Source organism: Chiloscyllium plagiosum, unplaced genomic scaffold, assembly GCF_037043375.1.
Source record: "Chiloscyllium plagiosum isolate Xiang-an unplaced genomic scaffold, Cpla_swu_hap1 HiC_scaffold_26, whole genome shotgun sequence".
Lineage (NCBI taxonomy): Eukaryota > Metazoa > Chordata > Chondrichthyes > Orectolobiformes > Hemiscylliidae > Chiloscyllium > Chiloscyllium plagiosum.
Genome location: NW_028270164.1, coordinates 16,194,419 through 16,338,597, shown reverse-complemented (window position 1 = coordinate 16,338,597; position 144,179 = coordinate 16,194,419). Strand labels below are relative to the sequence as shown.

Sequence of the window (144,179 nt, the reverse complement as noted above, 5' to 3'; positions counted from 1 at the left end):
TGTGTTAATTCCCATGTAGCTGTGGATGTCCATAATTAAGAATTTACTTTATTTTCAGTGCTGTCTGGAGCTGAATTTTCCACAGTTATGTGATATGCTGCCCCATTTTGTGTGTCTACATCTAAAAGTAAAGTTTTGAAATTTGTATTATAGTAATGGCTATAAAAGGGCATTAGTCAATGTAAAACGTAATATATTGCTCAAAAGAGCACTATAGAAGCAAAATTATTTTTTGTTTATTTTTATTAATGTTTATATCTGGCAATTTGTCCAAAGAAGCGCACTTACAGACTGAATTAAACAGATCCTTGGTAAGTAATAAAGGTGTCAAGCAAGAGAATGCACTGTTCTTGTGCTGAGGCAATTGAGCAGCTTCTGCAGGACGTAGGAGCAACATTATTCACGTAAATAAAACAAAGAACTGCAGGGTCTGGCAATCTGAAACAAAAACAGAAATTGCCAGAGAAACTCAGCAGCATCTGTGGGAAGAAGGCAGAGTTTATGTTTCGAGTCTGGTGACCTTTTATCACAACAGAATTAGAATTGATGAAGAGTCACTGGACTCGAAATATTAACTCTGCTTTCTTCCCACAGATGCTGCAAGACCTGCTGAGTTTCTCCAGCAATTTCTGTTTTTGTTTCAGATATTATACTTTACAATGGAAGGGATGTACTGTAGAGTGTGCCAAAGAGAGCATGACAAGTAGTCATCGAGGCCATAAACAGCAACATAGGTGAGGAACAGAATGCAGAAAGAAATCTTTGACCAATAAAAAGCTGATTCTTAATTATGAACTCCTTGGCATCAAGCTAATGAATCTTATTCCATCATGCACTGTTCTCCCTAAAATTACCAATCTAGGGTCTCTAGCCCATTTCAGAATACTGTTCTAATAGGTTTATTTGAAAGCTCAAGCTTTTGGAGTGCTGGTCTTTCATCTGGTCTACAACATGGTGTCATGTGATTTCTGACTTTGTCTGCCCCAGTCGACACCCAGTACAAACATCCTGATTGTAATCTTTATTGTTGCATGGTGTAGTTAATACCTGAAAGAGTTAACCAACATCACAGATAAACTCCGCCCATCAAGAGATAGAAGACTCTTCATGGGAGGAAATAACAAGTGCTCAGAGTATTGGCTGTCTGGTACATTTAGTTGATTTAATGCTAAATCCATGTAACTAGCGGTCATGTATACTTATTTTCAGGTTGAGCTTGATGTCTCACCAAGTTTGTACCACTGAGAAATCTCTTCAAAGGATGCCCACTTTGAAGAAGTTCTCTGCCTCCCTCAGACATGCACTCCCCCTACACCCATCCCCAGTCCTGAAGAAGGGTTACACCCGAAACGTTGACTTCTCCACCTCCTGATGTTGCCTGGCTTGCTGTGTTCTTCCAGCCTCCTGGAAGCCTCATAAAAATCAATAATCTATCTAGGTAGCTGATAAGTAGTATGTCAGAAACCTTTATGTTCACCTTCTGCTGAAGACTGACTGTGGCTCTCCTCATTACTTGGCACAGACAATTTAGCCGAATACACTTAGGAAGGATTAGTGACAGCTTCTAAGTCAGACCATTATATTATGCTGGCAGCTTGAACACATGACATGATGAGATGATGATGCAATGAAGAGGATTTTGTAAATTATAATTGTAAAGATTACAAATATTTTATTTGGAATATGAACTGGGGAAAACTGTAGTGTGGACACAACTGTTTTGCAGAGTTTGAACTATTTTGTTTCTCAACTCAAAGGTTGAAAGTGGAATGTGTAGTGTTCACTTATGGGTTAAACAAGGTTCTGCAACTTCCAGAGAATCTGGATTTGATGTCTTTGTGAGACATGTTGACACCAAGTGTCTTTTAGTTAAAACTTCTTGGCAACAGCTTCTGGAGATAGAGTGAGGCTTGTTGTATCAGCAACACCAGCTCACTATGCTGCCACCATCCTACTTAACTGTAAATAACTTGTGGCCTGGCTGATGTAGTAGATGTAATAAGGTCAGCGAGCTGGACCTCATAGAATCAAAGAGTCATAGAGATGTAGTGCACGGAAACAGACCCTTCGTTCCCAATTGTCCATGCTGACCAAATATCCTATCCTAATCTACTCCCACCTGCCAGCACCTGGCCCATATCCCTCCAAACCGTTTATATTCATATACCCATCCAGATGCCTTTTAAATGTTGCAATTGTAGCAGCCTCCACCACTTCCTCTGGCAGCTCATTCCATATATGTACTACCCTCTGCATGAAAACGTTGCTCCTTAGGTGTCTTATATCTTTCTCCACTCACCCTAAACCTATGCCCTCCAGTTCTGGACTCCCCCACCCCAGGGAAAAGACTTTGTCAATTTATCCTACCCATGTCCCTCATGATTTTATAAACCTCTATAAGGTCACCCCTCAGTCCCTGATGTCCCAGGGAAAACTGCTCTGGCCTATTCAACCTCTCCCTATAGCTCAAATCCTCCAACCCTGGCAACATCCTTGTGAATCTTTTCTGAACCTTTTTAAGTTTCACAACATCTTTCCGATAAGAAAGAGACCAGAATTGCACACAATATTCTAACAGTGGCCTAACCAATGTCCTGTACAGTCGCAACATGACCTCCCAATGCCTATATTCAATACTTTGAGCAATAAAGGAAAGCATACCAAACGCCTTCTTCACTATCCTATCTACCTGCGACTCCACTTTCAAGGTGCTACAAACCTGCACTTCAAAGTCTCTTTGATCAACAACATTCCCCAGGACCTTAACATTAGGTGTATAAGTCCTGCTAAGATTTGCTTTTCCAAAATGCAGCATCTTGCATTTATCTAAATTAAAGTCCACCTGCCACTCTTCAGCCCATCTGGCCCATCTGCGTTGCAGAACCTGCTGCAACCATCTGATTTGCCCATGTGATTAAGATCCCGTTGTACTCTGAGGTAACCTTCTTCGCTGTCCACTACACCTCCAATTTTGGTGTCCTCTATAAAGTTACTACCTATACTTCTTATGCTCACATCTAAATCATTTATATAAATGACGAAAAGTAGTGGATCCATCACCGATCCCTGTGGCACTCAACTGGTCACAGGCCTCCAGTCTGAAAAACAACCCTCCACTCTCTGTCTTCTACCTTTGACCCAGTTCTGTATCCATATGGCTAGTTCTCCATGTATTCCATGTGATCTAACCTTGCTAACCAGTCTCTCATGGGGAACCTTGTTGAATGCTTTACTGAAGTCCATATAAATCACGTCTATCGCTCTGCCCTCATCAATCCTCTTTGTTACTTTATTGAGGGGAACGATTCTCTCCCTAGATACCCTTTTGTCCTTAATGTATTTGTAAAAATCCTTGGGATTATCCTTAATTCTATTTGCCAAAGCTATCTCATGACCCCTTTTTACCATCTTGATTTCCATCTTAAGTATACTCCTATTGCCTTTATACTCTTCTAAGGATTCACATGATCTATCCTGTCTATACCTGACATATGCTTTCTTCTTTTTCTTAACCAAAGCCTCAATTTCTATTGTCATCCAGCATTCCCTACACGTGCCAACCTTTCCTTCCACCCTAACGGTATATAATGTCTCTAGACTCTTTGTTATCTCATTTCTGATGGCTCCCCATTTTCCAGTCATCCCTTTATCTGCCAACATCTGCACCCAATCAGCTTTTGAAAGTTCTTGCCTAATTCCTTCAAAATTAGCCTTCCTCCAATTTAGAACTTCAACTTACAGATGGTTTATCTTTTTCCATCCCAATTTTAAAACTAACAGAATTATGGTCGCTGGCCCCAAAATGCTCCCTCACTGACACCTTAGTCACCTGCTGCCTTATTTCCCAAGAGTAGGTCAGGTACATCCACGTACTGAATCAGAAAATGTTCTTGTACATACATAATAAATTCCTCTCCATCTAAACCCTTAACACTATGGAAATCACAGTCAATGCTTGGAAAATTAAAATCCCCTACCATAACCACCTTATTATTCTTACGGATAACTGAGATCTCCTTACAAATTTGTTTCTCAATTTCCCGCCGACAAATAAGGGGTCTATAATGCAATCTCAATAAGGTGATCATCCCTTTCTTATTTCTTAGTTCCACCTAAATAACTTTCCTGGATGTATTTCTGGGAATATCCTCCCTCAGTACAGCTGTAATGTTATCCCTTATCAAAATGCCACTCCCCCTCCTCTCTTGCCTCCCTTTCTGTCCTTCCTGTAGCATTTGTATCCTGGAACATTAAGCTGCCAGTCCTGCCCATCCCTGAGCCACGTTTCTGTAAGTGCTATGACATCCCAGTCCCATGTTCCTAACCATGCCCTGAGTTCATCTGCCTTCCCTGATAGGCCCTTTGCATTGAAATAAATGCAATTTAATTTATTAGTCCTACCTTGTTCTTTGCTTTGTCCCTGCCTGCCCTGACTGTTTGACTCACTCCTTTTCTCAACTGGACCATTCTCATATTGATCTCTATCCCCCTGGGTCCCACCCCTCCACCAACACCATCACCCCCCTCCCCACCACCTTGCTAGTTTAAATCTTCCCAAGCAGCTCGAGCAAATCTCCCTGCCACTATATTCATCCCCTTCCAATTCAGGTGCAATCTGTCCTTGTACAGGTCATTTCTACCGCAAAAGAGATTCCAATGATCCAAAAATATGGATCCTTCTCCCATACACCAGCTCCTCAGCCATGCATTCATCTGCTCTACCTATTCCTGCCTCACTAGCTCATAGCACTGGGAGTAATCCAGATATTACTACTCTCGAGGACCTCCTTTTTAAATTCCTGCCATCTCTCTGTAACCTCCCCTCAGAATCTCAACCTTTTCCCTTCCTATGTTGTTGGCCCCAATGTGTACAATGACCTCCTGCTGGCCCCTCTCATCCTTGAGAGCATTCTGCATCCTCTCTGAGACATCTTTGAGCCTGGCAGAATGGAAGAAACATACCATTCTGATTTTTCACTCTTGGGCACAGAAGCGTCTGTCTGTGCCTTGCACTAGAGAGTCCCCGAACACAATCGATTGCTTGGAACCTGACGTATCCCCCATTGCATTAGAGCCAGTCTTGATACAACATACTTGGCTGTTCATGCTATATTCACCTGAGAATCCATCATCCCATACATGTTCCAAAACAGCATACTTGTTTGAAATGGGGACAGCCACAGAAGACTTCTGCACTACCTGCCTATCTCTCTTACCTTTCCAAGAGTTAACCCATCTATGTGACTGTATCTGTGACTTTTCTCCCTTCCTATAACTGCCATCCATCACACCCCCTTGCTCTTGTAAATTTCTCATTGCCTCTAACTGTCTCTCCAACCAATCCATTCGATCCGATAGGATTCGGAATATGAGTTCCATGATTCATGCTGTTAATCTGGTCCACGGAGGGAGCCCTGGCTGTCAGATATAAACAGGAGTGTCAGGGTGGCACGGTGGCACAGTAGTTAGCATTGCTGCCTCACAGCGCCAGAGACCCGGGTTCAATTCCCTCTCTGTGTGGAGTTTGCGCATTCTCACTGTGTCTGCGTGGGTTTCCTCCAGGTGCTCCAGTTTCCTCCCACAATTCAAAGATGTGCAGGTTAGGTGAATTGGCCATGCTAACTTGTCCGTAGTGTTAGGTGAAGGGGTAAATGTAGGGGTATGGGTTTGGGTGGGTTGTGCTTTGGCGGGTCGGTGTGGACTTGTTGGGCCAAAGGGCCTGTTTCCACGCTGTAAGTAATCTAATCTAAAAAGGTTCTGCTCACTCTCAGAGGCAGTTTTGTGCTCGCTGAGTCAGTGTTGTGCACTAGGAAGGTGGAAATAAAGAATGACTTGGTGACGGGATATTGGCCCGCATGGACCTATTTCAGTTGATCTAATGTGATAAAGGAAAACTATTTACTGATCTAACTAGGAGAGTTTTACAGTTAACTAGATATAATTAAATGCATATTAACAATTAGTTACAGGTTGCATTGATGTTATGAACATTGTGTGTTGTGGTATGGTGCAGGGAGAGAATGGTGTGCTTATTTAGAATATTCAGATGTGGCTTAATGTCTCTATTAGGAAAAAGTGAGGACAGCAGATGCTGGAGAGTCAGAGTTGAAAAGGGTGGTGCTGGAAAAGCACAACAGGTCAGGCAGCATCCGAGGAGCAGGAGAGCTGATGTTTCAGGCTTAAGCCCTTCATCAGGAATGTTTTGAGCAGATGTGCAGAGCAGCCCATCACTGACATGAAGAAAAAGTTGTAATAACAAAAAATGCTTGCAATACGTGTAAGTTTATTCACATTGTATTTGCTAATGAAGAAAAATAGAAAATATTTAGTGTGCACCATCAAGATGAAATCTCACTGCATGATCTTATTAAAAATCACATCAGAGATCATTACTACACTCACAGTTTAGGACACAAATTGACAGAGTGGGTTTCCCACTCTTATTTATAAAAGTCAGGCACGTTCGATAACAATGGACAATGCCAATTACCAATCTGCCACCCCAGCTGTGTAAGCATGAGATCATGTAAAGATCATTTCCCTACTGTTCAGGAATGATTAATACAATTTCATGCAAAAATGTTGATGTGCTTTTTCTAAGACCGTACAGCATGCTTTCCACACACATGTCTAAATTCATCTACAAAAGCAATCATCTAAAATGTAGATGGCTTTTGGCTCTGGAATGTTTATACTATCTAATGTCCAGAGCAATTAATTCCTGGAGCAGCTAGGTCTTCATTTAGGATTGAAAGTACCAGAGAGGAGAATAAAATTATGAGTGTGACTACGATACAGTTTATCATCCACAGTTGACAATGCAGATAATCCATTTAAAGCATATTTTCTTGAGCAATTTTATTGGATTTAGAGGTCAGTAATGTGAAGGGTGTACTCAAATTGAATGAAGAGGTTGCAACTAATTGACTGTATTTTAGAGATGTGCCTTCATGTTGTCTCAGACATAATCAGATTAGCTTGCCTGCTCTATAACCAAAGGTCAATGAGGCTTTTACTGAAATTCTTGTTATTGTGTGGTTCCATTGCATCAGTCCTAACTAAAGAATGAGGGAAGGACTCAAAAAGAATTGGAATGCGCTTTAAATGTAATCTTGGATGATTAAATTAGACGGATTTGGCAAAACCCACACGATTGTTTCCTCTGTCAAAGATGGAATAGTATGGCCCAATGAAGACATCCCCCAGGATCCAGAGTCCTCCAGAAGAGCTTGGAAGGTACATGGAGTCAAATCCACTCATGCAGCCATACTGGTCCTGAAAGAAGTGCAAATTGTGAGAGTTAGACCCCCAAAGTGATTTATCTGCCATAACTAATCCTTCTGTGAATAAAATAAGCAAAAGATGAAAACGTCTGTCTAGCATTTCTTCTTTGGTGATTGCTCAGAATTAAATCAAAACAGCTTTTGATTAACAGACTGTACATCCCATTCTCGACATTATTTTGTCAGCTGTAAGTCAAACTGCCAGGTAATTATCAAAGGCTAGGGAATTGGTTTAGCTCAATTGGTTGGATTGTTAGTTTGCAGAGCAGTGTGATACCAACAGTGTGGGTCCAATTCCCATCACTGGCTTGAGGTTATCATGAAGGACTCTGCTTCTCAACCTCATCCCTTGCCTGAGGTCTGGTGGCCCTCAGGTTAAATCACCACCAGTCATTTCTCTCTAATGAGAGAGCAGCCCCTATGGTCTGGTAAGACTATGGTGACACAACAACAATCAGTGGCTGATTTCCAGGTGAAGGAAGGAATGAAAGTTTATGCTTTGGGATCTCAGTTGAGTCCTCACATAAATAACTTGTTGATAAATATTGAGATAAGAGAAGAAGATTAGATTAGAAAAAAAAATCAATTGGCAAATGCTTCTTTCATGGACAAGGGTGAGTAAAAAGGTTTTGGAGAAACTGAATAAAGGATTAATTATGTTTTATCACTGATTATTAAAAACTAGATTATTGACAAAAATTGTACTTATATAAAATTTGCTAGAGTTTCTATTTAATGGAGCGAGCAAAAAAGTGAATAATTTGGTCCAACAGTTCTTCTCTCTGTTCAGTGCTGTGCTACAAATGTTATTTTCCACCATACATTTAAGCATGCACTGTGTCAATATTAAAGATATTAAAGCGCACTTTAAGCATCTATTCCTTTCACTCCCTGGTGCACTGTCACTGCACTGTGCACCATTTACAAAACTCACTGCAGCAAGTTGATTGGAGATGCCGGTGTTGGATTGTGGTGTACAAAGTTAAAAATCACACAACACCAGGTTATAGTCCAACAGGTTTAATTGGAAGCACTTGCTTTCGGAGCACTGCTCCTTCATCAGCTAGTGCTCCCAATTAAACCTGTTGGACTATAACCTGGTTTGTGTGATTTTTAACTTTGTAGCAACTTGACAAGTCTTTTTCAACGATTCACTTCAAACCTCAAATCTTCACCATCTAGATGGAAGTTCATCAGGACGTTGCCTGGTATGGACAAATTGAGCTCTAAGGAGAGACTAGATAAGCTTAGATTGTTTTCTTATGAGCAGAGAAGACTGAAGGGTGAACAGGATTGAGGTGTGTAATGTAATGCGGGGAATGGACAGGGTAAACATAGAGCCGCTGTTCCCCTTGGTTGAGAGATCAGTCATGAGGGGGCATAATTTTAGGGTAAGGGGCCAGAGATTCAGAGGAGATTTCAGGAAAAAACCTTTCCACTCAGAGGGTGGTGGGAATCTGGAATGCACTGCCTGGCAAGGTAGTGGAGGTCAGAAACCTTACAACCTTTAAAAGATATTTGGATGAGCATATCAAATATCATCACATTCAAGGATATGGGACAAGTGCAGGAAATTGGGATTAGTGCACTCTTAGTGGTAGTTATATCAGTACAGACTTGATGGGCCAAAGGGCTTTTTCTGTGCTATGTGAATCTGTGAATTGAGAAGGATGGGAACATCAAGTGTGTGGGTACAGCATTATCCCCAAGCCCCCTTCTATGTCACAGAACATCCTGACCTTAGATAATTAACATCATCCCTTCATTATTGCTGACTTAAAATCATGAAAAGCCTTTTCTAACAATAGTGTGAAAATACGTCCATCTCAAGTACAGCAACACTTCAAGAAAGTTGCTCACCACAACCTTCTCCAGGGCAATTGAGGATGACAATAAGTACTGACCTTGACAATAACACCCGCATCTGAAGAATTAATAATATAAAAAACTCTTCCCTTCTGTTGTTAATTGATAAGGAAATTAATTTTTTCACCATAACTGAGCTTATTCACTCAATCATGTTCAAAACTAGTACAGGCTCATTCATTTTCTGTATAGTTTCTCCAAAAATTAACTGACAAGCAACTTTGCTGGATACTAAAGTCTGAGAACCTAACCTAGCTGTTAAGAATCAGCTTTATCAAATTTAAGCAAAAGCATACCTGGATTGTGTATTCAGATGGAGTAAGGGGATAATCGATTCCATTGATTGTGAAGACTACATTCGGCATGTTGGGCAGATTATTGCAGTTGATGGAATACTGTACAATCGATGAAATAATTAAAAACAAGCATGAGCAGAGCATTCTCCAAGAATCATTGGAAGAAATGTTTACGAAACTAACAAAGTCAACAACCTCATTATTGAATGTGCAGTGGTCACATCTTAAAAGTTGTCTTGGCTGACATTCCAGCACAAGTGCTGAGATGCTCCTGCAAGTTGTCTGAGGTGTTGGGAGGCTCCCTGCACCCTCTTTGTGAGAAGGCCACCACTAGGGATTTTATCAACAATATCCACTTGCCCCTAAATGCAGGAAAATTGGCCATTAGTTGCAGGGCTTGTGGAGGAGCTGCTGATGGGGTAACCCAAACCTATAACACTATTTCTGTGAGGAAAGCTAAAACATTTCCATTTTTATTTAAAACTATTGTTTATTTTGGACTCTGTTTAGGGGTGCAGCGTTACTTTTTTAACTATATTGAGATAGTGGATATTAACTTAGGATTCAGTGTATGTAGAAAACAGAAGCTGGGGATGTTGGTCTTTGAGGTGTATATTTATAATGTTTAGTTGTGTAAGTACAAGCTTGTTATGTTTGTAAAAGTGAGGCCCCAGTTCTGCCCTTTACCAGCAAGCTTTCTGGTGTAGAACAGGTCAGATGTTCGGGTCACAAAAGATGCTCATATCCACCTATTAGGAGTCTGCTTTCTAAAGGCATCCTGACATTGCTGCTCCATTGGACAGGCTGGCCGTATTGGATGCATAGGAATTTCTAACGTTGTGAATTCCCATCACCCTTCTCAAACCTTCCATGTTTGAAATGGCTTGAAGTTCAAGTTCAGTGGTTAGCATTGCCGCTTCACAGCACCAGGGACCTGGGTTCAATTCCAGTCTTGGGCGAATGTCTGTGTGGAGTTTGCACATTCAGTGGATTTCCTCCAACTGCTCCAGTTTCCTTCCACTGTCCAAAAATGTGTGGGTTAGGGTGAATTGGCCAAGCTGAATTGTCCATAGTATTCAGGAACGCTAGGTTCATTAGTCAGGGGAAATGTAGAGTAATGTGGGTGCAGGAATGGATCTGGGTGGGATACTCTTCGGAGGGTCGGTGTTGACTTGTTGGGCCAAATGGTCTATTTCCACACTGTAGATTCAACGTTTCCCAAGGTCCCAGGAATCCTCAACATAAAATTGGGATCAACTTCATTTGTAGTTGTACTTAGTGCATTTCCCTCTGATTTACAGATGGAGCTAGCAGGTTGAACCTAATCATTTCAGTCAATGATAAATTGAAATTCTTTTGGGCCTTGTAGTTATTTATAAACGTTGGGTGCCAGGGCCACCACTGCTAGTCTTTGAAGTTAATAGCTATGCCTAATGTGATAAAAAATGTTAGCACTGGGAGGTGGGAGATTTCCAAGCACCTGTCTGTGCACACTGCTCAAAGACAGCAGAAAGTTTAGAGAACTGCAGATGCTGGAAATCAAAAATAAAAACAGAAAGTAGATTTAACATTTTGGGTCCAGCGACCCTTCTTCAGAACAGCAGAATTGGGTAAAACATAAAGGTCCCTTTACTCTGCCCCAGTAGGTTGCCAGAGCCCCAATCTCAAAACAGCATTCAAAACCCACACCGCCTTGGCACAGATCTAATATGTTGAGGCCTCTCAGAGTGAGATTGGCATTATTGGTCAATCAGTGGCAAGATTAGTACTGAAACCCCCTGCCTATTGAAGTACTTGATTGAGACTGCCAAGACTCTTTTGATGATACGCTTCTGAGGCCAAACATTAGAAATTTTCTTTAACCCTTTGGTTTATTTATGTTCAAAATTGGAATGTAAAAATCAGGAGGCTGTAGTAATGGGAGATCTATACTCTTCAGAGTGAATAGCAATAGACTTTATTGGACAACTTGCTTAGAGCCCAATAACCCAACGCTCCAGATCTATGGGACCGGATGTAACTTTTTAGCTTCTCTGTCACATGTTCAGTAACACAGCCTGAGAAAAGGTATGATTCCACCAAAGGCAAATCCCTATCATTACCCATTTTTCCCTCTTTTACTTTATTGTGTTCTACAATGCAAAGTAATTAATGAACACAATGACAATATACATTATTGATTAAGCTTCTAAAGGCTTTTTTTAAACTAAAACTAATCTTTTAAACATAGCATAGATTTATACATCAATATATAAATAGCACAAAATAAAAGGTGCATTCAATAGAACCTCGTCTGAAAGGGATCTTGTGGTGCAGGGGTATTGGCACTACCTCTGACCAAAAGGCCTGGATTCAGTTCCATCTGCTTCAGAGGTGTGTAATAACTCTTTTGATCAATTGATTAGAAAAATATCCAGACCCTCCTCTGACTGATTATAAAAATCTATGAAGCTTTCATCGAAGCTTACCTGGCCGTAGTACCCTTGGGTAGCACCGATATATTGTTGGATAGTGCTGATGGCTGTATTGGGACCAGGAAGCAGGGAAGTGCCAGTATCAACAATGGCCTGGCAGCCTCCACTGCAGGCCACAACCTGACCATTGATTGTCACCCTGAGAGAAGATAAGATGGCACTTGTTAATTGAATAACTTCCCTCCACGTCTAACATATTCCTTAAAATCACCCCCTCTGACCAAGCGTTTAGTCACGTGTCCCACCTCCTTATGATGACGAGAACTTAAAAATCAGAGTGCTCCCCCGCCACCCCTCTTAAATCTGCTCAACCATTGAAGAATTTAAATCATTGACCTCAACTTCCCCTCTCCTTGTTATCCCATACCCTAAATTCTCCTGGAACTCAAAAATCCATCAAACTCATGTCATGTGTACACTCACTTGACTGAACATGTACAATTCTTGGGGCAAAGAATGGTAAAGGTTCTTAACCCTTTGAGTGAAGAAATTCCTCTTCCAGTCAAAAATGGAGTGGTAGAGGTCTATAGCACAAAATAGGCCCTCAGCTCATTATGTTTGACCAGGACAGACTCAATCACTTAAATATTCTAAAATAGTCATCCACAGAGTTTGGATCTCTAGTTCCATATTTCGCAGACAGTGAAAATGTTCTCCCAACACCTATTCTGCCAGACCTCTCTAAACGTTTATGGTTCAATGAGATCACTTCTGTCTTCATAACTTTAGGAACTTGAGTCCACATATTCTCCCCTCATTGGACAACATTCTGATGTGGTTTGGCATCAAATTTGACATGGTAAAGCTCTTGTGAAACACTTTGAGATGTTTTATGACACTAAAGGTGCTATGTAAATGAAACCTCGTTGTGTTGTTACTGCTCAAACTACCATATTAATGCAATATGAGTAGAGATAATCGAAGGAGGTAAATCTAAATTTAAATCTAATAACAGGAGTGTTTTCCTGACACTTTAGTAGTATTTTATGTTCCAGGATTCTTACAGTGCTAAGGATAGAATCAGCTTGGAGGGATTTTAATTAGCTCAGGATGAGATTTCTGTCCTAGCTCATCAAATGGCCATCACTCTCAAACCATTGCAGTACCACTCAGAGCAGTCGCCACTGCTGCAATTGCGTCTGGTCCCCACTGGAGGTCAGCACTAGAGACAAAGGGGATGTTAGCTGAGGAGTAGTGGAGGGCTTTGGTGCTGGTAGACAAATGGGATTGATGGGAGCGGCGACCAATGGCAGTCATGGGGTAAATATTTTGGCATCCTGATTGGTGCAGGCCTAGATACCTGCTCTACCCCAAGATGAGGTGGAGGTGCTGGCGTTGGACTCGGGTGGACTAAGTTAAAAATCACACAACACCAGGTTATAGTTGAGAGTGTGGTGCTGGAAAAGCATAGCAAGTCAGGCAGCATCCGAGGAGCAGGAGGATCGACATTTCAGGCATAAGCCCTTCATGTGGTGATCCTGTTGCATCTGCTTCTGGAATTAAAAGTGCTGCAATGGGCCAACGTTGGGCTTCAACATCCCTTGTTCATAATATGCCTGGAAGAGGGCAGCTCACTTCTGTCTGAAACATATACCTGAAACATCGATATTCCTGATGAAGGGCTTATGCCTAAAATGTCGATTCTCCTTCTCCTAGGATGCTGCCTGACTGGCTGTGCTTTTCCAGCACCACACTCTTCGACTCTGACCTCCAGCATCTGCAGTCCTCACGAACACCAGGCTATAGTCCAACAACTTTATTTGGAAGTACCAGCTTTTGCAACACTGCTCCTTCGTTGGATAGCTAGCTACCTGACAAAAGAGCAGCACTCCAAAAGCTAGTGCTGCCAAATACACCTGTTGGACTATAATCTAGTGTTGTGTGATTTTTATCTTATTCCATGATGTTGTGGTTCCATGATGTCTTCCATGATGTGAGGTCACATTTACAAATACCAATCGTGAGTCAGTTTTATTTATTCACTCATGGGATATGGGCACCGCTGTCTAGGTCAGCATTTATTGTCCACCCTTGAGAAGGTGGGGATGAGCTGCCTTCTTCCAGGCATATTAAGAAAACGGGATGCATTCTCTCTGTCGCTCAGTGCGTCCATACCTGGACCTGAGCTGCGACTCATTTCACCTAATATTTCCATGTCAAAGTTATGCCTTGCAATGTGATGGTTACAGCTTGCATTTCCATTGTGGAAAAGGTTGCTCACTTACCTGTCCAGTTGGATTTGCCAGTAATCTTTTCGAGTGACAGGCACCCAGTTAATTTGACCTGTGTAGTGGTTTGGATCAACTCCACCAAAAACAACTTCACTTCCGGACTGACCATCCTGTCTGTAAAAAGAAGTGAATCTGAATGTTAATTTCAGCAGGGATCTGCCTGATATTGAAGAGCATGGACAGAGCTTCAGAAATGCCAGAGTGGTGATATCTTCTGTTTGGGGCTTGCAGAACGTGGTGTCATGAGCCGTTGAAAATCAGACAACATTTCACTACATTCAAGAAAACACACTCAATCCTCAATGTGCTGTTTGAAATTCAACAAAGCCCTTTTCAAAACGCCTGAAAGAAATTGCAATGATCCAATTTCCTATCTTGGATCGCACATGCAATTCAAACAAAATCTAAAAGAATTCCATTTGTTCACAAGGATGTACTTAGAACTTTGCTCGAAGTTAGAGACTATCTGACATGGAAACTGTTCATTTCAGTTGCTGGAGAAATACAAAGATGCATATTGTGTTAATTGCTTTAAAAAATGGCTATGTGGTGACATTAAGTTAATCCCCCATGTTACACAGGGTGCTATGCAGATGAAAGTCAGATAAGACAATCAGAGGGTTAGATAGGGTGGACTGTGAGAGTCTTTTTCCTTGGATGGTGATGGCTAACACTAGTCGACATAGCTTTAAATTGAGGGGTGATAGATATAGGATAGATGTCAGAGGTAGTTTCTTTACTCAGAGAGTGGTAGGGGCGTGGGACACACTCGTAGTAGACTCGCCAACTTTAAGGGCATTAAAATAGACATATGCATGAAAATGGAATACTGTAGGTTAGATGGGCTTCAGATTGGTATCACAGGTCGGCGCAACATCGAAGGCTGAAGGGCCTGTACTGCTCTGTAATGTTCTATGTTCTATGCAAGTCTACATAAGGTGTGACAACATACCTAGTGAGGTAGAAAGCAAACAGGTCATGTTGGACCAGGTTCTCAGCCATCATGTTATCAAACACAGGTGTGGCACTGGACGAAGCAATGTTTGGATAGGCCAGCCCCAGGATCCCATCAAATGGAGCATAGTAGAAAGTGCTCCCAGGTTCAGTCTCACTTAACCCAAATTCCTGCTCTTTGACAGCAATGTTTGATACCTAGAAGAAAGAGAAAGGCACAACTTGTTCTGAGGAATTATCATGCTGAGAGCTATCAATAAACCAGACCATGAATTTAAATGAATGAATACCACAGTAACGAGAAAATCTAAGGTTATGCAATGACTCATAATTACAAATAAAATAGAAAGTCTTTGAGAAAATCTGTTGGCCTGATATGGTCAGTGGGGAGAAAAACAGAATGATCATTCAAGCCCAAGGTGAATCTTTTTCTAAACAAGTCATATCAGAATTGAAAGGTTAACTCTGTTTCTCTCTCAATAAAAGAGTTTCTACTGCACTTTTTGTTTTAATTTCAGATCTCCAAACTATGCAATATTTTGTTCATATTATGTTTATTGATTGCTGTTCCTCCAATTGACACTTTACACAGAGAGAAAGGTCAGTTTTCAGTGTTGATGTAGGAGTTGAAAATTTTGAACGACTTTCAGAAACCTGGCACATCATTGGCTGTTTAGCAAAGATGAGTTATTTCACAGAATCTATCGCCTCTGACCTGCTTGGTTAAGCCATAGTATTTATTTGGCCAGTCTAATCAGTTTCTGGTCAAGTTGAAGATTTGCATCAAATGTTACAAAATATTAATATACAAGGAAGTTACATGTGTATGAGCAGTTTAAGAATTTTGACCTTATTTGATTATAACATTATTGGTAAAAGTTACAATATATGTACAGTGACTGTGTCATAGCCCAGGACCCCAGTCATGCTGCCTGAACCATACTGAATAGACAGTGGTTGGTTTGTTGCCTGAAACGTTGAGGACTTGCTTGGTGAAAATTTCTTGTGGTTTGCTGTAAAGGTAAACATTTTAATCATTTGGTCATTTAATTTCATAACTGAATCAAGCACAGGTCATCCATAAAAATTGCTGTATAATTGTTTGTAGCACTATTTGTTTCTGTTGAATTGCACACTTATTAAATGAGGGATAGTTCATTCACAAGAAGTGAACATCATTGAATGGACCAAGATTTTTTTCCCCACCCACCCCTAACTGTCAAAAACATTGCTCTCAGTCTAACGTCACATGTAAGCCAGAGTAGGGAAGGACAGCAGTTTCTTTCTCTAAAGGGTATTCGTGAACCAGACAGTTATTGCATAGTCATCGCTAGAATTTTGATTCTGAATTGTTATTGAATTCCAATTCCATAAGCTGCCAAGGTGGGGTTTGATCCCAGGTCCTCAGAACATTATCTGGGTCTCTGGATTAATAATCTCACATTAATACACCACACCATCACCTCCTTGTTAGCATGAGCAAAATGACTCATTTACAACCAGCAATATTAACAAGAGGTCAAAGGTCTTGTAGGGCATCTTATCTAATAAAGATCAAGTCACCATGGTCTTACCAGACTCTCTTATTACAGAGAGGGGTAACTGGTGGTGGTTAACCTCTAAGGCAAGGGAGAGAAGGAGAGCCCTTCATGGTAACCTCAGCCGGTGTGGGAATTGAACCCACACTGTTGGGTCACTCTCCATCACAAACCAACCAACCAAGTTAGTTGACCTCCAGCATACCATTCCTCATTGCTTGTCAGAATCATCATATGGCTTGGCGTATGAGCTAGCAGGTTAAAACTATTCGTTAACAGAGTCCCATGAGTTAATGATTGCATTGAAATAGCTCAGATGATCCAGGTTGCTATGATGCGGGCAACTTTTTACTTCAGTGTGAACACAAAACTTGTATGCATCCATTGCCAAAGTGCTTAACAGCCAATGAAATAATTTAAATTATAGTCACTGTTGTAACATTAGAAACATAGCAGCCAATTTGTGCACAGAAAGCTTCCACTAACGGCAATGTGATAATGACTAGATGATTTATTTGTCATCTTTGGTTAAATGTTAGACATTGTCCAACTTGCTGGACAGAACTCCTTTGCTCGTTATTGAAACAGTGCAATGGGATTGTTTTTAATGCGTGCTTGTGATCAAACAATGTCTCAGTTCAATGTCTCATTCAGAAGACAGTAGCTGTAACACTGCAGCATTCTCTCAATATTGCACTGGAATGCCAGCCAGATATTTCCTTCTTAAGTCTTTGAAGTGGAACCTGAACTCACAACCTTCTGCCTCAGAGGCACAAATGCCACCAGTTGAGTGCAACTTTGTGGATCTGGTTTAAACTTAATTTCCTGAGAGGGAGCCAATAGACCCAAAGCACGACTTTTTGTCACATTAGATTATTTTGTCATACACCCTTCTTAGACATCATGACCTTGTTGTTATATAATTCTTCTTTCCATTTATCTCAAAAACTCATCAAACGGAAATCACAACTGTACAGACAGCAAATAAAAAAGTATTTTCAAATGTATTTTCATTTTGGATGGAATTTCTTATACTTCATAGTGATGAATGTGGAGGCAAGTAGTTCATGAATTCAGCAAGGCTAGACCTCACTCTCCCGTCTCCCCTCGGATTACACTCTGGGTGGGAGGACCTATAGTTTACCCTCACACGTTGACACCAATTGAGGTCCTTAAATGACCAATGGATGACAAAATGGATAGTATAGTGGCAATGTCACTGAGCTAACAAACCAGAACCCTAGGTTAATATTCTGGGGAGGTGAGTTTGAATCCCATCATGGCAGGTGGTGAAGTTTGAATTCAGTTAAAATAAAATCTGGGGTAGACTGCTAGCTTTGGTGTCGGCACTGCTTATTTTAATAAAGAAACACCTGGTTCACTAACACCATCTTGGAAATGTATCTGATCTGGCCTTTACCTGACTGCAGTGCCATAGCAATTAGATTAGATTAGATTAGATTAGTTACAGTGTGGAAACAGGCCCTTCGGCCCAACAAGTCCACAGCGACCCGCCGAAGCGCAAACCACCCAGACCCTCATTCCCCTACATATACCCCTTCACCTAACCTGCACATTTTTGGACTGTGGGAGGAAACCGGAGCACCCGGAGGAAACCCACGCAGACACGGGGAGAATGTGCAAACTCCACACAGTCAGTCACCTGAGATGGGAATTGAACCGAGGTCTCTGGCGCTGTGAGGCTGCAGTGCTAACCACTGTACCACCGTGCCGCCCTGTGGTTAATTATTAACTGCACTCTGGACATTTAGGGATAGGCAATAAATACTGGCCTAAAATAGATAGACTTGTAACCAGTAAAGGGTTATGGGGAAAAGCCAGAAAAGTAGCTTTTCAGAACAGCCATGACTTCATTGAATGGCAGAGCTGACCTGATGACCTGAATGGCCTACTTCTGTTCCTGTTCCTTATGGTCTTTGCCCTATGTCTAATGAATTGCTCAATGATTTTGTGACTTTGGTTGTTCCCTTGCAGCAGCCATGGCCTCCTCCATGGTGTTGTTAAGTACACGTGTCGCTAGCCTCTGGTTGGCCAGTAGCTCTCTCTCGGCAGGACCTCCACCCCAGGGGCCTTGATTCCAGAGGAAGTCCCTGTCGGTGGTCTCTCCACTTCCTGATTGGCTTGACCATTAATGCTTCAAGAAGTTCTGCTTATTGAATCAATCAGGTTGGATCTACCAAATATTCCCTGTCTTTGAATCTCTTCAGTTATTTTTGGTATGTTTTGTATGCCCTTTAACTTACGATCAATCCATTGTGTCCTTGGGCCACTCCCCAGCCAGTGCCCAGATCACTCATAATGGGTGAATATGCTGATCAAAAGTTAGGAAGACTGTTTAAATACACTTACTGCATGATTGGCTGGAACAGTAAACTGATGGGACCCAAAGGTTTGATGAACCAGTATCAAAGATGACTGTGAAGCTTTGTGGTGGGGTTCCGATGCTAATTGTTCCATAATAAGACATCTGTAGGAATATTGTAGTTGAAGAAACAAGTTAGACTTGGTTAAAGCTTGTGAAACAATGTTTCAGTATTTATAGACACACTGGGCAGATTGTCTTCTTGCTGTACCGAGGTCTATTGGATGTTCTACACGATATATGACCAGAATTAAGCCATTTGGCCCATTGAGTCTGCTCCCTCATTTGATCTTGACTGATATGTTTCCTCAACCCCATTCTCCTGCCTTTCAGATTAGATTAGATTACTTTTTTATAGATTAGATTAGATTACTTTACAGTGTGGAAACAGGCCCTTCAGCCCAACAAGTCCACACTGACCCGCCGAAGAGCAACCCACCCAGACCCATTCCCCTACATTTATCCCTTCGCCTAACACTACGGGCAATTTAGCATGGCCAATTCACCTAACCTGCACATCTCCGGAGGAAACCGGAGCACCCGGAGGAAACCCACGCAAACACGCGGAGAATGTGCAAACTCCACACAGACAGTCGCCCGAGGCAGGAATTGAACCCGGGTCTCTAGCGCTATGAGGCAGCAGTGCTAACCACTGTGCCACCATGCCGCCCGTAACTTTTGAACTTCCCATTACTTTTGATCCCCTCACTAATCAAGACGTTATCTATCTCCATCTAGGTGAAATTCATAGGAACAAATAAGATTTGAGGACCCACATATGCCTCTATAGGAATCTTCCCAAGTTATCTGCATGTGTAGTATCTGGCGATCTAGTACATTCCATTACAGGGACAGAAAGACTTGTACGGTTGAGAACAAGGGTGTTTAGTTTCCCTGGATGCTATTCCAAGCAGAGTGAAAGTTTGTAGGTGGACACCAATGTTAGCTATCCCTCTGAAACCATTGTCACCTTCCTGCTGTTGCTGTCTTGTGATTTCTGGCTCACAGTTAAGCCTTGGATTTGGCAAAACTAAAGCCACTTTCCTTAACTTGTATTGGCAAACTTATTCCAATCCGTCAACCTGCTCAGTTGTCTAGTTCCACCAGGCTGTGTACAATGTTCAGTTTGTTCAATATTAACCTGATTTCCTGAACCCAAATGGTCATCAGATCAAAAAGTCATAAGAAAGCTCAAGACAGCCTGTGTTACTTACTTAACTCATTGATTGTGCGAAGCCCTTAATATCCTTAATCCATGCATTCATCAGTTCAAGCAACGATTTCTTAAATACAGCTATTTCTCCAAACTTCACAAGTTTGAGTTAGTTCAGCATTTTGTAGCTGAACTGTCACTCCCAACCTCCTGACTGTTTGACACCTCTGTCCTTATCACAGCCGCATTGCCTTCCAGCTTATTGTCATCCTCACCCTCATTTCCAAATCACTTTAATCTCTCTACTCCTTTATATCTGCGCAGTCATCGTAGGTATGATTTTGCAGATCACAAACTCCTCTCTTTAAGGGAATGGAGAAGAAACAGTACTCGAGAACTCAAGTCTTACATCGGTGTTGTTCTCTCCAACTGATGGAGCAGTTAAAATCGAATGGCTTGGTTTCTGTCGTTTCCCATGAATCAGTTATTGGTTCTTGTGGCATGTAAAGCTTGTGCTGTTATTTGAGGGACTGCCATTAATAAATGGAAGTTGGATTCATCTCAGTGGATGGTCTGTCTCACTGTCCAGATGGGTAGATTTGCTGAGGAGGCAGTACAATCACCAGTGTTAAACGTTAAAACAAACCTCACACTAGTTGGGCTGGGAAGAGGGATTGCATCTTCTGGACCCACCCCGTAAACCTCAGTTGCTGCAGGCTGTGAGCGTTTTGCCAAGTCTCTTCCCTCCAGAACTTAACTTGATCTCTGGATGCTGGCAATAGGCAGATCCCTAATGCTAGCAGTAGGCAGGTCCCTAATACTGGCAGTAGGCAGGTCCCTAATGCTGGCAGGAGACAGGTCCCTAATGCTGGCAGTAGGCAGGTCCCTAATGCTGGCAGGAGACAGGTCCCTAATGCTGGCAGGAGACAGGTCCCTAATGCTGGCAGGAGACAGGTCCCTAATGCTGGCAGTAGGCAGGTCCCTAATGCTGGCAGGAGACAGGTCCCTAATGCTGGCAGTAGGCAGGTCCCTAATACTGGCAGGAGACAGGTCCCTAATGCTGGCAGGAAAGCACTGGGCTTCCTAGTCTTCATCCTCTGTTCGCTCCTGTAGCTATTCCACCCACCAACCAGCTGCTGCTTACTGCCCTTCGGCCCAGCAAGCCCCCACCGAGCCTCCAAGTAGTAACCCACCCAGACCTATTCCCCTACCCTATATTTACTCCACACTAATGCACCTAACCTACATATCCCTGAAACTATGGCAATTTAGCATGGCCAATTCACCTCACCTTTGGATTATGGGAGGAAACCCATGCAAACATGGGCAGAATGTGCAAACTCCTCACAGGCAGTCACACGAGGCTGGGGTTAAACCCCGAGTCCCTGGCGCTGTGAGGCAGCAGTGCTCACCACTGAGCCACAGTGCCACCCCAGCAGTTCAAATCAATTCAAAAATCCTAGTGCAGCGAGATTTGAAAACTTATCTGCACAGGCTTTCTGCTGGGAGTCAGAGTCTGCTGTGAAGCCTCTTCTCTCAGTTATTTTCCTCTAACTCCTTGACATTCTTTGACTGACATCTGCACCGTCTCACAGCCCCAGCCCCCCACAAAGACCACCTTAAATTCCAGTCTTTCCATTGCTGTTTACTCTTTGCTGTTTTTCCCCGCATCCAAATTATTTAGCAATTATTTTGTCAGAGGCACAAGAGAAATGCAATTTGGAGCCAGTGCATTGACTTCCCCTTCTTGCTGAAACACTTGCAGGTTATGGCCTAGGGGTATTAATACTGGACTGTTAATCCAGTGACGCAGCTAATGTTGTGGGGACATGGGTTCAAATCCTGCCAGGGCAGATGGTGGAATTTGAATTCAATCCAAAATCTGCAATTAAAAGTCTAATGAAGCCATTGTTGAGTGTTGGAAAAACCTGTCTGGATCACTAATGTCCTTCAGGGAAGGAAGGTGCCATCCTTACCCAGTCTGGCCTACATGTGACTCCAGACCCACAGCAATGTGATTGACTCTTAACTGCCCTCTGGGCAATTTGAGATGGGCAATAAATGCTGCCCTAGTCAGCAACAACCTCATCCCCTGAATGAATTTTAAAAAGGTGCAAGTTAATGACCATTTACCTGCAGAAAGTAAAAGTGATTTACCTACCTGTTTCTGATTTTCTTTAGGTGTTTAAGAATTCATTTTGATTCTGTTTTAATGCAATATTTTATCCATCAAGCCACATAACCTATACTCTGGGAGACTTGGGGTTGACTCTAAGCTCCAACCTACCTCGCAATTAAATAAACGTGGTGTTTGTGGAGGGGGGAAGGAGGGTTCTAATAATTTTACTGTTGGGTTGATAGTCTAAAATGGATGAAATTAAGCCAACCCTTCATTGAGCACCTGCCATGACTTTAACTTCCATTAGCTTTCGGAGTAGCAATTATCAAGAGAGGGGTATAACATTAAACATTTCCAACAAGGAGACAGATATAATCCTTCGGACTAAAAGGATCGAAAAGTATGTGAATTAACTCTTTAGAGGCCAGCATCCCATCACCAATCACCCTTTATTTACAAACGCATAGCCTTTGACAATAGCACTGTCTCTCACTGAGTCAGGTATTCAGTGGCTCAATATCTCTGACATTCATCCCTTTAAGTCAGTCTGGGCTCCCTGATTGGACCAGATTAACAGCCCCAATCAGGGACCTCATTTTCTAAGATATCCAAATGGCTGACCTCATTATAATCACTACAATATGGGAAGAAAGCAGGATACAGGTGCTGAGTTGGGTGATCGACTATGATCATACTAAATGGTATGCAGGCTGGAATGGCCAAATGGCCTACTCCTGTTCCCTTTTCTTATTCAGCTGTGGACCTGGCCATCACTGGCTGGACAATATTTATTGCCTGTTCCGAGTTGCCCTTGGGAAGGTGGGGATGATCTGCTTTCTTGAACTGCTACCGTCCACTGGTTTTGGGTGAACCCACAATGTCCTTAGGGAGGGAATTCCAGGTTTTGACCCCGCAACAGTGAAGGAATTGCAATATATTTCCAGGACAGGATGGTGAGTGGCTTGGAGGGGAACTTGCAGATGGTGTTGTCCCTTGTATCTGCTGTTATTGTCCTTCTAGATGAAAATGGTCGTGGGTTTGGAGGGTGCTGTCTGAGGATATTTGATGAATTTCTGCAGTGCATCTTGCAGGTGGTACACACTGCTGCTACTGAGTGTCGGTGATGGAGAGAGTGGATGCTTGTGGATATGATGCCAATAAAGCGAGCCACTTTGCCCTGGATAGTGTCAAGCTGCTTGAGTGTTGTTGGATGTACAACCATCTATTTTTCTATGTTGTCACCAATCTTAAATTGCCTTAGTTATACCAAAAATAATATTCTGTGCTCCCAGGAAGAAGTGAGGTCAACTGCCAAATTCAAGAGGGAGGGCTACTGCTTGCCAGCATTGCCACTCTAAACTTCCTTTTAGCTAGACTCCCACTGGGGTTGTGAAATTGTCCCTAAATGTCCTCCTGGACTTGTTCCTTTCCCCACAGTGAGGACTACTTACATCCAGGTAGTTTATGAGTGGCTCTGTAGACATGGTCTGCCCATTGAAGTAGCCTGCATATTTGGAGTATGGATTGTATAGGTGTTTCTCCAGTAAATCACCAAGAAGCCCACGTTCTTCCAGAGCCTGCCGGGCAGATTTACCCTTCGTCAATTTAACCCTGTGAAGAGAAACAGGACAAACTGTTGGGCTTAAATCGATACTGTGAGCAACCGACCTAGCTCTCTTAGTTAATCTACAGGATGTAGTAACAATGGTTAAAAACACCAGCGACACAGAGTCTTACAGAAGCAGACCTTTCAGTCCCACCCATCCATTTCCTACCAGGTTTCACAAACTGTAATAGTCCCATTTGCTTGTATTTGGCCCATAACCCTCTAAACCTTTCCTTACCTTGTACTTTTCTTTTAAATATCTTTTAAATGTTGTAATTGTACTCGCCTCGGCCACTTCCTCTGGCAGCTTGTTATACACACATACACCACCTTCTGTGTGAAAAAATTTGCCGCTGATTTTAACCTCAAGTCTACTTTCCTACATATCCTGATAATCTTTGATCTCCGTGGTAATCAAGAATCCATCTACTTCAACCTTAAAAATATTTAATGTTTCTCCACCCACTGCCTTTTGAGAAAGGGAATTCGAAAAACTCTCAAACTGTTAAGAGAAAAAATGTTTCCTCATCTCTTTTAAAAGGGTTATTTTTAAAACTCGAGTTCTAGTTTCTCTCACAAGAGGAAATATTCTTTCAACATTCACCCAGTCAACTTCCCTCAGGATCTATTACGTTTCAATTAAGTCACCTCTGAGTTTTCCAAACACCAGAAGATACCAGGAAGCAAGATCGATGTAGTTGTCCATTCTAGTGAATGGCCACCCAATGACCAGTGAAATCACTATGCTAATGAATGTTGGCAATTCTTTTCATACTCAACATGTTTCTGCTGGACAGTAAACTCCATTGGCCACCTAAAACAATTCACTAACGAGTCTCTTACATTGTGCAAATGCGTTGTTATCAATATTTTTATAGCAACCTGTTCAGACTCGGTATGACACTCCTCGAGAGGAGGTTCTAGAACTGTGCCCTTTGACCAAGAGATAGAAGTACTAATACTCTCCCACAAGGACCCATGCAAATATAAAAGTGTCCTTCTTCATGAGAGAGAGGGAACTGAGTAGGGAGATTAATCTGAGGGTCTCCCCATCTCAGGCAAGTGAGCCTTTATGAGGCAAACTCAGCACTCTGTCTAGCAATGGGGCTCTCTATATCCAGGAACCTCTCAGCAGTGGCTTTCCAGGCTCTTTAGGACCATGAATAGATAAAAGGTGTCACAGAGCATCCAGAGCATGGTCTATGCTGTAGGGAGCTCAAGTGCAGGGATGTGACTGGTGGTATTTGCCGAGGAGAGCATAGTCATAGCCATTGTGGAGAGTTGGGTCTGATAATGGGGTTGCTGTTAGGTCAGGATCATGATTTGGAGGTGCCGGTGTTGGATTGAGGTGGACAAAGTTAAAAATCACACAATACTAGGTTATAGTTCAACAGGCTTATGTGGAAACTAATATGTCAGGATCAGGAAGTGTACAGTCTGGGTGAAGGGGTTGTTTAAGGATGGTAGTGGTGTAACTGGCCGTGATGATGAGGTAAAGTTTCAGGAGAGATGTTGGGACCTGGACTTTTACCAGTGAAGGGATAAGATGAAAAAGTTGATAACAGCATTCAGTATACCCAAGACTAAAACAAAGGCATAAAGACCTGAGCACATATACAGCAGTGATGTATGTTCTGCTGGACTTGGATTTCCAAGGTGACTTCCATCCTTTCCATGAAGGCAGTCAAGAACTCACTTGCTCCAGCCATGGCAGTGATGGAATTGAACTGGACTCCTCAATGTTTCACGATAGTGTAGTGAGGGTCTATGCCATCACTGCCTGATATTCCCCTCTGTGTCTCTGTTGTGTGCAGCATGACACTAATGGTCGAAGCTGTACTTGATACTTTTGTGAAACAAGTTAGCACCAGGAGGCTGTTGGTTAACAAGAAACTAGCCTAGCAACAGCTTCTTTTAAGTAAGTTGCACTTTGTAAAACCAGAATCTGATGATGTAAATGACGAGACAAAGAGTGGTGAACTCATGTTTCACATTCTCAGTCTCGTGGAAAGCATCAATGTTATCACATTATCCAAAGTGTTTGCCAAAGGTTCAACAATCTTCTTTCCTCAGAAAATTGGTGACAATTCATCATTTGCTAAGATTGACAGGTGAGCAATTGCTAGCATACTAGCCCTGAAAATTCAATAAGACATGTATAAACAGGCTTGGGAAACCATACATCATCCTGGAATGTAAAATTTTCAACAGAAAATGGTTCACCATATCTTCCACCGGATCAATAGTGCTGTAATGTAAATATCATTGACCCACCTAGATGTTGTCATTGCTCCGCATCATAGACACTCCTGGTCCTACCTTGTTCTTTGTTTTGTCCCTGCCTGCCCTGACTGTTTGACTCACTTCTTTTCTCAACTGGACCATTCTCATAATGATCTCTATCCCCCTGGGTCCCACCCCTCCACCACCACGACCAACCCCCCCGCGCCCCCCCCACCACCCCACCTTGCTAGTTTAAATCTTTCCAAGCAGCTCGAGCAAATCTCTCTGCCAGTATATTCATCCCCTTCCAATTCAGGTGCAATCTGTCCTTGTACAGGTCATTTCTACCGCAATAGAGATCCAATGATCCAAAAATGTGGATCCTTCTCCCATACACCAGCTCCACAGCCATGCATTCATCTGCTCTACCTATTCCTGCCCTCACTAGCTCATAACACTGGGAGTAATCCAGATATTATTACTCTCGAGGACCTCCTTTTTAAATTCCTGCCATCTCTCTGTAACCTCCCTTCAGAATCTCAACCTTTTCCCTTCCTATGTTGTTGGCCCCAATGTGCACAATGACCTCCTGCTTGCCCCTCTCATCCTTGAGAGCATTCTGCATCCTCTCTGAGACATTTTTGAGCCTGGCAGAATGGAAGAAATATACCATCTGAGTTTTCACTCTTGGGCACAGAAGCGTCTGTCTGTGCCTTGTACTAGAGAGTCACCGAGCACAATTGATCGCTTGGAACCTGATGTACCCCCCATTGCATTAGAGCCAGTCTTGATACAACATACTTGGCTGTTCATGCTATATTCACCTGAGAATTCATCACCCCATACATGTTCCAAAACAGCATACTTGTTTGAAATGGGGATCGCCACAGAAGACTCCTGCACTACCTGCCTATCTCTCTTACCTTTCCTAGAGTTAACCCATCTATGTGACTGTATCTGTGACTTTTCTCCCTTCCTATAACTGCCATCCATCACACCCCCTTGCTCTTGTAAATTTCTCATTGCCTCTAACTGTCTCTCCAACCGATCCATTCGATCCGATAGGATTCGGAATATGAGTTCCCTGATTCATGCTGTTAATCTGGTCCACGGAGGGAGCCCTGGCTGTCAGATATAAACAGGAGTGTCAGAGGGTGGCACGGTAGCACAGTAGTTAGCATTGCTGCCTCACAGCACCAGAGACCCGGGTTCAATTCCCTCTCTGCGTGGGTTTCCTCTAGGTGCTCCGGTTTCCTCCCACAACTCAAAAATGTGCAGGTTAGGTGAATTGGCCATGCTAAATTGTCTGCAGTGTTAGGTGAAGGGGTAAATGTAGGGGTATGGGTTTGGGTGGGTCGTGCTTTGGCGGGTCGGTGTGGACTTGTTGGGCCAATGGGCCTGTTTCCACGCTGTAAGTAATCTAATCTAAAAAGGTTCTGCTCATTCTCAGAGGCAGTTCTGTGCTCGCTGAGTCAGTGTTGTGCACTAGGCAGGTGGAAATAAAGGATGACTTGGTGACAGGATATTGGCCCGCATGGACCTATTTCAGTTGATCTAATGTGATAAAGGAAAACTATTTACTGATCTAACGAGGAGAGTTTTACAGTTAACTAGATATAATTAAATGCATATTAACAATTAGTTACAGGTTGCATTGATGTTATGAACATTGTGTGTTGTGGTATGGTGCAGGGAGAGAATGGTGTGCTTATTTAGAATATTCAGATGTGGCTTAATGTGTCTTTTAGGAAAAAGTGAGGACTGCAGATGCTGGAGAGTCAGAGTTGAAAAGGGTGGTGCTGGAAAAGCACAACAGGTCAGGCAGCATCCGAGGAGCAGGAGAGCTGATGTTTCAGGCTTAAGCCCTTCATCAGGAATGTTTTGAGCAGATGTGCAGAGCAGCCCATCACTGACATGAAGAAAAAGTTGTAATAACAAAAAATCTTTGCAATATGTGTAAGTTTATTGACATTGTATTTGCTAATGAAGAAAAATAGAAAATATTTAGTGTGCACCATCAAGATGAAATCTCACTGCATGATCTTATTAAAAATCACATCAGAGATCATTACTACACTCACAGTTTAGGACACAAATTGACAGAGTGGGTTTCCCACTCTTATTTATAAAAGTCAGGCACGTTCGATAACAATGGACAATGCCAATTACCAATCTGCCACCCCAGCTGTGTACGCATGAGATCATGTAAAGATCATTTTCCTACTGTTCAGGAATGATTAATACAATTTCATGCAAAAATGTTGATGTGCTTTTTCTAAGACCGTACAGCATGCTTTCCACACACATGTCTAAATTCATCTACAAAAGCAATCATCTAAAATGTAGATGGCTTTTGGCTCTGGAATGTTTATACGATCTAATGTCCAGAGCAATTAATTCCTAGAGCAGCTAAGTCTTCATTTAGGATTGAAAGCAGCAGAGAGGAGAATAAAATTATGAGTGTGACTACGATACAGTTTATCATCCACGGTTGACAATGCAGATAATCCATTTAAAGCATATTTTCTTGAGCAATTTTATTGGATTTAGAGGTCAGTAATGTGAAGGGTGTACTCAAATTGAATGAAGAGGTTGCAACTAATTGACTGTATTTTAGAGATGTGCCTTCATGTTGTCTCATACATAATCAGATTAGCTTGCCTGCTCTATAACCAAAGGTCAATGAGGCTTTTACTGAAATTCTTGTTACTGTGTGGTTCCATTGCATCAGTCATGACTAAAGAATGAGGGAAGGACTCAAAAAGAATTGGAATGCACTTTAAATGTAATCTTGGATGATTAAATTAGACGGATTTGGCAAAACCCACACGATTGTTTCCTCTGTCAAAGATGGAATAGTATGGCCCAATGAAGACATCCCCCAGGATCCAGAGTCCTCCAGAAGAGCTTGGAAGGTACATGGAGTCAAATCCACTCATGCAGCCATACTGGTCCTGAAAGAAGTGCAAATTGTGAGAGTTAGACCCCCAAAGTGATTTATCTGCCATAACTAATCCTTCTGTGAGTAAAATAAGCAAAAGATGAAAACGTTTGTCTAGCATTTCTTCTTTGATGATTGCTCAGAATTAAATCAAAACAGCTTTTGATTAACAGACTGTATATCCCACTCTCGACATTATTTTGTCAGCTGTAAGTCAAACTGCCAGGTAATTATCAAAGGCTAGGGAATTGGTTTAGCTCAATTGGTTGGATTGTTGGTTTGCAGAGCAGTGTGATACCAACAGTGTGGGTCCAATTCCCATCACTGGCTTGAGGTTATCATGAAGGACTCTCCTTTTCAACCTCTTCCCTTGCCTGAGGTCTGGTGGCCCTCAGGTTAAATCACCACCAGTCATTTCTCTCTGATGAGAGAGCAGCCCCTATGGTCTGGTAAGACTATGGTGACACAACAACAATCAGTGGCTGATTTCCAGATGAAGGAAGGAATGAAAGTTTATGCTTTGGGATCTCAGTTGAGTCCTCACACAAATAGCTTGTTGATAAATATTGAGATAAGAGAAGAAGATTAGATTAGAAAAAAAAATCAATTGGCAAATGCTTCTTTCATGGACAAGGGTGAGTAAAAAGGTTTTGGAGAAACTGAATAAAGGATTAATTATGTTTTATCACTGATTATTAAAAACTAGATTATTGACAAAAATTGTACTTATATAAAATTTGCTAGAGTTTCTATTTAATGGAGCGAGCAAAAAAGTGAATAATTTGGTCCAACAGTTCTTCTCTCTGTTCAGTGCTGTGCTACAAACGTTATTTTCCACCATACAGTTAAGCATGCACTGTGTCAATATTAAAGATATTATAGCCCACTTTAAGCATCTATTCCTTTCACCCCCTGGTGCACTGTCACTGCACTGTGCACCATTTACTAAACTCACTGCAGCAAGTTGATTGGAGATGCCGGTGTTGGATTGTGGTGTACAAAGTTAAAAATCACACAACACCAGGTTATAGTCCAACAGGTTTAATTGGAAGCACTTGCTTTCGGAGCACTGCTCCTTCATCAGCTAGTGCTCCCAATTAAACCTGTTGGACTATAACTTGGTTTGTGTGATTTTTAACTTTGTAGCAACTTGACAAGTCTTTTTCAACGATTCACTTCAAACCTCAAATCTTCACCATCTAGATGGAAGTTCATCAGGACGTTGCCTGGTATGGACAAATTGAGCTCTAAGGAGAGACTAGATAAGCTTAGATTGTTTTCTTTTGAGCAGAGAAGACTGAAGGGTGAACAGGATTGAGGTGTGTAATGCAATGCGGGGAATGGACAGGGTAAACATAGAGCCGCTGTTCCCCTTGGTTGAGAGATCAAGCATGAGGGGGCATAATTTTAGAGTAAGGGACCAGAGATTCAGAGGAGATTTCAGGAAAAAACCTTTTCACTCAGAGGGTGGTGGGAATCTGGAATGCACTGCCTGGCAAGGTAGTGGAGGTCAGAAACCTTACAACCTTTAAAAGATATTTGGATGAGCATATCAAATATTATCACAGTCAAAGATATGGGACAAGTGCAGGAAATTGGGATTAGTGCACTCTTAGTGGTAGTTATATCAGTACAGACTTGATGGGCCAAAGGGCTTTTTCTGTGCTGTGTGAATCTGTGAATTGAGAAGGATGGGAACATCAAGTGTGTGGGTACAGCATTATCCCCAAGCCCCCTTCTATGTCACAGAACATCCTGACCTTAGATAATTAACATCATCCCTTCATTATTGCTGACTTAAAATCATGAAAAGCCTTTTCTAACAATAGTGTGAAAATACGTCCATCTCAAGTACAGCAACACTTCAAGAAAGTTGCTCACCACAACCTTCTCCAGGGCAATTGAGGATGACAATGAGTACTGATCTTGACAATAACACCCGCATCTGAAGAATTAATAATATAAAAAACTCTTCCCTTCTGTTGTTAATTGATAAGGAAATTAATTTTTTCACCATAACTGAGCTTATTCACTCAATCATGTTCAAAAGTGGTACAGGCTCATTCATTTTCTGTATAGTTTCTCCAAAAATTAACTGACAAGCAACTTTGCTGGATACTAAAGTCTGAGAACCTAACCTAGCTGTTAAGAATCAGCTTTATCAAACTTAAGCAAAAGCATACCTGGATTGTGTATTCAGATGGAGTAAGGGGATAATCGATTCCATTGATTGTGAAGACTACATTCGGCATGTTGGGCAGATTATTGCAGTTGATGGAATACTGTACAATCGATGAAATAATTAAAAACAAGCATGAGCAGAGCATTCTCCAAGAATCATTGGAAGAAATGTTTATGAAACTAACAAAGTCAACAACCTCATTATTGAATGTGCAGTTGGTCACATCTTAAAAGTTGTCTTGGCTGACATTCCAGCACAAGTGCTGAGATGCTCCTGCAAGTTGTCTGAGGTGTTGGGAGGCTCCCTGCACCCTCTTTGTGAGAAGGCCACCACTAGGGATTTTATCAACAATATCCACTTGCCCCTAAATGCAGGAAAATTGGCCATTAGTTGCTGGGCTTGTGGAGAAGCTGCTGATGGGGAAACCCAAACCTATAACACTATTTCTGTGAGGAAAGCTAAAACATTTCCATTTTTATTTAAAACTATTGTTTATTTTGGACTCTGTTTAGGGGTGCAGCGTTACTTTTTTAACTATATTGAGATAGTGGATATTAACTTAGGATTCAGTGTATGTAGAAAACAGAAGCTGGGGATGTTGGTCTTTGAGGTGTATATTTATAATGTTTAGTTGTGTAAGTACAAGCTTGTTATGTTTGTAAAAGTGAGGCCCCAGTTCTGCCCTTTACCAGCAAGCTTTCTGGTGTAGAATAGGTCAGATGTTCGGGTCACAAAAGATGCTCATATCCACCTATTAGGAGTCTGCTTTCTAAAGGCATCCTGACATTGCTGCTCCATTGGACAGGCTGGCCGTATTGGATGCATAGGAACTTCTAACATTGTGAATTCCCATCACCCTTCTCAAACCTTCCATGTTTGAAATGGCTTGAAGTTCAAGCTCAGTGGTTAGCATTGCCGCTTCACAGCACCAGGGACCTGGGTTCAATTCCAGTCTTGGGCGAATGTCTGTGTGGAGTTTGCACATTCAGTGGATTTCCTCCAACTGCTCCAGTTTCCTTCCACTGTCCAAAAATGTGTGGGTTAGGGTGAATTGGCCAAGCTGAATTGTCCATAGTATTCAGAAACGCTAGGTTCATTAGTCAGGGGAAATGTTGAGTAATGTGGATACAGGAATGGATCTGGGTGGGATACTCTTCGGAGGGTCGGTGTTGACTTGTTGGGCCAAATGGTCTATTTCCACACTGTAGGGATTCTATGATTCAACTTTTCCCAAGGTCCCAGGAATCCTCAACATAAAATCGGGATCAACTTCATTTGTAGTTGTACTTAGTGCATTTCCCTCTGATTTACAGATGGAGCTAGCAGGTTGAACCTAATCATTTCAGTCAATGATAAATTGAAATTCTTTTGGGCCTTGTAGTTATTTATAAACGTTGGGTGCCAGGGCCACCACTGCTAGTCTTTGAAGTTAATAGCTATGCCTAATGTGATAAAAAATGTTAGGACTGGGAGGTGGGAGATTTCCAAGCACCTGTCTGTGCATTGTGCTCAAAGACAGCAGAAAGTTTAGAGAACTGCAGATACTGGAAATCAAAAATAAAAACAGAAAGTAGATTTAACATTTTGGGTCCAGCGACCCTTCTTCAGAACAGCAGAATTGGGTAAAACATAAAGGTCCCTTTACTCTGCCCCAGTAGGTTGCCAGAGCCCCAATCTCAAAACGGCATTCAAAACCCACACTGCCTTGGCACAGATCTAATATGTTGAAGCCTCTCAGAGTGAGATTGGCATTATTGGTCAATCAGTGGCAAGATTAGTACTGAAACCCCCTGCCTATTGAAGTACTTGATTGAGACTGCCAAGACTCTTTTGATGGTACGCTTCTGAGGCCAAACATTAGAAATGTTCTTTAACCCTTTGGTTTATTTATGTTCAAAATTGGAATGTAAAATTCAGGAGGCTGTAGTAATGGGAGATCTATACTCTTCAGAGTGAATAGCAACAGACTTTATTGGAAAACTTGCTTAGAGCCCAATAACCCAACGCTCCAGATCTATGGGACCGGATGTAACTTTTTAGCTTCTCTATCACATGTTCAGTAACGCAGCCTGAGAAAAGGTATGATTCCACCAAAGGCAAATCCCTATCATTACCCATTTTTCCCTCTTGTACTTTATTGTGTTCTACAATGCAAAGTAATTAATGAACACAATGACAATATACATTATTGATTAAGCTTCTAAAGGTTTTTGTAAACTAAAACTAATCTTTTAAAGATAGCATAGATTTATACATCAATATATAAATAGCACAAAATAAAAGGTGCATTCAATAGAACCTCGTCTGAAAGGGATCTTGTGGTGCAGGGGTATTGGCACTACCTCTGAACCAAAAGGCCTGGATTCAGTTCCATCTGCTTCAGAGGTGTGTAATAACTCTTTTGATCAATTGATTAGAAAAATATCTAGACCCTCCTCTGACTGATTATAAAAATCTACGAAGCTTTCATCGAAGCTTACCTGGCCGTAGTACCCTTGGGTAGCACCGATATATTGTTGGATAGTGCTGATGGCTGTATTGGGACCAGTAAGCAGGGAAGTGCCAGTATCAACAATGGCCTGGCAGCCTCCACTGCAGGCCACAACCTGACCATTGATTGTCACCCTGAGAGAAGACAAGATGGCACTTGTTAATTGAATACCTTCCCACCACGTCTAACATATTCCTTAAAATCACCCCCTCTGACCAAGCGTTTAGTCACGTGTCCCACCTCCTTATGATGACGAGAACTTAAAAATCAGAGTGCTCCCCCGCCACCCCTCTTAAATCTGCTCAACCATTCAAGAATTTAAATCATTGACCTCAACTTCCCCTCTCCTTGTTATCCCATACCCTAAATTCTCCTGGAACTCAAAAATCCATCAAACTCATGTCATGTGTACACTCACTTGACTGAACATGTACAATTCTTGAGGCAAAGAATGGTAAAGGTTCTTAACCCTTTGAGTGAAGAAATTCTTCTTCCAGTCAAAAATGGAGTGGTAGAGGTCTATAGCACAAAAATGGGCCCTCAGCTCATTGAGTCCGTCCTGGTCAAAAATAATCACCTAAATATTCTAAAATAGTCATCCACAGAGTTTGGATCTCTAGTTCCATACTTTGCAGGCAATGAAAATGTTCTCCCAGCACCTATTCTGCCAGACCTCTCTAAACATTTATAGTTCAATGAGATCACTTCTGTCTTCATCACTTTAGGAACTTGAGTCCACATATTCTCCCCTCAGAGGACAACATTCTGATGTGGTTTGGCATCAAATTTGACATGGTAAAGCTCTTGTGAAACACTTTGAGATGTTTTATGACACTAAAGGTGCTATGTAAATGAAACCTCGTTGTGTTGTTACTGCTCAAACTACCATATTAATGCAATATGAGTAGAGATGATCGAAGGAGGTAAATCTAAATTTAAATCTAATAACAGGAGTGTTTTCCTGACACTTTAGTAGTATTTTATGTTCCAGGATTCTTACAGTGCTAAGGATAGAATCAGCTTGGAGGGATTTTAATTAGCTCAGGATGAGATTTCTGTCCTAGCTCATCAAATGGCCATCACTCTCAAACCATTGCAGTACCACTGAGAGCAGTAGCCACTGCTGCAATTGCGTCTGGTCCCCACTGGAGGTCAGCACTAGAGACAAAGGGGATGTTAGCTGAGGAGTAGTGGAGGGTTTTGGTGCTGGTAGACAAATGGGATTGATGGGAGCGGCGACCAATGGCAGTCATGGGGTAAATATTTTGGCATCCTGATTGGTGCAGGCCCAGATACCTGCTCTACCCCAAGATGAGGTGGAGGTGCTGGCGTTGGACTCGGGTGGACTAAGTTAAAAATCACACAACACCAGGTTATAGTTGAGAGTGTGGTGCTGGAAAAGCATAGCAAGTCAGGCAGCATCCGAGGAGCAGGAGGATCGACATTTCAGGCATAAGCCCTTCATGTGGTGATCCTGTTGCATCTGCTTCTGGAATTAAAAGTGCTGCAATGGGCCAACGTTGGGCTTCAACATCCCTTGTTCATAATATGCCTGGAAGAGGGCAGCTCAGTTCTGTCTGAAATATATACCTGAAACATCGATATTCCTGATGAAGGGCTTATGCCTGAAATGTCGATTCTCCTTCTCCTTGGATGCTGCCTGACTGGCTGTGCTTTTCCAGCACCACACTCTTCGACTCTGACCTCCAGCATCTGCAGTCCTCACTAATACCTGGTTATAGTCCAACAACTTTATTTGGAAGTATTAGCTTTTGCAACACTGCTCCTTCGTTAGATAGCTAGCTACCTGACAAAAGAGCAGCACTCCAAAAGCTAGTGCTGCCAAATACACCTGTTGGACTATAATCTAGTGTTGTGTGATTTTTATCTTATTCCATGATGTTGTGGTTCCATGATGTATTCCATGATGTGAAGTCACATTTACAAATACCAATCTTGAGTCAGTTTTATTTATTCACTCATGGGATATGGGCACCGCTGTCTGGGTCAGCATTTATTGTCCCCCCTTGAGAAGGTGGGGGGGGAGCTGCCTTCTTCCAGGCATATTAAGAAAACGGGATGTTGAAGTCTGAAGTTGGCCCATTGCGGCACTTTTAATTTCAGAAGTAGATGCAACAGGATCTCCGTACCTTTACTCACCCCATAACCATTGTCTAACTCCCCATTCATTCATTTTAATCGATTCATTCTAAAGGACACAGATCAGACAGTTTGGATACATGGCACATTATTGTCCAAATATTCTGACTAAGTGCACTTGGTGTGCAATACTGTCTGCAATAAGTTTATCCTCAGATGGATTGAATGTTAGCTTTCCCAGCCTGGATTTAAACAGTGGTTCAATTATAATCTGTAAAGTATCCATTAACTGGTGCATTCTCTCTGTCGCTCAGTGCGTCCATACCTGGACCTGAGCTGCGACTCATTTCACCTAATATTTCCATGTCAAAGTATGCCTTGCAATGTGATGGTTACAGCTTGCATTTCCATTGTGAAATAGGTTGCTCACTTACCTGTCCAGTTGGATTTGCCAGTAACCTTCTTGAGTGATGGGCACCCAGTTAATTTGACCTGTGTAGTGGTTTGGATCAACTCCACCAAAAACAACTTCACTTCCGGACTGACCATCCTGTCTGTAAAAAGAAGTGAATCTGAATGTTAATTTCAGCAGGGATCTGCCTGATATTGAAGAGCATGGACAGAGCTTCAGAAATGCCAGAGTGGTGATATCTTCTGTTTGGGGCTTGCAGAACGTGGTGTCATTAGCCGTTGAAAATCAGACAACATTTCACTCCATTCAAGAAAACACACTCAATCCTCAATGTGCTGTTTGAAATTCAACAAAGCCCTTTTCAAAACGCCTGAAAGAAATTGCAATGATCCAATTTCCTATCTTGGATCGCACATGCAATTCAAACAAAATCTAAAAGAATTCCATTTGTTCACAAGGATGTACTTAGAACTTTGCTCGAATTTAGAGACTACCTGACATGGAAACTGTTCATTTCAGTTGCTGGAAAAATACAAAGATGCATATTGTGTTAATTGCTTTAAAAAATGGCTATGTGGTGACATTAAGTTAATCCCCCATGTTACACAGGGTGCTATGCAGATGAAAGTCAGATAAGACAATCAGAGGGTTAGATAGGGTGGACTGTGAGAGTCTTTTTCCTTGGATGGTGATGACTAACACTAATCGACATAGCTTTAAGTTGTGGGGTGATAGATATAGGATAGATGTCAGAGGTAGTTTCTTTACTCAGAGAGTGGTAGGGGCGTGGAACACACTCGTAGTAGACTCGCCAACTTTAAGGGCATTAAAATAGACATATGCATGAAAATGGAATACTGTAGGTTAGATGGGCTTCAGATTGGTATCACAGGTTGGCGCAACATCGAAGGCTGAAGGGCCTGTACTGCTCTGTAATGTTCTATGTTCTATGCAAGTCTACATAAGGTGTGACAACATACCTAGTGAGGTAGAAAGCAAACAGGTCATGTTGGACCAGGTTCTCAGCCATCATGTTATCAAACACAGGTGTGGCACTGGACGAAGCAATGTTTGGATAGGCCAGCCCCAGGATCCCATCAAATGGAGCATAGTAGAAAGTGCTCCCAGGTTCAGTCTCACTTAACCCAAATTCCTGCTCTTTGACAGCAATGTTTGATACCTAGAAGAAAGAGAAAGGCACAACTTGTTCTGAGGAATTACCATGCTGAGAGTTAACAATAAACCAGACCATGAATTTAAATGAATGAATACCACAGTAACGAGAAAATCTAAGGTTATGCAATGACTCCTAATTACAAATAAAATAGAAAGTCTTAGAGAAAATCTGTTGGCCTGATATGGTCAGTGGGGAGAGAAACAGAATGATCATTTCAAGCCCAAGGTGAATCTTTTTCTAAACAAGTCATATCAGAATTGAAAGGTTAACTCTGTTTCTCTCTCAATAAAAGAGTTTCTACTGCACTTTTTGTTTTAATTTCAGATCTCCAAACTATGCAATATTTTGTTCATATTATGTTTATTGATTGCTGTTCCTCCAGTTGACACTTTACACAGAGAGAAAGGTCAGTTTTCAGTGTTGATGTAGGAGTTGGAAAATTTTGAACGACTTTCAGAAACCTGGCACATCATTGGCTGTTTAGCAAAGATGAGTTATTTCACAGAATCTATCGCCTCTGACCTGCTTGGTTAAGCCATAGTATTTATTTGGCCAGTCTAATCAGTTTCTGGTCAAGTTGAAGATTTGCATCAAATGTTACAAAATATTAATATACAAGGAAGTTACACGTGTATGAGCAGTTTAAGAATTTTGACCTTATTTGATTATAACATTATTGGTAAAAGTTACAATATACGTACAGTGACTGTGTCATAGCCCAGGACCCCAGTCATGCTGCCTGAACCATACTGAATAGACAGTGGTTGGTTTGTTGCCTGAAACGTTGAGGACTTGCTTGGTGAAAATTTCTTGTGGTTTGCTGTAAAGGTAAACATTTTAATCATTTGGTCATTTAATTTCATAACTGAATCAAGCACAGGTCATCCATAAAAATTGCTGTATAATTGTTTGTAGCACTATTTGTTTCTGTTGAATTGCACACTTATTAAATGAGGGATAGTTCATTCACAAGAAGTGAACATCATTGAATGGACCAAGATTTTTTTCCCCACCCACCCCTAACTGTCAAAAACATTGCTCTCGGTCTAACGTCACATGTAAGCCAGAGTAGGGAAGGACAGCAGTTTGTTTCCCTAAAGGGTACTCGTGAACCAGACAGTTGTTGCATAGTCATCGCTAGAATTTTGATTCCGGATTTTTATTGAATTCCAATTCCATAAGCTGCCAAGGTGGGATTTGATCCCAGGTCCTCAGAACATTATCTGGGTCTCTGGGTTAATAATCTCACATTAATACACCACACCATCACATCCTTGTTAGCATGAGCAAAAGGATTAATTTACAACCAGCAATATTAACAAGAGGTCAAAGGTCTTGTAGGGCATCTTATCTAATAAAGATCAAGTCACTATGGTCTTACCAGACTCTCTTATTACAGAGAGGGGTAACTGGTGGTGGTTAACCTCTAAGGCAAGGGAGAGAAGGAGAGCCCTTCATGGTAACCTCAGCCGGTGTGGGAATTGAACCCACACTGTTAGGGTCACTCTGCATTACAAACCAACCATCCAAGTTAGTTGACCTCCAGCATACCATTCCTCATTGCTTGTCAGAATCATCATATGGCTTGGCGTATGAGCTAGCAGGTTAAAACTATTCGTTAACAGAGTCCCATGAGTTAATGATTGCATTGAAATAGCTCAGATGATCCAGGTTGCTTTGATGTGGGCAACCTTTTACTTCAGTGTGAACACAAAACTTGTATGCATCCATTGCCAAAGTGCTTAACAGCCAATGAAATAATTTAAATTATAGTCACTGTTGTAACATTAGAAAGATTGCAGCCAATTTGTGCACAGAAAGCTTCCACTAACGGCAATGTGATAATGACTAGATGATTTATTTGTCATCTTTGGTTAAAGGTTAGACATTGGCCAACATGCTGGAGAGAACTCCTTTGCTCGTTATTGAAACAGTGCGATGGGATTGTTTTTAATGCGTGCTTGTGATCAAACAATGTCTCAGTTCAATGTCCCATTCAGAAGACAGTAGCTGTAACACTGCAGCATTCTATCAATATTGCACTGGAATGCCAGCCAGATATTTCCTTCTTAAGTCTTTGAAATGGAACCTGAACTCACAACCTTCTGCCTCAGAGGCACAAATGCCACCAGTTGAGTGCAACTTTGTGGATCTGGTTTAAACTTAATTTCCTGAGAGGGAGCCAATAGACCCAAAGCACTACTTTTTGTCACATTAGATTATTTTGTCATACACCCTTCTTAGACATCATGACCTTGTTGTTATATAATTCTTCTTTCCATTTATCTCAAAAACTCATCAAACGGAAATCACAACTGTACAGACAGCAAATAAAAAAGTATTTTCAAATGTATTTTCATTTTGGATGGAATTTCTTATACTTCATAGTGATGAATGTGGAGGCAAGTAGTTCATGAATTCAGCAAGGCTAGACCTCACTCTCCCGTCTCCCCTCGGATTACACTCTGGGTGGGACGACCTATAGTTGACCCTCACACTTTGACACCAATTGAGGTCCTTAAATGACCAATGGATGACAAAATGGATGGAATAGTGGCAATGTCACTGAGCTAACAAACCAGAACCCTAGGTTAATATTCTGGGGAGGTGAGTTTGAATCCCATCATGGCAGGTGGTGAAGTTTGAATTCAGTTAAAATAAAATCTGGGGTAGACTGCTAGCTTTGGTGTCGGCACTGCTTATTTTAATAAAGAAACACCTGGTTCACTAACACCATCTTGGAAATGTATCTGATCTGGCCTTTACCTGACTGCAGTGCCATAGCAATTAGATTAGATTAGATTAGATTAGTTACAGTGTGGAAACAAGCCCTTCAGCCCAACAAGTCCACAGCGACCCGCCGAAGCACAAACCACCCAGACCCTCATTCCCCTACATATACTCCTTCACCTAACCTGCACATTTTTGGACTGTGGGAGGAAACCGGAGCACCCGGAGGAAACCCACCCAGACATGGGGAAAATGTGCAAACTCCACAAAGTCAGTCACCTGAGGTCGGAATTGAACCGAGGTCTCTTGCGCTGTGAGGCTGCAGTGCTAACCACTGTACCACCGTGCCGCCCTGTGGTTGATTCTTAACTGCACTCTGGACATTTAGGGATAGGCAATAAATACTGGCCTGAAATAGATAGACTTGTAACCAGTAAAGGGTTATGGGGAAAAGCCAGAAAAGTAGCTTTTCAGAACAGCCATGACTTCATTGAATGGCAGAGCTGACCCGATGACCTGAATGGCCTACTTCTGTTCCTGTGCCTTATAGTCTTTGCCCTATGTCTAATGAATTGCTCAATGATTTTGTGACTTTGGTTGTTCCCTTGCAGCAGCCATGGCCTCCTCCATGGTGTTGTTAAGTACACGTGTCGCTAGCCTCTGGTTGGCCAGTAGCTCTCTCTCGGCAGGACCTCCACCCCAGGGGCCTTGATTCCAGAGGAAGTCCCTGTCGGTGGTCTCTCCACTTCCTGATTGGCTTGACCATTAATGCTTCAAGAAGTTCTGCTTATTGAATCAATCAGGTTTGGATCTACCAAATATTCCCTATCTTTGAATCTCTTCAGTTATTTTTGGTATGTTTTGTATGCCTTTTAACTTACGATCAATCCATTGTGTCCTTGGGCCACTCCCCAGCCAGTGCCCAGATCACTCATAATGGGTGAATATGCTGATCAAAAGTTAGGAAGACTGTTTAAATACACTTACTGCATGATTGGCTGGAACAGTAAACTGATGGGACCCAAAGGTTTGATGAACCAGTGTCAAAGATGACTGTGAAGCTTTGTGGTGGGGTTCCGATGCTAATTGTTCCATAATAAGACATCTGTAGGAATATTGTAGTTGAAGAAACAAGTTAGACTTGGTTAAAGCTTGTGAAACAATGTTTCAGTATTTATAGACACACTGGGCAGATTGTCTTCTTGCTGTACCGAGGTCTATTGGATGTTCTACACGATATATGACCAGAATTAGGCCAATTGGCCCATTGAGTCTGCTCCCTCATTTGATCTTGACTGATATGTTTCCTCAACCCCATTCTCCTGCCTTTCAGATTAGACTAGATTACTTTTTTATAGATTAGATTAGATTACTTTACAGTGTGGAAACAGGCCCTTCAGCCCAACAAGTCCACACTGACCCGCCGAAGAGCAACCCATCCAGACCCATTCCCCTACATTTATCCCTTCGCCGAACACTATGGGCAATTTAGTATGGCCAATTCACCTAACCTGCACATCTTTGGACTGTGGGAGGAAACCGGAGCACCCGGAGGAAACACACGCAAACACGGGGAGAATGTGCAAACTCCACACAGATAGTAGCCCGAGGCAGGAATTGAACCCGGGTCTCTAGCGCTATGAGGCAGCAGTGCTAACCACTGTGCCACCATGCCGCCCGTAACTTTTGATCTTCGCATTACTTTTGATCCCCTCACTAATCAAGAAGTTATCTATCTCCATCTAGGTGCAATTCATAGAAACAAATAAGATTTGAGGACCCACATATGCCTCTATAGGAATCTGCCCAAGTTTTCTGCATGTGTAGTATCTGGCGATCTAGTACATTCCATTACAGGGACAGAAAGACTTGTACGGTTGAGAACAAGGGTGTTTAGTTTCCCTGGATGCTATTCCAAGCAGAGTGAAAGTTTGTAGGTGGACCACCAATGTTACCTATCCCTCTGAAACCATTGTCACCTTCCTGCTGTTGCTGTCTTGTGATTTCAGGCTCACAGTTAAGCCTTGGATTTGGCAAATCTAAAGCCACTTTCCTTAACTTGTATTGGCAAACTTATTCCAATCCGTCAACCTGCTCAGTTGTCTAGTTCCACCAGGCTGTGTACAATGTTCAGTTTGTTCAATGTTAACCTGATTTCCTTAACCCAAATGGTCATCAGATCAAAAAGTCATAAGAAAGCTCAAGACAGCCTGTGTTACTTACTTAACTCATTGATTGTGCTAAACCCTTAATATCCTTAATCCACGCCTTCATCAGTTCAAGCAACGATTTCTTAAATACAGCTATTTCTCCAAGTTTGAGTTAGTTCAGCATTTTGTAGCTGAACTGTCACTCCCAACCTCCTAACTGTTTGACACCTCTGTCCTTATCACAGCCGCATTGCCTTCCAGCTTATTGTCATCCTCACCCTCATTTCCAAATCACTTTAATCTCTCTACTCCTTTATATCTGCGCAGTCATCGTAGGTATGATTTTGCAGATCACCAACTCCACTCTTTAAGGGAATGGAGAAGAAACAGTACTCGAGAACTCAAGTCTTACATCGGTGTTGTTCTCTCCAACTGATGGAGCAGTTAAAATCGAGTGGCTTGATTTCTGTCGTTTCCCATGAATCAGTTATTGGTTCTTGTGGCATGTGAAGCTTGTGCTGTTATTTGAGGGACTGCCATTAATAAATGGAAGTTGGATTCATCTCAGTGGATGGTCTGTCTCACTGTCCAGATGGGTAGATTTGCTGAGGAGGCAGCACGATCACCAGTGTTAAACGTTAAAACAAACCTCACACTAGCTGGGCTGGGAAGAGGGATTGCATCTTCTGAACCCACCCCGTAAACCTCAGTTGCTGCAGGCTGTGAGCGTTTTGCCAAGTCTCTTCCCTCCAGAACTTAACTTGATCTCTGGATGCTGGCAATAGGCAGATCCCGAATGCTAGCAGTAGGCAGGTCCCTAATACTGGCAGGAGACAGGTCCCTAATGCTGGCAGTAGGCAGGTCCCTAATGCTGGCAGGAGACAGGTCCCTAATGCTGGCAGTAGGCAGGTCCCTAATGCTGGCAGGAGACAGGTCCCTAATGCTGGCAGGAGACAGGTCCCTAATGCTGGCAGTAGGCAGGTCCCTAATACTGGCAGGAGACAGGTCCCTAATGCTGGCAGGAAAGCACTGGGCTTCCCAGTCTTCATCCTCTGTTCGTTCCTGTAGCTATTCCACCCACCAACCAGCTGCTGCTTACTGCCCTTCGGCCCAGCAAGCCCCCACCGAGCCTCCAAGTAGTACCCCACCCAGACCTATTCCCCTACCCTATATTTACCCCACACTAATGCACCTAACATACATATCCCTGAAACTATGGCAATTTAGCATGGTCAATTCACCTCACCTTTGGATTATGGGAGGAAACCCATGCAAACATGGGCAGAATGTGCAAACTCCTCACAGGCAGTCACACGAGGCTGGGGTTAAACCCCGAGTCCCTGGCGCTGTGAGGCAGCAGTGCTCACCACTGAGCCACAGTGCCACCCCAGCAGTTCAAATCAATTCAAAAATCCTAGTGCAGCGAGATCTGGAAACTTATCTGCACAGGCTTTCTGCTGGGAGTTAGTGTCTGCTGTGAAGCCTCTTCTCTCAGTTATTTTCCTCTAACTCCTTGACATTCTTTGACTGACATCTGCACCGTCTCACAGCCCCAGCCCCCCACAAAGACCACCTTAAATTCCAGTCTTTCCATTGCTGTTTACTCTTTGCTGTTTTTCCCCGCATCCAAATTATTTAGCAATTATTTTGTCAGAGGCACAAGAGAAATGCAAATTGGAGCCAGTGCATTGACTTCCCCTTCCTGCTGAAACACTTGCAGGTTATGGCCTAGGGGTATTAATGCTGGACTGTTAATCCAGTGAGGCAGCTAATGTTGTGGGGACATGGGTTCAAATCCTGCCAGGGCAGATGGTGGAATTTGAATTCAATCCAAAATCTGCAATTAAAAGTCTAATGAAGCCATTGTTGAGTGTTGGAAAACCTGTCTGGATCACTAATGTCCTTCAGGGAAGGAAGGTGCCATCCTTACCCAGTCTGGCCTACATGTGACTCCAGAACCACAGCAATGTGATTGACTCTTAACTGCCCTCTGGGCAATTTGAGATGGGCAATAAATGCTGCCCTAGTCAGCAACAACCTCATCCCCTGAATGAATTTTAAAAAGGTGCAAGTTAATGACCATTTACCAGCAGAAAGTAAAAGTGATTTACCTACCTGTTTCTGATTTTATTTAGGCGTTTAAGAATTCATTTTGATTCTGTTTTAATGCAATATTTTATCCATCAAGCCACATAACCTATACTCTGGGAGACTTGGGGTTGACTCTAAGCTCCAACCTACCTCGCAATTAAATAAACGTGGTGTTTGTGGAGGGGGGAAGGAGGGTTCTAATAATTTTACTGTTGGGTTGATAGTCTAAAATGGATGAAATTAAGCCAACCCTTGAGCACCTGCCATGACTTTAACTTCCATTAGCTTTAGGAGTAGCAATTATCAAGAGAGGGGTATAACATTAAACATTTCCAACAAGGAGACAGATATAATCCTTCGGACTAAAAGGATCGAAAAGTATGTGAATTAACTCTTTGGAGGCCAGCATCCCATCACCAATCACCCTTTATTTACAAACGCATAGCCTTTGACAATAGCACTGTCTCTCACGGAGTCAGGTATTCAGTGGCTCAATATCTCTGACATTCATCCCTTTAAGTTAGTCTGGGCTCCCTGATTGGGCCAGATTAACAGCCCCAATCAGGGACCTCATTTTCTAAGATATCCAAATGGCTGACCTCATTGTAATCACTACAATATGGGAAGAAAGCAGGAAACAGGTGCTGAGTTGGGTGATCGACTATGATCATACTAAATGGTATGCAGGCTGGAATGGCCAAATGGCCTACTCCTGTTCCCTTTTCTTATTCAGCTGTGGACCTGGCCATCACTGGCTGGACAATATTTATTGCCTGTTCCGAGTTGCCCTTGGGAAGGTGGGGATGATCTGCTTTCTTGAACTGCTACCGTCCACTGGTTTTGGGTTAACCCACAATGTCCTTAGGGAGGGAATTCCAGGTTTTGACCCAGCAACAGTGAAGGAATTGCAATATATTTCCAGGACAGGATGGTGAGTGGCTTGGAGGGGAACTTGCAGATGGTGTTGTCCCTTGTATCTGCTGTTATTGTCCTTCTAGATGAAAATGGTCGTGGGTTTGGAGGGTGCTGTCTGAGGGTATTTGGTGAATTTCTGCAGTGCATCTTGCAGGTGGTACACACTGCTGCAACTGAGTATCGGTGATGGAGAGAGTGGATGCTTGTGGATATGATGCCAATAAATCGAGCCACTTTGCCCTGGATAGTGTCAAGCTGCTTGAGTGTTGTTGGATGTACAACCATCTATTTTTCTATGTTGTCACCAATCTTAAATTGCCTTAGTTATACCAAAAATAATATTCTGTGCTCCCAGGAAGAAGTGAGGTCTACTGCCAAATTCAAGAGGGAGGACTACTGCTTGCCAGCATTGCCACTCTAAACTACCTTTTAGCTAGACTCCCACTGGGGTTGTGAAATTGTCCCTAAATGTCCTCCTGGACTTGTTCCTTTCCCCACAGTGAGGACTACTTACATCCAGGTAGTTTATGAGTGGCTCTGTAGACATGGTCTGCCCATTGAAGTAGCCTGCATATTTGGAGTATGGATTGTATAGGTGTTTCTCCAGTAAATCACCAAGAAGCCCACGTTCTTCCAGAGCATGCCGGGCAGAATTACCTTTCGTCAATTTAACCCTGTGAAGAGAAACAGGACAAACTGTCGGGCTTAAATCGATACTGTGAGCAACCGACCTAGCTCTCTTAGTTAATCTACAGGATGTAGTAACAATGGTTAAAAACACCAGCGACACAGAGTCTTACAGAAGCAGACCTTTCAGTCCCACCCATCCATTTCCTACCAGGTTTCACAAACTGTAATAGTCCCATTTGCTTGTATTTGGCCCATATCCCTCTAAACCTTTCCTTACCTTGTACTTTTCTTTTAAATATCTTTTAAATGTTGTAATTGTACTCGCTTCGGCCACTTCCTCTGGCAGCTTGTTATACACACATACACCACCTTCTGTGTGAAAACGTTGCCGCTGATTTTAACCTCAAGTCTACTTTCCTACATATCCTGATAATCTTTGATCTCCGTGGTAATCAAGAATCCATCTACTTCAACCTTAAAAATATTTAATGTTTCTCCACCCACTGCCTTTTGAGAAAGGGAATTCGAAAAACTCTCAAACTGTTAAGAGAAAAAATGTTTCCTCATCTCTTTTAAAAGGGTTATTTTTAAAACTCGAGTTCTAGTTTCTCTCACAAGAGGAAATATTCTTTCAACATTCACCCAGTCAACTTCCCTCAGGATCTATTACGTTTCAATTAAGTCACCTCTGAGTTTTCCAAACACCAGAAGATACCAGGAAGCAAGATCGATGTAGTTGTCCATTCTAGTGAATGGCCACCCAATGACAGTGAAATCACTATGCTAATGAATGTTGGCAATTCTTTTCATACTCAACATGTTTCTGCTGGACAGTAAACTCCATTGGCCACCTAAAACAATTCACTAATGAGTCTCTTACATTGTGCAAATGCGTTGTTATCGATATTTTTATAGCAACCTGTTCAGACATGGTATGACACTCCTCGAGAGGAGGTTCTAGAACTGTGCCTTTTGACCAAGCGATAGAAGTACTAATACTCTCCCACAACGACCCATGCAAATATAAAAGTGTCCTTCTTCATGAGAGAGAGGGAACTGAGTAGGGAGATTAATCTGAGGGTCTCCCCATCTCAGGCAAGTGAGCCTTTATGAGGCAAACTCAGCACTCTGTCTAGCAATGGGGCTCTCTATATCCAGGAACCTCTCAGCAGTGGCTTTCCAGGCTCTTTAGGACCATGAATACATAAAAGGTGTCACAGAGCATCCAGAGCATGGTCTATGCTGTAGGGAGCTCAAGTGCAGGGATGTGACTGGTGGTATTTGCCGAGGAGAGCATAGTCATAGCCATTGTGGAGAGTTGGGTCTGATAATGGGGTTGCTGTTAGGTCAGGATCATGATTTGGAGGTGCCGGTGTTGGATTGGGGTGGACAAAGTTAAAAATCACACAATACTAGGTTATAGTTCAACAGGTTTATGTGGAAACTAATATGTCAGGATCAGGAAGTGTACAGTCTGGGTGAAGGGGTTGTTTAAGGATGGTAGTGGTGTAACTGGCCGTGATGATGAGGTAAAGTTGGGACGTGGACTTTTACCAGTGAAGGGATAAGATGAAAAAGTTGATAACAGCATTCAGTGTTCCCAAGACTAAAACAAAGGCATAAAGACCTGAGCACAGAAATAGCAGTGATGGATGTTCTGCTGGACTTGGATTTCCAAGGTGACTTCCATCCTTTCCATGAAGGCAGTCAAGAACTCACTTGCTCCAGCCATGGCAGTGATGGAATTGAACTGGACTCCTCAATGTTTCACGATAGTGTAGTGAGGGTCTATGCCATCACTGCCTGATATTCCCCTGTGTGTCTCTGTTGTGTGCAGCATGACACTAATGGTCGAAGCTGTACTTGATACTTTTGTGAAACAAGTTAGCACCAGGAGGCTGTTGGTTAATAAGAAACTAGCCTAGCAACAGCTTCTTTTAAGTAAGTTGCACTTTGTAAAACCAGAATCTGATGATGTAAATGACGAGACAAAGAGTGGTGAACTCATGTTTCACATTCTCAGTCTCGTGGAAAGCATCAATGTTATCACATTATCCAAAGTGTTTGCCAAAGGTTCAACAATCTTCTTTCCTCAGAAAATTGGTGACAATTCATCATTTGCTAAGATTGACAGGTGAGCAATTGCCAGCATACTAGCCCTGAAAATTCAATAAGACATGTATAAACAGGCTTGGGAAACCATACATCATCCTGGAATGTAAAATTTTCAACAGAAAATGGTTCATCATATCTTCCACCGGATCAATAGTGCTGTATTGTAAATATCATTGACCCACCTAGATGTTGTCATTGCTCCGCATCATAGACACTCCTGGTCCTACCTTGTTCTTTGCTTTGTCCCTGCCTGCCCTGACTGTTTGACTCACTTCTTTTCTCAACTGGACCATTCTCATAATGATCTCTATCCCCCTGGGTCCCACCCCTCCACCACCATGACCAACCCCCCCGCGCCCCCCCACCACCCCACCTTGCTAGTTTAAATCTTTCCAAGCAGCTCGAGCAAATCTCTCTGCCAGTATATTCATCCCCTTCCAATTCAGGTGCAATCTGTCCTTGTACAGGTCATTTCTACCGCAATAGAGATTCCAATGATCCAAAAATGTGGATCCTTCTCCCATACACCAGCTCCACAGCCATGCATTCATCTGCTCTACCTATTCCTGCCCTCACTAGCTCATAGCACTGGGAGTAATCCAGATATTATTACTCTCGAGGACCTCCTTTTTAAATTCCTGCCATCTCTCTGTAACCTCCCTTCAGAATCTCAACCTTTTCCCTTCCTATGTTGTTGGCCCCAATGTGCACAATGATCTCCTGCTTGCCCCTCTCATCCTTGAGAGCATTCTGCATCCTCTCTGAGACATTTTTGAGCCTGGCAGAATGGAAGAAATATACCATCTGAGTTTTCACTCTTGGGCACAGAAGCGTCTGTCTGTGCCTTGTACTAGAGAGTCACCGAGCACAATTGATCGCTTGGAACCTGATGTACCCCCCATTGCATTAGAGCCAGTCTTGATACAACATACTTGGCTGTTCATGCTATATTCACCTGAGAATTCATCACCCCATACATGTTCCAAAACAGCATACTTGTTTGAAATGGGGATCGCCACAGAAGACTCCTGCACTACCTGCCTATCTCTCTTACCTTTCCTAGAGTTAACCCATCTATGTGACTGTATCTGTGACTTTTCTCCCTTCCTATAACTGCCATCCATCACACCCCCTTGCTCTTGTAAATTTCTCATTGCCTCTAACTGTCTCTCCAACCGATCCATTCGATCCGATAGGATTCGGAATATGAGTACCCTGATTCATGCTGTTAATCTGGTCCACGGAGGGAGCCCTGGCTGTCAGATATAAACAGGAGTGTCAGAGGGTGGCACGGTAGCACAGTAGTTAGCATTGCTGCCTCACAGCACCGGAGACCCGGGTTCAATTCCCTCTCTGCGTGGGTTTCCTCTAGGTGCTCCGGTTTCCTCCCACAACTCAAAAATGTGCAGGTTAGGTGAATTGGCCATGCTAAATTGTCTGCAGTGTTAGGTGAAGGGGTAAATGTAGGGGTATGGGTTTGGGTGGGTCGTGCTTTGGCGGGTCGGTGTGGACTTGTTGGGCCAATGGGCCTGTTTCCACGCTGTAAGTAATCTAATCTAAAAAGGTTCTGCTCATTCTCAGAGGCAGTTCTGTGCTCGCTGAGTCAGTGTTGTGCACTAGGCAGGTGGAAATAAAGGATGACTTGGTGACGGGATATTGGCCAGCATGGACCTATTTCAGTTGATCTAATGTGATAAAGGAAAACTATTTACTGATCTAACTCGGAGAGTTTTACAGTTAACTAGATATAATTAAATGCATATTAACAATTAGTTACAGGTTGCATTGATGTTATGAACATTGTGTGTTGTGGTATGGTGCAGGGAGAGAATGGTGTGCTTATTTAGAATATTCAGATGTGGCTTAATGTGTCTTTTAGGAAAAAGTGAGGACTGCAGATGCTGGAGAGTCAGAGTTGAAAAGGGTGGTGCTGGAAAAGCACAACAGGTCAGGCAGCATCCGAGGAGCAGGAGAGCTGATGTTTCAGGCTTAAGCCCTTCATCAGGAATGTTTTGAGCAGATGTGCAGAGCAGCCCATCACTGACATGAAGAAAAAGTTGTAATAACAAAACATCTTTGCAATATGTGTAAGTTTATTGACATTGTATTTGCTAATGAAGAAAAATAGAAAATATTTAGTGTGCACCATCAAGATGAAATCTCACTGCATGATCTTATTAAAAATCACATCAGAGATCATTACTACACTCACAGTTTAGGACACAAATTGACAGAGTGGGTTTCCCACTCTTATTTATAAAAGTCAGGCACGTTCGATAACAATGGACAATGCCAATTACCAATCTGCCACCCCAGCTGTGTACGCATGAGATCATGTAAAGATCATTTCCCGACTGTTCAGGAATGATTAATACAATTTCATGCAAAAATGTTGATGTGCTTTTTCTAAGACCGTACAGCATGCTTTCCACACACATGTCTAAATTCATCTACAAAAGCAACCATCTAAAATGTAGATGGCTTTTGGCTCTGGAATGTTTATACTATCTAATGTCCGGAGCAATTAATTCCTAGAGCAGCTAAGTCTTCATTTAGGATTGAAAGCACCAGAGAGGAGAATAAAATTATGAGTGTGACTACGATACAGTTTATCATCCACGGTTGACAATGCAGATAATCCATTGAAAGCATATTTTCTTGAGCAATTTTATTGGATTTAGAGGTCAGTAATGTGAAGGGTGTACTCAAATTGAATGAAGAGGTTGCAACTAATTGACTGTATTTTAGAGATGTGCCTTCATGTTGTCTCAGACATAATCAGATTAGCTTGCCTGCTCAATAACCAAAGGTCAATGAGGCTTTTACTGAAATTCTTGTGATTGTGTGGTTCCATTGCATCAGTCATGACTAAAGAATGAGGGAAGGACTCAAAAAGAATTGGAATGCACTTTAAATGTAACCTTGGATGATTAAATTAGACGGATTTGGCAAAACCCACACGATTGTTTCCTCTGTCAAAGATGGAATAGTATGGCCCAATGAAGACATCCCCCAGGATCCAGAGTCCTCCAGAAGAGCTTGGAAGGTACATGGAGTCAAATCCACTCATGCAGCCATACTGGTCCTGAAAGAAATGCAAATTGTGAGAGTTAGACCCCCAAAGTGATTTATCTGCCATAACTAATCCTTCTGTGAGTAAAATAAGCAAAAGATGAAAACGTCTGTCTAGCATTTCTTCTTTGATGATTGCTCAGAATTAAATCAAAACAGCTTTTGATTAACAGACTGTATATCCCACTCTCGACATTATTTTGTCAGCTGTAAGTCAAACCGCCAGGTAATTATCAAAGGCTAGGGAATTGGTTTAGCTCAATTGGTTGGATTGTTGGTTTGCAGAGCAGTGTGATACCAACAGTGTGGGTCCAATTCCCATCACTGGCTTGAGGTTATCATGAAGGACTCTCCTTTTCAACCTCTTCCCTTGCCTGAGGTCTGGTGGCCCTCAGGTTAAATCACCACCAGTCATTTCTCTCTGATGAGAGAGCAGCCCCTATGGTCTGGTAAGACTATGGTGACACAACAACAATCAGTGGCTGATTTCCAGGTGAAGGAAGGAATGAAAGTTTATGCTTTGGGATCTCAGTTGAGTCCTCACATAAATAGCTTGTTGATAAATATTGAGATAAGAGAAGAAGATTAGATTAGAAAAAAAAATCAATTGGCAAATGCTTCTTTCATGGACAAGGGTGAGTAAAAAGGTTTTGGAGAAACTGAATAAAGGATTAATTATGTTTTATCACTGATTATTAAAAACTAGATTATTGACAAAAATTGTACTTATATAAAATTTGCTAGAGTTTCTATTTCATGGAGCGAGCAAAAAAGTGAATAATTTGGTCCAACAGTTCTTCTCTCTGTTCAGTGCTGTGCTACAAATGTTATTTTCCACCATACATTTAAGCATGCACTGTGTCAATATTAAAGATATTAAAGCCCACATTAAGCATCTATTCCTTTCAACCCCTGGTGCACTGTCACTGCACTGTGCACCATTTACAAAACTCACTGCAGCAAGTTGATTGGAGGTGCCGGTGTTGGATTGTGGTGTACAAAGTTAAAAATCACACAACACCAGGTTATAGTCCAACAGGTTTAATTGGAAGCACTTGCTTTCGGAGCACTGCTCCTTCATCAGCTAGTGCTCCCAATTAAACCTGTTGGACTATAACTTGGTTTGTGTGATTTTTAACTTTGTAGCAACTTGACAAGTCTTTTTCAACGATTCACTTCAAACCTCAAATCTTCACCATCTAGATGGAAGTTCATCAGGACGTTGCCTGGTATGGACAAATTGAGCTCTAAGGAGAGACTAGATAAGCTTAGATTGTTTTCTTTTGAGCAGAGAAGACTGAAGGGTGAACAGGATTGAGGTGTGTAATGCAATGCGGGGAATGGACAGGGTAAACATAGAGCCGCTGTTCCCCTTGGTTGAGAGATCAAGCATGAGGGGGCATAATTTTAGAGTAAGGGGCCAGAGATTCAGAGGAGATTTCAGGAAAAAAACCTTTTCACTCAGAGGGTGGTGGGAATCTGGAATGCACTGCCTGGCAAGGTAGTGGAGGTCAGAAACCTTACAACCTTTAAAAGATATTTGGATGAGCATATCAAATATCATCACAGTCAAAGATATGGGACAAGTGCAGGAAATTGGGATTAGTGCACTCTTAGTGGTAGTTATATCAGTACAGACTTGATGGGCCAAAGGGCTTTTTCTGTGCTGTGTGAATCTGTGAATTGAGAAGGATGGGAACATCAAGTGTGTGGGTACAGCATTATCCCCAAGCCCCCTTCTATGTCACAGAACATCCTGACCTTAGATAATTAACATCATCCCTTCATTATTGCTGACTTAAAATCATGAAAAGCCTTTTCTAACAATAGTGTGAAAATACGTCCATCTCAAGTACAGCAACACTTCAAGAAAGTTGCTCACCACAACCTTCTCCAGGGCAATTGAGGATGACAATAAGTACTGATCTTGACAATAACACCCGCATCTGAAGAATTAATAATATAAAAAACTCTTCCCTTCTGTTGTTAATTGATAAGGAAATTAATTTTTTCACCATAACTGAGCTTATTCACTCAATCATGTTCAAAAGTGGTACAGGCTCATTCATTTTCTGTATAGTTTCTCCAAAAATTAACTGACAAGCAAATTTGCTGGATACCAAAGTCTGAGAACCTAACCTAGCTGTTAAGAATCAGCTTTATCAAATTTAAGCAAAAGCATACCTGGATTGTGTATTCAGATGGAGTAAGGGGATAATCGATTCCATTGATTGTGAAGACTACATTCGGCATGTTGGGCAGATTATTGCAGTTGATGGAATACTGTACAATCGATGAAATAATTAAAAACAAGCATGAGCAGAGCATTCTCCAAGAATCATTGGAAGAAATGTTTACGAAACTAACAAAGTCAACAACCTCATTATTGAATGTGCAGTTGGTCACATCTTAAAAGTTGTCTTGGCTGACATTCCAGCACAAGTGCTGAGATGCTCCTGCAAGTTGTCTGAGGTGTTGGGACGCTCCCTGCACCCTCATTGTGAGAAGGCCACCACTAGGGATTTTATCAACAATATCCACTTGCCCCTAAATGCAGGAAAATTGGCCATTAGTTGCAGGGCTTATGGAGGAGCTGCTGATGGGGAATCCCAAACATATAACACTATTTCTGTGAGGAAAGCTAAAACATTTCCATTTTTATTTAGAACTATTGTTTATTTTGGACTCTGTTTAGGCGTGCAGCGTTACTTTTGCAATGATTATTTAACTATATTGAGATAGTGGATATTAACTTAGGATTCAGTGTATGGAGAAAACAGAAGCTGGGGATGTTGGTCTTTGAGGTGTATATTTATAATGTTTAGTTGTGTAAGTACAAGCTTGTTATGTTTGTAAAAGTGAGGCCCCAGTTCTGCCCTTTACCAGCAAGCTTTCTGGTGTAGAACAGGTCAGATGTTCGGGTCACAAAAGATGCTCATATCCACCTATTAGGAGTCTGCTTTCTAAAGGCATCCTGACATTGCTGCTCCATTGGACAGGCTGGCCGTATTGGATGCATAGGAACTTCTAACGTTGTGAATTCCCACCACCCTTCTCAAACCTTCCATGTTTGAAATGGCTTGAAGTTCAAGCTCAGTGGTTAGCATTGCCGCTTCACAGCACCAGGGACCTGGGTTCAATTCCAGTCTTGGGCGAATGTCTGTGTGGAGTTTGCACATTCAGTGGATTTCCTCCAACTGCTCCAGTTTCCTTCCACTGTCCAAAAATGTGTGGGTTAGGGTGAATTGGCCAAGCTGAATTGTCCACAGTATTCAGGAACACTAGGTTCATTAGTCAGGGGAAATGTAGAGTAATGTGGGTACAGGAATGGATCTGGGTGGGATACTCTTTGGAGGGTCGGTGTTGACTTGTTGGGCCAAATGGTCTATTTCCACACTGTAGGGATTCTATGATTCAACTTTTCCCAAGGTCCCAGGAATCCTCAACATAAAATCGGGATCAACTTCATTTGTAGTTGTACTTAGTGCATTTCCCTCTGATTTACAGATGGAGCTAGCAGGTTGAACCTAATCATTTCAGTCAATGATAAATTGAAATTCTTTTGGGCCTTGTAGTTATTTATAAACGTTGGGTGCCAGGGCCACCACTGCTAGTCTTTGAAGTTAATAGCTATGCCTAATGTGATAAAAAATGTTAGCACTGGGAGGTGGGAGATTTCCAAGCACCTGTCTGTGCACACTGCTCAAAGACAGCAGAAAGTTTAGAGAACTGCAGATGCTGGAAATCAAAAATAAAAACAGAAAGTAGGTTTAACATTTTGGGTCCAGCGACCCTTCTTCAGAACAGCAGAATTGGGTAAAACATAAAGGTCCCTTTACTCTGCCCCAGTAGGTTGCCAGAGCCCCAATCTCAAAACGGCATTCAAAACCCACACCGCCTTGGCACAGATCTAATGTGTTGAAGCCTCTCAGAGTGAGATTGGCATTATTGGTCAATCAGTGGCAAGATTAGTAATGAAACCCCCTGCCTATTGAAGTACTTGATTGAGACTGCCAAGACTCTTTTGATGATACGCTTCTGATGCCAAACATTAGAAATGTTCTTTAACCCTTTGGTTTATTTATGTTCAAAATTGGAATGTAAAAATCAGGAGGCTGTAGTAATGGGAGATCTATACTCTTCTGAGTGAATAGCAACAGACTTTATTGGACAACTTGTTTAGAGCCCAATAACCCAACGCTCCAGATCTATGGGACCGGATGTAACATTTTAGCTTCTCTATCACATGTTCAGTAACGCAGCCTGAAAAAAGGTATGATTCCACCAAAGGCAAATCCCTATCATTACCCATTTTTCCCTCTTTTACTTTATTGTGTTCTGCAATGCAAAGTAATTAATGAACACAATGACAATATACATTATTGATTAAGCTTCTAAAGGTTTTTGTAAACTAAAACTAATCTTTTAAACATAGCATAGATTTATACATCAATATATAAATAGCACAAAATAAAAGGTGCATTCAATAGAACCTCGTCTGAAAGGGATCTTGTGGTGCAGGGGTATTGGCACTACCTCTGAACCAAAAGGCCTGGATTCAGTTCCATCTGCTTCAGAGGTGTGTAATAACTCTTTTGATCAATTGATTAGAAAAATATCCAGACCCTCCTCTGACTGATTATAAAAATCTACGAAGCTTTCATCGAAGCTTACCTGGCCGTAGTACCCTTGGGTAGCACCGATATATTGTTGGATAGTGCTGATGGCTGTATTGGGACCAGTAAGCAGGGAAGTGCCAGTATCAACAATGGCCTGGCAGCCTCCACTGCAGGCCACAACCTGACCATTGATTGTCACCCTGAGAGAAGACAAGATGGCACTTGTTAATTGAATACCTTCCCACCACGTCTAACATATTCCTTAAAATCACCCCCTCTGACCAAGCGTTTAGTCACGTGTCCCACCTCCTTATGATGACGAGAACTTAAAAATCAGAGTGCTCCCCCGCCACCCCTCTTAAATCTGCTCAACCATTGAAGAATTTAAATCATTGACCTCAACTTCCCCTCTCCTTGTTATCCCATGCCCTAAATTCTCCTGGAACTCAAAAATCCATCAAACTCATGTCATGTGTACACTCACTTGACTGAACATGTACAATTCTTGGGGCAAAGAATGGTAAAGGTTCTTAACCCTTTGAGTGAAGAAATTCCTCTTCCAGTCAAAAATGGAGTGGTAGAGGTCTATAGCACAAAAATGGGCCCTCAGCTCATTGAGTCCATCCTGGTCAAAAATAATCACCTAAATATTCTAAAATAGTCATCCACAGAGTTTGGATCTCTAGTTCCATACTTTGCAGGCAATGAAAATGTTCTCCCAGCACCTATTCTGCCAGACCTCTCTAAACATTTATAGTTCAATGAGATCACTTCTGTCTTCATCACTTTAGGAACTTGAGTCCACATATTCTCCCCTCAGAGGACAACATTCTGATGTGGTTTGGCATCAAATTTGACATGGTAAAGCTCTTGTGAAACACTTTGAGATGTTTTATGACACTAAAGGTGCTATGTAAATGAAACCTCGTTGTGTTGTTACTGCTCAAACTACCATATTAATGCAATATGAGTAGAGATGATCGAAGGAGATAAATCTAAATTTAAATCTAATAACAGGAGTGTTTTCCTGACACTTTAGTAGTATTTTATGTTCCAGGATTCTTACAGTGCTAAGGATAGAATCAGCTTGGAGGGATTTTAATTAGCTCAGGATGAGATTTCTGTCCTAGCTCATCAAATGGCCATCACTCTCAAACCATTGCAGTTCCACTCAGAGCAGTAGCCACTGCTGCAATTGTGTCTGGTCCCCACTGGAGGTCAGCACTAGAGACAAAGGGGATGTTAGCTGAGGAGTAGTGGAGGGTTTTGGTGCTGGTAGACAAATGGGATTGATGGGAGCGGCGACCAATGGCAGTCATGGGGTAAATATTTTGGCATCCTGATTGGTGCAGGCCCAGATACCTGCTCTACCCCAAGATGAGGTGGAGGTGCTGGCGTTGGACTCGGGTGGACTAAGTTAAAAATCACACAACACCAGGTTATAGTTGAGAGTGTGGTGCTGGAAAAGCATAGCAAGTCAGGCAGCATCCGAGGAGCAGGAGGATCGACATTTCAGGCATAAGCCCTTCATGTGGTGATCCTGTTGCATCTGCTTCTGGAATTAAAAGTGCTGCAATGGGCCAACGTTGGGCTTCAACATCCCTTGTTCATAATATGCCTGGAAGAGGGCAGCTCACTTCTGTCTGAAATATATACCTGAAACATCGATATTCCTGATGAAGGGCTTATGCCTGAAATGTCGATTCTCCTTCTCCTTGGATGCTGCCTGACTGGCTGTGCTTTTCCAGCACCACACTCTTCGACTCTGACCTCCAGCATCTGCAGTCCTCACGAACACCAGGCTATAGTCCAACAACTTTATTTGGAAGTATTAGCTTTTGCAACACTGCTCCTTCGTTAGATAGCTAGCTACCTGACAAAAGAGCAGCACTCCAAAAGCTAGTGCTGCCAAATACACCTGTTGGACTATAATCTAGTGTTGTGTGATTTTTATCTTATTCCATGATGTTGTGGTTCCATGATGTATTCCATGATGTGAAGTCACATTTACAAATACCAATCTTGAGTCAGTTTTATTTATTCACTCATGGGATATGGGCACCGCTGTCTGGGTCAGCATTTATTGTCCCCCCTTGAGAAGGTGGGGGGGGAGCTGCCTTCTTCCAGGCATATTAAGAAAACGGGATGTTGAAGTCTGAAGTTGGCCCATTGCGGCACTTTTAATTTCAGAAGTAGATGCAACAGGATCTCGGCACCTTTACTCACCCCATAACCATTGTCTAACTCCCCATTCATTCATTTTAGTCGATTCATTCTAAAGGACACAGATCAGACAGTTTGGATACATGGCACATTATTGTCCAAATATTCTGACTAAGTGCACTTGGTGTGCAATACTGTCTGCAATAAGTTTATCCTCAGATGGATTGAATGTTAGCTTTCCCAGCCTGGATTTAAACAGTGGTTCAATTCTAATCTGTAAGGTATCCATTAACTGGTGCATTCTCTCTGTCGCTCAGTGCGTCCATACCTGGACCTGAGCTGCGACTCATTTCACCTAATATTTCCATGTCAAAGTATGCCTTGCAATGTGATGGTTACAGCTTGCATTTCCATTGTGAAATGGGTTGCTCACTTACCTGTCCAGTTGGATTTGCCAGTAACCTTCTTGAGTGACGGGCACCCAGTTAATTTGACCTGTGTAGTGGTTTGGATCAACTCCACCAAAAACAACTTCACTTCCGGACTGACCATCCTGTCTGTAAAAAGAAGTGAATCTGAATGTTAATTTCAGCAGGGATCTGCCTGATATTGAAGAGCATGGACAAAGCTTCAGAAATGCCAGAGTGGTGATATCTTCTGTTTGGGGCTTGCAGAACGTGGTGTCATTAGCCGTTGAAAATCAGACAACATTTCACTCCATTCAAGAAAACACACTCAATCCTCAATGTGCTGTTTGAAATTCAACAAAGCCCTTTTCAAAACGCCTGAAAGAAATTGCAATGATCCAATTTCCTATCTTGGATTGCACATGCAATTCAAACAAAATCTAAAAGAATTCCATTTGTTCACAAGGATGTACTTAGAACTTTGCTCGAAGTTAGAGACTACCTGACATGGAAACTGTTCATTTCAGTTGCTGGAAAAATACAAAGATGCATATTGTGTTAATTGCTTTAAAAAATGGCTATGTGGTGACATTAAGTTAATCCCCCATGTTACACAGGGTGCTATGCAGATGAAAGTCAGATAAGACAATCAGAGGGTTAGATAGGGTGGACTGTGAGAGTCTTTTTCCTTGGATGGTGATGGCTAACACTAATCGACATAGCTTTAAGTTGTGGGGTGATAGATATAGGATAGATGTCAGAGGTAGTTTCTTTACTCAGAGAGTGGTAGGGGCGTGGAACACACTCGTAGTAGACTCGCCAACTTTAAGGGCATTAAAATAGACATATGCATGATAATGGAATACTGTAGGTTAGATGGGCTTCAGATTGGTATCACAGGTCGGCGCAACATCGAAGGCTGAAGGGCCTGTACTGCTCTGTAATGTTCTATGTTCTATGCAAGTCTACATAAGGTGTGACAACATACCTAGTGAGGTAGAAAGCATACAGGTCATGTTGGACCAGGTTCTCAGCCATCATGTTATCAAATACAGGTGTGGCACTGGACGAAGCAATGTTTGGATAGGCCAGCCCCAGGATCCCATCAAATGGAGCATAGTAGAAAGTGCTCCCAGGTTCAGTCTCACTTAACCCAAATTCCTGCTCTTTGACAGCAATGTTTGATACCTAGAAGAAAGAGAAAGGCACAACTTGTTCTGAGGAATTACCATGCTGAGAGTTAACAATAAACCAGACCATGAATTTAAATGAATGAATACCACAGTAACGAGAAAATCTAAGGTTATGCAATGACTCATAATTACAAATAAAATAGAAAGTCTTAGAGAAAATCTGTTGGCCTGATATGGTCAGTGGGGAGAGAAACAGAATGATCATTTCAAGCCCAAGGTGAATCTTTTTCTAAACAAGTCATATCAGAATTGAAAGGTAAACTCTGTTTCTCTCTCAATAAAAGAGTTTCTACTGCACTTTTTGTTTTAATTTCAGATCTCCAAACTATGCAATATTTTGTTCATATTATGTTTATTGATTGCTGTTCCTCCAGTTGACACTTTACACAGAGAGAAAGGTCAGTTTTCAGTGTTGATGAAGGAGTTGAAAATTCTGAACGACTTTCAGAAACCTGGCACACCATTGGCTGTTTAGCAAAGATGAGTTATTTCACAGAACCTATCGCCTCTGACCTGCTTGGTTAAGCCATAGTATTTATTTGGCCAGTCTAATCAGTTTCTGGTCAAGTTGAAGATTTGCATCAAATGTTACAAAATATTAATATACAAGGAAGTTACACGTATATGAGCAGTTTAAGAATTTTGACCTTATTTGATTATAACATGATTGGTAAAAGTTACAATATACGTACAGTGACTGTGTCATAGCCCAGGACCCCAGTCATGCTGCCTGAACCATACTGAATAGACAGTGGTTGGTTTGTTGCCTGAAACGTCGAGGACTTGCTTGGTGAAAATTTCTTGTGGTTTGCTGTAAAGGTAAACATTTTAATCATTTGGTCATTTAATTTCATAACTGAATCAAGCACAGGTCATCCATAAAAATTGCTGTATAATTGTTTGTAGCACTATTTGTTTCTGTTGAATTGCACACTTATTAAATGAGGGATAGTGCATTCACAAGAAGTGAACATCATTGAATGGACCAAGATTTTTTTCCCCACCCACCCCTAACTGTCAAAAACATTGCTCTCGGTCTAACGTCACATGTAAGCCAGAGTAGGGAAGGACAGCAGTTTGATTCCCTAAAGGGTCCTCGTGAACCAGACAGTTGTTGCATAGTCATCGCTAGAATTTTGATTCCGGATTTTTATTGAATTCCAATTCCATAAGCTGCCAAGGTGGGATTTGATCCCAGGTCCTCAGAACATTATCTGGGTCTCTGGATTAATAATCTCACATTAATACACCACACCATCACCTCCTTGTTAGCATGAGCAAAATGACTCATTTACAACCAGCAATATTAACAAGAGGTCAAAGGTCTTGTAGGTCATCTTATCTAATAAAGATCAAGTCACCATGGTCTTACCAGACTCTCTTATTACAGAGAGGGGTAACTGGTGGTGGTTAACCTCTAAGGCAAGGGAGAGAAGGAGAGCCCTTCATGGTAACCTCAGCCGGTGTGGGAATTGAACCCACACTGTTGGGTCACTCTCCATCACAAACCAACCAACCAAGTTAGTTGACCTCCAGCATACCATTCCTCATTGCTTGTCAGAATCATCATATGGCTTGGCGTATGAGCTAGCAGGTTAAAACTATTCGTTAACAGAGTCCCATGAGTTAATGATTGCATTGAAATAGCTCAGATGATCCAGGTTGCTTTGATGCGGGCAACTTTTTACTTCAGTGTGAACACAAAACTTGTATGCATCCATTGCCAAAGTGCTTTACAGCCAATGAAATAATTTAAATTATAGTCACTGTTGTAACATTAGAAACATAGCAGCCAATTTGTGCACAGAAAGCTTCCACTAACGGCAATGTGATAATGACTAGATGATTTATTTGTCATCTTTGGTTAAATGTTAGACATTGTCCAACTTGCTGGACAGAACTCCTTTGCTCGTTATTGAAACAGTGCAATGGGATTGTTTTTAATGCGTGCTTGTGATCAAACAATGTCTCAGTTCAATGTCTCATTCAGAAGACAGTAGCTGTAACACTGCAGCATTCTCTCAATATTGCACTGGAATGACAGCCAGATATTTCCTTCTTAAGTCTTTGAAGTGGAAGCTGAACTCACAACCTTCTGCCTCAGAGGCACAAATGCCACCAGTTGAGTGCAACTTTGTGGATCTGGTTTAAACTTAATTTCCTGAGAGGGAGCCAATAGACCCAAAGCACTACTTTTTGTCACATTAGATTATTTTGTCATACACCCTTCTTAGACATCATGACCTTGTTGTTATATAATTCTTCTTTCCATTTATCTCAAAAACTCATCAAACGGAAATCACAACTGTACAGACAGCAAACAAAAAAGTATTTTCAAATGTATTTTCATTTTGGATGGAATTTCTTATACTTCATAGTGATGAATGTGGAGGCAAGTAGTTCATGAATTCAGCAAGGCTAGACCTCACTCTCCCGTCTCCCCTCGGATTACACTCTGGGTGGGACGACCTATAGTTGACCCTCACACTTTGACATCAATTGAGGTCCTTAAATGACCAATGGATGACAAAATGGATGGAATAGTGGCAATGTCACTGAGTTAACAAACCAGAACCCTAGGTTAATATTCTGGGGAGGTGAGTTTGAATCCCATCATGGCAGGTGGTGAAGTTTGAATTCAGTTAAAATAAAATCTGGGGTAGACTGCTAGCTTTGGTGTCGGCACTGCTTATTTTAATAAAGAAACACCTGGTTCACTAACACCATCTTGGAAATGTATCTGATCTGGCCTTTACCTGACCATAGTGCCATAGCAATTAGATTAGATTAGATTAGATTAGTTACAGTGTGGAAACAAGCCCTTCAGCCCAACAAGTCCACAGCGACCCGCCGAATCGCAAACCACCCAGACCCTCATTCCCCTACATATACCCCTTCACCTAACCTGCACATTTTTGGACTGTGGGAGGAAACCGGAGCACCCGGAGGAAACCCACGCAGACATGGGGAAAATGTGCAAACTCCACAAAGTCAGTCACCTGAGGTCGGAATTGAATCGAGGTCTCTTGCGCTGTGAGGCTGCAGTGCTAACCACTGTACCACCGTGCCGCCCTGTGGTTGATTCTTAACTGCACTCTGGACATTTAGGGATAGGCAATAAATACTGGCCTGAAATAGATAGACTTGTAACCAGTATAGGGTTATGGGGAAAAGCCGGAAAAGTAGCTTTTCAGAACAGCCATGACTTCATTGAATGGCAGAGCTGACCCGATGGCCTGAATGGCCTACTTCTGTTCCTGTTCCTTATGGTCTTTGCCCTATGTCTAATGAATTGCTCAATGATTTTGTGACTTTGGTTGTTCCCTTGCAGCAGCCATGGCCTCCTCCATGGTGTTGTTAAGTACACGTGTCGCTAGCCTCTGGTTGGCCAGTAGCTCTCTCTCGGCAGGACCTCCACCCCAGGGGCCATGTTTCCAGAGGAAGTCCCTGTTGGTGGTCTCTCCACTTCCTGATTGGCTTGACCATTAATGCTTCAAGAAGTTCTGCTTATTGAATCAATCAGGTTTGGATCTACCAAATATTCCCTATCTTTGAATCTCTTCAGTTATTTTTGGTATGTTTTGTATGCCCTTTAACTTACGATCAATCCATTGTGTCCTTGGGCCACTCCCCAGCCAGTGCCCAGATCACTCATAATGGGTGAATATGCTGATCAAAAGTTAGGAAGACTGTTTAAATACACTTACTGCATGATTGGCTGGAACAGTAAACTGATGGGACCCAAAGGTTTGATGAACCAGTATCAAAGATGACTGTGAAGCTTTGTGGTGGGGTTCCGATGCTAATTGTTCCATAATAAGACATCTGTAGGAATATTGTAGTTGAAGAAACAAGTTAGACTTGGTTAAAGCTTGTGAAACAATGTTTCAGTATTTATAGACACACTGGGCAGATTGTCTTCTTGCTGTACCAAGGTGTATTGGATGTTCTACACGATATATGACCAGAATTAGGCCAATTGGCCCATTGAGTCTGCTCCCTCATTTGATCTTGACTGATATGTTTCCTCAACCCCATTCTCCTGCCTTTCAGATTAGACTAGATTACTTTTTTATAGATTAGATTAGATTACTTTACAGTGTGGAAACAGGCCCTTCAGCCCAACAAGTCCACACTGACCCGCCGAAGAGCAACCCAGCCAGACCCATTCTCCCACATTTATCCCTTCGCCGAACACTATGGGCAATTTAGCATGGCCAATTCACCTAACCTGCACATCTTTGGACTGTGGGAGGAAACCGGAGCACCCGGAGGAAACCCACGCAAACACGGGGAGAATGTGCAAACTCCACACAGATAGTAGCCCGAGGCAGGAATTGAACCCGGGTCTCTAGCGCTATGAGGCAGCAGTGCTAACCACTGTGCCACCATGCCGCCCGTAACTTTTGATCTTCGCATTACTTTTGATCCCCTCACTAATCAAGAAGTTATCTATCTCCATCTAGGTGCAATTCATAGAAACAAATAAGATTTGAGGACCCACATATGCCTCTATAGGAATCTTCCCAAGTTATCTGCATGTGTAGTATCTGGCGATCTAGTACATTCCATTACAGGGACAGAAAGACTTGTACGGTTGAGAACAAGGGTGTTTAGTTTCCCTGGATGCTATTCCAAGCAGAGTGAAAGTTTGTAGGTGGACACCAATGTTACCTATCCCTCTGAAACCATTGCCACCTTCCTGCTGTTGCTGTCTTGTGATTTCTGGCTCACAGTTAAGCCTTGGATTTGGCAAAACTAAAGCCACTTTCCTTAACTTGTATTGGCAAACTTATTCCAATCCATCAACCTGCTCAGTTGTCTAGTTCCACCAGGCTGTGTACAATGTTCAGTTTGTTCAATGTTAACCTGATTTCCTTAACCCAAATGGTCATCAGATCAAAAAGTCATAAGAAAGCTCAAGACAGCCTGTGTTACTTACTTAACTCATTGATTGTGCTAAACCCTTAATATCCTTAATCCACGCCTTCATCAGTTCAAGCAACGATTTCTTAAATACAGCTATTTCTCCAAACTTCACAAGTTTGAGTTAGTTCAGCATTTTGTAGCTGAACTGTCACTCCCAACCTCCTAACTGTTTGACACCTCTGTCCTTATCACAGCCGCATTGCCTTCCAGCTTATTGTCATCCTCACCCTCATTTCCAAATCACTTTAATCTCTCTACTCCTTTATATCTGCGCAGTCATCGTAGGTATGATTTTGCAGATCACCAACTCCACTCTTTAAGGGAATGGAGAAGAAACAGTACTCGAGAACTCAAGTCTTACATCGGTGTTGTTCTCTCCAACTGATGGAGCAGTTAAAATCGAGTGGCTTGATTTCTGTCGTTTCCCATGAATCTGTTATTGGTTCTTGTGGCATGTGAAGCTTGTGCTGTTATTTGAGGGACTGCCATTAATAAATGGAAGTTGGATTCATCTCAGTGGATGGTCTGTCTCACTGTCCAGATGGGTAGATTTGCTGAGGAGGCAGTACGATCACCAGTGTTAAATGTTAAAACAAACCTCACACTAGTTGGGCTGGGAAGAGGGATTGCATCTTCTGGACCTACCCCGTAAACCTCAGTTGCTGCAGGCTGTGAGCGTTTTGCCAAGTCTCTTCCCTCCAGAACTTAACTTGATCTCTGGATGCTGGCAACAGGCAGATCCCTAATGCTAGCAGTAGGCAGGTGCCTAATACTGGCAGTAGGCAGGTCCCTAATGCTGGCAGGAGACAGGTCCCTAATGCTGGCAGTAGGCAGGTCCCTAATGCTGGCAGGAGACAGGTCCCTAATGCTGGCAGGAAAGCACTGGGCTTCCCAGTCTTCAACCTCTGTTCGTTCCTGTAGCTATTCCACCCACCAACCAGCTGCTGCTTACTGCCCTTCGGCCCAGCAAGCCCCCACCGAGCCTCCAAGTAGTACCCCACCAAGACCTATTCCCCTACCCTATATTTACTAAACACTAATGCACCTAACATACATATCCCTGAAACTATGGCAAGTTAGCATGGTCAATTCACCTCACCTTTGGATTATGGGAGGAAACCCATGCAAACATGGGCAGAATGTGCAAACTCCTCACAGGCAGTCACACGAGGCTGGGGTTAAACCCCGAGTCCCTGGCGCTGTGAGGCAGCAGTGCTCACCACTGAGCCACAGTGCCACCCCAGCAGTTCAAATCAATTCAAAAATCCTAGTGCAGCGAGATCTGAAAACTTATCTGCACAGGCTTTCTGCTGGGAGTTAGTGTCTGCTGTGAAGCCTCTTCTCTCAGTTATTTTCCTCTAACTCCTTGACATTCTTTGACTGACATCTGCACCGTCTCACAGCCCCAGCCCCCCACAAAGACCACCTTAAATTCCAGTCTTTCCATTGCTGTTTACTCTTTGCTGTTTCTCCCCCCATCCAAATTATTTAGCAATTATTTTGTCAGAGGCACAAGAGAAATGCAAATTGGAGCCAGTGCATTGACTTCCCCTTCTTGCTGAAACACTTGCAGGTTATGGCCTAGGGGTATTAATGCTGGACTGTTAATCCAGTGACGCAGCTAATGTTGTGGGGACATGGATTCAAATCCTGCCAAGGCAGATGGTGGAATTTGAATTCAATACAAAATCTGCAATTAAAAGTCTAATGAAGCCATTGTTGAGTGTTGGAAAACCTGTCTGGATCACTAATGTCCTTCAGGGAAGGAAGGTGCCAGCCATCCTTACCCAGTCTGGCCTACATGTGACTCCAGACCCACAGCAATGTGATTGACTCTTAACTGCCCTCTGGGCAATTTGAGATGGGCAATAAATGCTGCCCTAGTCAGCAACAACCTCATCCCCTGAATGAATTTTAAAAATGGTGTAAGATAATGACCATTTACCAGCAGAAAGTAAAAGTGATTTACCTACCTGTTACTGATTTTCTTTAGGCGTTTAAGAATTCATTTTGATTCTGTTTTAATGCAATATTTTATCCATCAAGCCACATAACCTATACTCTGGGTGACTTGGGGTTGACTCTAAGCTCCAATCTACCTCGCAATTAAATAAACGTGGTGTTTGTGGAGGGGGGAAGGAGGGTTCTAATAATTTTACTGTTGGGTTGATAGTCTAAAATGGAAGAAATTAAGCCAACCCTTCATTGAGCACCTGCCATGACTTTAACTTCCATTAGCTTTAGGAGTAGCAATTATCAAGAGAGGGGTATAACGTTAAACATTTCCAACAAGGAGACAGACATAATCCTTCGGACTAAAAGGATCAAAAAGTATGTGAATTAACTCTTTAGAGGCGAGCATCCCATCACCAATCACCCTTTATTTACAAACGCATAGCCTTTGACAATAGCACTGTCTCTCACTGAGTCAGGTATTCAGTGGCTCAATATCTCTGACATTCATCCCTTTAAGTTAGTCTGGGCTCCCTGATTGGACCAGATTAACAGCCCCAATCAGTGACCTCATTTTCTAAGATATCCAAATGGCTGACCTCATTATAATCACTACAATATGGGAAGAAAGCAGGAAACAGGTGCTGAGTTGGGTGATCGACTATGATCATACTAAATGGTATGCAGGCTGGAATGGCCAAATGGCCTACTCCTGTTCCCTTTTCTTATTCAGCTGTGGACCTGGCCATCACTGGCTGGACAATATTTATTGCCTGTTCCGAGTTGCCCTTGGGAAGGTGGGGATGATCTGCTTTCTTGAACTGCTACCGTCCACTGGTTTTGGGTTAACCCACAATGTCCTTAGGGAGGGAATTCCAGGTTTTGACCCAGCAACAGTGAAGGAATTGCAATATATTTCCAGGACAGGATGGTGAGTGGCTTGGAGGGGAACTTGCAGATGGTGTTGTCCCTTGTATCTGCTGTTATTGTCCTTCCAGATGAAAATGGTTGTGGGTTTGGAGGGTGCCGTCTGAGGATATTTGGTGAATTTCTGCAGTGCATCTTGCAGGTGGTACACACTGCTGCTACTGAGTATCGGTGATGGAGAGAGTGGATGCTTGTGGATATGATGCCAATAAAGCGAGCCACTTTGCCCTGGATAGTGTCAAGCTGCTTGAGTGTTTTTGGATGTACAACCATCTATTTTTCTATGTTGTCACCAATCTTAAATTGCCTTAGTTATACCAAAAATAATATTCTGTGCTCCCAGGAAGAAGTGAGGTCTACTGCCTAATTCAAGAGGGAGGACTACTGCTTGCCAGCATTGCCACTCTAAACTTCCTTTTAGCTAGACTCCCACTGGGGTTGTGAAATTGTCCCTAAATGTCCTCCTGGACTTGTTCCTTTCCCCACAGTGAGGACTACTTACATCCAGGTAGTTTATGAGTGGCTCTGTAGACATGGTCTGCCCATTGAAGTAGCCTGCATATTTGGAGTATGGATTGTATAGGTGTTTCTCCAGTAAATCACCAAGAAGCCCACGTTCTTCCAGAGCCTGCCGGGCAGATTTACCCTTCGTCAATTTAACCCTGTGAAGAGAAACAGGACAAACTGTCGGGCTTAAATCGATACTGTGAGCAACCGACCTAGCTCTCTTAGTTAATCTACAGGATGTAGTAACAATGGTTAAAAACACCAGCGACACAGAGTCTTACAGAAGCAGACCTTTCAGTCCCACCCATCCATTTCCTACCAGGTTTCACAAACTGTAATAGTCCCATTTGCTTGTATTTGGCCCATAACCCTCTAAACCTTTCCTTACCTTGTACTTTTCTTTTAAATATCTTTTAAATATCTTTTAAATGTTGTAATTGTACTCGCCTCGGCCACTTCCTCTGGCAGCTTGTTATACACACATACACCACCTTCTGTGTGAAAAAATTTGCCGCTGATTTTAACCTCAAGTCTACTTTCCTACATATCCTGATAATCTTTGATCTCCGTGGTAATCAAGAATCCATCTACTTCAACCTTAAAAATATTTAATGTTTCTCCACCCACTGCCTTTTGAGAAAGGGAATTCGAAAAACTCTCAAACTGTTAAGAGAAAAAATGTTTCCTCATCTCTTTTAAAAGGGTTATTTTTAAAACTCGAGTTCTAGTTTCTCTCACAAGAGGAAATATTCTTTCAACATTCACCCAGTCAACTTCCCTCAGGATCTATTACGTTTCAATTAAGTCACCTCTGAGTTTTCCAAACACCAGAAGATACCAGGAAGCAAGATCGATGTAGTTGTCCATTCTAGTGAATGGCCACCCAATGACCAGTGAAATCACTATGCTAATGAATGTTGGCAATTCTTTTCATACTCAACATGTTTCTGCTGGACAGTAAACTCCATTGGCCACCTAAAACAATTCACTAACGAGTCTCTTACATTGTGCAAATGCGTTGTTATCAATATTTTTATAGCAACCTGTTCAGACTCGGTATGACACTCCTCGAGAGGAGGTTCTAGAACTGTGCCCTTTGACCAAGAGATAGAAGTACTAATACTCTCCCACAAGGACCCATGCAAATATAAAAGTGTCCTTCTTCATGAGAGAGAGGGAACTGAGTAGGGAGATTAATCTGAGGGTCTCCCCATCTCAGGCAAGTGAGCCTTTATGAGGCAAACTCAGCACTCTGTCTAGCAATGGGGTTCTCTATATCCAGGAACCTCTCAGCAGTGGCTTTCCAGGCTCTTTAGGACCATGAATAGATAAAAGGTGTCACAGAGCATCCAGAGCATGGTCTATGCTGTAGGGAGCTCAAGTGCAGGGATGTGACTGGTGGTATTTGCCGAGGAGAGCATAGTCATAGCCATTGTGGAGAGTTGGGTCTGATAATGGGGTTGCTGTTAGGTCAGGATCATGATTTGGAGGTGCCGGTGTTGGATTGAGGTGGACAAAGTTAAAAATCACACAATACTAGGTTATAGTTCAACAGGCTTATGTGGAAACTAATATGTCAGGATCAGGAAGTGTACAGTCTGGGTGAAGGGGTTGTTTAAGGATGGTAGTGGTGTAACTGGCCGTGATGATGAGGTAAAGTTTCAGGAGAGATGTTGGGACCTGGACTTTTACCAGTGAAGGGATAAGATGAAAAAGTTGATAACAGCATTCAGTATACCCAAGACTAAAACAAAGGCATAAAGACCTGAGCACATATACAGCAGTGATGTATGTTCTGCTGGACTTGGATTTCCAAGGTGACTTCCATCCTTTCCATGAAGGCAGTCAAGAACTCACTTGCTCCAGCCATGGCAGTGATGGAATTGAACTGGACTCCTGAATGTTTCACGATAGTGTAGTGAGGGTCTATGCCATCACTGCCTGATATTCCCCTGTGTGTCTCTGTTGTGTGCAGCATGACACTAATGGTCGAAGCTGTACTTGATACTTTTGTGAAACAAGTTAGCACCAGGAGGCTGTTGGTTAACAAGAAACTAGCCTAGCAACAGCTTCTTTTAAGTAAGTTGCACTTTGTAAAACCAGAATCTGATGATGTAAATGACGAGACAAAGAGTGGTGAACTCATGTTTCACATTCTCAGTCTCGTGGAAAGCATCAATGTTATCACATTATCCAAAGTGTTTGCCAAAGGTTCAACAATCTTCTTTCCTCAGAAAATTGGTGACAATTCATCATTTGCTAAGATTGACAGGTGAGCAATTGCTAGCATACTAGCCCTGAAAATTCAATAAGACATGTATAAACAGGCTTGGGAAACCATACATCATCCTGGAATGTAAAATTTTCAACAGAAAATGGTTCACCATATCTTCCACCGGATCAATAGTGCTGTAATGTAAATATCATTGACCCACCTAGATGTTGTCATTGCTCCGCATCATAGACACTCCTGGTCCTACCTTGTTCTTTGTTTTGTCCCTGCCTGCCCTGACTGTTTGACTCACTTCTTTTCTCAACTGGACCATTCTCATAATGATCTCTATCCCCCTGGGTCCCACCCCTCCACCACCACGACCAACCCCCCCGCGCCCCCCCCACCACCCCACCTTGCTAGTTTAAATCTTTCCAAGCAGCTCGAGCAAATCTCTCTGCCAGTATATTCATCCCCTTCCAATTCAGGTGCAATCTGTCCTTGTACAGGTCATTTCTACCGCAATAGAGATCCAATGATCCAAAAATGTGGATCCTTCTCCCATACACCAGCTCCACAGCCATGCATTCATCTGCTCTACCTATTCCTGCCCTCACTAGCTCATAACACTGGGAGTAATCCAGATATTATTACTCTCGAGGACCTCCTTTTTAAATTCCTGCCATCTCTCTGTAACCTCCCTTCAGAATCTCAACCTTTTCCCTTCCTATGTTGTTGGCCCCAATGTGCACAATGACCTCCTGCTTGCCCCTCTCATCCTTGAGAGCATTCTGCATCCTCTCTGAGACATTTTTGAGCCTGGCAGAATGGAAGAAATATACCATCTGAGTTTTCACTCTTGGGCACAGAAGCGTCTGTCTGTGCCTTGTACTAGAGAGTCACCGAGCACAATTGATCGCTTGGAACCTGATGTACCCCCCATTGCATTAGAGCCAGTCTTGATACAACATACTTGGCTGTTCATGCTATATTCACCTGAGAATTCATCACCCCATACATGTTCCAAAACAGCATACTTGTTTGAAATGGGGATCGCCACAGAAGACTCCTGCACTACCTGCCTATCTCTCTTACCTTTCCTAGAGTTAACCCATCTATGTGACTGTATCTGTGACTTTTCTCCCTTCCTATAACTGCCATCCATCACACCCCCTTGCTCTTGTAAATTTCTCATTGCCTCTAACTGTCTCTCCAACCGATCCATTCGATCCGATAGGATTCGGAATATGAGTTCCCTGATTCATGCTGTTAATCTGGTCCACGGAGGGAGCCCTGGCTGTCAGATATAAACAGGAGTGTCAGAGGGTGGCACGGTAGCACAGTAGTTAGCATTGCTGCCTCACAGCACCAGAGACCCGGGTTCAATTCCCTCTCTGCGTGGGTTTCCTCTAGGTGCTCCGGTTTCCTCCCACAACTCAAAAATGTGCAGGTTAGGTGAATTGGCCATGCTAAATTGTCTGCAGTGTTAGGTGAAGGGGTAAATGTAGGGGTATGGGTTTGGGTGGGTCGTGCTTTGGCGGGTCGGTGTGGACTTGTTGGGCCAATGGGCCTGTTTCCACGCTGTAAGTAATCTAATCTAAAAAGGTTCTGCTCATTCTCAGAGGCAGTTCTGTGCTCGCTGAGTCAGTGTTGTGCACTAGGCAGGTGGAAATAAAGGATGACTTGGTGACAGGATATTGGCCCGCATGGACCTATTTCAGTTGATCTAATGTGATAAAGGAAAACTATTTACTGATCTAACGAGGAGAGTTTTACAGTTAACTAGATATAATTAAATGCATATTAACAATTAGTTACAGGTTGCATTGATGTTATGAACATTGTGTGTTGTGGTATGGTGCAGGGAGAGAATGGTGTGCTTATTTAGAATATTCAGATGTGGCTTAATGTGTCTTTTAGGAAAAAGTGAGGACTGCAGATGCTGGAGAGTCAGAGTTGAAAAGGGTGGTGCTGGAAAAGCACAACAGGTCAGGCAGCATCCGAGGAGCAGGAGAGCTGATGTTTCAGGCTTAAGCCCTTCATCAGGAATGTTTTGAGCAGATGTGCAGAGCAGCCCATCACTGACATGAAGAAAAAGTTGTAATAACAAAAAATCTTTGCAATATGTGTAAGTTTATTGACATTGTATTTGCTAATGAAGAAAAATAGAAAATATTTAGTGTGCACCATCAAGATGAAATCTCACTGCATGATCTTATTAAAAATCACATCAGAGATCATTACTACACTCACAGTTTAGGACACAAATTGACAGAGTGGGTTTCCCACTCTTATTTATAAAAGTCAGGCACGTTCGATAACAATGGACAATGCCAATTACCAATCTGCCACCCCAGCTGTGTACGCATGAGATCATGTAAAGATCATTTTCCTACTGTTCAGGAATGATTAATACAATTTCATGCAAAAATGTTGATGTGCTTTTTCTAAGACCGTACAGCATGCTTTCCACACACATGTCTAAATTCATCTACAAAAGCAATCATCTAAAATGTAGATGGCTTTTGGCTCTGGAATGTTTATACGATCTAATGTCCAGAGCAATTAATTCCTAGAGCAGCTAAGTCTTCATTTAGGATTGAAAGCAGCAGAGAGGAGAATAAAATTATGAGTGTGACTACGATACAGTTTATCATCCACGGTTGACAATGCAGATAATCCATTTAAAGCATATTTTCTTGAGCAATTTTATTGGATTTAGAGGTCAGTAATGTGAAGGGTGTACTCAAATTGAATGAAGAGGTTGCAACTAATTGACTGTATTTTAGAGATGTGCCTTCATGTTGTCTCATACATAATCAGATTAGCTTGCCTGCTCTATAACCAAAGGTCAATGAGGCTTTTACTGAAATTCTTGTTACTGTGTGGTTCCATTGCATCAGTCATGACTAAAGAATGAGGGAAGGACTCAAAAAGAATTGGAATGCACTTTAAATGTAATCTTGGATGATTAAATTAGACGGATTTGGCAAAACCCACACGATTGTTTCCTCTGTCAAAGATGGAATAGTATGGCCCAATGAAGACATCCCCCAGGATCCAGAGTCCTCCAGAAGAGCTTGGAAGGTACATGGAGTCAAATCCACTCATGCAGCCATACTGGTCCTGAAAGAAGTGCAAATTGTGAGAGTTAGACCCCCAAAGTGATTTATCTGCCATAACTAATCCTTCTGTGAGTAAAATAAGCAAAAGATGAAAACGTTTGTCTAGCATTTCTTCTTTGATGATTGCTCAGAATTAAATCAAAACAGCTTTTGATTAACAGACTGTATATCCCACTCTCGACATTATTTTGTCAGCTGTAAGTCAAACTGCCAGGTAATTATCAAAGGCTAGGGAATTGGTTTAGCTCAATTGGTTGGATTGTTGGTTTGCAGAGCAGTGTGATACCAACAGTGTGGGTCCAATTCCCATCACTGGCTTGAGGTTATCATGAAGGACTCTCCTTTTCAACCTCTTCCCTTGCCTGAGGTCTGGTGGCCCTCAGGTTAAATCACCACCAGTCATTTCTCTCTGATGAGAGAGCAGCCCCTATGGTCTGGTAAGACTATGGTGACACAACAACAATCAGTGGCTGATTTCCAGATGAAGGAAGGAATGAAAGTTTATGCTTTGGGATCTCAGTTGAGTCCTCACACAAATAGCTTGTTGATAAATATTGAGATAAGAGAAGAAGATTAGATTAGAAAAAAAAATCAATTGGCAAATGCTTCTTTCATGGACAAGGGTGAGTAAAAAGGTTTTGGAGAAACTGAATAAAGGATTAATTATGTTTTATCACTGATTATTAAAAACTAGATTATTGACAAAAATTGTACTTATATAAAATTTGCTAGAGTTTCTATTTAATGGAGCGAGCAAAAAAGTGAATAATTTGGTCCAACAGTTCTTCTCTCTGTTCAGTGCTGTGCTACAAACGTTATTTTCCACCATACAGTTAAGCATGCACTGTGTCAATATTAAAGATATTATAGCCCACTTTAAGCATCTATTCCTTTCACCCCCTGGTGCACTGTCACTGCACTGTGCACCATTTACAAAACTCACTGCAGCAAGTTGATTGGAGATGCCGGTGTTGGATTGTGGTGTACAAAGTTAAAAATCACACAACACCAGGTTATAGTCCAACAGGTTTAATTGGAAGCACTTGCTTTCGGAGCACTGCTCCTTCATCAGCTAGTGCTCCCAATTAAACCTGTTGGACTATAACTTGGTTTGTGTGATTTTTAACTTTGTAGCAACTTGACAAGTCTTTTTCAACGATTCACTTCAAACCTCAAATCTTCACCATCTAGATGGAAGTTCATCAGGACGTTGCCTGGTATGGACAAATTGAGCTCTAAGGAGAGACTAGATAAGCTTAGATTGTTTTCTTTTGAGCAGAGAAGACTGAAGGGTGAACAGGATTGAGGTGTGTAATGCAATGCGGGGAATGGACAGGGTAAACATAGAGCCGCTGTTCCCCTTGGTTGAGAGATCAAGCATGAGGGGGCATAATTTTAGAGTAAGGGACCAGAGATTCAGAGGAGATTTCAGGAAAAAACCTTTTCACTCAGAGGGTGGTGGGAATCTGGAATGCACTGCCTGGCAAGGTAGTGGAGGTCAGAAACCTTACAACCTTTAAAAGATATTTGGATGAGCATATCAAATATTATCACAGTCAAAGATATGGGACAAGTGCAGGAAATTGGGATTAGTGCACTCTTAGTGGTAGTTATATCAGTACAGACTTGATGGGCCAAAGGGCTTTTTCTGTGCTGTGTGAATCTGTGAATTGAGAAGGATGGGAACATCAAGTGTGTGGGTACAGCATTATCCCCAAGCCCCCTTCTATGTCACAGAACATCCTGACCTTAGATAATTAACATCATCCCTTCATTATTGCTGACTTAAAATCATGAAAAGCCTTTTCTAACAATAGTGTGAAAATACGTCCATCTCAAGTACAGCAACACTTCAAGAAAGTTGCTCACCACAACCTTCTCCAGGGCAATTGAGGATGACAATGAGTACTGATCTTGACAATAACACCCGCATCTGAAGAATTAATAATATAAAAAACTCTTCCCTTCTGTTGTTAATTGATAAGGAAATTAATTTTTTCACCATAACTGAGCTTATTCACTCAATCATGTTCAAAAGTGGTACAGGCTCATTCATTTTCTGTATAGTTTCTCCAAAAATTAACTGACAAGCAACTTTGCTGGATACTAAAGTCTGAGAACCTAACCTAGCTGTTAAGAATCAGCTTTATCAAACTTAAGCAAAAGCATACCTGGATTGTGTATTCAGATGGAGTAAGGGGATAATCGATTCCATTGATTGTGAAGACTACATTCGGCATGTTGGGCAGATTATTGCAGTTGATGGAATACTGTACAATCGATGAAATAATTAAAAACAAGCATGAGCAGAGCATTCTCCAAGAATCATTGGAAGAAATGTTTATGAAACTAACAAAGTCAACAACCTCATTATTGAATGTGCAGTTGGTCACATCTTAAAAGTTGTCTTGGCTGACATTCCAGCACAAGTGCTGAGATGCTCCTGCAAATTGTCTGAGGTGTTGGGAGGCTCCCTGCACCCTCTTTGTGAGAAGGCCACCACTAGGGATTTTATCAACAATATCCACTTGCCCCTAAATGCAGGAAAATTGGCCATTAGTTGCTGGGCTTGTGGAGAAGCTGCTGATGGGGAAACCCAAACCTATAACACTATATCTGTGAGGAAAGCTAAAACATTTCCATTTTTATTTAAAACTATTGTTTATTTTGGACTCTGTTTAGGGGTGCAGCGTTACTTTTTTAACTATATTGAGATAGTGGATATTAACTTAGGATTCAGTGTATGTAGAAAACAGAAGCTGGGGATGTTGGTCTTTGAGGTGTATATTTATAATGTTTAGTTGTGTAAGTACAAGCTTGTTATGTTTGTAAAAGTGAGGCCCCAGTTCTGCCCTTTACCAGCAAGCTTTCTGGTGTCGAACAGGTCAGATGTTCGGGTTACAAAAGATGCTCATATCCACCTATTAGGAGTCTGCTTTCTAAAGGCATCCTGACATTGCTGCTCCATTGGACAGGTTGGCCGTATTGGATGTCCAGGAACTTCTACATTGTGAATTCCCATCATCCTTCCATATTTGAAATGGCTTGAAGTTCAAGCTCAGTGGTTAGCATTGCCGCTTCACAGCACCAGGCACCTGGGTTCAATTCCAGTCTTGGATGAATGTCTGTGTGGAGTTTGCACATTCAGTGGATTTCCTCCAACTGCTCCAGTTTCCTTCCACTGTCCAAAAATGTGTGGGTTAGGGTGAATTGGCCAAGCTGAATTGTCCATAGTATTCAGAAATGCTAGGTTCATTTGTCAGGGGAAATGTAGAGTAATGTGGGTACAGGAATGGATATGGGTGGGATCTCTTCGGAGGGTCGGTGTGGACTTGTTGGGGCAAATGGTCTATTACCACACTGTAGGGATTCTATGATTCAACTTTTCCCAAGGTCCCAGGAATCCTCAACATAACATCGGGATCAACTTCATTTGTAGTTGTACTTAATGCATTTCCCTCTGATTTACAGATGGAGCTAGCAGGTTGAATCTAGTCATTTCAGTCATGATAAATTGAAATTCTTTTGGGCCTTGTAGTTATTTATAAACGTTGGGTGCCAGGGCCACCACTGCTAGTCTTTGAAGTTAATAGCTATGCCTAATGTGATAAAAAATGTTAGCACTGGGAGGTGGGAGATTTCCAAGCACCTGTCTGTGCATTGTGCTCAAAGACAGCAGAAAGTTTAGAGAACTGCAGATACTGGAAATCAAAAATAAAAACAGAAAGTAGATTTAACATTTTGGGTCCAGCGACCCTTCTTCAGAACAGCAGAATTGGGTAAAACATAAAGGTCCCTTTACTCTGCCCCAGTAGGTTGCCAGAGCCCCAATCTCAAAACGGCATTCAAAACCCACACTGCCTTGGCACAGATCTAATATGTTGAAGCCTCTCAGAGTGAGATTGGCATTATTGGTCAATCAGTGGCAAGATTAGTACTGAAACCCCCTGCCTATTGAAGTACTTGATTGAGACTGCCAAGACTCTTTTGATGGTACGCTTCTGAGGCCAAACATTAGAAATGTTCTTTAACCCTTTGGTTTATTTATGTTCAAAATTGGAATGTAAAATTCAGGAGGCTGTAGTAATGGGAGATCTATACTCTTCAGAGTGAATAGCAACAGACTTTATTGGAAAACTTGCTTAGAGCCCAATAACCCAACGCTCCAGATCTATGGGACCGGATGTAACTTTTTAGCTTCTCTATCACATGTTCAGTAACGCAGCCTGAGAAAAGGTATGATTCCACCAAAGGCAAATCCCTATCATTACCCATTTTTCCCTCTTGTACTTTATTGTGTTCTACAATGCAAAGTAATTAATGAACACAATGACAATATACATTATTGATTAAGCTTCTAAAGGTTTTTGTAAACTAAAACTAATCTTTTAAAGATAGCATAGATTTATACATCAATATATAAATAGCACAAAATAAAAGGTGCATTCAATAGAACCTCGTCTGAAAGGGATCTTGTGGTGCAGGGGTATTGGCACTACCTCTGAACCAAAAGGCCTGGATTCAGTTCCATCTGCTTCAGAGGTGTGTAATAACTCTTTTGATCAATTGATTAGAAAAATATCTAGACCCTCCTCTGACTGATTATAAAAATCTACGAAGCTTTCATCGAAGCTTACCTGGCCGTAGTACCCTTGGGTAGCACCGATATATTGTTGGATAGTGCTGATGGCTGTATTGGGACCAGTAAGCAGGGAAGTGCCAGTATCAACAATGGCCTGGCAGCCTCCACTGCAGGCCACAACCTGACCATTGATTGTCACCCTGAGAGAAGACAAGATGGCACTTGTTAATTGAATACCTTCCCACCACGTCTAACATATTCCTTAAAATCACCCCCTCTGACCAAGCGTTTAGTCACGTGTCCCACCTCCTTATGATGACGAGAACTTAAAAATCAGAGTGCTCCCCCGCCACCCCTCTTAAATCTGCTCAACCATTCAAGAATTTAAATCATTGACCTCAACTTCCCCTCTCCTTGTTATCCCATACCCTAAATTCTCCTGGAACTCAAAAATCCATCAAACTCATGTCATGTGTACACTCACTTGACTGAACATGTACAATTCTTGAGGCAAAGAATGGTAAAGGTTCTTAACCCTTTGAGTGAAGAAATTCTTCTTCCAGTCAAAAATGGAGTGGTAGAGGTCTATAGCACAAAAATGGGCCCTCAGCTCATTGAGTCCGTCCTGGTCAAAAATAATCACCTAAATATTCTAAAATAGTCATCCACAGAGTTTGGATCTCTAGTTCCATACTTTGCAGGCAATGAAAATGTTCTCCCAGCACCTATTCTGCCAGACCTCTCTAAACATTTATAGTTCAATGAGATCACTTCTGTCTTCATCACTTTAGGAACTTGAGTCCACATATTCTCCCCTCAGAGGACAACATTCTGATGTGGTTTGGCATCAAATTTGACATGGTAAAGCTCTTGTGAAACACTTTGAGATGTTTTATGACACTAAAGGTGCTATGTAAATGAAACCTCGTTGTGTTGTTACTGCTCAAACTACCATATTAATGCAATATGAGTAGAGATGATCGAAGGAGGTAAATCTAAATTTAAATCTAATAACAGGAGTGTTTTCCTGACACTTTAGTAGTATTTTATGTTCCAGGATTCTTACAGTGCTAAGGATAGAATCAGCTTGGAGGGATTTTAATTAGCTCAGGATGAGATTTCTGTCCTAGCTCATCAAATGACCATCACTCTCAAACCATTGCAGTACCACTGAGAGCAGTAGCCACTGCTGCACTTGCGTCTGGTCCCCACTGGAGGTCAGCACTAGAGACAAAGGGGATGTTAGCTGAGGAGTAGTGGAGGGCTTTGGTGCTGGTAGACAAATGGGATTGATGGGAGCGGCGACCAATGGCAGTCATGGGGTAAATATTTTGGCATCCTGATTGGTGCAGGCCCAGATACCTGCTCTACCCCAAGATGAGGTGGAGGTGCTGGCGTTGGACTCGGGAGGACTAAGTGAAAAATCACACAACACCAGGTTATAGTTGAGAGTGTGGTGCTGGAAAAGCATAGCAAGTCAGGCAGCATCCGAGGAGCAGGAGGATCGACATTTCAGGCATAAGCCCTTCATGTGGTGATCCTGTTGCATCTGCTTCTGGAATTAAAAGTGCTGCAATGGGCCAACGTTGGGCTTCAACATCCCTTGTTCATAATATGCCTGGAAGAGGGCAGCTCACTTCTGTCTGAAACATATACCTGAAACATCGATATTCCTGATGAAGGGCTTATGCCTGAAATGTCGATTCTCCTTCTCCTTGGATGCTGCCTGACTGGCTGTGCTTTTCCAGCACCACACTCTTCGACTCTGACCTCCAGCATCTGCAGTCCACACGAACACCAGGCTATAGTCCAACAACTTTATTTGGAAGTACTAGCTTTTGCAACACTGCTCCTTCGTTGGATAGCTAGCTACCTGACAAAAGAACAGCACTCCAAAAGCTCGTGCTGCCAAATACACCTGTTGGACTATAATCTAGTGTTGTGTGATTTTTATCTTATTCCATGATGTTGTGGTTCCATGATGTATTCCATGATGTGAGGTCACATTTACAAATACCAATCTTGAGTCAGTTTTATTTATTCACTCATGGGATATGGGCACCGCTGTCTGGGTCAGAATTTATTGTCCACCCTTGAGAAGGTGGGGGTGAGCTGCCTTCTTCCAGGCATATTAAGAAAACGGGATGTTGAAGTCTGAAGTTGGCCCATTGCGGCACTTTTAATTTCAGAAGTAGATGCAACAGGATCTCCGTACCTTTACTCACCCCATAACCATTGACTAACTCCCCATTCATTCATTTTAGTCGATTCATTCTAAAGGACACAGATCAGACAGTTTGGATACATGGCACATTATTGTCCAAATATTCTGACTAAATGCACTTGGTGTGCAATACTGTCTGCAATAAGTTTATCCTCAGATGGATTGAATGTTAGCTTTCCCAGCCTGGATTTAAACAGTGGTTCAATTATAATCTGTAAAGTATCCATTAACTGGTGCATTCTCTCTGTTGCTCAGTGCGTCCATACCTGGACCTGAGCTGCGACTCATTTCACCTAATATTTCCATGTCAAAGTATGCCTTGCAATGTGATGGTTACAGCTTGCATTTCCATTGTGAAATAGGTTGCTCACTTACCTGTCCAGTTGGATTTGCCAGTAACCTTCTTGAGTGACGGGCACCCAGTTAATTTGACCTGTGTAGTGGTTTGGATCAACTCCACCAAAAACAACTTCACTTCCGGACTGACCATCCTGTCTGTAAAAAGAAGTGAATCTGAATGTTAATTTCAGCAGGGATCTGCCTGATATTGAAGAGCATGGACAGAGCTTCAGAAATGCCAGAGTGGTGATATCTTCTGTTTGGGGCTTGCAGAACGTGGTGTCATTAGCCGTTGAAAATCAGACAACATTTCACTCCATTCAAGAAAACACACTCAATCCTCAATGTGCTGTTTGAAATTCAACAAAGCCCTTTTCAAAACGCCTGAAAGAAATTGCAATGATCCAATTTCCTATCTTGGATCGCACATGCAATTCAAACAAAATCTAAAAGAATTCCATTTGTTCACAAGGATGTACTGAGAACTTTGCTCGAAGTTAGAGACTACCTGACATGGAAACTGTTCATTTCAGTTGCTGGAAAAATACAAAGATGCATATTGTGTTAATTGCTTTAAAAAATGGCTATGTGGTGATATTAAGTTAATCCCCCATGTTACACAGGGTGCTATGCAGTTGAAAGTCAGATAAGACAATCAGAGGGTTAGATAGGGTGGACTGTGAGAGTCTTTTTCCTTGGATGGTGATGGCTAACACTAATCGACATAGCTTTAAGTTGTGGGGTGATAGATATAGGATAGATGTCAGAGGTAGTTTCTTTACTCAGAGAGTGGTAGGGGCGTGGAACACACTCGTAGTAGACTCGCCAACTTTAAGGGCATTAAAATAGACATATGCATGATAATGGAATACTGTAGGTTAGATGGGCTTCAGATTGGTATCACAGGTCGGCGCAACATCGAAGGCTGAAGGGCCTGTACTGCTCTGTAATGTTCTATGTTCTATGCAAGTCTACATAAGGTGTGACAACATACCTAGTGAGGTAGAAAGCAAACAGGTCATGTTGGACCAGGTTCTCAGCCATCATGTTATCAAACACAGGTGTGGCACTGGACGAAGCAATGTTTGGATAGGCCAGCCCCAGGATCCCATCAAATGGAGCATAGTAGAAAGTGCTCCCAGGTTCAGTCTCACTTAACCCAAATTCCTGCTCTTTGACAGCAATGTTTGATACCTAGAAGAAAGAGAAAGGCTCAACTTGTTCTGAGGAATTATCATGCTGAGAGCTATCAATAAACCAGACCATGAATTTAAATGAATGAATACCACAGTAACGAGAAAATCTAAGGTTATGCAATGACTCATAATTACAAATAAAATAGAAAGTCTTAGAGAAAATCTGTTGGCCTGATATGGTCAGTGGGGAGAGAAACAGAATGATCATTTCAAGCCCAAGGTGAATCTTTTTCTAAACAAGTCATATCAGAATTGAAAGGTTAACTCTGTTTCTCTCTCAATAAAAGAGTTTCTACTGCACTTTTTGTTTTAATTTCAGATCTCCAAACTATGCAATATTTTGTTCATATTATGTTTATTGATTGCTGTTCCTCCAGTTGACACTTTACACAGAGAGAAAGGTCAGTTTTCAGTGTTGATGTAGGAGTTGAAAATTCTGAACGACTTCCAGAAAACCTGGCACACCATTGGCTGTTTAGCAAAGATGAGTTATTTCACAGAATCTATCGACTCTGACCTGCTTGGTTAAGCCATAGTATTTATTTGGCCAGTCTAATCAGTTTCTGGTCAAGTTGAAGATTTGCATCAAATGTTTCAAAATATTAATATACAAGGAAGTTACATGTGTATGAGCAGTTTAAGAATTTTGACCTTATTTGATTATAACATTATTGGTAAAAGTTACAATATACGTACAGTGACTGTGTCATAGCCCAGGACCCCAGTCATGCTGCCTGAACCATACTGAATAGACAGTGGTTGGTTTGTTGCCTGAAACGTTGAGGACTTGCTTGGTGAAAATTTCTTGTGGTTTGCTGTAAAGGTAAACATTTTAATCATTTGGTCATTTAATTTCATAGCTGAATCAAGCACAGGTCATCCATAAAAATTGCTGTATAATTGGTGGAGCACTATTTGTTTCTGTTGAATTGCACACTTATTAAATGAGGGATAGTTCATTCACAAGAAGTGAACATCATTGAATGTACCAACATTATTTTCCCCACCCACCCCTAACTGTCAAAAACATTGCTCTCGGTCTAACGTCACATGTAAGCCAGAGTAGGGAAGGACAGCAGTTTCTTTCTCTAAAGGGTACTCGTCAACCAGACAGTTGTTGCATAGTCATCGCTAGAATTTTGATTCTGAATTGTTATTGAATTCCAATTCCATAAGCTGCCAAGGTGGGATTTGATCCCAGGTCCTCAGAACATTATCTGGGTCTCTGGATTAATAATCTCACATTAATACACCACACCATCACCTCCTTGTTAGCATGAGCAAAAGGACTCATTTACAACCAGCAATATTAACAAGAGGTCAAAGGTCTTGTAGGGCATCTTATCTTATAAAGATCAAGTCACCATGGTCTTATCAGACTCTCTTATTACAGAGAGGGGTAACTGGTGGTGGTTAACCACTAAGGCAAGGGAGAGAAGGAGAGCCCTTCATGGTAACCTCAGCCGGTGTGGGAATTGAACCCACACTGTTGGGTCACTCTCCATCACAAACCAACCAACCAAGTTAGTTGACCTCCAGCATACCATTCCTCATTGCTTGTCAGAATCATCATCTGGCTTGGCGTATGAGCTAGCAGGTTAAAACTATTCGTTAAAAGAGTCCCATGAGTTAATGATTGCATTGAAATAGCTCAGATGATCCAGGTTGCTTTGATGCGGGCAACTTTTTACTTCAGTGTGAATACAAAACTTGTATGCATCCATTGCCAAAGTGCTTAACAGCCAATGAAATAATTTAAATTATAGTCACTGTTGTAACATTAGAAACATAGCAGCCAATTTGTGCACAGAAAGCTTCCACTAACGGCAATGTGATAATGACTAGATGATTTATTTGTCATCTTTGGTTAAAGGTTAGAGATTGTCCAACATGCTGGAGAGAACTCCTTTGCTCGTTATTGAAACAGTGCAATGGGATTGTTTTTAATGCGTGCTTGTGATCAAACAATGTCTCAGTTCAATGTCTCATTCAGAAGACAGTAGCTGTAACACTGCAGCATTCTCTCAATATTGCACTGGAATGCCAGCCAGATATTTCCTTCTTAAGTCTTTGAAGTGGAACCTGAACTCACAACCTTCTGCCTCAGAGGCACAAATGCCACCAGTTGAGTGCAACTTTGTGGATCTGGTTTAAACTTAATTTCCTGAGTGAGAGCCAATAGACCCAAAGCACGACTTTTTGTCACATTAGATTATTTTGTCATACACCCTTCTTAGACATCATGACCTTGTTGTTATATAATTCTTCTTTCCATTTATCTCAAAAACTCATCAAACGGAAATCACAACTGTACAGACAGCAAATAAAAAGGTATTTTCAAATGTATTTTCATTTTGGATGGAATTTCTTATACTTCATAGTGATGAATGTGGAGGCAAGTAGTTCATGAATTCAGCAAGGCTAGACCTCACTCTCCCGTCTCCCCTCGGATTACACTCTGGGTGGGAGGACCTATAGTTTACCCTCACACGTTGACACCAATTGAGGTCCTTAAATGACCAATGGATGACAAAATGGATAGTATAGTGGCAATGTCACTGAGCTAACAAACCAGAACCCTAGGTTAATATTCTGGGGAGGTGAGTTTGAATCCCATCATGGCAGGTGGTGAAGTTTGAATTCAGTTAAAATAAAATCTGGGGTAGACTGCTAGCTTTGGTGTCGGCACTGCTTATTTTAATAAAGAATCACCTGGTTCACTAACACCATCTTGGAAATGTATCTGATCTGGCCTTTACCTGACTGCAGTGCCATAGTAATTAGATTAGATTAGATTAGATTAGTTACAGTGTGGAAACAGGCCCTTCGGCCCAACAAGTCCACAGCGACCCGCCGAAGCGCAAACCACCCAGACCCTCATTCCCCTACATATACCCCTTCACCTAACCTGCAAATTTTTGGACTGTGGGAGGAAACCGGAGCACCCGGAGGAAACCCACGCAGACACGGGGAGAATGTGCAAACTCCACACAGTCAGTCACCTGAGATGGGAATTGAACCGAGGTCTCTGGCGCTGTGAGGCTGCAGTGCTAACCACTGTGCCACCGTGCCGCCCTGTGGTTGATTATTAACTGCACTCTGGACATTTAGGGATAGGCAATAAATACTGGCCTAAAATAGATAGACTTGTAACCAGTAAAGGGTTATGGGGAAAAGCCAGAAAAGTAGCTTTTCAGAACAGCCATGACTTCATTGAATGGCAGAGCTGACCCGATGGCCTGAATGGCCTACTTCTGTTCCTGTTCCTTATGGTCTTTGCCCTATGTCTAATGAATTGCTCAATGATTTTGTGACTTTGGTTGTTCCCTTGCAGCAGCCATGGCCTCCTCCATGGTATTGTTAAGTACACGTGTCGCTAGCCTCTGGTTGGCCAGTAGCTCTCTCTCGGCAGGACCTCCACCCCAGGGGCCTTGATTCCAGAGGAAGTCCCTGTCGGTGGTCTCTCCACTTCCTGATTGGCTTGACCATTAATGCTTCAAGAAATTCTGCTTATTGAATCAATCAGGTTTGGATCTACCAAATATTCCCTATCCTTGAATCTCTTCAGTTATTTTTGGTATGTTTTGTATGCCCTTTAACTTATGATCCATCCATTGTGTCCTTGGGCCACTCCCCAGCCAGTGCCCAGATCACTCATAATGGGTGAATATGCTGATCAAAAGTTAGGAAGACTGTTTAAATACACTTACTGCATGATTGGCTGGAACAGTAAACTGATGGGACCCAAAGGTTTGATGAACCAGTGTCAAAGATGACTGTGAAGCTTTGTGGTGGGGTTCCGATGCTAATTGTTCCATAATAAGACATCTGTAGGAATATTGTAGTTGAAGGAACAAGTTAGACTTGGTTAAAGCTTGTGAAACAATGTTTCAGTATTTATAGACACGCTGGGCAGATTGTCTTCTTGCTGTACCGAGGTCTATTGGATGTTCTACACGATATATGACCAGAATTAGGCCATTTGGCCCATTGAGTCTGCTCCCTCATTTGATCTTGACTGATATGTTTCCTCAACCCCATTCTCCTGCCTTTCAGATTAGATTAGATTACTTTTTTATAGATTAGATTAGATTACTTTACAGTGTGGAAACAGGCCCTTCAGCCCAACAAGTCCACACTGACCCGCCGAAGAGCAACCATTGCTGTGCTCTTCCAGCACCACTGATCCAGAATCTGGTTTCCAGCATCTGCAGTCATTGTTTTTACCTCGTTGATAGCAACCCACCCAGACCCATTCCCCTACATTTATCCCTTCGCCTAACACTACGGGCAATTTAGCATGGCCAATTCACCTAACCTGCACATCTCCGGAGGAAACCGGAGCACCCGGAGGAAACCCACGCAAACACGCGGAGAATGTGCAAACTCCACACAGACAGTCGCCCGAGGCAGGAATTGAACCCGGGTCTCTAGCGCTATGAGGCAGCAGTGCTAACCACTGTGCCACCATGCCGCCCGAAACTTTTGGCAAAACTAAAGCCACATTCCTTAACTTGTATTGGCAAACTTATTCCAATCCGTCAACCTGCTCAGTTGTCTAGTTCCACCAGGCTGTGTACAATGTTCAGTTTGTTCAATGTTAACCTGATTTCCTGAACCCAAATGGTCATCAGATCAAAAAGTCATAAGAAAGCTCAAGACAGCCTGTGTCACTTAATTAACTCATTGATTGTGCTAAACCCTTAATATCCTTAATCCACGCCTTCATCAGTTCAAGCAACGATTTCTTAAATACAGCTATTTTTCCAAACTTCACAAGTTTGAGTTAGTTCAGCATTTTGTAGCTGAACTGTCACTCCCAACCTCCTGACTGTTTGACACCTCTGTCCTTATCACAGCCGCATTGCCTTCCAGCTTATTGTCATCCTCACCCTCATTTCCAAATCACTTTAATCTCTCTACTCCTTTATATCTGCGCAGTCATCGTAGGTATGATTTTGCAGATCACCAACTCCACTCTTTAAGGGAATGGAGAAGAAACAGTACTCGAGAACTCAAGTCTTACATCGGTGTTGTTCTCTCCAACTGATGGAGCAGTTAAAATCGAATGGCTTGATTTCTGTCGTTTCCCATGAATCAGTTATTGGTTCTTGTGGCATGTGAAGCTTGTGCTGTTATTTGAGGGACTGCCATTAATAAATGGAAGTTGGATTCATCTCAGTGGATGGTCTGTCTCACTGTCCAGATGGGTAGATTTGCTGAGGAGGCAGTACGATCACCAGTGTTAAACGTTAAAACAAACCTCACACTAGTTGGGCTGGGAAGAGGGATTGCATCTTCTGGATGAAGCCATTGTTGAGTGTTGGAAAACCTGTCTGGATCACTAATGTCCTTCAGGGAAGGAAGGTGCCAGCCATCCTTACCCAGTCTGGCCTACATGTGACTCCAGACCCACAGCAATGTGATTAACTCTTAACTGCCCTCTGGGCAATTTGAGATGGGCAATAAATGCTGCCCTAGTCAGCAACAACCTCATCCCCTGAATGAATTTTAAAAAGGTGCAAGTTAATGACCATTTACCAGCAGAAAGTAAAAGTGATTTACCTCCCTGTTTCTGATTTTCTTTAGGTGTTTAAGAATTCATTTTGATTCTGTTTTAATGCAATATTTTATCCATCAAGCCACATAACCTATACTCTGGGAGACTTGGGGTTGACTCTAAGCTCCAACCTACCTCGCAATTAAATAAACGTGGTGTTTGTGGAGGGGGGAAGGAGGGTTCTAATAATTTTACTGTTGGGTTGATAGTCTAAAATGGATGAAATTAAGCCAACCCTTCATTGAGCACCTGCCATGACTTTAACTTCCATTAGCTTTCGGAGTAGCAATTATCAAGAGAGGGGTATAACATTAAACATTTCCAACAAGGAGACAGATATAATCCTTCGGACTAAAAGGATCGAAAAGTATGTGAATTAACTCTTTAGAGGCCAGCATCCCATCACCAATCACCCTTTATTTACAAACGCATAGCCTTTGACAATAGCACTGTCTCTCACGGAGTCAGGTATTCAGTGGCTCAATATCTCTGACATTCATCCCTTTAAGTCAGTCTGGGCTCCCTGATTGGACCAGATTAACAGCCCCAATCAGGGACCTCATTTTCTAAGATATCCAAATGGCTGACCTCATTATAATCAATACAATATGGGAAGAAAGCAGGAAACAGGTGCTGAGTTGGGTGATCGACTATGATCATACTAAATGGTATGCAGACTGGAATGGCCAAATGGCCTACTCCTGTTCCCTTTTCTTATTCAGCTGTGGACCTGGCCATCACTGGCTGGACAATATTTATTGCCTGTTCCGAGTTGCCCTTGGGAAGGTGGGGATGATCTGCTTTCTTGAACTGCTACCGTCCACTGGTTTTGGGTTAACCCACAATGTCCTTAGGGAGGGAATTCCAGGTTTTGACCCAGCAACAGTGAAGGAATTGCAATATATTTCCAGGACAGGATGGTGAGTGGCTTGGAGGGGAACTTGCAGATGGTGTTGTCCCTTGTATCTGCTGTTATTGTCCTTCTAGATGAAAATGGTTGTGGGTTTGGAGGGTGCTGTCTGAGGATATTTGATGAATTTCTGCAGTGCATCTTGCAGGTGGTACACACTGCTGCTACTGAGTGTCGGTGATGGAGAGAGTGGATGCTTGTGGATATGATGCCAATAAAGCGAGCCACTTTGCCCTGGATAGTGTCAAGCTGCTTGAGTGTTTTTGGATGTACAACCATCTATTTTTCTATGTTGTCACCAATCTTAAATTGCCTTAGTTATACCAAAAATAATATTCTGTGCTCCCAGGAAGAAGTGAGGTCTACTGCCTAATTCAAGAGGGAGGACTACTGCTTGCCAGCATTGCCACTCTAAACTTCCTTTTAGCTAGACTCCCACTGGGGTTGTGAAATTGTCCCTAAATGTCCTCCTGGACTTGTTCCTTTCCCCACAGTGAGGACTACTTACATCCAGGTAGTTTATGAGTGGCTCTGTAGACATGGTCTGCCCATTGAAGTAGCCTGCATATTTGGAGTATGGATTGTATAGGTGTTTCTCCAGTAAATCACCAAGAAGCCCACGTTCTTCCAGAGCCTGCCGGGCAGATTTACCCTTCGTCAATTTAACCCTGTGAAGAGAAACAGGACAAACTGTCGGGCTTAAATCGATACTGTGAGCAACCGACCTAGCTCTCTTAGTTAATCTACAGGATGTAGTAACAATGGTTAAAAACACCAGCGACACAGAGTCTTACAGAAGCAGACCTTTCAGTCCCACCCATCCATTTCCTACCAGGTTTCACAAACTGTAATAGTCCCATTTGCTTGTATTTGGCCCATATCCCTCTAAACCTTTCCTTACCTTGTACTTTTCTTTTAAATATCTTTTAAATATCTTTTAAATGTTGTAATTGTACTCGCCTCGGCCACTTCCTCTGGCAGCTTGTTATACACACATACACCACCTTCTGTGTGAAAAAATTTGCCGCTGATTTTAACCTCAAGTCTACTTTCCTACATATCCTGATAATCTTTGATCTCCGTGGTAATCAAGAATCCATCTACTTCAACCTTAAAAATATTTAATGTTTCTCCACCCACTGCCTTTTGAGAAAGGGAATTCGAAAAACTCTCAAACTGTTAAGAGAAAAAATGTTTCCTCATCTCTTTTAAAAGGGTTATTTTTAAAACTCGAGTTCTAGTTTCTCTCACAAGAGGAAATATTCTTTCAACATTCACCCAGTCAACTTCCCTCAGGATCTATTACGTTTCAATTAAGTCACCTCTGAGTTTTCCAAACACCAGAAGATACCAGGAAGCAAGATCGATGTAGTTGTCCATTCTAGTGAATGGCCACCCAATGACCAGTGAAATCACTATGCTAATGAATGTTGGCAATTCTTTTCATACTCAACATGTTTCTGCTGGACAGTAAACTCCATTGGCCACCTAAAACAATTCACTAACGAGTCTCTTACATTGTGCAAATGCGTTGTTATCAATATTTTTATAGCAACCTGTTCAGACTCGGTATGACACTCCTCGAGAGGAGGTTCTAGAACTGTGCCCTTTGACCAAGAGATAGAAGTACTAATACTCTCCCACAAGGACCCATGCAAATATAAAAGTGTCCTTCTTCATGAGAGAGAGGGAACTGAGTAGGGAGATTAATCTGAGGGTCTCCCCATCTCAGGCAAGTGAGCCTTTATGAGGCAAACTCAGCACTCTGTCTAGCAATGGGGCTCTCTATATCCAGGAACCTCTCAGCAGTGGCTTTCCAGGCTCTTTAGGACCATGAATAGATAAAAGGTGTCACAGAGCATCCAGAGCATGGTCTATGCTGTAGGGAGCTCAAGTGCAGGGATGTGACTGGTGGTATTTGCCGAGGAGAGCATAGTCATAGCCATTGTGGAGAGTTGGGTCTGATAATGGGGTTGCTGTTAGGTCAGGATCATGATTTGGAGGTGCCGGTGTTGGATTGAGGTGGACAAAGTTAAAAATCACACAATACTAGGTTATAGTTCAACAGGCTTATGTGGAAACTAATATGTCAGGATCAGGAAGTGTACAGTCTGGGTGAAGGGGTTGTTTAAGGATGGTAGTGGTGTAACTGGCCGTGATGATGAGGTAAAGTTTCAGGAGAGATGTTGGGACCTGGACTTTTACCAGTGAAGGGATAAGATGAAAAAGTTGATAACAGCATTCAGTATACCCAAGACTAAAACAAAGGCATAAAGACCTGAGCACAGAAATAGCAGTGATGGATGTTCTGCTGGACTTGGATTTCCAAGGTGACTTCCATCCTTTCCATGAAGGCAGTCAAGAACTCACTTGCTCCAGCCATGGCAGTGATGGAATTGAACTGGACTCCTGAATGTTTCACGATAGTGTAGTGAGGGTCTATGCCATCACTGCCTGATATTCCCCTGTGTGTCTCTGTTGTGTGCAGCATGACACTAATGGTCGAAGCTGTACTTGATACTTTTGTGAAACAAGTTAGCACCAGGAGGCTGTTGGTTAATAAGAAATTAGCCGAGCAACAGCTTCTTTTAAGTAAGTTGCACTTTGTAAAACCAGAATCTGATGATGTAAATGACGAGACAAAGAGTGGTGAACTCATGTTTCACATTCTCAGTCTCGTGGAAAGCATCAATGTTATCACATTATCCAAAGTGTTTGCCAAAGGTTCAACAATCTTCTTTCCTCAGAAAATTGGTGACAATTCATCATTTGCTAAGATTGACAGGTGAGCAATTGCCAGCATACTAGCCCTGAAAATTCAATAAGACATGTATAAACAGGCTTGGGAAACCATACATCATCCTGGAATGTAAAATTTTCAACAGAAAATGGTTCATCATATCTTCCACCGGATCAATAGTGCTGTAATGTAAATATCATTGACCCACCTAGATGTTGTCATTGCTCCGCATCATAGACACTCCTGGTCCTACCTTGTTCTTTGCTTTGTCCCTGCCTGCCCTGACTGTTTGACTCACTTCTTTTCTCAACTGGACCATTCTCATAATGATCTCTATCCCCCTGGGTCCCACCCCTCCACCACCACGACCAACCCCCCCGCGCCCCCCCACCACCCCACCTTGCTAGTTTAAATCTTTCCAAGCAGCTCGAGCAAATCTCTCTGCCAGTGTATTCATCCCCTTCCAATTCAGGTGCAATCTGTCCTTGTACAGGTCATTTCTACCGCAATAGAGATCCAATGATCCAAAAATGTGGATCCTTCTCCCATACACCAGCTCCACAGCCATGCATTCATCTGCTCTACCTATTCCTGCCCTCACTAGCTCATAACACTGGGAGTAATCCAGATATTATTACTCTCGAGGACCTCCTTTTTAAATTCCTGCCATCTCTCTGTAACCTCCCTTCAGAATCTCAACCTTTTCCCTTCCTATGTTGTTGGCCCCAATGTGCACAATGACCTCCTGCTTGCCCCTCTCATCCTTGAGAGCATTCTGCATCCTCTCTGAGACATTTTTGAGCCTGGCAGAATGGAAGAAATATACCATCTGAGTTTTCACTCTTGGGCACAGAAGCGTCTGTCTGTGCCTTGTACTAGAGAGTCACCGAGCACAATTGATCGCTTGGAACCTGATGTACCCCCCATTGCATTAGAGCCAGTCTTGATACAACATACTTGGCTGTTCATGCTATATTCACCTGAGAATTCATCACCCCATACATGTTCCAAAACAGCATACTTGTTTGAAATGGGGATCGCCACAGAAGACTCCTGCACTACCTGCCTATCTCTCTTACCTTTCCTAGAGTTAACCCATCTATGTGACTGTATCTGTGACTTTTCTCCCTTCCTATAACTGCCATCCATCACACCCCCTTGCTCTTGTAAATTTCTCATTGCCTCTAACTGTCTCTCCAACCGATCCATTCGATCCGATAGGATTCGGAATATGAGTTCCCTGATTCATGCTGTTAATCTGGTCCACGGAGGGAGCCCTGGCTGTCAGATATAAACAGGAGTGTCAGAGGGTGGCACGGTAGCACAGTAGTTAGCATTGCTGCCTCACAGCACCAGAGACCCGGGTTCAATTCCCTCTCTGCGTGGGTTTCCTCTAGGTGCTCCGGTTTCCTCCCACAACTCAAAAATGTGCAGGTTAGGTGAATTGGCCATGCTAAATTGTCTGCAGTGTTAGGTGAAGGGGTAAATGTAGGGGTATGGGTTTGGGTGGGTCGTGCTTTGGCGGGTCGGTGTGGACTTGTTGGGCCAATGGGCCTGTTTCCACGCTGTAAGTAATCTAATCTAAAAAGGTTCTGCTCATTCTCAGAGGCAGTTCTGTGCTCGCTGAGTCAGTGTTGTGCACTAGGCAGGTGGAAATAAAGGATGACTTGGTGACAGGATATTGGCCCGCATGGACCTATTTCAGTTGATCTAATGTGATAAAGGAAAACTATTTACTGATCTAACTAGGAGAGTTTTACAGTTAACTAGATATAATTAAATGCATATTAACAATTAGTTACAGGTTGCATTGATGTTATGAACATTGTGTGTTGTGGTATGGTGCAGGGAGAGAATGGTGTGCTTATTTAGAATATTCAGATGTGGCTTAATGTGTCTTTTAGGAAAAAGTGAGGACTGCAGATGCTGGAGAGTCAGAGTTGAAAAGGGTGGTGCTGGAAAAGCACAACAGGTCAGGCAGCATCCGAGGAGCAGGAGAGCTGATGTTTCAGGCTTAAGCCCTTCATCAGGAATGTTTTGAGCAGATGTGCAGAGCAGCCCATCACTGACATGAAGAAAAAGTTGTAATAACAAAAAATCTTTGCAATATGTGTAAGTTTATTGACATTGTATTTGCTAATGAAGAAAAATAGAAAATATTTAGTGTGCACCATCAAGATGAAATCTCACTGCATGATCTTATTAAAAATCACATCAGAGATCATTACTACACTCACAGTTTAGGACACAAATTGACAGAGTGGGTTTCCCACTCTTATTTATAAAAGTCAGGCACGTTCGATAACAATGGACAATGCCAATTACCAATCTGCCACCCCAGCTGTGTACGCATGAGATCATGTAAAGATCATTTTCCTACTGTTCAGGAATGATTAATACAATTTCATGCAAAAATGTTGATGTGCTTTTTCTAAGACCGTACAGCATGCTTTCCACACACATGTCTAAATTCATCTACAAAAGCAATCATCTAAAATGTAGATGGCTTTTGGCTCTGGAATGTTTATACGATCTAATGTCCAGAGCAATTAATTCCTAGAGCAGCTAAGTCTTCATTTAGGATTGAAAGCAGCAGAGAGGAGAATAAAATTATGAGTGTGACTACGATACAGTTTATCATCCACGGTTGACAATGCAGATAATCCATTTAAAGCATATTTTCTTGAGCAATTTTATTGGATTTAGAGGTCAGTAATGTGAAGGGTGTACTCAAATTGAATGAAGAGGTTGCAACTAATTGACTGTATTTTAGAGATGTGCCTTCATGTTGTCTCATACATAATCAGATTAGCTTGCCTGCTCTATAACCAAAGGTCAATGAGGCTTTTACTGAAATTCTTGTTACTGTGTGGTTCCATTGCATCAGTCATGACTAAAGAATGAGGGAAGGACTCAAAAAGAATTGGAATGCACTTTAAATGTAATCTTGGATGATTAAATTAGACGGATTTGGCAAAACCCACACGATTGTTTCCTCTGTCAAAGATGGAATAGTATGGCCCAATGAAGACATCCCCCAGGATCCAGAGTCCTCCAGAAGAGCTTGGAAGGTACATGGAGTCAAATCCACTCATGCAGCCATACTGGTCCTGAAAGAAGTGCAAATTGTGAGAGTTAGACCCCCAAAGTGATTTATCTGCCATAACTAATCCTTCTGTGAGTAAAATAAGCAAAAGATGAAAACGTTTGTCTAGCATTTCTTCTTTGATGATTGCTCAGAATTAAATCAAAACAGCTTTTGATTAACAGACTGTATATCCCACTCTCGACATTATTTTGTCAGCTGTAAGTCAAACTGCCAGGTAATTATCAAAGGCTAGGGAATTGGTTTAGCTCAATTGGTTGGATTGTTGGTTTGCAGAGCAGTGTGATACCAACAGTGTGGGTCCAATTCCCATCACTGGCTTGAGGTTATCATGAAGGACTCTCCTTTTCAACCTCTTCCCTTGCCTGAGGTCTGGTGGCCCTCAGGTTAAATCACCACCAGTCATTTCTCTCTGATGAGAGAGCAGCCCCTATGGTCTGGTAAGACTATGGTGACACAACAACAATCAGTGGCTGATTTCCAGATGAAGGAAGGAATGAAAGTTTATGCTTTGGGATCTCAGTTGAGTCCTCACACAAATAGCTTGTTGATAAATATTGAGATAAGAGAAGAAGATTAGATTAGAAAAAAAAATCAATTGGCAAATGCTTCTTTCATGGACAAGGGTGAGTAAAAAGGTTTTGGAGAAACTGAATAAAGGATTAATTATGTTTTATCACTGATTATTAAAAACTAGATTATTGACAAAAATTGTACTTATATAAAATTTGCTAGAGTTTCTATTTAATGGAGCGAGCAAAAAAGTGAATAATTTGGTCCAACAGTTCTTCTCTCTGTTCAGTGCTGTGCTACAAACGTTATTTTCCACCATACAGTTAAGCATGCACTGTGTCAATATTAAAGATATTATAGCCCACTTTAAGCATCTATTCCTTTCACCCCCTGGTGCACTGTCACTGCACTGTGCACCATTTACTAAACTCACTGCAGCAAGTTGATTGGAGATGCCGGTGTTGGATTGTGGTGTACAAAGTTAAAAATCACACAACACCAGGTTATAGTCCAACAGGTTTAATTGGAAGCACTTGCTTTCGGAGCACTGCTCCTTCATCAGCTAGTGCTCCCAATTAAACCTGTTGGACTATAACTTGGTTTGTGTGATTTTTAACTTTGTAGCAACTTGACAAGTCTTTTTCAACGATTCACTTCAAACCTCAAATCTTCACCATCTAGATGGAAGTTCATCAGGACGTTGCCTGGTATGGACAAATTGAGCTCTAAGGAGAGACTAGATAAGCTTAGATTGTTTTCTTTTGAGCAGAGAAGACTGAAGGGTGAACAGGATTGAGGTGTGTAATGCAATGCGGGGAATGGACAGGGTAAACATAGAGCCGCTGTTCCCCTTGGTTGAGAGATCAAGCATGAGGGGGCATAATTTTAGAGTAAGGGACCAGAGATTCAGAGGAGATTTCAGGAAAAAACCTTTTCACTCAGAGGGTGGTGGGAATCTGGAATGCACTGCCTGGCAAGGTAGTGGAGGTCAGAAACCTTACAACCTTTAAAAGATATTTGGATGAGCATATCAAATATTATCACAGTCAAAGATATGGGACAAGTGCAGGAAATTGGGATTAGTGCACTCTTAGTGGTAGTTATATCAGTACAGACTTGATGGGCCAAAGGGCTTTTTCTGTGCTGTGTGAATCTGTGAATTGAGAAGGATGGGAACATCAAGTGTGTGGGTACAGCATTATCCCCAAGCCCCCTTCTATGTCACAGAACATCCTGACCTTAGATAATTAACATCATCCCTTCATTATTGCTGACTTAAAATCATGAAAAGCCTTTTCTAACAATAGTGTGAAAATACGTCCATCTCAAGTACAGCAACACTTCAAGAAAGTTGCTCACCACAACCTTCTCCAGGGCAATTGAGGATGACAATGAGTACTGATCTTGACAATAACACCCGCATCTGAAGAATTAATAATATAAAAAACTCTTCCCTTCTGTTGTTAATTGATAAGGAAATTAATTTTTTCACCATAACTGAGCTTATTCACTCAATCATGTTCAAAAGTGGTACAGGCTCATTCATTTTCTGTATAGTTTCTCCAAAAATTAACTGACAAGCAACTTTGCTGGATACTAAAGTCTGAGAACCTAACCTAGCTGTTAAGAATCAGCTTTATCAAACTTAAGCAAAAGCATACCTGGATTGTGTATTCAGATGGAGTAAGGGGATAATCGATTCCATTGATTGTGAAGACTACATTCGGCATGTTGGGCAGATTATTGCAGTTGATGGAATACTGTACAATCGATGAAATAATTAAAAACAAGCATGAGCAGAGCATTCTCCAAGAATCATTGGAAGAAATGTTTATGAAACTAACAAAGTCAACAACCTCATTATTGAATGTGCAGTTGGTCACATCTTAAAAGTTGTCTTGGCTGACATTCCAGCACAAGTGCTGAGATGCTCCTGCAAGTTGTCTGAGGTGTTGGGAGGCTCCCTGCACCCTCTTTGTGAGAAGGCCACCACTAGGGATTTTATCAACAATATCCACTTGCCCCTAAATGCAGGAAAATTGGCCATTAGTTGCTGGGCTTGTGGAGAAGCTGCTGATGGGGAAACCCAAACCTATAACACTATTTCTGTGAGGAAAGCTAAAACATTTCCATTTTTATTTAAAACTATTGTTTATTTTGGACTCTGTTTAGGGGTGCAGCGTTACTTTTTTAACTATATTGAGATAGTGGATATTAACTTAGGATTCAGTGTATGTAGAAAACAGAAGCTGGGGATGTTGGTCTTTGAGGTGTATATTTATAATGTTTAGTTGTGTAAGTACAAGCTTGTTATGTTTGTAAAAGTGAGGCCCCAGTTCTGCCCTTTACCAGCAAGCTTTCTGGTGTAGAATAGGTCAGATGTTCGGGTCACAAAAGATGCTCATATCCACCTATTAGGAGTCTGCTTTCTAAAGGCATCCTGACATTGCTGCTCCATTGGACAGGCTGGCCGTATTGGATGCATAGGAACTTCTAACATTGTGAATTCCCATCACCCTTCTCAAACCTTCCATGTTTGAAATGGCTTGAAGTTCAAGCTCAGTGGTTAGCATTGCCGCTTCACAGCACCAGGGACCTGGGTTCAATTCCAGTCTTGGGCGAATGTCTGTGTGGAGTTTGCACATTCAGTGGATTTCCTCCAACTGCTCCAGTTTCCTTCCACTGTCCAAAAATGTGTGGGTTAGGGTGAATTGGCCAAGCTGAATTGTCCATAGTATTCAGAAACGCTAGGTTCATTAGTCAGGGGAAATGTAGAGTAATGTGGATACAGGAATGGATCTGGGTGGGATACTCTTCGGAGGGTCGGTGTTGACTTGTTGGGCCAAATGGTCTATTTCCACACTGTAGGGATTCTATGATTCAACTTTTCCCAAGGTCCCAGGAATCCTCAACATAAAATCGGGATCAACTTCATTTGTAGTTGTACTTAGTGCATTTCCCTCTGATTTACAGATGGAGCTAGCAGGTTGAACCTAATCATTTCAGTCAATGATAAATTGAAATTCTTTTGGGCCTTGTAGTTATTTATAAACGTTGGGTGCCAGGGCCACCACTGCTAGTCTTTGAAGTTAATAGCTATGCCTAATGTGATAAAAAATGTTAGGACTGGGAGGTGGGAGATTTTCAAGCACCTGTCTGTGCATTGTGCTCAAAGACAGCAGAAAGTTTAGAGAACTGCAGATACTGGAAATCAAAAATAAAAACAGAAAGTAGATTTAACATTTTGGGTCCAGCGACCCTTCTTCAGAACAGCAGAATTGGGTAAAACATAAAGGTCCCTTTACTCTGCCCCAGTAGGTTGCCAGAGCCCCAATCTCAAAACGGCATTCAAAACCCACACTGCCTTGGCACAGATCTAATATGTTGAAGCCTCTCAGAGTGAGATTGGCATTATTGGTCAATCAGTGGCAAGATTAGTACTGAAACCCCCTGCCTATTGAAGTACTTGATTGAGACTGCCAAGACTCTTTTGATGGTACGCTTCTGAGGCCAAACATTAGAAATGTTCTTTAACCCTTTGGTTTATTTATGTTCAAAATTAGAATGTAAAAATCAGGAGGCTGTAGTAATGGGAGATCTATACTCTTCAGAGTGAATAGCAACAGACTTTATTGGACAACTTGCTTAGAGCCCAATAACTCAACGCTCCAGATCTATGGGACCGGATGTAACTTTTTAGCTTCTCTATCACATGTTCAGTAACGCAGCCTGAGAAAAGGTATGATTCCACCAAAGGCAAATCCCTATCATTACCCATTTTTCCCTCTTGTACTTTATTGTGTTCTACAATGCAAAGTAATTAATGAACACAATGACAATATACATTATTGATTAAGCTTCTAAAGGTTTTTGTAAACTAAAACTAATCTTTTAAAGATAGCATAGATTTATACATCAATATATAAATAGCACAAAATAAAAGGTGCATTCAATAGAACCTCGTCTGAAAGGGATCTTGTGGTGCAGGGGTATTGGCACTACCTCTGAACCAAAAGGCCTGGATTCAGTTCCATCTGCTTCAGAGGTGTGTAATAACTCTTTTGATCAATTGATTAGAAAAATATCCAGACCCTCCTCTGACTGATTATAAAAATCTATGAAGCTTTCATCGAAGCTTACCTGGCCGTAGTACCCTTGGGTAGCACCGATATATTGTTGGATAGTGCTGATGGCTGTATTGGGACCAGTAAGCAGGGAAGTGCCAGTATCAACAATGGCCTGGCAGCCTCCACTGCAGGCCACAACCTGACCATTGATTGTCACCCTGAGAGAAGATAAGATGGCACTTGTTAATTGAATAACTTCCCTCCACGTCTAACATATTCCTTAAAATCACCCCCTCTGACCAAGCGTTTAGTCACGTGTCCCACCTCCTTATGATGACGAGAACTTAAAAATCAGAGTGCTCCCCCGCCACCCCTCTTAAATCTGCTCAACCATTGAAGAATTTAAATCATTGACCTCAACTTCCCCTCTCCTTGTTATCCCATACCCTAAATTCTCCTGGAACTCAAAAATCCATCAAACTCATGTCATGTGTACACTCACTTGACTGAACATGTACAATTCTTGGGGCAAAGAATGGTAAAGGTTCTTAACCCTTTGAGTGAAGAAATTCCTCTTCCAGTCAAAAATGGAGTGGTAGAGGTCTATAGCACAAAATAGGCCCTCAGCTCATTATGTTTGACCAGGACAGACTCAATCACTTAAATATTCTAAAATAGTCATCCACAGAGTTTGGATCTCTAGTTCCATATTTCGCAGACAGTGAAAATGTTCTCCCAACACCTATTCTGCCAGACCTCTCTAAACGTTTATGGTTCAATGAGATCACTTCTGTCTTCATAACTTTAGGAACTTGAGTCCACATATTCTCCCCTCATTGGACAACATTCTGATGTGGTTTGGCATCAAATTTGACATGGTAAAGCTCTTGTGAAACACTTTGAGATGTTTTATGACACTAAAGGTGCTATGTAAATGAAACCTCGTTGTGTTGTTACTGCTCAAACTACCATATTAATGCAATATGAGTAGAGATAATCGAAGGAGGTAAATCTAAATTTAAATCTAATAACAGGAGTGTTTTCCTGACACTTTAGTAGTATTTTATGTTCCAGGATTCTTACAGTGCTAAGGATAGAATCAGCTTGGAGGGATTTTAATTAGCTCAGGATGAGATTTCTGTCCTAGCTCATCAAATGGCCATCACTCTCAAACCATTGCAGTACCACTCAGAGCAGTAGCCACTGCTGCAATTGCGTCTGGTCCCCACTGGAGGTCAGCACTAGAGACAAAGGGGATGTTAGCTGAGGAGTAGTGGAGGGCTTTGGTGCTGGTAGACAAATGGGATTGATGGGAGCGGCGACCAATGGCAGTCATGGGGTAAATATTTTGGCATCCTGATTGGTGCAGGCCCAGATACCTGCTCTACCCCAAGATGAGGTGGAGGTGCTGGCGTTGGACTCGGGTGGACTAAGTTAAAAATCACACAACACCAGGTTATAGTTGAGAGTGTGGTGCTGGAAAAGCATAGCAAGTCAGGCAGCATCCGAGGAGCAGGAGGATCGACATTTCAGGCATAAGCCCTTCATGTGGTGATCCTGTTGCATCTGCTTCTGGAATTAAAAGTGCTGCAATGGGCCAACGTTGGGCTTCAACATCCCTTGTTCATAATATGCCTGGAAGAGGGCAGCTCACTTCTGTCTGAAACATATACCTGAAACATCGATATTCCTGATGAAGGGCTTATGCCTAAAATGTCGATTCTCCTTCTCCTTGGATGCTGCCTGACTGGCTGTGCTTTTCCAGCACCACACTCTTCGACTCTGACCTCCAGCATCTGCAGTCCTCACGAACACCAGGCTATAGTCCAACAACTTTATTTGGAAGTATTAGCTTTTGCAACACTGCTCCTTCGTTGGATAGCTAGCTACCTGACAAAAGAGCAGCACTCCAAAAGCTAGTGCTGCCAAATACACCTGTTGGACTATAATCTAGTGTTGTGTGATTTTTATCTTATTCCATGATGTTGTGGTTCCATGATGTCTTCCATGATGTGAGGTCACATTTACAAATACCAATCGTGAGTCAGTTTTATTTATTCACTCATGGGATATGGGCACCGCTGTCTGGGTCAGCATTTATTGTCCACCCTTGAGAAGGTGGGGATGAGCTGCCTTCTTCCAGGCATATTAAGAAAACGGGATGCATTCTCTCTGTCGCTCAGTGCGTCCATACCTGGACCTGAGCTGCGACTCATTTCACCTAATATTTCCATGTCAAAGTTATGCCTTGCAATGTGATGGTTACAGCTTGCATTTCCATTGTGGAAAAGGTTGCTCACTTACCTGTCCAGTTGGATTTGCCAGTAATCTTTTCGAGTGACAGGCACCCAGTTAATTTGACCTGTGTAGTGGTTTGGATCAACTCCACCAAAAACAACTTCACTTCCGGACTGACCATCCTGTCTGTAAAAAGAAGTGAATCTGAATGTTAATTTCAGCAGGGATCTGCCTGATATTGAAGAGCATGGACAGAGCTTCAGAAATGCCAGAGTGGTGATATCTTCTGTTTGGGGCTTGCAGAACGTGGTGTCATTAGCCGTTGAAAATCAGACAACATTTCACTCCATTCAAGAAAACACACTCAATCCTCAATGTGCTGTTTGAAATTCAACAAAGCCCTTTTCAAAACGCCTGAAAGAAATTGCAATGATCCAATTTCCTATCTTGGATCGCACATGCAATTCAAACAAAATCTAAAAGAATTCCATTTGTTCACAAGGATGTACTTAGAACTTTGCTCGAAGTTAGAGACTACCTGACATGGAAACTGTTCATTTCAGTTGCTGGAGAAATACAAAGATGCATATTGTGTTAATTGCTTTAAAAAATGGCTATGTGGTGACATTAAGTTAATCCCCCATGTTACACAGGATGCTATGCAGATGAAAGTCAGATAAGACAATCAGAGGGTTAGATAGGGTGGACTGTGAGAGTCTTTTTCCTTGGATGGTGATGGCTAACACTAGTCGACATAGCTTTAAATTGAGGGGTGATAGATATAGGATAGATGTCAGAGGTAGTTTCTTTACTCAGAGAGTGGTAGGGGCGTGGGACACACTCGTAGTAGACTCGCCAACTTTAAGGGCATTAAAATAGACATATGCATGAAAATGGAATACTGTAGGTTAGATGGGCTTCAGATTGGTATCACAGGTCGGCGCAACATCGAAGGCTGAAGGGCCTGTACTGCTCTGTAATGTTCTATGTTCTATGCAAGTCTACATAAGGTGTGACAACATACCTAGTGAGGTAGAAAGCAAACAGGTCCTGTTGGACCAGGTTCTCAGCCATCATGTTATCAAACACAGGTGTGGCACTGGACGAAGCAATGTTTGGATAGGCCAGCCCCAGGATCCCATCAAATGGAGCATAGTAGAAAGTGCTCCCAGGTTCAGTCTCACTTAACCCAAATTCCTGCTCTTTGACAGCAATGTTTGATACCTAGAAGAAAGAGAAAGGCACAACTTGTTCTGAGGAATTATCATGCTGAGAGCTATCAATAAACCAGACCATGAATTTAAATGAATGAATACCACAGTAACGAGAAAATCTAAGGTTATGCAATGACTCATAATTACAAATAAAATAGAAAGTCTTAGAGAAAATCTGTTGGCCTGATATGGTCAGTGGGGAGAGAAACAGAATGATCATTCAAGCCCAAGGTGAATCTTTTTCTAAACAAGTCATATCAGAATTGAAAGGTTAACTCTGTTTCTCTCTCAATAAAAGAGTTTCTACTGCACTTTTTGTTTTAATTTCAGATCTCCAAACTATGCAATATTTTGTTCATATTATGTTTATTGATTGCTGTTCCTCCAGTTGACACTTTACACAGAGAGAAAGGTCAGTTTTCAGTGTTGATGTAGGAGTTGAAAATTTTGAACGACTTTCAGAAACCTGGCACATCATTGGCTGTTTAGCAAAGATGAGTTATTTCACAGAATCTATCGCCTCTGACCTGCTTGGTTAAGCCATAGTATTTATTTGGCCAGTCTAATCAGTTTCTGGTCAAGTTGAAGATTTGCATCAAATGTTACAAAATATTAATATACAAGGAAGTTACATGTGTATGAGCAGTTTAAGAATTTTGACCTTATTTGATTATAACATGATTGGTAAAAGTTACAATATACGTACAGTGACTGTGTCATAGCCCAGGACCCCAGTCATGCTGCCTGAACCATACTGAATAGACAGTGGTTGGTTTGTTGCCTGAAACGTTGAGGACTTGCTTGGTGAAAATTTCTTGTGGTTTGCTGTAAAGGTAAACATTTTAATCATTTGGTCATTTAATTTCATAACTGAATCAAGCACAGGTCATCCATAAAAATTGCTGTATAATTGTTTGTAGCACTATTTGTTTCTGTTGAATTGCACACTTATTAAATGAGGGATAGTTCATTCACAAGAAGTGAACATCATTGAATGGACCAAGATTTTTTTCCCCACCCACCCCTAACTGTCAAAAACATTGCTCTCAGTCTAACGTCACATGTAAGCCAGAGTAGGGAAGGACAGCAGTTTCTTTCTCTAAAGGGTATTCGTGAACCAGACAGTTATTGCATAGTCATCGCTAGAATTTTGATTCTGAATTGTTATTGAATTCCAATTCCATAAGCTGCCAAGGTGGGGTTTGATCCCAGGTCCTCAGAACATTATCTGGGTCTCTGGATTAATAATCTCACATTAATACACCACACCATCACCTCCTTGTTAGCATGAGCAAAATGACTCATTTACAACCAGCAATATTAACAAGAGGTCAAAGGTCTTGTAGGGCATCTTATCTAATAAAGATCAAGTCACCATGGTCTTACCAGACTCTCTTATTACAGAGAGGGGTAACTGGTGGTGGTTAACCTCTAAGGCAAGGGAGAGAAGGAGAGCCCTTCATGGTAACCTCAGCCGGTGTGGGAATTGAACCCACACTGTTGGGTCACTCTCCATCACAAACCAACCAACCAAGTTAGTTGACCTCCAGCATACCATTCCTCATTGCTTGTCAGAATCATCATATGGCTTGGCGTATGAGCTAGCAGGTTAAAACTATTCGTTAACAGAGTCCCATGAGTTAATGATTGCATTGAAATAGCTCAGATGATCCAGGTTGCTATGATGCGGGCAACTTTTTACTTCAGTGTGAACACAAAACTTGTATGCATCCATTGCCAAAGTGCTTAACAGCCAATGAAATAATTTAAATTATAGTCACTGTTGTAACATTAGAAACATAGCAGCCAATTTGTGCACAGAAAGCTTCCACTAACGGCAATGTGATAATGACTAGATGATTTATTTGTCATCTTTGGTTAAATGTTAGACATTGTCCAACTTGCTGGACAGAACTCCTTTGCTCGTTATTGAAACAGTGCAATGGGATTGTTTTTAATGCGTGCTTGTGATCAAACAATGTCTCAGTTCAATGTCTCATTCAGAAGACAGTAGCTGTAACACTGCAGCATTCTCTCAATATTGCACTGGAATGCCAGCCAGATATTTCCTTCTTAAGTCTTTGAAGTGGAACCTGAACTCACAACCTTCTGCCTCAGAGGCACAAATGCCACCAGTTGAGTGCAACTTTGTGGATCTGGTTTAAACTTAATTTCCTGAGTGAGAGCCAATAGACCCAAAGCACGACTTTTTGTCACATTAGATTATTTTGTCATACACCCTTCTTAGACATCATGACCTTGTTGTTATATAATTCTTCTTTCCATTTATCTCAAAAACTCATCAAACGGAAATCACAACTGTACAGACAGCAAATAAAAAAGTATTTTCAAATGTATTTTCATTTGCTCACTTCTGTTGTGGGCAAAGTCTTAGAGAGAATTGTAAGGGATAGGATTTATGCACATCTGGATAGGAATAATGTGATCAAGGATAGTCAGCATGGTTTTGTGAAGGGCAAGTCGTGCCTCACAAACCTTATTGAATTCTTTGAAAAGGTGACGAAGGAGGTTGATGAGGGGAAAGCGGTAGATGTGGTATATATGGATTTTAGTAAGGCGTTTGATAAGGTTCCCCATGGTAGGCTACTGCAGAAAATACGGAGATATGGCATTGAGGGTGAGTTGGAGGTTTGGATTAGGAATTGGCTGGATGGAAGAAGACAGAGGGTAGTAGTTGATGGCAAAGTTTCTTCATGGAGTGCCGTCACTAGCGGTGTTCCGCAAGGATCTGTTTTGGGACCATTGCTGTTTGTCATTTTTATAAATGACCTGGAAGAGGGGCTAGAAGGTTGGGTGAGCAAGTTTGCGGATGACACGAAAGTCGGAGGAGTTGTTGACAGTGAGGAAGCATGTGGCAGGTTACAGCAGGATATAGAGAAGCTGCAGAGCTGGGCAGAAAGGTGGCAGATGGAATTCAATGTAGCTAAGTGCGAGGTGATTCACTTTGGGAAGAATAACAAAAAGATGGGGTACTGGGCTAATGGTCGGATACTTGGTAGTGTGGATGAGCAGAGGGATCTTGGTGTCCATGTACACAGATCTCTGAAAGTTGCCACCCAGGTAAATAGTGCGGTGAGGAAGGCATATGGCGTACTGGCTTTTATTGGTAGAGGAATTGAGTTCCGGAGTCCTGAGGTCATGATGCAGTTGTATAAGACTCTGGTACGGCCGCATCTGGAATATTGTGTGCAGTTTTGGTCGCCATACTATAGGAAGGATGTGGAGGCATTGGAACGGGTGCAGAGGAGGTTTACCAGGATGTTGCCTGGTATGGAAGGAAAATCGTATGAGGAAAGACTGAGGCACTTGGGGCTGTTTTCACTAGAGAAAAGAAGGTTTAGGGGTGACTTGATTGAGGTGTACAAGATGATTAGGGGGTTAGATAGGGTCGACAGTATGAACCTTTTCCCGCGTATTGAGTCGGGTATTACAAGGGGGCATAGCTTTAAATTAAGGGGGGGTAGATATAGGACTGATGTTAGGGGTAGGTTCTTCACTCAGCGAGTCGTTAGTTCATGGAATGCCCTGCCAGTAACAGTGGTGGACTCTCCCTCTTTATGGGCATTTAAGAGGGCATTGGATAGGTATATGGAGGATAGTGGGTTAGTGTAGTTTAGGTGGGCTTGGATCGGCGCAACATCGAGGGCCCAAGGGCCTGTACTGCGCTGTATTCTTCTATGTTCTATGTTCTATGTTCTATTTTGGATGGAATTTCTTATACTTCATAGTGATGAATGTGGAGGCAAGTAGTTCATGAATTCAGCAAGGCTAGACCTCACTCTCCCGTCTCCCCTCGGATTACACTCTGGGTGGGAGGACCTATAGTTTACCCTCACACGTTGACACCAATTGAGGTCCTTAAATGACCAATGGATGACAAAATGGATAGTATAGTGGCAATGTCACTGAGCTAACAAACCAGAACCCTAGGTTAATATTCTGGGGAGGTGAGTTTGAATCCCATCATGGCAGGTGGTGAAGTTTGAATTCAGTTAAAATAAAATCTGGGGTAGACTGCTAGCTTTGGTGTCGGCACTGCTTATTTTAATAAAGAAACACCTGGTTCACTAACACCATCTTGGAAATGTATCTGATCTGGCCTTTACCTGACTGCAGTGCCATAGCAATTAGATTAGATTAGATTAGATTAGTTACAGTGTGGAAACAGGCCCTTCGGCCCAACAAGTCCACAGCGAACCGCCGAAGCGCAAACCACCCAGACCCTCATTCCCCTACATATACCCCTTCACCTAACCTGCACATTTTTGGACTGTGGGAGGAAACCGGAGCACCCGGAGGAAACCCACGCAGACACGGGGAGAATGTGCAAACTCCACACAGTCAGTCACCTGAGATGGGAATTGAACCGAGGTCTCTGGCGCTGTGAGGCTGCAGTGCTAACCACTGTACCACCGTGCCGCCCTGTGGTTAATTATTAACTGCACTCTGGACATTTAGGGATAGGCAATAAATACTGGCCTAAAATAGATAGACTTGTAACCAGTAAAGGGTTATGGGGAAAAGCCAGAAAAGTACAGAACAGCCATGACTTCATTGAATGGCAGAGCTGACCTGATGACCTGAATGGCCTACTTCTGTTCCTGTGCCTTATGGTCTTTGCCCTATGTCTAATGAATTGCTCAATGATTTTGTGACTTTGGTTGTTCCCTTGCAGCAGCCATGGCCTCCTCCATGGTGTTGTTAAGTACACGTGTCGCTAGCCTCTGGTTGGCCAGTAGCTCTCTCTCGGCAGGACCTCCACCCCAGGGGCCTTGATTCCAGAGGAAGTCCCTGTCGGTGGTCTCTCCACTTCCTGATTGGCTTGACCATTAATGCTTCAAGAAGTTCTGCTTATTGAATCAATCAGGTTGGATCTACCAAATATTCCCTGTCTTTGAATCTCTTCAGTTATTTTTGGTATGTTTTGTATGCCCTTTAACTTACGATCAATCCATTGTGTCCTTGGGCCACTCCCCAGCCAGTGCCCAGATCACTCATAATGGGTGAATATGCTGATCAAAAGTTAGGAAGACTGTTTAAATACACTTACTGCATGATTGGCTGGAACAGTAAACTGATGGGACCCAAAGGTTTGATGAACCAGTATCAAAGATGACTGTGAAGCTTTGTGGTGGGTTCCGATGCTAATTGTTCCATAATAAGACATCTGTAGGAATATTGTAGTTGAAGAAACAAGTTAGACTTGGTTAAAGCTTGTGAAACAATGTTTCAGTATTTATAGACACACTGGGCAGATTGTCTTCTTGCTGTACCGAGGTCTATTGGATGTTCTACACGATATATGACCAGAATTAAGCCATTTGGCCCATTGAGTCTGCTCCCTCATTTGATCTTGACTGATATGTTTCCTCAACCCCATTCTCCTGCCTTTCAGATTAGATTAGATTACTTTTTTATAGATTAGATTAGATTACTTTACAGTGTGGAAACAGGCCCTTCAGCCCAACAAGTCCACACTGACCCGCCGAAGAGCAACCCACCCAGACCCATTCCCCTACATTTATCCCTTCGCCTAACACTACGGGCAATTTAGCATGGCCAATTCACCTAACCTGCACATCTCCGGAGGAAACCGGAGCACCCGGAGGAAACCCACGCAAACACGGGGAGAATGTGCAAACTCCACACAGACAGTCGCCCGAGGCAGGAATTGAACCCGGGTCTCTAGCGCTATGAGGCAGCAGTGCTAACCACTGTGCCACCATGCCGCCCGTAACTTTTGAACTTCCCATTACTTTTGATCCCCTCACTAATCAAGACGTTATCTATCTCCATCTAGGTGCAATTCATAGAAACAAATAAGATTTGAGGACCCACATATGCCTCTATAGGAATCTTCCCAAGTTATCTGCATGTGTAGTATCTGGCGATCTAGTACATTCCATTACAGGGACAGAAAGACTTGTACGGTTGAGAACAAGGGTGTTTAGTTTCCCTGGATGCTATTCCAAGCAGAGTGAAAGTTTGTAGGTGGACACCAATGTTAGCTATCCCTCTGAAACCATTGTCACCTTCCTGCTGTTGCTGTCTTGTGATTTCTGGCTCACAGTTAAGCCTTGGATTTGGCAAAACTAAAGCCACTTTCCTTAACTTGTATTGGCAAACTTATTCCAATCCGTCAACCTGCTCAGTTGTCTAGTTCCACCAGGCTGTGTACAATGTTCAGTTTGTTCAATATTAACCTGATTTCCTGAACCCAAATGGTCATCAGATCAAAAAGTCATAAGAAAGCTCAAGACAGCCTGTGTTACTTACTTAACTCATTGATTGTGCGAAGCCCTTAATATCCTTAATCCATGCCTTCATCAGTTCAAGCAACGATTTCTTAAATACAGCTATTTCTCCAAACTTCACAAGTTTGAGTTAGTTCAGCATTTTGTAGCTGAACTGTCACTCCCAACCTCCTGACTGTTTGACACCTCTGTCCTTATCACAGCCGCATTGCCTTCCAGCTTATTGTCATCCTCACCCTCATTTCCAAATCACTTTAATCTCTCTACTCCTTTATATCTGCGCAGTCATCGTAGGTATGATTTTGCAGATCACAAACTCCTCTCTTTAAGGGAATGGAGAAGAAACAGTACTCGAGAACTCAAGTCTTACATCGGTGTTGTTCTCTCCAACTGATGGAGCAGTTAAAATCGAATGGCTTGGTTTCTGTCGTTTCCCATGAATCAGTTATTGGTTCTTGTGGCATGTGAAGCTTGTGCTGTTATTTGAGGGACTGCCATTAATAAATGGAAGTTGGATTCATCTCAGTGGATGGTCTGTCTCACTATCCAGATGGGTAGATTTGCTGAGGAGGCAGTACAATCACCAGTGTTAAACGTTAAAACAAACCTCACACTAGTTGGGCTGGGAAGAGGGATTGCATCTTCTGGACCCACCCCGTAAACCTCAGTTGCTGCAGGCTGTGAGCGTTTTGCCAAGTCTCTTCCCTCCAGAACTTAACTTGATCTCTGGATGCTGGCAATAGGCAGATCCCTAATGCTAGCAGTAGGCAGGTCCCTAATACTGGCAGTAGGCAGGTCCCTAATGCTGGCAGGAGACAGGTCCCTAATGCTGGCAGTAGGCAGGTCCCTAATGCTGGCAGGAGACAGGTCCCTAATGCTGGCAGGAGACAGGTCCCTAATGCTGGCAGGAGACAGGTCCCTAATGCTGGCAGTAGGCAGGTCCCTAATGCTGGCAGGAGACAGGTCCCTAATGCTGGCAGGAGACAGGTCCCTAATGCTGGCAGTAGGCAGGTCCCTAATACTGGCAGGAGACAGGTCCCTAATGCTGGCAGGAAAGCACTGGGCTTCCTAGTCTTCATCCTCTGTTCGCTCCTGTAGCTATTCCACCCACCAACCAGCTGCTGCTTACTGCCCTTCGGCCCAGCAAGCCCCCACCGAGCCTCCAAGTAGTAACCCACCCAGACCTATTCCCCTACCCTATATTTACTCCACACTAATGCACCTAACCTACATATCCCTGAAACTATGGCAATTTAGCATGGCCAATTCACCTCACCTTTGGATTATGGGAGGAAACCCATGCAAACATGGGCAGAATGTGCAAACTCCTCACAGGCAGTCACATGAGGCTGGGGTTAAACCCTGAGTCCCTGGTGCTGTGAGGCAGCAGTGCTCACCACTGAGCCACAGTGCCACCCCAGCAGTTCAAATCAATTCAAAAATCCTAGTGCAGCGAGATTTGAAAACTTATCTGCACAGGCTTTCTGCTGGGAGTCAGAGTCTGCTGTGAAGCCTCTTCTCTCAGTTATTTTCCTCTAACTCCTTGACATTCTTTGACTGACATCTGCACCGTCTCACAGCCCCAGCCCCCCACAAAGACCACCTTAAATTCCAGTCTTTCCATTGCTGTTTACTCTTTGCTGTTTTTCCCCACATCCAAATTATTTAGCAATTATTTTGTCAGAGGCACAAGAGAAATGCAATTTGGAGCCAGTGCATTGACTTCCCCTTCTTGCTGAAACACTTGCAGGTTATGGCCTAGGGGTATTAATGCTGGACTGTTAATCCAGTGACGCAGCTAATGTTGTGGGGACATGGGTTCAAATCCTGCCAGGGCAGATGGTGGAATTTGAATTCAATCCAAAATCTGCAATTAAAAGTCTAATGAGGCCATTGTTGAGTGTTGGAAAAACCTGTCTGGATCACTAATGTCCTTCAGGGAAGGAAGGTGCCATCCTTACCCAGTCTGGCCTACATGTGACTCCAGACCCACAGCAATGTGATTGACTCTTAACTGCCCTCTGGGCAATTTGAGATGGGCAATAAATGCTGCCCTAGTCAGCAACAACCTCATCCCCTGAATGAATTTTAAAAAGGTGCAAGTTAATGACCATTTACCTGCAGAAAGTAAAAGTGATTTACCGACCTGTTTCTGATTTTCTTTAGGTGTTTAAGAATTCATTTTGATTCTGTTTTAATGCAATATTTTATCCATCAAGCCACATAACCTATACTCTGGGAGACTTGGGGTTGACTCTAAGCTCCAACCTACCTCGCAATTAAATAAACGTGGTGTTTGTGGAGGGGGGAAGGAGGGTTCTAATAATTTTACTGTTGGGTTGATAGTCTAAAATGGATGAAATTAAGCCAACCCTTCATTGAGCACCTGCCATGACTTTAACTTCCATTAGCTTTCGGAGTAGCAATTATCAAGAGAGGGGTATAACATTAAACATTTCCAACAAGGAGACAGATATAATCCTTCGGACTAAAAGGATCGAAAAGTATGTGAATTAACTCTTTAGAGGCCAGCATCCCATCACCAATCACCCTTTATTTACAAACGCATAGCCTTTGACAATAGCACTGTCTCTCACTGAGTCAGGTATTCAGTGGCTCAATATCTCTGACATTCATCCCTTTAAGTCAGTCTGGGCTCCCTGATTGGACCAGATTAACAGCCCCAATCAGGGACCTCATTTTCTAAGATATCCAAATGGCTGACCTCATTATAATCACTACAATATGGGAAGAAAGCAGGATACAGGTGCTGAGTTGGGTGATCGACTATGATCATACTAAATGGTATGCAGGCTGGAATGGCCAAATGGCCTACTCCTGTTCCCTTTTCTTATTCAGCTGTGGACCTGGCCATCACTGGCTGGACAATATTTATTGCCTGTTCCGAGTTGCCCTTGGGAAGGTGGGGATGATCTGCTTTCTTGAACTGCTACCGTCCACTGGTTTTGGGTGAACCCACAATGTCCTTAGGGAGGGAATTCCAGGTTTTGACCCAGCAACAGTGAAGGAATTGCAATATATTTCCAGGACAGGATGGTGAGTGGCTTGGAGGGGAACTTGCAGATGGTGTTGTCCCTTGTATCTGCTGTTATTGTCCTTCTAGATGAAAATGGTCGTGGGTTTGGAGGGTGCTGTCTGAGGATATTTGGTGAATTTCTGCAGTGCATCTTGCAGGTGGTACACACTGCTGCTACTGAGTGTCGGTGATGGAGAGAGTGGATGCTTGTGGATATGATGCCAATAAAGCGAGCCACTTTGCCCTGGATAGTGTCAAGCTGCTTGAGTGTTGTTGGATGTACAACCATCTATTTTTCTATGTTGTCACCAATCTTAAATTGCCTTAGTTATACCAAAAATAATATTCTGTGCTCCCAGGAAGAAGTGAGGTCTACTGCCAAATTCAAGAGGGAGGGCTACTACTTGCCAACATTGCCACTCTAAACTTCCTTTTAGCTAGACTCCCACTGGGGTTGTGAAATTGTCCCTAAATGTCCTCCTGGACTTGTTCCTTTCCCCACAGTGAGGACTACTTACATCCAGGTAGTTTATGAGTGGCTCTGTAGACATGGTCTGCCCATTGAAGTAGCCTGCATATTTGGAGTATGGATTGTATAGGTGTTTCTCCAGTAAATCACCAAGAAGCCCACGTTCTTCCAGAGCCTGCCGGGCAGATTTACCCTTGGTCAATTTAACCCTGTGAAGAGAAACAGGACAAACTGTCGGGTTAAATCGATACTGTGAGCAACCGACCTAGCTCTCTTAGTTAATCTACAGGATGTAGTAACAATGGTTAAAAACACCAGCGACACAGAGTCTTACAGAAGCAGACCTTTCAGTCCCACCCATCCATTTCCTACCAGGTTTCACAAACTGTAATAGTCCCATTTGCTTGTATTTGGCCCATATCCCTCTAAACCTTTCCTTACCTTGTACTTTTCTTTTAAATATCTTTTAAATGTTGTAATTGTACTCGCTTCGGCCACTTCCTCTGGCAGCTTGTTATACACACATACACCACCTTCTGTGTGAAAAAGTTGCCGCTGATTTTAACCTCAAGTCTACTTTCCTACATATCCTGATAATCTTTGATCTCCGTGGTAATCAAGAATCCATCTACTTCAACCTTAAAAATATTTAATGTTTCTCCACCCACTGCCTTTTGAGAAAGGGAATTCGAAAAACTCTCAAACTGTTAAGAGAAAAAATGTTTCCTCATCTCTTTTAAAAGGGTTATTTTTAAAACTCGAGTTCTAGTTTCTCTCACAAGAGGAAATATTCTTTCAACATTCACCCAGTCAACTTCCCTCAGGATCTATTACGTTTCAATTAAGTCACCTCTGAGTTTTCCAAACACCAGAAGATACCAGGAAGCAAGATCGATGTAGTTGTCCATTCTAGTGAATGGCCACCCAATGACAGTGAAATCACTATGCTAATGAATGTTGGCAATTCTTTTCATACTCAACATGTTTCTGCTGGACAGTAAACTCCATTGGCCACCTAAAACAATTCACTAATGAGTCTCTTACATTGTGCAAATGCGTTGTTATCGATATTTTTATAGCAACCTGTTCAGACACGGTATGACACTCCTCGAGAGGAGGTTCTAGAACTGTGCCTTTTGACCAAGCGATAGAAGTACTAATACTCTCCCACAACGACCCATGCAAATATAAAAGTGTCCTTCTTCATGAGAGAGAGGGAACTGAGTAGGGAGATTAATCTGAGGGTCTCCCCATCTCAGGCAAGTGAGCCTTTATGAGGCAAACTCAGCACTCTGTCTAGCAATGGGGCTCTCTATATCCAGGAACCTCTCAGCAGTGGCTTTCCAGGCTCTTTAGGACCATGAATAGATAAAAGGTGTCACAGAGCATCCAGAGCATGGTCTATGCTGTAGGGAGCTCAAGTGCAGGGATGTGACTGGTGGTATTTGCCGAGGAGAGCATAGTCATAGCCATTGTGGAGAGTTGGGTCTGATAATGGGGTTGCTGTTAGGTCAGGATCATGATTTGGAGGTGCCGGTGTTGGATTGAGGTGGACAAAGTTAAAAATCACACAATACTAGGTTATAGTTCAACAGGCTTATGTGGAAACTAATATGTCAGGATCAGGAAGTGTACAGTCTGGGTGAAGGGGTTGTTTAAGGATGGTAGTGGTGTAACTGGCCTTGATGATGAGGTAAAGTTGGGACGTGGACTTTTACCAGTGAAGGGATAAGATGAAAAAGTTGATAACAGCATTCAGTGTTCCCAAGACTAAAACAAAGGCATAAAGACCTGAGCACAGAAATAGCAGTGATGGATGTTCTGCTGGACTTGGATTTCCAAGGTGACTTCCATCCTTTCCATGAAGGCAGTCAAGAACTCACTTGCTCCAGCCATGGCAGTGATGGAATTGAACTGGACTCCTGAATGTTTCACGATAGTGTAGTGAGGGTCTATGCCATCACTGCCTGATATTCCCCTGTGTGTCTCTGTTGTGTGCAGCATGACACTAATGGTCGAAGCTGTACTTGATACTTTTGTGAAACAAGTTAGCACCAGGAGGCTGTTGGTTAATAAGAAATTAGCCTAGCAACAGCTTCTTTTAAGTAAGTTGCACTTTGTAAAACCAGAATCTGATGATGTAAATGACGAGACAAAGAGTGGTGAACTCATGTTTCACATTCTCAGTCTCGTGGAAAGCATCAATGTTATCCCATTATCCAAAGTGTTTGCCAAAGGTTCAACAATCTTCTTTCCTCAGAAAATTGGTGACAATTCATCATTTGCTAAGATTGACAGGTGAGCAATTGCCAGCATAGTAGCCCTGAAAATTCAATAAGACATGTATAAACAGGCTTGGGAAACCATACATCATCCTGGAATGTAAAATTTTCAACAGAAAATGGTTCACCATATCTTCCACCGGATCAATAGTGCTGTAATGTAAATATCATTGACCCACCTAGATGTTGTCATTGCTCCGCATCATAGACACTCCTGGTCCTACCTTGTTCTTTGTATTGTCCCTGCCTGCCCTGACTGTTTGACTCACTTCTTTTCTCAAGTGGACCATTCTCATATTGATCTCTATCCCCCTGGGTCCCACACCTCCACCACCACGACCAACCCCCCCGCGCCCCCCCACCACCCCACCTTGCTAGTTTAAATCTTTCCAAGCAGCTCGAGCAAATCTCCCTGCCACTATATTCATCCCCTTCCAATTCAGGTGCAATCTGTCCTTGTACAGGTCATTTCTACCGCAATAGAGATTCCAATGATCCAAAAATGTGGATCCTTCTCCCATACACCAGCTCCACAGCCATGCATTCATCTGCTCTACCTATTCCTGCCCTCACTAGCTCATAGCACTGGGAGTAATACAGATATTACTACTCTCGAGGACCTCCTTTTTAAATTCCTGCCATCTCTCTGTAACCTCCCTTCAGAATCTCAACCTTTTCCCTTCCTATGTGGTTGGCCCCAATGTGTACAATGACCTCCTGCTGGCCCCTCTCATCCTTGAGAGCGTTCTGCATCCTCTCTGAGACATCTTTGAGCCTGGCAGAATGGAAGAAATATACCATCTGAGTTTTCACTCTTGGGCACAGAAGCGTCTGTCTGTGCCTTGCACTCGAGAGTCCCTGAACACAATTGATCGCTTGGAACCTGATGTACCCCCCCATTGCATTAGAGCCAGTCTTGATACAACATACTTGGCTGTTCATGCTATATTCACTTGAGAATTCATCACCCCATACATTTTCCAAAACAGCATACTTGTTTGAAATGGGGATAGCCACAGAAGACTCCTGCACTACCTGCCTATCTCTCTTACCTTTCCTAGAGTTAACCCATCTATGTGACTGTATCTGTGACTTTTCTCCCTTCCTATAACTGCCATCCATCACACCCCCTTGCTCTTGTAAATTTCTCATTGCCTCTAACTGTCTCTCCAACCGATCCATTCGATCCGATAGGATTCGGAATATGAGTTCCCTGATTCATGCTGTTAATCTGGTCCACAGAGGGAGCCCTGACTGTCAGATATAAACAGGAGTGTCAGAGGGTGGCACGGTAGCACAGTAGTTAGCATTGCTGCCTCACAGCGCCAGAGACCCGGGTTCAATTCCCTCTCTGCGTGGGTTTCCTCCAGGTGCTCCGGTTTCCTCCCACAACTCAAAAATGTGCAGGTTAGGTGAATTGGCCATGCTAACTTGTCCGTAGTGTTAGGTGAAGGGGTAAATGTAGGGGTATGGGTTTGGGTGGGTTGTGCTTTGGCTGGTCGGTGTGGACTTGTTGGGCCAATGGGCCTGTTTCCACGCTGTAAGTAATCTAATCTAAAAAGGTTCTGCTCACTCTCAGAGGCAGTTCTGTGCTCGCTGAGTCAGTGTTGTGCACTCGGCAGGTGGAAATAAAGGATGACTTGGTGACGGGATATTGGCCCGCATGGACCTATTTCAGTTGATCTAATGTGATAAAGGAAAACTATTTCCTGATCTAACTAGGAGAGTTTTACAGTTAACTAGATATAATTAAATGCATATTAACAATTAGTTACAGGTTGCATTGATGTTATGAACATTGTGTGTTGTGGTATGGTGCAGGGAGAGAATGGTGTGCTTATTTAGAATATTCAGATGTGGCTTAATGTGTCTTTTAGGAAAAAGTGAGGACTGCAGATGCTGGAGAGTCAGAGTTGAAAAGGGTGGTGCTGGAAAAGCACAACAGGTCAGGCAGCATCCGAGGAGCAGGAGAGCTGATGTTTCAGGTTTAAGCCCTTCATCAGGAATGTTTTGAGCAGATGTGCAGAGCAGCCCATCACTGACATGAAGAAAAAGTTGTAATAACAAAACATCTTTGCAATATGTGTAAGTTTATTGACATTGTATTTGCTAATGAAGAAAAATAGAAAATATTTAGTGTGCACCATCAAGATGAAATCTCACTGCATGATCTTATTAAAAATCACATCAGAGATCATTACTACACTCACAGTTTAGGACATAAATTGACAGAGTGGGTTTCCCACTCTTATTTATAAAAGTCAGGCACGTTCGATAACAATGGACAATGCCAATTACCAATCTGCCACCCCAGCTGTGTAAGCATGAGATCATGTAAAGATCATTTCCCTACTGTTCAGGAATGGTTAATACAATTTCATGCAAAAATGTTGATGTGCTTTTTCTAAGACCGTACAGCATGCTTTCCACACACATGTCTAAATTCATCTACAAAAGCAACCATCTAAAATGTAGATGGCTTTTGGCTCTGGAATGTTTATACTATCTAATGTCCAGAGCAATTAATTCCTAGAGCAGCTAAGTCTTCATTTAGGATTGAAAGCACCAGAGAGGAGAATAAAATTATGAGTGTGACTACGATACAGTTTATCATCCACAGTTGACAATGCAGATAATCCATTTAAAGCATATTTTCTTGAGCAATTTTATTGGATTTAGAGGTCAGTAATGTGAAGGGTGTACTCAAATTGAATGAAGAGGTTGCAACTAATTGACTGTATTTTAGAGATGTGCCTTCATGTTGTCTCAGACATAATCAGATTAGCTTGCCTGCTCTATAACCAAAGGTCAATGAGGCTTTTACTGAAATTCTTGTTATTGTGTGGTTCCATTGCATCAGTCATGACTAAAGAATGAGGGAAGGACTCAAAAAGAATTGGAATGCGCTTTAAATGTAATCTTGGATGATTAAATTAGACGGATTTGGCAAAACCCACACGATTGTTTCCTCTGTCAAAGATGGAATAGTATGGCCCAATGAAGACATCCCCCAGGATCCAGAGTCCTCCAGAAGAGCTTGGAAGGTACATGGAGTCAAATCCACTCATGCAGCCATACTGGTCCTGAAAGAAGTGCAAATTGTGAGAGTTAGACCCCCAAAGTGATTTATCTGCCATAACTAATCCTTCTGTGAGTAAAATAAGCAAAAGATGAAAACGTCTGTCTAGCATTTCTTCTTTGGTGATTGCTCAGAATTAAATCAAAACAGCTTTTGATTAACAGACTGTATATCCCACTCTCGACATTATTTTGTCAGCTGTAAGTCAAACTGCCAGGTAATTATCAAAGGCTAGGGAATTGGTTTAGCTCAATTGGTTGGATTGTTAGTTTGCAGAGCAGTGTGATACCAACAGTGTGGGTCCAATTCCCATCACTGGCTTGAGGTTATCATGAAGGACTCTGCTTCTCAACCTCATCCCTTGCCTGAGGTCTGGTGGCCCTCAGGTTAAATCACCACCAGTCATTTCTCTCTAATGAGAGAGCAGCCCCTATGGTCTGGTAAGACTATGGTGACACAACAACAATCAGTGGCTGATTTCCAGGTGAAGGAAGGAATGAAAGTTTATGCTTTGGGATCTCAGTTGAGTCCTCACATAAATAACTTGTTGATAAATATTGAGATAAGAGAAGAAGATTAGATTAGAAAAAAAAATCAATTGGCAAATGCTTCTTTCATGGACAAGGGTGAGTAAAAAGGTTTTGGAGAAACTGAATAAAGGATTAATTATGTTTTATCACTGATTATTAAAAACTAGATTACTGACAAAAATTGTACTTATATAAAATTTGCTAGAGTTTCTATTTAATGGAGCGAGCAAAAAAGTGAATAATTTGGTCCAACAGTTCTTCTCTCTGTTCAGTGCTGTGCTACAAATGTTATTTTCCACCATACATTTAAGCATGCACTGTGTCAATATTAAAGATATTAAAGCGCACTTTAAGCATCTATTCCTTTCACCCCCTGGTGCACTGTCACTGCACTGTGTACCATTTACTAAACTCACTGCAGCAAGTTGATTGGAGATGCCGGTGTTGGATTGTGGTGTACAAAGTTAAAAATCACACAACACCAGGTTATAGTCCAACAGGTTTAATTGGAAGCACTTGCTTTCGGAGCACTGCTCCTTCATCAGCTAGTGCTCCCAATTAAACCTGTTGGACTATAACCTGGTTTGTGTGATTTTTAACTTTGTAGCAACTTGACAAGTCTTTTTCAACGATTCACTTCAAACCTCAAATCTTCACCATCTAGATGGAAGTTCATCAGGACGTTGCCTGGTATGGACAAATTGAGCTCTAAGGAGAGACTAGATAAGCTTAGATTGTTTTCTTATGAGCAGAGAAGACTGAAGGGGGAACAGGATTGAGGTGTGTAATGCAATGCGGGGAATGGACAGGGTAAACATAGAGCCGCTGTCCCCCTTGGTTGAGAGATCAGTCATGAGGGGGCATAATTTTAGGGTAAGGGGCCAGAGATTCAGAGGAGATTTCAGAAAAAAACCTTTCCACTCAGAGGGTGGTGGGAATCTGGAATGCACTGCCTGGCAAGGTAGTGGAGGTCAGAAACCTTACAACCTTTAAAAGATATTTGGATGAGCATATCAAATATCATCACATTCAAGGATATGGGACAAGTGCAGGAAATTGGGATTAGTGCACTCTTAGTGGTAGTTATATCAGTACAGACTTGATGGGCCAAAGGTCTTTTTCTGTGCTATGTGAATCTGTGAATTGAGAAGGATGGGAACATCAAGTGTGTGGGTACAGCATTATCCCCAAGCCCCCTTCTATGTCACAGAACATCCTGACCTTAGATAATTAACATCATCCCTTCATTATTGCTGACTTAAAATCATGAAAAGCCTTTTCGAACAATAGTGTGAAAATACCTACATCTCAAGTACAGCAACACTTCAAGAAAGTTGCTCACCACAACCTTCTCCAGGGCAATTGAGGATGACAATAAGTACTGACCTTGACAATAACACCCGCATCTGAAGAATTAATAATATAAAAAACTCTTCCCTTCTGTTGTTAATTGATAAGGAAATTAATTTTTTCACCATAACTGAGCTTATTCACTCAATCATGTTCAAAAGTGATACAGGCTCATTCATTTTCTGTATAGTTTCTCCAAAAATTAACTGACAAGCAACTTTGCTGGATACTAAAGTCTGAGAACCTAACCTAGCTGTTAAGAATCAGCTTTATCAAATTTAAGCAAAAGCATACCTGGATTGTGTATTCAGATGGAGTAAGGGGATAATCGATTCCATTGATTGTGAAGACTACATTCGGCATGTTGGGCAGATTATTGCAGTTGATGGAATACTGTACAATCGATGAAATAATTAAAAACAAGCATGAGCAGAGCATTCTCCAAGAATCATTGGAAGAAATGTTTACGAAACTAACAAAGTCAACAACCTCATTATTGAATGTGCAGTGGTCACATCTTAAAAGTTGTCTTGGCTGACATTCCAGCACAAGTGCTGAGATGCTCCTGCAAGTTGTCTGAGGTGTTGGGAGGCTCCCTGCACCCTCTTTGTGAGAAGGCCACCACTAGGGATTTTATCAACAATATCCACTTGCCCCTAAATGCAGGAAAATTGGCCATTAGTTGCAGGGCTTGTGGAGGAGCTGCTGATGGGGTAACCCAAACCTGTAACACTATATCTGTGAGGAAAGCTAAAACATTTCCATTTTTATTTAAAACTATTGTTTATTTTGGACTCTGTTTAGGGGTGCAGCGTTACTTTTTTAACTATATTGAGATAGTGGATATTAACTTAGGATTCAGTGTATGGAGAAAACAGAAGCTGGGGATGTTGGTCTTTGAGGTGTATATTTATAATGTTTAGTTGTGTAAGTACAAGCTTGTTATGTTTGTAAAAGTGAGGCCCCAGTTCTGCCCTTTACCAGCAAGCTTTCTGGTGTAGAACAGGTCAGATGTTCGGGTCACAAAAGATGCTCATATCCACCTATTAGGAGTCTGCTTTCTAAAGGCATCCTGACATTGCTGCTCCATTGGACAGGCTGGCCGTATTGGATGCATAGGAATTTCTAACGTTGTGAATTCCCATCACCCTTCTCAAACCTTTCATGTTTGAAATGGCTTGAAGTTCAAGCTCAGTGGTTAGCATTGCCGCTTCACAGCACCAGGGACCTGGGTTCAATTCCAGTCTTGGGCGAATGTCTGTGTGGAGTTTGCACATTCAGTGGATTTCCTCCAACTGCTCCAGTTTCCTTCCACTGTCCAAAAATGTGTGGGTTAGGGTGAATTGGCCAAGCTGAATTGTCCATAGTATTCAGAAACGCTAGGTTCATTAGTCAGGGGAAATGTAGAGTAATGTGGATACAGGAATGGATCTGGGTGGGATACTCTTTGGAGGGTCAGTGTTGACTTGTTGGGCCAAATGGTCTATTTCCACACTGTAGGGATTCTATGATTCAACTTTTCCCAAGGTCCCAGGAATCCTCAACATAAAATCGGGATCAACTTCATTTGTAGTTGTACTTAGTGCATTTCCCTCTGATTTACAGATGGAGCTAGCAGGTTGAACCTAATCATTTCAGTCAATGATAAATTGAAATTCTTTTGGGCCTTGTAGTTATTTATAAACGTTGGGTGACAGGGCCACCACTGCTAGTCTTTGAAGTTAATAGCTATGCCTAATGTGATAAAAAATGTTAGCACTGGGAGGTGGGAGATTTCCAAGCACCTGTCTGTGCACACTGCTCAAAGACAGCAGAAAGTTTAGAGAACTGCAGATACTGGAAATCAAAAATAAAAACAGAAAGTAGATTTAACATTTTGGGTCCAGCGACCCTTCTTCAGAACAGCAGAATTGGGTAAAACATAAAGGTCCCTTTACTCTGCCCCAGTAGGTTGCCAGAGCCCCAATCTCAAAACGGCATTCAAAACCCACACTGCCTTGGCACAGATCCAATATGTTGAAGCCTCTCAGAGTGAGATTGGCATTATTGGTCAATCAGTGGCAAGATTAGTATTGAAACCCCCTGCCTATTGAAGTACTTGAATGAGACTGCCAAGACTCTTTTGATGATACGCTTCTGAGGCCAAACATTAGAAATGTTCTTTAACCCTTTGGTTTATTTATGTTCAAAATTGGAATGTAAAAATCAGGAGGCTGTAGTAATGGGAGATCTATACTCTTCAGAGTGAATAGCAACAGACTTTATTGGACAACTTGTTTCGAGCCCAATAACCCAACGCTCCAGATCTATGGGACCGGATGTAACTTTTTAGCTTCTCTGTCACATGTTCAGTAACGCAGCCTGAGAAAAGGTATGATTCCACCAAAGGCAATTCCCTATCATTACCCATTTTTCCCTCTTGTACTTTATTGTGTTCTACAATGCAAAGTAATTAATGAACACAATGACAATATACATTATTGATTAAGCTTCTAAAGGTTTTTGTAAACTAAAACTAATCTTTTAAACATAGCATAGATTTATACATCAATATATAAATAGCACAAAATAAAAGGTGCATTCAATAGAACCTCGTCTGAAAGGGATCTTGTGGTGCAGGGGTATTGGCACTACCTCTGAACCAAAAGGCCTGGATTCAGTTCCATCTGCTTCAGAGGTGTGTAATAACTCTTTTGATCAATTGATTAGAAAAATATCTAGACCCTCCTCTGACTGATTATAAAAATCTACGAAGCTTTCATCGAAGCTTACCTGGCCGTAGTACCCTTGGGTAGCACCGATATATTGTTGGATAGTGCTGATGGCTGTATTGGGACCAGTAAGCAGGGAAGTGCCAGTATCAACAATGGCCTGGCAGCCTCCACTGCAGGCCACAACCTGACCATTGATTGTCACCCTGAGAGAAGACAAGATGGCACTTGTTAATTGAATACCTTCCCACCACGTCTAACATATTCCTTAAAATCACCCCCTCTGACCAAGCATTTAGTCACGTGTCCCACCTCCTTATGATGACGAGAACTTAAAAATCAGAGTGCTCCCCCGCCACCCCTCTTAAATCTGCTCAACCATTCAAGAATTTAAATCATTGACCTCAACTTCCCCTCTCCTTGTTATCCCATCCCCTAAATTCTCCTGGAACTCAAAAATCCATCAAACTCATGTCATGTGTACACTCACTTGACTGAACATGTACAATTCTTGAGGCAAAGAATGGTAAAGGTTCTTAACCCTTTGAGTGAAGAAATTCCTCTTCCAGTCAGAAATGGAGTGGTAGAGGTCAATAGCACAAAAATGGGCCCTCAGCTCATTGAGTCCGTCCTGGTCAAAAATAATCACCGAAATATTCTAAAATAGTCATCCACAGAGTTTGGATCTCTAGTTCCATACTTTGCAGGCAATGAAAATGTTCTCCCAGCACCTATTCTGCCAGACCTCTCTAAACATTTATAGTTCAATGAGATCACTTCTGTCTTCATCACTTTAGGAACTTGAGTCCACATATTCTCCCCTCAGAGGACAACATTCTGATGTGGTTTGGCATCAAATTTGACATGGTAAAGCTCTTGTGAAACACTTTGAGATATTTTATGACACTAAAGGTGCTATGTAAATGAAACCTCGTTGTGTTGTTACTGCTCAAACTACCATATTAATGCAATATGAGTAGAGATGATCGAAGGAGGTAAATCTAAATTTAAATCTAATAACAGGAGTGTTTTCCTGACACTTTAGTAGTATTTTATGTTCCAGGATTCTTACAGTGCTAAGGATAGAATCAGCTTGGAGGGATTTTAATTAGCTCAGGATGAGATTTCTGTCCTAGCTCATCAAATGGCCATCACTCTCAAACCATTGCAGTACCACTGAGAGCAGTAGCCACTGCTGCAATTATGTCTGGTCCCCACTGGAGGTCAGCACTAGAGACAAAGGGGATGTTAGCTGAGGAGTAGTGGAGGGTTTTGGTGCTGGTAGACAAATGGGATTGATGGGAGCGGCGACCAATGGCAGTCATGGGGTAAATATTTTGGCATCCTGATTGGTGCAGGCCCAGATACCTGCTCTACCCCAAGATGAGGTGGAGGTGCTGGCGTTGGACTCGGGTGGACTAAGTTAAAAATCACACAACACCAGGTTATAGTTGAGAGTGTGGTGCTGGAAAAGCATAGCAAGTCAGGCAGCATCCGAGGAGCAGGAGGATCGACATTTCAGGCATAAGCCCTTCATGTGGTGATCCTGTTGCATCTGCTTCTGGAATTAAAAGTGCTGCAATGGGCCAACGTTGGGCTTCAACATCCCTTGTTCATAATATGCCTGGAAGAGGGCAGCTCACTTCTGTCTGAAATATATACTTGAAACATCGATATTCCTGATGAAGGGCTTATGCCTGAAATGTCGATTCTCCTTCTCCTTGGATGCTGCCTGACTGGCTGTGCTTTTCCAGCACCACACTCTTCGACTCTGACCTCCAGCATCTGCAGTCCTCACTAATACCTGGTTATAGTCCAACAACTTTATTTGGAAGTATTAACTTTTGCAACACTGCTCCTTCATTAGATAGCTAGCTACCTGACAAAAGAGCAGCACTCCAAAAGCTAGTGCTGCCAAATACACCTGTTGGACTATAATCTCGTGTTGTGTGATTTTTATCTTATTCCATGATGTTGTGGTTCCATGATGTCTTCCATGATGTGAGGTCACATTTACAAATACCAATCTTGAGTCAGTTTTATTTATTCACTCATGGGATATGGGCACCGCTGTCTGGGTCAGCATTTATTGTCCCCCCTTGAGAAGGTGGGGGGGGAGCTGCCTTCTTCCAGGCATATTAAGAAAACGGGATGTTGAAGTCTGAAGTTGACCCATTGCGGCACTTTTAATTTCAGAAGTAGATGCAACAGGATCTCCGTACCTTTACTCACCCCATAACCATTGTCTAACTCCCCATTCATTCATTTTAGTCGATTCATTCTAAAGGACACAGATCAGACAGTTTGGATACATGGCACATTATTGTCCAAGTATTCTGACTAAATGCACTTGGTGTGCAATACTGTCTGCAATAAGTTTATCCTCAGATGGATTGAATGTTAGCTTTCCCAGCCTGGATTTAAACAGTGGTTCAATTCTAATCTGTAAGGTATCCATTAACTGGTGCATTCTCTCTGTCGCTCAGTGCGTCCATACCTGGACCTGAGCTGCGACTCATTTCACCTAATATTTCCATGTCAAAGTATGCCTTGCAATGTGATGGTTACAGCTTGCATTTCCATTGTGAAATAGGTTGCTCACTTACCTGTCCAGTTGGATTTGCCAGTAACCTTCTTGAGTGACGGGCACCCAGTTAATTTGACCTGTGTAGTGGTTTGGATCAACTCCACCAAAAACAACTTCACTTCCGGACTGACCATCCTGTCTGTAAAAAGAAGTGAATCTGAATGTTAATTTCAGCAGGGATCTGCCTGATATTGAAGAGTATGGACAGAGCTTCAGAAATGCCAGAGTGGTGATATCTTCTGTTTGGGGCTTGCAGAACGTGGTGTCATTAGCCGTTGAAAATCAGACAACATTTCACTCCATTCAAGAAAACACACTCAATCCTCAATGTGCTGTTTGAAATTCAACAAAGCCCTTTTCAAAACGCCTGAAAGAAATTGCAATGATCCAATTTCCTATCTTGGATCGCACATGCAATTCAAACAAAATCTAAAAGAATTCCATTTGTTCACAAGGATGTACTTAGAACTTTGCTCGAAGTTAGAGACTACCTGACATGGAAACTGTTCATTTCAGTTGCTGGAAAAATACAAAGATGCATATTGTGTTAATTGCTTTAAAAAATGGCTATGTGGTGACATTAAGTTAATCCCCCATGTTACACAGGGTGCTATGCAGATGAAAGTCAGATAAGACAATCAGAGGGTTAGATAGGGTGGACTGTGAGAGTCTTTTTCCTTGGATGGTGATGGCTAACACTAATCGACATAGCTTTAAGTTGTGGGGTGACAGATATAGGATAGATGTCAGAGGTAGTTTCTTTACTCAGAGAGTGGTAGGGGCGTGGAACACACTCGTAGTAGACTCGCCAACTTTAAGGGCATTAAAATAGACATATGCATGAAAATGGAATACTGTAGGTTAGATGGGCTTCAGATTGGTATCACAGGTCGGCGCAACATCGAAGGCTGAAGGGCCTGTACTGCTCTGTAATGTTCTCTGTTCTATGCAAGTCTACATAAGGTGTGACAACATACCTAGTGAGGTAGAAAGCAAACAGGTCCTGTTGGACCAGGTTCTCAGCCATCATGTTATCAAATACAGGTGTGGCACTGGACGAAGCAATGTTTGGATAGGCCAGCCCCAGGATCCCATCAAATGGAGCATAGTAGAAAGTGCTCCCAGGTTCAGTCTCACTTAACCCAAATTCCTGCTCTTTGACAGCAATGTTTGATACCTAGAAGAAAGAGAAAGGCACAACTTGTTCTGAGGAATTACCATGCTGAGAGTTAACAATAAACCAGACCATGAATTTAAATGAATGAATACCACAGTAACGAGAAAATCTAAGGTTATGCAATGACTCATAATTACAAATAAAATAGAAAGTCTTAGAGAAAATCTGTTGGCCTGATATGGTCAGTGGGGAGAGAAACAGAATGATCATTTCAAGCCCAAGGTGAATCTTTTTCTAAACAAGTCATATCAGAATTGAAAGGTTAACTCTGTTTCTCTCTCAATAAAAGAGTTTCTACTGCACTTTTTGTTTTAATTTCAGATCTCCAAACTATGCAATATTTTGTTCATATTATGTTTATTGATTGCTGTTCCTCCAGTTGACACTTTACACAGAGAGAAAGGTCAGTTTTCAGTGTTGATGTAGGAGTTGAAAATTCTGAACGACTTTCAGAAACCTGGCACACCATTGGCTGTTTAGCAAAGATGAGTTATTTCACAGAACCTATCGCCTCTGACCTGCTTGGTTAAGCCATAGTATTTATTTGGCCAGTCTAATCAGTTTCTGGTCAAGTTGAAGATTTGCATCAAATGTTACAAAATATTAATATACAAGGAAGTTACACGTATATGAGCAGTTTAAGAATTTTGACCTTATTTGATTATAACATGATTGGTAAAAGTTACAATATACGTACAGTGACTGTGTCATAGCCCAGGACCCCAGTCATGCTGCCTGAACCATACTGAATAGACAGTGGTTGGTTTGTTGCCTGAAACGTTGAGGACTTGCTTGGTGAAAATTTCTTGTGGTTTGCTGTAAAGGTAAACATTTTAATCATTTGGTCATTTAATTTCATAACTGAATCAAGCACAGGTCATCCATAAAAATTGCTGTATAATTGTTTGTAGCACTATTTGTTTCTGTTGAATTGCACACTTATTAAATGAGGGATAGTTCATTCACAAGAAGTGAACATCATTGAATGGACCAAGATTTTTTTCCCCACCCACCCCTAACTGTCAAAAACATTGCTCTCGGTCTAACGTCACATGTAAGCCAGAGTAGGGAAGGACAGCAGTTTCTTTCTCTAAAGGGTACTCGTGAACCAGACAGTTATTGCATAGTCATCGCTAGAATTTTGATTCTGAATTGTTATTGAATTCCAATTCCATAAGCTGCCAAGGTGGGATTTGATCCCAGGTCCTCAGAACATTATTTGGGTCTCTGGATTAATAATCTCACATTAATACACCACACCATCACCTCCTTGTTAGCATGAGCAAAATGACTCATTTACAACCAGCAATATTAACAAGAGGTCAAAGGTCTTGTAGGGCATCTTATCTAATAAAGATCAAGTCACCATGGTCTTACCAGACTCTCTTATTACAGAGAGGGGTAACTGGTGGTGGTTAACCTCTAAGGCAAGGGAGAGAAGGAGAGCCCTTCATGGTAACCTCAGCCGGTGTGGGAATTGAACCCACACTGTTGGGTCACTCTCCATCACAAACCAACCAACCAAGTTAGTTGACCTCCAGCATACCATTCCTCATTGCTTGTCAGAATCATCATATGGCTTGGCGTATGAGCTAGCAGGTTAAAACTATTCGTTAACAGAGTCCCATGAGTTAATGATTGCATTGAAATAGCTCACATGATCCAGTTGCTTTGATGCGGGCAACTTTTTACTTCAGTGTGAACACAAAACTTGTATGCATCCATTGCCAAAGTGCTTAACAGCCAATGAAATAATTTAAATTATAGTCACTGTTGTAACATTAGAAACATAGCAGCCAATTTGTGCACAGAAAGCTTCCACTAACGGCAATGTGACAATGACTAGATGATTTATTTGTCATCTTTGGTTAAATGTTAGACATTGTCCAACTTGCTGGACAGAACTCCTTTGCTCGTTATTGAAACAGTGCAATGGGATTGTTTTTAATGCGTGCTTGTGATCAAACAATGTCTCATTCAGAAGACAGTAGCTGTAACACTGCAGCATTCTCTCAATATTGCACTGGAATGCCAGCCAGATATTTCCTTCTTAAGTCTTTGAAGTGGAACCTGAACTCACAACCTTCTGCCTCAGAGGCACAAATGCCACCAGTTGAGTGCAACTTTGTGGATCTGGTTTAAACTTAATTTCCTGAGTGAGAGCCAATAGACCCAAAGCACGACTTTTTGTCACATTAGATTATTTTGTCATACACCCTTCTTAGACATCATGACCTTGTTGTTATATAATTCTTCTTTCCATTTATCTCAAAAACTCATCAAACGGAAATCACAACTGTACAGACAGCAAATAAAAAGGTATTTTCAAATGTATTTTCATTTTGGATGGAATTTCTTATACTTCATAGTGATGAATGTGGAGGCAAGTAGTTCATGAATTCAGCAAGGCTAGACCTCACTCTCCCGTCTCCCCTCGGATTACACTCTGGGTGGGAGGACCTATAGTTTACCCTCACACGTTGACACCAATTGAGGTCCTTAAATGACCAATGGATGACAAAATGGATAGTATAGTGGCAATGTCACTGAGCTAACAAACCAGAACCCTAGGTTAATATTCTGGGGAGGTGAGTTTGAATCCCATCATGGCAGGTGGTGAAGTTTGAATTCAGTTAAAATAAAATCTGGGATAGACTGCTAGCTTTGGTGTCGGCACTGCTTATTTTCATAAAGAAACACCTGGTTCACTAACACCATCTTGGAAATGTATCTGATCTGGCCTTTACCTGACTGCAGTGCCATAGTAATTAGATTAGATTAGATTAGATTAGTTACAGTGTGGAAACAGGCCCTTCGGCCCAACAAGTCCACAGCGACCCGCCGAAGTGCAAACCACCCAGACCCTCATTCCCCTACATATACCCCTTCACCTAACCTGCACATTTTTGGACTGTGGGAGGAAACCGGAGCACCCGGAGGAAACCCACGCAGACACGGGGAGAATGTGCAAACTCCACACAGTCAGTCATTTGAGGTGGGAATTGAACCGAGGTCTCTGGCGCTGTGAGGCTGCAGTGCTAACCACTGTGCCACCGTGCCGCCCTGTGGTTGATTATTAACTGCACTCTGGACATTTAGGGATAGGCAATAAATACTGGCCTGAAATAGATAGACTTGTAACCAGTAAAGGGTTATGGGGAAAAGCCAGAAAAGTAGCTTTTCAGAACAGCCATGACTTCATTGAATGGCAGAGCTGACCCGATGACCTGAATGGCCTACTTCTGTTCCTGTTCCTTATGGTCTTTGCCCTATGTCTAATGAATTGCTCAATGATTTTGTGACTTTGGTTGTTCCCTTGCAGCAGCCATGGCCTCCTCCATGGTGTTGTTAAGTACACATGTCGCTAGCCTCTGATTGGCCAGTAGCTCTCTCTCAGCAGGACCTCCACCCCAGGGGCCTTGATTCCAGAGGAAGTCCCTGTCGGTGGTCTCTCCACTTCCTGATTGGCTTGACCGTTAATGCTTCAAGTAGTTCTGTCTATTGAATCAATCAGGTTTGGATCTACCAAATATTCCCTATCTTTGAATCTCTTCAGTTATTTTTGGTATGTTTTGTATGCCTTTTAACTTACGATCAATCCATTGTGTCCTTGGGCCACTCCCCAGCCAGTGCCCAGATCACTCATAATGGGTGAATATGCTGATCAAAAGTTAGGAAGACTGTTTAAATACACTTACTGCATGATTGGCTGGAACAGTAAACTGATGGGACCCAAAGGTTTGATGAACCAGTATCAAAGATGACTGTGAAGCTTTGTGGTGGGGTTCCGATGCTAATTGTTCCATAATAAGACATCTGTAGGAATATTGTAGTTGAAGAAACAAGTTAGACTTGGTTAAAGCTTGTGAAACAATGTTTCAGTATTTATAGACACACTGGGCAGATTGTCTTCTTGCTGTACCGAGGTCTATTGGATGTTCTACACGATATATGACCAGAATTAGGCCATTTGGCCCATTGAGTCTGCTCCCTCATTTGATCTTGACTGATATGTTTCCTCAACCCCATTCTCCTGCCTTTCAGATTAGATTAGATTACTTTTTTATAGATTAGATTAGATTACTTTACAGTGTGGAAACAGGCCCTTCAGCCCAACAAGTCCACACTGACCCGCCGAAGAGCAACCCACCCAGACCCATTCCCCTACATTTATCCCATCGCCTAACACTACGGGCAATTTAGCATGGCCAATTCACCTAACCTGCACATCTCCGGAGGAAACCGGAACACCCGGAGGAAACCCACGCAAACACGCGGAGAATGTGCAAACTCCACACAGACAGTCGCCCGAGGCAGGAATTGAACCCGGGTCTCTAGCGCTATGAGGCAGCAGTGCTAACCACTGTGCCACCATGCCGCCCGTAACTTTTGAACTTCCCATTACTTTTGATCCCCTCACTAATCAAGACGTTATCTATCTCCATCTAGATGCAATTCATAGAAACAAATAAGATTTGAGGACCCACATATGCCTCTATAGGAATCTGCCCACATTTTCTGCATGTGTAGTATCTGGCGATCTAGTACATTCCATTACAGGGACAGAAAGACTTGTACGGTTGAGAACAAGGGTGTTTAGTTTCCCTGGATGCTATTCCAAGCAGAGTGAAAGTTTGTAGGTGGACCACCAATGTTACCTATCCCTCTGAAACCATTGTCACCTTCCTGCTGTTGCTGTCTTGTGATTTCTGGCTCACAGTTAAGCCTTGGATTTGGCAAAACTAAAGCCACTTTCCTTAACTTGTATTGGCAAACTTATTCCAATCCGTCAACCTGCTCAGTTGTCTAGTTCCACCAGGCTGTGTACAATGTTCAGTTTGTTCAATATTAACCTGATTTCCTGAACCCAAATGGTCATCAGATCAAAAAGTCATAAGAAAGCTCAAGACAGCCTGTGTTACTTACTTAACTCATTGATTGTGCGAAGCCCTTAATATCCTTAATCCATGCCTTCATCAGTTCAAGCAACGATTTCTTAAATACAGCTATTTCTCCAAACTTCACAAGTTTGAGTTAGTTCAGCATTTTGTAGCTGAACTGTCACTCCCAACCTCCTGACTGTTTGACACCTCTGTCCTTATCACAGCCGCATTGCCTTCCAGCTTATTGTCATCCTCACCCTCATTTCCAAATCACTTTAATCTCTCTACTCCTTTATATCTGCGCAGTCATCGTAGGTATGATTTTGCAGATCACCAACTCCACTCTTTAAGGGAATGGAGAAGAAACAGTACTCGAGAACTCAAGTCTTACATCGGTGTTGTTCTCTCCAACTGATGGAGCAGTTAAAATCGAATGGCTTGATTTCTGTTGTTTCCCATGAATCAGTTATTGGTTCTTGTGGCATGTAAAGCTTGTGCTGTTATTTGAGGGACTGCCATTCATAAATGGAAGTTGGATTCATCTCAGTGGATGGTCAGTCTCACTGTCCAGATGGGTAGATTTGCTGAGGAGGCAGCACGATCACCAGTGTTAAACGTTAAAACAAACCTCACACTAGTTGGGCTGGGAAGAGGGATTGCATCTTCTGGACCCACCCCGTAAACCTCAGTTGCTGCAGGCTGTGAGCGTTTTGCCAAGTCTCTTCCCTCCAGAACTTAACTTGATCTCTGGATGCTGGCAATAGGCAGATCCCTAATGCTAGCAGTAGGCAGGTCCCTAATACTGGCAGTAGGCAGGTCCCTAATGCTGGCAGGAGACAGGTCCCTAATGCTGGCAGTAGGCAGGTCCCTAATGCTGGCAGGAGACAGGTCCCTAATGCTGGCAGTAGGCAGGTCCCTAATGCTGGCAGTAGGCAGGTCCCTAATGCTGGCAGGAGACAGGTCCCTAATGCTGGCAGTAAAACACTGGGCTTCCCAGTCTTCATCCTCTGTTCGCTCCTGTAGCTATTCCACCCACCAACCAGCTGCTGCTTACTGCCCTTCGGCCCAGCAAGCCCCCACCGAGCCTCCAAGTAGTAACCCACCCAGACCTATTCCCCTACCCTATATTTACTCCACACTAATGCACCTAACCTACATATCCCTGAAACTATAGCAATTTAGCATGGCCAATTCACCTCACCTTTGGATTATGGGAGGAAACCCATGCAAACATGGGCAGAATGTGCAAACTCCTCACAGGCAGTCACATGAGGCTGGGGTTAAACCCCGAGTCCCTGGCGCTGTGAGGCAGCAGTGCTCACCACTGAGCCACAGTGCCACCCCAGCAGTTCAAATCAATTCAAAAATCCTAGTGCAGCAAGATTTGAAAACTTATCTGCACAGGCTTTCTGCTGGGAGTCAGAGTCTGCTGTGAAGCCTCTTCTCTCAGTTATTTTCCTCTAACTCCTTGACATTCTTTGACTGACATCTGCACCGTCTCACAGCCCCAGCCCCCCACAAAGACCACCTTAAATTCCAGTCTTTCCATTGCTGTTTACTCTTTGCTGTTTCTCCCCCCATCCAAATTATTTCGCAATTATTTTGTCAGAGGCACAAGAGAAATGCCATTTGGAGCCTGTGCATTGACTTCCCCTTCTTGCTGAAACACTTGCAGGTTATGGCCTAGGCGTATTAATGCTGGACTGTTAATCCAGTGACGCAGCTAATGTTGTGGGGACATGGGTTCAAATCCTGGAATTTGAATTCAATCCAAAATCTGCAATTAAAAGTCTAATGAAGCCATTGTTGAGTGTTGGAAAACCTGTCTGGATCACTAATGTCCTTCAGGGAAGGAAGGTGCCAGCCATCCTTACCCAGTCTGGCCTACATGTGACTCCAGACCCACAGCAATGTGATTAACTCTTAACTGCCCTCTGGGCAATTTGAGATGGGCAATAAATGCTGCCCTAGTCAGCAACAACCTCATCCCCTGAATGAATTTTAAAAAGGTGTAAGTTAATGACCATTTACCAGCAGAAAGTAAAAGTGATTTACCTACCTGTTTCTGATTTTCTTTAGGCGTTTATGAATTCATTTTGATTCTGTTTTAATGCAATATTTTATCCATCAAGCCACATAACCTATACTCTGGGAGACTTGGGGTTGACTCTAAGCTCCAACCTACCTCGCAATTAAATAAACGTGGTGTTTGTGGAGGGGGGAAGGAGGGTTCTAATAATTTTACTGTTGGGTTGATAGTCTAAAATGGAAGAAATTAAGCCAACCCTTCATTTAGCACCTGCCATGACTTTAACTTCCATTCGCTTCAGGAGTAGCAATTATCAAGAGAGGGGTATAACGTTAAACATTTCCAACAAGGAGACAGATATAATCCTTCGGACTAAAAGGATCGAAAAGTATGTGAATTAACTCTTTAGAGGCCAGCATCCCATCACCAATCACCCTTTATTTACAAACGCATAGCCTTTGACAATAGCACTGTCTCTCACGGAGTCAGGTATTCAGTGGCTCAATATCTCTGACATTCATCCCTTTAAGTTAGTCTGGGCTCCCCGATTGGACCAGATTAACAGCCCCAATCAGGGACCTCATTTTCTAAGATATCCAAATGGCTGACCTCATTATAATCACTACAATATGGGAAGAAAGCAGGAAACAGGTGCTGAGTTGGGTGATCGACTATGATCATACTAAATGGTATGCAGGCTGGAATGGCCAAATGGCCTACTCCTGTTCCCTTTTCTTATTCAGCTGTGGACCTGGCCATCACTGGCTGGACAATATTTATTGCCTGTTCCGAGTTGCCCTTGGGAAGGTGGGGATGATCTGCTTTCTTGAACTGCTACCGTCCACAGGTTTTGGGTTAACCCACAATGTCCTTAGGGAGGGAATTCCAGGTTTTGACCCAGCAACAGTGAAGGAATTGCAATATATTTCCAGGACAGGATGGTGAGTGGCTTGGAGGGGAACTTGCAGATGGTGTTGTCCCTTGTATCTGCTGTTATTGTCCTTCTAGATGAAAATGGTTGTGGGTTTGGAGGGTGCTGTCTGAGGATATTTGGTGAATTTCTGCAGTGCATCTTGCAGGTGGTACACACTGCTGCTACTGAGTGTCGGTGGTGGAGAGAGTGGATGCTTGTGGATATGATGCCAATAAAGCGAGCCACTTTGCCCTGGATAGTGTCAAGCTGCTTGAGTGTTGTTGGATGTACAACCATCTATTTTTCTATGTTGTCACCAATCTTAAATTGCCTTAGTTATACCAAAAATAATATTCTGTGCTCCCAGGAACAAGTGAGGTCTACTGCCAAATTCAAGAGGGAGGGCTTGCCAGCATTGCCACTCTAAACTTCCTTTTAGCTAGACTCCCACTGGGGTTGTGAAATTGTCCCTAAATGTCCTCCTGGACTTGTTTCTTTCCCCACAGTGAGGACTACTTACATCCAGGTAGTTTATGAGTGGCTCTGTAGACATGGTCTGCCCATTGAAGTAGCCTGCATATTTGGAGTATGGATTGTATAGGTGTTTCTCCAGTAAATCACCAAGAAGCCCACGTTCTTCCAGAGCCTGCCGGGCAGATTTACCCTTCGTCAATTTAACCCTGTGAAGAGAAACAGGACAAACTGTCGGGCTTAAATCGATACTGTGAGCAACCGACCTAGCTCTCTTAGTTAATCTACAGGATGTAGTAACAATGGTTAAAAACACCAGAGACACAGAGTCTTACAGAAGCAGACCTTTCAGTCCCACCCATCCATTTCCTACCAGGTTTCACAAACTGTAATAGTCCCATTTGCTTGTATTTGGCCCATATCCCTCTAAACCTTTCCTTACCATGTACTTTTCTTTTAACTATCTTTTAAATGTTGTAATTGTACTCGCCTCGGCCACTTCCTCTGGCAGCTTGTTATACACACATACACCACCTTCTGTGTGAAAAAGTTGCCACTGATTTTAACCTCAAGTCTACTTTCCTACATATCCTGATAATCTTTGATCTCCGTGGTAATCAAGAATCCATCTACTTCAACCTTAAAAATATTTGAAGTTTCTCCACCCACTGCCTTTTGAGAAAGGGAATTCCAAAAACTCTCAAACTGTTAAGAGAAAAAATGTTTCCTCATCTCTTTTAAAAGGGTTATTTTTAAAACCCGAGTTCTAGTTTCTCTCACAAGAGGAAATATTCTTTCAACATTCACCCAGTCAACTTCCCTCAGGATCTATTACGTTTCAATTAAGTCACCTCTGAGTTTTCCAACACCAGAAGATACCAGGAAGCAAGAAAAAAATTTAAAAATATGATCCCTCATTGCATATTCCAGAGCAGTTCATAAAGATTGAGTGGGTTTGAGAAACACCATCATTGTTGCTAGGTAGGCAAATACAACTGTCATTTTGCATGTAAGATCTCACAAATTACTGTGCGAAAAATGACGAAGAATCCTAGCTTTTATGCTGAAGCTAAAGGGAAAGTATCAAGAGAAATTACTGCTAGCACAACATTTTGCTCATTTACATTGTTAAAGGATCAGTTTATTTCACACTTTGGATATAAGTCATGAAAACTGGGAAAGCATGGACTATTTTAGATGATGCGACAACAATTGTATATCCTTAACATTCTTTCAAAATTTCCTCCCATTTAGAGCAGAGAACATTTGCATTGAATGAGGAAAAAATAAAACATTTGATTTATTGTAGTTACATGTACCGAAATGCAGTGAAAAACTTTGTTTTGTGAGCAATAGAAGCAGATCAAAGCAAATAAGGTCACACAGGATATAGAGTGCTTAGACAGTGTGAGGCATGTAGGTTACACTGCACAGGAGATACACAAAGCAAGATCAACATTAGCAAGACATTAGCAAGACCATGCTGTGTTAGTTAGACAAATGCAAGTCTAAGATTCAAGGCTGAGAATGATTTCGATGATTTAATGCTGACCCTATGTTTCTCTCTGCAATGAAAAGAGATTGTCAAAAGCAGGTGAATAATTAATACAGAAAATGTATCACCTCATGATCCTATTTGGTAGAATGATGTGGAGGTGCTGGTGTTGGACTGGTGTGGACAAAGGCAAAAATGATGCCGCACCAAACCTGTTGGACTATAATCTGGTGTTGTGTGATCTTTGTATTTGGTAGAAAATGCAGGACAAAGAGACAATATGTATAAATGGAAATTCAGATGCATAGGTTCAGATAAAATAATAGTATCCAATCAAATGAAAAAGTAAACTACTTGCAATATTTAGCAGATTTGACAGCATCTGTGAAAAGAGAAATGGAGTTAATGTTGCAAGTCATGAGTGTTCATCAGAACTACTTGATTACTTACCTGACTAAACTCTCAGAGAGCTGAATACAAGTCAGTGCAATGAGCAACCACTTCATCTTGTCTGGTACTTTTCAAGACCTTGGTGAGACTTGTGAGTGTGCTTGGTGTTTTTATACTGTTCTGCGTCAACCCATTCCATTGTCCAAAAAGACAAATAATCAATGTTGTTATGTCATGTTTTGTTATCATCAAAACTAAGACCTTGTGAAAGGCACATTAAGAGTTTACACCTTGCTTAATAATTATCAGCTGATATTTTGATAACCAACATTCTTGAGTTTCAAGCTTATTGAGTAAGATCTCGGGACTGATAATACGGCTGTATATATATTTGTAAAACAAGATAATATTTAGTTCTTATGGTTTGAACTTGTACATTGATCAAATGTACTTATCCAGCACTTGCAAAGTATTTTAATTATAGAAAACTGACCTGTTACAACAGTAAAGGTCACAGATGACAGCTTATTCTTAATATGTAGGTGTGTATGCTTAATGAAGGGGAGGAGATGGCCTATTAATCCAGAAACCCAGCTGATGTTCTCAGTACCTTGGTTCAAATCCCACCATGGTAGAATTTAAATTCATTTAAAGACAAAGAATCTGGAATTAAGAGTTGAACAAAGACTTTGTTGATTATCAGGAAAACCCCACTGGTTCACTAATGTCATTTAAAGAAGGAAATCTGCCATCCTTACTTGGTCTGGCCAGACCCACAGCAATGTGGTTAACTCTGGGGATGGGCAATAAATGCTGACCTAACCAGTGATGTCCTCATCCTGTGAATAAGTAAAAATAAAATATTAGAAAAACAGAAGAAGATCTGTATTTAAATGGCACCTCCTACCCCAAAAACTGTTTTAGAGTCAATTAAGTACCTTGCAAAGTGTAGTCCCTGTTGTAAGCAATGCAACAACCATTTGCATTAATCAGTTCCCACAAACAGAAATGTGATAATCTGTATTTTTCTGATGTTGGTTGAGGGATAAATAGTGGACAAAAAAAACTCTGATCTTCTTTGAAATGATGCAACAAAAACACTTAGATTCACCTGCGAGGGGTTCTATTTAAAATGAAATCAAAGAATGCTGGAGAAAATCAGCAGGCCTGGCAGTATCTGTGGGAAGAGAGTGGAGTTAATGTTTCGAGTGTGATGATTCTTCATCAGAGTGAGTGGTCCTTAATGCTCCATTGTCATGGTTTCAAGCTTAGGGGATACTTTTTTCTTCTGCTTTCACCAAGTGATCTATAACAAACAAGCTGAAGTCACAGCAAGAACATAGAAGGTCTGGAAGTATGTAAACAAATTGATATTTTAACTGGATGAGCATTAGCTTTAGAAGCTACTTAAAGATAATTGGGAGACTTAACGCATCTCACAAGATCTAGTGAATGGCCACCCAATGACCAGTGAAATCACTATGCTAATGAATGTTGGCAATTCTTTTCATACTCAACATGTTTCTGCTGGACAGTAAACTCCATTGAAGGTATAAGATGAAAAAGTTGATAACAGTATTCCGTGTTCCCAAGACTAAAACAAAGGCATAAAGACCTGAGCACATATACAGCAGTGATGTATGTTCTGCTGGACTTGGATCTCCATAGGTGACTTCCATCCTTTCCATGAAGGCAGTCAAGAACTCACTTGCTCCAGCCATGGCAGTGATGGAATTGAACTGGACTCCTCAATGTTTCACGATAGTGTAGTGAGGGTCTATGCCATCACTGCCTGATATTCCCCTGTGTGTCTCTGTTGTGTGCAGCATGACACTAATGGTCGAAGCTGTACTTGATACTTTTGTGAAACAAGTTAGCACCAGGAGGCTGTTGGTTAATAAGAAATTAGCCGAGCAACAGCTTCTTTTAAGTAAGTTGCACTTTGTAAAACCAGAATCTGATGATGTAAATGACGAGACAAAGAGTGGTGAACTCATGTTTCACATTCTCAGTCTCGTGGAAAGCATCAATGTTATCACATTATCCAAAGTGTTTGCCAAAGGTTCAACAATCTTCTTTCCTCAGAAAATTGGTGACAATTCATCATTTGCTAAGATTGACAGGCGAGCAATTGCCAGCATACTAGCCCTGAAAATTCCATGAGACATGTATAAACAGGCTTGGGAAACCATACATCATCTAAGAATGTAAAATGTTCAACAAAAAATGGTTCACCAATATCTTCCACCGGATCAATAGTGCTGTAATGTAAATATCATTGACCTACCTAGATGTTGTCGTTGTTCCGCATCATAGACACTCCTGGACCCGCACTTACAGATATACGAGATGACCTCACACTGATCACAGTCCATGGGGGTTAGTCAAACAAGAGGCAACAAAACTGCAGGAGATATTCAAAAAATGTTCACAGAAAGAAGAACAAAGCATTTCACTTTATTCTGGTTTTGTGGAGATAAAATCTCAACTCTCTGGTATGGAGAGATCAATGAAACTTCATGAGGAAAAGACTGTACATCTTTGTATTCACTTGTGGGACTTGGGTGTGGATCTTACACCTCTCATAATTTTATATCCTTCAGACAGGTCACTCCTTAGTCTCGGACACTCTAGCAAAAACAGTTTAAGTTTGTCCAACTTCTCCTTACAGCTAATACACTCTGATCCTGGCAACATCCTGCTAAACCTCTTTTGCACCACTCCAAAGTCTTCACATCATTCCTATGGTGTGGCGAGCAGAACTATGCAAAATGTTTCAAATGTAGCCTCACTTTAGTCTTATGCAACTGCAACATGACTTGACAACCTTTAATCTCAATGCCCCAACTGTTGAAGGCAAGCATGTGTATGGCTTCTTTACCAACTTATCCACTTGAATTGTTACTTTCAGGAAGCTGTGGACTTGCACCCCAAGATCCCTCTGTATATCAATTCTCCTCATGGTCCTGCCATTTATTGTATACTTTCTTCTTGTATTTGACCTCTCAAAATATATCACCTCAGACCTGTCCAGAGTAAATTTCATCTGCGATTTTTCTGCCCAAATTTGCAACTGATCTCTATCCAGTTGTATCCTTTGATAACCTTTCTCATTATTTGCAATCCTGCAACTTTCATACTGTTTGCATGTTTACTAATCAGACCATTCACATTTTCACCCAAATCATTTTTATATAATAGAAACAACAGCTCCCAGCAACGATCCTTGCAGAACACCATTCCTCCAGTTAGAAAAACACCCCTCCACAACTACCTTCTGTCTCCTATGACCAAGCCAATTTTTATCCACCTTGCCAACACACCATGGATCCCAGGTTACTTAATCTTCTGGACCCACCATGAGGCTCCTTGTCAAAAACTTTAGTAAAGTCCATGCAGACAGCATCCACCACTCTAGTTTCATCAATCATCTTCATCACATCCTCAAAAAACTCAGTCAAGTTTGTGAGACAAGACATCCCCTGTATGAAACAATGCTGACTATCCCTAATAAGTCCATTATTCTCCAAATGCAAATAAATCCTGCCCCTAAGAATCTTCTGCAATAATTTATCTACCACTGATGGAAGGCTCACTTGCTTATGATTTCCTGGATTATCCCTATTGCCCCTTTAAACAATAGAATTAGCTATTTTCCAGACATCTGAGGCTTTCCCTGTGAATATATGTCAACAGTCAATACAATACCGACATTAATGACTGTGAAGCATTTTGTGATGTACTAAGAACATTGAAGCTACAATGTCACTAACTTTTCATGTAAACGTCTATAATATGATTGAAAATTATATAGAAACAAGAAAAATAATTGCATTGTTATAATTATTGCTAGAACCAGCTTTGTTTCCATTGTTGTCTTAATTCACTGGTGTCGCAAATGTTTAAGCATTAAATAAAACATATTTGCTTAGGAGAAAGGTCATACTTCATGTTCATGCAGCTGATCAAATAAAGTCAATAAAGTGTATTTATTAATTATTACAATTTGAGGACTGATAACACATCCATTATTTGAGCCTCCGCACTTGGTAAACATGTTTTTGATCAGGGGGCTGAATTTCCTTAAATCTAATAATCACAGTTTAAAGTAATTAATCTGTTAGTTTTAAGATACTTTTAATTAACTTGTTCTGACACATGTCGGGGACAGGTAAGATTAAAACCTGGACCTACTGGCTGACAGGTAGGGACATTACCACAATGTTACTAGAGCTGAGACAATGAAACCTCCTCTTTGTATGTGTAATGACACACCTCCAGAGTGGGTTTTACCTTGTGGGTCAGGGATAGGAACAGGCATCTGGTAGCCATTTCCAAAGGCCTTGATTAGCTTAATTGGATTATTTAATACGGTTGACTTTGATTGAATTGGTGTAGAAAGGTGATCAAAATTTGCTAAAAATAATGCTAAACTAAGGGGCAAACCATAAGAAACAGGAGTCTTAAGAACCAAATATCCTATTGAGCATCCTGGTTTGAGATCATAGCATCAACCAAACAAGGGATATATAGATTAATGTGAAGTATTACAATTTGAGAAAAGAAAGAGACAAGAGATATTATTTTAATTGGGAATTCTCAGCTGAGTAGAGGAACTGAAGATATTTAGATAACCAGATTTTTGGAACCAAGCTCGCAAGTGGAAATCAAAAGAATCAAAGAACTTTGGATGCTGGAAATCAGAAATAAAAACAGAAATTGCTGAGAAAACTCAGTAGATCTAGCAGCATCACTGGAGAGAAAGCAGAGGTAATGTTTTGGGTCCAGTGACCCTTCTTTTGGACTGTTCTGAATTTTCCCAGCAATTTCTCCGTTTGTTTCACAAGTTGAAATTCTGTAATGGGTTTGGGGTGGGGGCGGTTGGGATGTTGGTGGGATGTGGTTCTGAGTGTTATAAATATGGAGACATTGAATCCAAAGGCAAGGACACAATAAACTAGGATATCAATGAGACAACAGTTGGAATAAAGTTTTGAGAATTTCATTATGGAGAAATATTTGGAGACATTACTAAAGTACAATTCTCAACCAGTGAAATATTGATAACTAATAGCAAAAGAAAAATCAAAAAATTCAATATTTTGAATCAGTGATGAGAAGATGTAGTGCAGCATTTTGCAGGCTCCTGCCTACAGGTTTGCAGGGCTGGACATGGTGTGGGATTGGTTGCTGCAGCTTTTTAAACTCCCAGATGGCTTTCCCATCACATATCTATCCAACCCCTGGTCTGATTGCAATTTTATGGAGCATCCCATTCTGCATTCACTGAGAGACCTCTGGACTAACTTGGTCCAGTGGGGTCTGTGTCTCAGGCTGGTGTGAATACTTTTAGTTCTCACGTCAGCCACTGTCTTAGAGGCCCTGCTGGGAATCCAATTGGCCAATTGGCAAACAGCATAAGTTTGCACCTCCAGCCATTTGAGGTTCCACAGAGTGGTAATCGGAGAGGGGCTGCTGTGATGGGTGTGGATGTTATGTTCCCACCCCCTCACTCCCGTTGGTGGGGCTGGACATTCTGCCATCTGAAAATCCTGCTGGTACTAATAACAAAAGAAAGATGAAAGGTTTCAACATTTTGTAAGGGACTTGAGAAGTTGCATAGCAAATGATTGTTTCCTCTGGTTAGTGGGCAAGTAAGGATAGAGGAAACGTTTCATCCCCTGTCTAGGTGACATCCTCAGTGCTTGGGAGCCTCCTGTGAAGCGCTTCTGTGGTGTTTCCTCCGGCATTTATAGTGGCCTGTCCCTGCCGCTTCCAGTTGTCAGTTTCTGCTGTCCGCTGTAGTGGCCGGTATATTGGGTCCAGGTCTATGTGTTTGTTGATGGAGTTTGTGGATGAGTGCCAAGCTTCTAGGAATTCCCTGGCTGTTCTTTGTTTGGCTTGCCCTATAATGGTAGTGTTGTCCCAGTCAAATTCATGTTGCTTGTCGTCTGCGTGTGTGGCTACTAGGGATAGCTGGTTGTGTCGTTTCGTGGCTAGTTGATGTTCGTGGATACGGATCGTTAGCTGTCTTCCTGTTTGTCCTATATAGTGTTTTGTGCAGTCCTTGCATGGGATTTTGTACACTATGTTAGTTTTGCTCATGCTGGGTATCGGGTCCTTCGTTTTGGTGAGTTGTTGTCTGAGAGTGGCTGTTGCCATCAACAAAGATGGCATACTTGTAGCTGCATACTTGTGTTGCAGATTGCTACAAGCGTGAGAAGAATAGAGGATTACAAACTGAAAAAGAAGCAGATCAGAAGGCTGTTTTTAATACAAGTGGTGAATATACATGACAATGGGGTCATTTTAGGTGACAGAAGCTGATACAATAGCTATAGCTGTGATGGAATAATTTACTCCCTAAAGTCAGTCTAACATCTATAATGCAGGGCTGAGATAAAATATTCTGCTTTAGTTGTGCAGGCCTCACAGAGCATTTGTCGTCTGCTAACACTTATCGGGGTAGTGCTCGCTAAAGTAGGCATGACCAGCTAGAATAAAAGCAACACGTGTTGGAGAAACTCAGCACCTGTCAAGAGAGAAACATTGCTGGAGATGGGACTGTAGCTGTCTCCTGCTGAATCCATCCAAGTGCTCACTCTTGACTTGAGCTTTTACCTTGAAAGTAGGTGGCTGTTCATAGCAGAGCCTCACCTTGATGTTACCCAGTGAACATAACTACTGAGCTATGACAGAGACCTTGAATACAAAGTTGTCATGGAAATCTTGACCTTTTTCTTTCTCCAATACACAAGCAGGAATATGCTGAAATCTCTATGATTGATATCAGTTACAATTTAAGTGGAACATGATTGTGTTGTAGGAGCAGCCAATTTACACTGTGAAAAGCCCCATAAACAGGAGATGAATAATGGAGAAAAAAACTTCATATATTCTTTGAATACAAACTGGGTAAAATGAAAGTTTAAATACTGCATCGTTGCAGAGAATGCACTAGCTACTTTTTCTTCGAAACTTGCAAGTCAAAAGCTGGTCATATAAGATGATGTAACTTCTGCTACTTTTGTGAGACAAACTGGCGCTTCTGGATTGAAAAGCTGCCTTGCAACAGCTTTTGGATTTTTGTGTTGCAGATTGCTACAAGCGTGAGAAGGGGCAGTTGACCTCAAACCTGCTGAAAGCCTGCCTGCGAAGACACATTTTTCGCTGTTACTCTGTGAGTAAAAACAAAAACAAATCACTGATAGGAAAAACCTTTTAATCAAGCAAACAGCTATGTCCAACTGACCAGTTACTGAAATGAGAATCATCTGTCACTTGGTCATTATCAATATGATATCATTGCCAAAAATCAAAAGGGCTATGAGAAAGTCATTCCACCCTTGCAGTTTGAACTCTTGACCCACAGAACTCGTTGCTTTTTGCTTAAGTTTTTAATTCATGATATTTCAGAGGTGTCCCTCTTGTCTGTCTGTCATGTGAATGAATATGTTTGTGTTTGGTTTTAAAGGGGATAAAGTTTATGTTGGTACGGGGAGGTGATGGCTTAGTTACATTATTGCTGGACTGTTAATCCAGAGACCCAGATGGTGTTCTGGGGGCCTGGATTAAAATCTCACCACTGTAAATCGTGGAATTTGAATTCAATAAACAATGAAACTGAAATTAAGAGTTGAATGATGAACACGAATCTATTGTTGAACGTTGGAAAAACCTACCTGGTTCACTAATGTCCTTTAGGGAAGAAAACTGCCATCCTTACCTGGTCTAGCCTACATGTGATTCCAGGCCCATTGCGATGTGGTTGACTCTTAACTCCCCTCTGGGAAATTAGGGATGGGTAATAAAGGCTGGCTCAGCCAGCAATGCCTTCAGCCTATGCCTGAATAAAAAAAAACTTAGTGCTTAAAAATCCATTTTATCATTTGTTAAAGGATGAGTTTGTTTGTAGTAAATACTATATTTGCTTTTGATGAAACTTCATGTGAGTTTCTTTCATCCTACCTCACATTCAGAGTTGAGGAAACTAACTATCATGGTGATTCAAGATATTTTCTAACCAACCCGTTCAGAGATATTATTAAACACTGCTGAAGCAGGTGGGATGTGAACTCAGGCGTCCTGGTGCAGAGAGGAACTCTGTCACTAGAGCCCATCATGGTGATTCTTAATATTTCCTAATAAGTAATGTTATTATACACGTCTAGAGCAGGTGGGACTTGAATCCAAGTCTCCTGACTCAGAGGTAGGGACATTGTCACCATGCCACAAGAGCCCATATCATGGCCATTCAATTGGTTAGTTATACATTGATTACAACTTGTGAAGTAGTGGGCCTGTGACAATAACCACTTCATCCCTTTTGGTAGCTGTGCCCGTGAGAAGACTCTACAGAGGCCAATATCCTGTTCCAAGTCACCCTTTATTTACACATGAACAGTCCTTGACTTTACTACTGACTCATACAGAGTCAGGCACCAGAGTGGCAGCATCTCTGATACTCAACCTGCTTATGTCTGCCAGGGCTCCATGATTGTACCAAATTAACAGGCCCAATCAGGGAACCCATATTCTGTCATGAATTGAAAACAAAACTGCTGGAGATCACAACACATCAGGCAGCAACCGTGGACAGAAAGCAAGCTAATGTTTTGAGTCTTGATAACTCTTCATCAGAGATG

The 144,179-nt window shown here is 42.1% G+C and overlaps 5 protein-coding genes and 1 pseudogene across 6 annotated transcripts; all 6 read right to left on the bottom strand.

Moving 5' to 3' along the window:
* Positions 1–6,266: 6,266 nt before the first annotated feature.
* Positions 6,267–23,905, bottom strand: LOC122546493 (pepsin A-like). The gene is made up of 8 exons (XM_087973518.1): positions 23,749–23,905; positions 19,013–19,130; positions 15,999–16,117; positions 15,103–15,302; positions 14,145–14,264; positions 11,914–12,058; positions 9,446–9,544; positions 6,267–7,275 (listed from the first exon to the last, which is right to left on the bottom strand). Exons 1-8 carry the CDS (start codon positions 23,779–23,781, stop codon positions 7,126–7,128), a joined length of 984 nt encoding a protein of 327 aa, XP_087829644.1. The 5' UTR covers positions 23,782–23,905; the 3' UTR covers positions 6,267–7,125.
* Positions 23,906–28,070: 4,165 nt separating this feature from the next.
* On the bottom strand, positions 28,071–45,984 carry LOC148145103 (pepsin A-like). The gene is made up of 8 exons (XM_087973517.1): positions 45,830–45,984; positions 41,147–41,264; positions 38,131–38,249; positions 37,233–37,432; positions 36,275–36,394; positions 33,730–33,874; positions 31,251–31,349; positions 28,071–29,080 (listed from the first exon to the last, which is right to left on the bottom strand). The coding sequence occupies exons 1-8, from the start codon at positions 45,860–45,862 to the stop codon at positions 28,931–28,933; spliced, it is 984 nt and encodes a 327-aa protein (XP_087829643.1). The 5' UTR covers positions 45,863–45,984; the 3' UTR covers positions 28,071–28,930.
* A 4,151-nt stretch (positions 45,985–50,135) lies between these two features.
* LOC148145102 (pepsin A-like) lies at positions 50,136–67,982 on the bottom strand. Its single transcript, XM_087973516.1, has 8 exons — positions 67,826–67,982; positions 63,222–63,339; positions 60,207–60,325; positions 59,310–59,509; positions 58,352–58,471; positions 55,807–55,951; positions 53,317–53,415; positions 50,136–51,145 (listed from the first exon to the last, which is right to left on the bottom strand). The coding sequence occupies exons 1-8, from the start codon at positions 67,856–67,858 to the stop codon at positions 50,996–50,998; spliced, it is 984 nt and encodes a 327-aa protein (XP_087829642.1). The 5' UTR covers positions 67,859–67,982; the 3' UTR covers positions 50,136–50,995.
* A 4,176-nt stretch (positions 67,983–72,158) lies between these two features.
* Positions 72,159–88,643, bottom strand: LOC148145101 (pepsin A-like). The gene is made up of 8 exons (XM_087973515.1): positions 88,487–88,643; positions 85,219–85,336; positions 82,205–82,323; positions 81,307–81,506; positions 80,349–80,468; positions 77,805–77,949; positions 75,339–75,437; positions 72,159–73,168 (listed from the first exon to the last, which is right to left on the bottom strand). Exons 1-8 carry the CDS (start codon positions 88,517–88,519, stop codon positions 73,019–73,021), a joined length of 984 nt encoding a protein of 327 aa, XP_087829641.1. The 5' UTR covers positions 88,520–88,643; the 3' UTR covers positions 72,159–73,018.
* Positions 88,644–92,818: 4,175 nt separating this feature from the next.
* LOC148145100 (pepsin A-like) lies at positions 92,819–111,734 on the bottom strand (annotated as a pseudogene). Its single transcript, XR_015750900.1, has 8 exons — positions 111,687–111,734; positions 106,928–107,044; positions 102,563–102,681; positions 101,667–101,866; positions 100,709–100,828; positions 98,478–98,622; positions 95,999–96,097; positions 92,819–93,828 (listed from the first exon to the last, which is right to left on the bottom strand). The product of XR_015750900.1 is annotated as a pepsin A-like (transcript).
* A 4,256-nt stretch (positions 111,735–115,990) lies between these two features.
* LOC148145099 (pepsin A-like) lies at positions 115,991–135,723 on the bottom strand. The gene is made up of 9 exons (XM_087973514.1): positions 135,595–135,723; positions 133,699–133,858; positions 129,052–129,169; positions 126,051–126,169; positions 125,154–125,353; positions 124,196–124,315; positions 121,651–121,795; positions 119,173–119,271; positions 115,991–117,002 (listed from the first exon to the last, which is right to left on the bottom strand). Exons 1-9 carry the CDS (start codon positions 135,648–135,650, stop codon positions 116,853–116,855), a joined length of 1,167 nt encoding a protein of 388 aa, XP_087829640.1. The 5' UTR covers positions 135,651–135,723; the 3' UTR covers positions 115,991–116,852.
* Positions 135,724–144,179: the final 8,456 nt, after the last annotated feature.

What these genes read in the sequence shown, in the direction of transcription:
- LOC122546493 (XM_087973518.1), bottom strand. Translation starts at nt 23,781, where the DNA reads ATGTCTACAGAGCCACTCATAAACTACCTGGAT. An exon ending in CTGTTCCAGCCAATCATGCA is followed by an intron (nt 16,118 to 19,012) that starts GTAAGTGTATTT and finishes TTACCTTTACAG; the next exon opens with CAAACCACAAGAAATTTTCA. An exon ending in CCCAAGGGTACTACGGCCAG is followed by an intron (nt 9,545 to 11,913) that starts GTAAGCTTCGAT and finishes TCGATTGTACAG; the next exon opens with TATTCCATCAACTGCAATAA.
- LOC148145103 (XM_087973517.1), bottom strand. Translation starts at nt 45,862, where the DNA reads ATGTCTACAGAGCCACTCATAAACTACCTGGAT. An exon ending in CACTCATAAACTACCTGGAT is followed by an intron (nt 41,265 to 45,829) that starts GTAAGTAGTCCT and finishes ATATTCCTACAG; the next exon opens with ATGTCTTATTATGGAACAAT. An exon ending in CTGTTCCAGCCAATCATGCA is followed by an intron (nt 38,250 to 41,146) that starts GTAAGTGTATTT and finishes TTACCTTTACAG; the next exon opens with CAAACCACAAGAAATTTTCA.
- LOC148145102 (XM_087973516.1), bottom strand. Translation starts at nt 67,858, where the DNA reads ATGTCTACAGAGCCACTCATAAACTACCTGGAT. An exon ending in TATGCTTTCTACCTCACTAG is followed by an intron (nt 58,472 to 59,309) that starts GTATGTTGTCAC and finishes TTCTTTTTACAG; the next exon opens with ACAGGATGGTCAGTCCGGAA. An exon ending in CCCAAGGGTACTACGGCCAG is followed by an intron (nt 53,416 to 55,806) that starts GTAAGCTTCGAT and finishes TCGATTGTACAG; the next exon opens with TATTCCATCAACTGCAATAA.
- LOC148145101 (XM_087973515.1), bottom strand. Translation starts at nt 88,519, where the DNA reads ATGTCTACAGAGCCACTCATAAACTACCTGGAT. An exon ending in TGGCAAATCCAACTGGACAG is followed by an intron (nt 77,950 to 80,348) that starts GTAAGTGAGCAA and finishes GTCTTCTCTCAG; the next exon opens with GGTGACAATCAATGGTCAGG. An exon ending in CCCAAGGGTACTACGGCCAG is followed by an intron (nt 75,438 to 77,804) that starts GTAAGCTTCGAT and finishes TCGATTGTACAG; the next exon opens with TATTCCATCAACTGCAATAA.
- LOC148145099 (XM_087973514.1), bottom strand. Translation starts at nt 135,650, where the DNA reads ATGAAGTGGTTGCTCATTGCACTGACTTGTATTCAGCTCTCTGAGAGT. An exon ending in CTCTCTGAGAGTTTAGTCAG is followed by an intron (nt 133,859 to 135,594) that starts GTAAGTAATCAA and finishes TTCTCTTCACAG; the next exon opens with GGTTAAATTGACGAAGGGTA. An exon ending in CCCAAGGGTACTACGGCCAG is followed by an intron (nt 119,272 to 121,650) that starts GTAAGCTTCGAT and finishes TCGATTGTACAG; the next exon opens with TATTCCATCAACTGCAATAA.